The sequence below is a fragment of the Corvus moneduloides genome, chromosome 5 (assembly GCF_009650955.1).
Source record: "Corvus moneduloides isolate bCorMon1 chromosome 5, bCorMon1.pri, whole genome shotgun sequence".
Taxonomy (NCBI): Eukaryota; Metazoa; Chordata; class Aves; order Passeriformes; family Corvidae; genus Corvus; species Corvus moneduloides.
In genome coordinates this window covers 69,434,616-69,571,918 of record NC_045480.1, presented here as the reverse complement: position 1 = coordinate 69,571,918, position 137,303 = coordinate 69,434,616, and the positions used below count along the sequence as shown (strand labels likewise).

Sequence of the window (137,303 nt, the reverse complement as noted above, 5' to 3'; positions counted from 1 at the left end):
TGGCTATCAGTATAAATTTGCACAAGCCTGCGTTCCAAATCTGTATTCAGGTGCTGCTGAAATTAAAATTTATGTAAGCTTTCCAATTACTACAGAGAAAGTGGTCTTTCAAGCCACATATCACCACTAAGATGAAATTCTCATTTGTGAGCATCATCAAGTAGTCTCAGTGTAAAACACTTATTAGCTCACGCTGTTTTCAGTGTCGTCCATGGTTTTGCCGTTGTTGTTTTCCGTATGTACAAAGTTTGTCCTCGTGAAGCACAGGAAAAGCCAACCAAGAGTTTCACAGAGATAATTTACTCTGCTACAGCTTGGAAGGAAGAATTGGGCTTTGTTTTTGTCAGTTTAATTAACTTGCATCTTGAACTGTTTAGGGAAGTGGTTTTTTATGTCTTTCATCACATGCAAAAGCCCTTTGAGCTTCAGTGGCATTACGTGCACAATAGAGCAAATTTTGCTCTCTAAGAAACTGATATATTGTGTAGCTACTGTAACTCTGAAGTGCTTGGGGTTATTAATTTAAGACAGTCTAGGTGTCTAACCTAATTATACATCTGTATCAGTATTACAAATTTTAGAGCACAGCCATGCAGCAGCCTGTCTGCATCAACTTTGTTTTCTTGTAGGGGTCCTTTGACTCAAAAAATGGTAGTGCCCATATTGCATTCCTTTTATTTAAAAAGGTCCTCTGTTATTACAGGGGGATACAGGAATGGACTTTCAATTGCCTTGAGTATTTCCCTGGAGAACAAAACATAAAAGTACAGCTGAAAGTCAATGAGAAATGCTCTCGCCTCACAAATGTATGCTCAGAGCAAGGCTTTTGCACATCAAGGTTTGTTGGTTTGGGGTATTTTTTTTCAGAAATAGATAGGAAATGGTTTTAATATTAGTTCTTTGTTTTGGGGAAGTCCCATTCTTGCTTTCTCCATTGCACCTCCCATCACTAATTTGAATTATGTCTTCTGTGGGCTGTGTTTTTCATAATTTGAGTATTGTGTAGTAGAAATTGGTTTGCTGTTCCTATAATGAAAGGTAATGTCCACTATTTTGTTATCCAGGTCACTGATAATACCTTGGAATTCATTCTTGGAAGGATGATTTGGAAGTCATCCTTGCAGAAGCCTTCCTGATATGTCTCTCCCTTTCAAGGGGTAAGATGATAACTCCATGAGTAATCTTAATACTGAAGGACAAGGGTGATGTAAAAAAGAGTTTACCAAATCCTTTTCTCTGTCTCACCATACTGCTACAAAGCCACCAAGCTGTAATACATGGTTCCTAATATGTATTTAGGTTAAGTGTAATATTCCCCTTTGTTTCTTTCCATGAGATCCAACCTAAAACCGACCAGCATGGCAACAAAAGAATCCATTGCAAATCTCAAACGTACTTTGTATAGTTATAGTGTTAGAAAGAATCCATATTTCTAATTGGAATGTGTAGGGTAATAATCTTGGTCACAGTAAAACGGTTTATAGAAAATTTACAGTAGTTTGAAGTGTCAGGCTGCTACCATTGGAACAGGGATGTGAGAATCCTCGTATGATTAAACTTCAGCCATCACTGCCTTACCTGACAGAAAGAATTTAATAATCATTGCTGTGCTTTGGTGGTATGGTTGAGGCTCTGAAGTGCCAGATTCAGACAAATAAAATGCATGAAGCTGCACTTTTGAAACAGCAGAACAAGTGAGAAGTCTAAGAGTAGTGAAATTCTACCTACAAAATCCTGGTCAGGGCTGAATGTACCAGAAAACTGATTTCTGTTCGTGGCTCATGTTTTTGAAAACATTTATAATGTCATTAATGCCAATGTTCTAAATGCTTACTCTTAAAAATATTTCATGTTATCACAGTATCAGATAGATGTCAACATAGCCAAGTTGCAGAAAGTGAGGGAGAAAGAATGAGTAGATTGGAAATACCAGGCAGAGCAAGGCAGGCAAGCTTGGGCTGGCTGTTGGTTGAGCCAGGTAAAGACTTTAAAGCCAAAGGCTGCCAACCCAGTACGTTTTGTGAATGCTGACTTGAGTTTACAGGGTTTGGAAGTGATGTCATTTTAATCTAGAAAAATGCTTCCTGGAAGTTGCTTAGACAGGATTGAAATAATGAAAGGAATACTACTCTGAGGACAGAGCAGGAGCAGAAAAGCCCCAAAGACTTACAGCAAACAGGGAAATACAACAGGTATGGTATTATATTGCTAAAGGTGCTACATTATTCATAATTTTCTTTTAGAACATGGATTTAATGCCATAACTATTTCATGTTTGATTTGGAATAACAATCAAAATACAGTCCCTCATTCTTTTCACCAGACTGACTTGATCAAGACAGGGTGGAAATTGGAGTGGGACAGGGCTTTGTTTATATGGATCAATTACCCTCTGGCAGGGGTAAAAAACCTTCTTTTGTGTCCTCCTCAAAATTATGAGAAATACACAATTCAGATATCAAAATTCCCCTCGGCAGTGTTCTTCAACTGGAAGGGAGTGATCAAGAAATGTCTTTTCTAAATTGTAACGAAGTGTCTCTTAAGAGCCCACAGCAATACATTTCCTTGAAATATTGTCAGAAACACAAGTTTTGTATTTCTCTCTCCCATTCTTTTTCAGCTTCTTTAAGCTGAATGAATGAAGTAAAGGTCTGAAATCTGAAAACAGGTAGCACAGCTAGCATTTATTATAATAAAATATCAGGAAATATATTCAGGTTCTTAGACTAAACCACCACAGCAGTAAGACCTTGCAGATCTATGCAGCACCTAAATGAGTAGATATGCACCTAAGTAAGAATGGGAAAAGTGATGGGGGAAAAGATCATTTAGGGAATTATGCCCTGGGGTTATCCCTTACCAGAACTTCTCTGACAGGTGCATTAGCACTGTTAATCTGAAAATAAATCTAACCTGTTTGTTGAAAATTGGATTGTAGCCACTAAGACCTCCTTGTTGAAACCAAGCGGTTTAGATTGAAAAAACTTCTAGTAACAATTTCTCTTGTGGAACAACTTTGTATGTTACATGCCGAATTATTATTTTCTGGCTTTATTAAAAGAAAAAGGAAGAGTACCTTCCCTCAAGAGACAAAACTGGTTTTTATTTGCTTGAAGTGATGGGTGAAGAGAAGCAAAAAGACACTCATGGTGATGCTAGAAATAGAATCCAGGTCGTGCAGTACATTGAACCCTTCTCTAACGTGTGTGTACTACTTTCACAAAAATTGGGAAGTTGGTGGGAATAGCAACAGTGTAATGAAAGCAAAATTGGCCTTCTTTGCCTCATACTGGGAATTTGCCTACTTGCCAAGAACCCAGCGTTTTCAAGGACATTTAGCTCCTACATCAAGGACTTCTATGAAAGTCTAAACAGGTTAAATCAGCATGAAGAAAAAAGGAGTGATGTGATGTCACTGATCTGTAAGCAGATCTCAGCCTCAGAACTAATATTATGGTTTAAGGCTTTTTACATGAGATGAAAAGACACATTCCTGAGATTTGAGCCTGTAATTTCAGGCACCCTGTGCAGCCATTCAGGCCCATGTGAAGTGAGTGGGTATAAAATGCTGTCAAATCACCTACTGCAAACCAGTCCCTCAGAGCTGTGCGTTGCATATTGGTCTACTTTATAATAATAGAAGGCTACTGAAGTGCCAATGGTACCATTAGATAGACACTGGCTACATTTTCAAAGAGAAAATGGACAAACACTCTTTCTTTTTGGCATTAAGTGGCAACTATATGTACATTTACGTATTTGCACCTAATAGTTCCTTTTTTCCTAAGGCAAACCAGGTAAGTCTTAGACAAATCCAATCCACTTTTGAACAAATCCACAGGATCCTGAGGCCGTGCCAATTAAGTTTTATTCCTCTCTTTTCAGTCCTACTGGTAGAAATTAGAGATTAGCAGATATGCCCCTAGGAAAGGGAATACAGAATCAATTCCCTTATCTCTGCATTGCCCTGGGGACTGTATGTATCTTACAACCTCTAAAAAGTTTATGTTCCTAAGATTTGCCTATCATTTATATATAAGGGCTGGATTTTTTCCCTTAGATTGGTTTCCCTGTCCCTGTGTCAGCCAATACTCCTAGAAAATGTAAACATGAACCTTAGCCTACAGCTGAGTGCTGGGAACCATGTGATAAGTAAATTTATCATCACAAGCCAACATCTTTAACAAATAATTTTTCTTTTTGACAGTGATTCAAATATGGGTGTGTGAGTGCAATGTGCCTGTCTGTCCCCTTGCTGGTTGATAGCAAAAGCTATTGCATGGATGTTTCCAGTGTTTCAACTAATGAGGCTGCAGGTTGCAATGGATGTATGGAATACAGAGTAGCTCTTATTTTAGAAAGTTATCAATGATTTCCATCCTGTGCAAGTAATTAAGTCTGAGTATTTTTGGACACAGTTCGATCTTTCTCTAATTGGGGGATTTGAGTCACTGTGGGGATCAGAACAGGGGAAGCAGGACATAACAAAAATAATAGCAAGAGGCAAAAAGGTCAAGCAATGAATTAAAACAGTTCACGGTGAGTTTTAAATCTAGAAACAAGGGGCTTTTTCATGCTGTTTTGTGAATTGTAATATATTTTAATTTGTAGACACATTCTCACTTGTGACACCTTAGCAGAAAGAACTTTAAACAGCAGCTCACTGGTATGAAAGACAAATCTGAGTGACAGGCATGGCTCCCTGAGGAGGAAAAATCCTTCATCCTGGTTTGTACTATTCCAAGCTCCCTTGTCCAGGGTGCCTGGGAGTTTTGACTGAAAGATTGCCTGATTCTGTCATAGTTCAGAGCCTACTTTCCTTAAATCTCATCAGAACCCTTGGATAAATACCATCTGGTCCTAACCACCTGCCATACCTCAGAGCATTAAACTTGTCTGGTTGGAAGAGGAGTAAATACCCCAGTGCACAGTATTGATTGAAAATGTAATCTCTCCTTCCACGGGCTGCTGTGGAATAGGTGATAACACTCCACCAGAGGTGCTCACTGTTTGAGTGACAGCAACTCAGGGGGTCATCCCAAAACCCTGCTTTCCATCCTGCATCAGAGGGATGGACAGCTACGAAGGGGGAGGAGATCAAAGGAAGATCCTGCTGAGAACTGTAGCTATGCTACAGTGGGAGCACCTCCTGTGCAGCTCCAGAGTAATTTGGGGCCAAGTGAAAAAATGCCTCATTATCTGGTACAGCAAAAATCATGTTTCCAGCTCTACCAAATAATTCTTACCCTTGAGATGCTGTTCAGTGCAGACTGAAGGGCTGAGCACTTTGAATATCATCATTCCCAGGGGAGCGGGAGATGATACTGGCAACTGGTGGGTTAGTCTTAAGCCTCCTGGTAATAAACTTCTTATGAAGAGGCCACATCTCAACTCTGAACCAAGATGCAGAGACATTCATTAGGAATTAATCAGAATTGATATCAGAAGCACAGTGAAGCCTGAAGTCTGATTAAAACAGCCACAGGTGCCAACACCCCACTTTTCCATAGCATAGAACATGTTTAATTCATGCCAAGTTGAGGTGTTCTTTAAGGTTGGGGATCCCATATCCTGTGTCATGAAAAAACCCCCAAATTTATATATACTTCTGTTGCAGTTTTTCTGCCCTGTATATAAGAAAAACCACTTTTTAGAAAAAGGAGTGAGGAAATGCCAAAGTTTCTAGCAATTGAGAGGTGCTCAATAATAAAAAGAAAGCAGAAAACCCCAAACAAACAGGATACTTGGAAAGAGACTATTCCTGTTACACTTACTGGTAACAATCTTCAAAGCAACTGACAGAGAAGATGAGAAAGTGTGGGAAAAGGGAGATATGACATTATTATAAATTATTCCCTGCAGGCAATTTAGAATATACTGAAGATACAATATTTTTTGCCATGAAAATTAGAATAACTCTTCTGTTGTCAATAACAGGTAGATGTCCAATTGAATTAATATGTGTTTTGGGAAGGAAGAGTTTTGTAGAGGTGAAAATAAGGAAAAGGACCTCAGCACTCCTGTCTTTCACTGGTACCCCAGCATGCGACCTGGTGCTGACACAGAGGTATGGACATCACATTTCCCGCTTCACTTTCCAAATTAAGGAAAGCAAAAAAGCTTTAAGGATCTTGTTCCCATTTTTTTGGCTAATTCAGGTCAATTCCATCAATCACATTGCAATCACTTTTAGTGAAGTTTGAGATTCATATTTGGCTTTTAATAGAAACAGTAACCCATGAAAAGCTGGGAGAAATTTTCCTAGGGTTTCAGAACAGAGCCAAGTCCAGCTCTACTGGTACTTCAGACAAATTAAGGAGAAAAGGTAAAACTCAGGAGACCCTCACAGGTTGCTTTAATTTTTAAAACACCCATGTCCTGGTTTTTAGGAGTAAACTGTAACTGCAGCTGCCATTAAAACTCATAAGATGAGACCAGAGATGCTTATTCAGCAAAGAGCTTCAGTAGAAGGCAAAGTATTTTGTGATAACATGACAGACAGACACAAGGAAGTGTCTAAATGCAGAAAGCGTTTATATGCCTATAATAGAGGTATTTCCGTCTCCCTCTATATTTTTCATTACCTTACCAGAGCTGCTGTGTGGAAGCTGCCTGCAACAATGAAGGCTTTGTCTAGGAATCCCACCCCCTCGGCTTCCAGGTTCAGCTAGCAGGGATTTCTTACCAATAGAGAGCTCAAAGGAAATTCATCTGTATAACCAGAGGTAGAGTAAACCCTGACAAATTGAAATCCTAAGCATCAAAATCAGTCCACAAGGGAAGAGCGATACAAACGGTTTCCTTATCAGATGGAACAGGTGCTGACAGAAATATGTGCCTGGCAAGTCAGAGACTTTGGAAGACTGGGAATCTGCACATTGTGGACTTTGATGTGGGCATAGAATTCATTTGAAGAGATCCAAAGGTTATTCAAGGGCTTGTTAAAATCAGATGAGCAAATATACACTAAGTATACATTCTGTGTGTAAAACCAATATGTGAAAAGATTTACAGAAGTATTTTAAAAATTTGCATTTGGCCAAAATTGGGTCCTCAAATCAATAAAATCCCTTTTACACATGTAAAAAAATTAACTAATTAATTGGATTAAGAAAAGAAAACTTCAAGAGCCTCACACACTTAAACTTTCAAATATTTGCATTTGCATTGTAAAAAGGGAAGGGTGAAAATTATTGTGAACACAAGCAAAGTTCTAAAAAGGCCAGGAGTGATACACTGACTTGTCCCAAAACAAGTGAGATTGTGAGATACATAGGAAATGACTGAAAATATTTTGGGGAGGAGGCAAGAGTTTGTTTCAGCCGTCTTCAGAGATGACATTACCACAGAAAGGAGGCAAGGAAGGTAGTGTGAGTGTATCAGCATTTCTGCCCTTTTCTCCCTGTGGCATGCCCACAATTAACACGACACAGCTCATTAGATCCTGAAAGGACTGCTAGCCACTGTCCCAGGCAGTGTCTCCCTGTAGCCCTATTAGATTAGATATGCTGAGCCAATTAAATAACCAGCATCCAGTTTTGTGGAAACCACAAATAAAATCCAGATACAAGGCACAAGGATGCCCTTGACTTGCAGGAACTGAAAGATCCCTGTCACACACTGAGATGTTAAACTTGACTGTACATCCCATGAAGACAAATAAGTAGGAAATTTTATGTACATAAATCTTGCTTGTTCCCATATAAGTTCCCTACTTATACTCCTTTATTTTGCCCATCTTTCCTCTTTTCCCTCTGCTGCCATTGCCCCCGCAGTGCAGCAATAACTGTCAGTAGTTCTTACTGAGGCATCTGGACCCAGCTCAGCAGCAACAGAATATGATTCAAATGAAGGAAATTCAGTGGAGCACTCCTGCAAGGCTCTGATCAGTGCATCCTGTTTGTTACATTAAGTAGCTGTCTAATAGAAATATCTTCTAATGTCTATTTAAAATCAGAAGTGATTTTTTTAATACTGGGAAAAAATTGTGGAGATTTGTGAATACTATTGATTTATTCGGCTGCTGAATTGAAGTAGAAACGGGAGAGGTAATGAGAATGAATGTGGGCAGCATTGTGCACAAAAACAATTGGCAGTTCAAGAGAACCAGATCCAACCAGAGCATAAACACAGCCTTAAATGTTATTAAAATATTAAACCAGTACATTGGGTCATTTATGCCATTTGATTACTTTAACATTTGCAACCCCGTGGGAGAAGGACTTGACATGAAGGATGGAGTGGCTTTTGCACAATGGACTATTCAAATTGAAAAATTGGCCAAGTGCATGACGGACAATTTGCCTTCCTTTGAAGCATCTTGCATTTGCCAAGCAGAGGGGACAATATTGGACTTGATGGATCATGGACTTAATGGAGCATGGTAGATCCTATGTTTCTATTAAAACTGACTGGCAGAGGGCATTGTTCCAGACACAAATTTGGGATTGAAAGTAAATGTATATATTCTTCTGAGCCCTCCCTAGATAAAAAAAAATTACAAGTTGCATTATTTCTCTTAAAACTTATTAGTTTTACATAGCTCCATTTTTTAGTTCATCACTCTGATTTACAGATTTCTGAGACTCACGATTTAACATTATTATTATAATAATGTAAGGTGTTAAAATTTGTGTAGCTGAGAGTGTGGTGGCCTTGTGACAGAAGTACTTCTAGTTAAAATGAAGGGAATAGTCTTGGGAAACCAGAGATACAATTCAGTGATGGCTGTCTTTATAACCTTTCAGCCAGTGTAATGCAACAAACCTACCTAGCCCACAGCCATAAAACCTTTTATCAGAACTAAGCCAGAATTAAGAAATAAAAAAAACCCATTTAAACCTTTTTACAGGCAAAGGCAGGGCTGGAATAGATAAGTATCTCAGAATGACATAATCTTCTTTGTGGCAGGTCCACACCCTTAGAAAAAGGTCAAGGCAGGGTATCTGGTGTGGTTGCCTGGCCGCCCATTAGTGCTGCAAAATGCTCTCCCTAAATCTAAAGGGACTTTTCTTGAAAGTAATTAGGTGTTTTACCTGCTTGTCTCTTGTCCTTGGTAAGAAAGCTACTCTAGAACCTTTCGTCTTTGTCCAAGTAACTAATTTTCCATGGCTGAACACCACTGCTAGGGACTACATGCAGCAACACAGTGGATTTGTGCGTGTCATTTTTTCAAGCTAGAAAACTATTGCAGTATTAAAAGGCAAAGAGCCTTTAAAATCCATCTTCATGCAATGTACATCATAATTATGAAATTGCCTCGGAGCTCAGGTGAACATCCTGCAGTGAGCAGTGGTGGGAGCAGAGAAGACTATCATACTGTTTGCCTTCCTCCCTTCTTTATGTGTCAGTGGAGAAAAGGAGCAGCTCTTCCAGACCATCACTCTAAATGCCTGCATTAGTGAATGTAGCAAGGGAATCTAACTGGCTTTCCAGTTTAGCCACCTACATTTGGTCCCTGAGGTCAGGTGGTGCATTTTGGTCAGAGAAGGGAAGCTCTGAAAGGGATTGCTTTACCAGCTGTATCTAAGTTTTTCTGTATTATCACAGGCACATTAGAGGCATTTGCAGACATATGCAGCACTCAAGCACTCAAGTTAAGAGCTTTGAGACATCAGCTCTACCAGAATCCACTGCTGGAAGTGGGGCTTTAAGTGCCAAAAGGGTTACTGCAAGATTTCTTCTGATTCCTATCAGATTTGGACATTTCCTTGGGGAAGGATGCAAGGAAAACACAAGTAGAGGACATGAGGGAGAAGGTGAAAATGTCCCAAGCACAAAAGCTACCTTGGCTTTCTATTCAAAGCTTGCAGGATTCAGCTTCCTCCATCCTGGTAATCCCAACTCATCCAAAGAGTTTCACTTGTGAAGAGTGATGTGAACACGACAGGTGGGCGCTGCTTAGCAGGGCCCGTGGGCAAAGTGCAGAAAGGAGATCTGACTACCCCTGAATTTCATGCTTCTTTAAAAGTGTTTTCATTTTAGACCTTTCAGCATTGCGCAAGCACTCGCTTGGGAACGGTCATGTTGCCATATGAACAGATGCTTAATGCTTACAGAGTGCTTCATTTTTTCAAAGAGCTTAAAGAACATAAATAATTGCTGTGGTGTACCCACTACTCAAAATGTTAAGTTCATAACAAGTTTAGGGCCAGATCATCTGCCTGCACCTCAGAAAAGGTTTGAAAGTGCTTTCAAAAGCACTCATAGCTGGCAGCTATAAAGAGATGATGATAACTTCTTCGCTTTACAGCAGCCAGAGAAGACACTGAAAAGGCATAAGCTGTCACAAATAACAACTTCCCTGTCACAGGACAGGCAGGATTTTGTGAGAGCTGGAAAATGATGAGCCAAGTAGTAGTTTTTCATGCTGATGACAGCTTGGGCACAAACTGAAGTCATCTCTGAGAACCCTGAAAGTGGAGGTAACAAAGAAGATTGTGGGTAATAAGCCAAGACAGTTACATGAAGAGGTTTCTTCTCAAGTTTCCTGGGTTGGTGATTTCTGCTGCTTTCTGAACGTGTTTCTTTGGAGCATGGAGGTAAACAGGTACGTCCCTTGATGCTGCACATGCCTGCAAATGCCTCCTGGCTTCCAAAACACAGTAAAACCTAAGTTTTACTACATCTTTCAGCTTGAAGGGATTTATGAGAAGCTTGCCCTCATCTGTGCAGCTCTGTGCAGCCAGGGAATATGAGGTCTCAATGGCTTTCCTTTTTATTAGAACAAACCCATTAGTTTTATGAGCTTTTAAGTAAAGCATTGGCAAAAAGCAAAAAATAGTAGTTGATATAAAAGATGCATACATCTTTATCTGTGCATGAGAAATTAAATAATTTTCATTAATTTTCAGGGATGAAAAAGGACTTTGACATTCATCTAAAATCAGGCCAGGCTGGGGACAAGGCAAATAAAACATTCTGTGCGAGAGCTGCTCCCAACCAACCAAAATGTTCATTTCTCATTCACTAAGTCACAGCTCAGGCAAATATATTTGGGTCATTGCCCAGCTCCTTTGCCCTGAATTTGGATTGGCCATCTTGCTGCTGTATTAGCAGTCACTGTGCTCTATTCCAGAGAATGCTTCTGGGAATACATTTTTATGTTGTGATTGCTACAACAGTAAATACAACTGGTCTTTCAGATTATGAAATACTGAGTATGTACAGGTCACTCCACTTAGTCTGGCTGCTTTTAAAGTGCATTTCCTCTCCTGCCTTTTGAGACAGCAAGGTCAATAGGTTGGCCAAATGTGGTGAGAGTTTCTTACTCAGGTTGTGGAAAATGTGTATCCATATGCATCCATTACTAGTGTACTGAACGACTTACAAATTATGTATTGAGCTTTCTTACCTAGAAAACCATTAAGGTATTAATATAATATGGCAGGGGTTGATTAGAAGATACCACATTTAAATGAAAATCTACTTTGCTACAATAGAGGTCTATTGTATACATATCTATACATCTATCTATACATATGTAGGACTGGGTATAATCCCAGCCATAAATTCTGTTCTCTGGGATCAAGCATAGTAACTCCCACAGATATTTGTATAGCCTGTTCTTAGGCATGCCCAGCAATGCAGATGGCACAAATTCTGTAAATTATCTCCTTATTTCTAAAATGTAGTTAGAAAGTTAGTCAGAATTTTAAAAATTATTTTTCCCTTGCCATGAAAAAGTAGACTTAGTTGACAAAATGATCACTCTGTAATTTGTTCTCTTGGTGCACTCAGGGCCCTGACTATGGTTGGCTCTTGCTAACTTGTTTCCCTACTCTTCCCTTTATTATTTTAATTTTTAATTTCATAGTGCAATGTGTAGATAAAAAATGGATTTTTTGACCATTCTAACCCAATTTGACCTATTCTGAGTGCAGCTATGGCACCTTAATAACACAGTCTTAGGCTTCAAGGACAGTTTCCCTACAAAGAGCTCACACTGGGAGTGCTTTATCCACTTATTTCCATGGGCTGGTATATAAATAATTACATTCACACTTGATTGACTATTATATTTCTCTTTTCCAGATAGAGTGGTACAGCTTCTACATGTAAAAAAAGATATTTTTCAGAGAACCATGGAATAATATGGTTTGGAAGGGACTTTAAAGATCACCTTGTTCCAACCTCCTGCCACGGGCAGGAACAGCTTCCTCTAGACCAGATTGCCCCAAGCCCTGTCCAACCCGGCCTTGAACTCTTCCAGGGATGGGACATCCATTTATAAGTCTCCCTTTTTCTTCCCCAGTTACCCCTTGCCTTCAACTCATCTCATAAGTAAGGGAAGTATCAGGCTGCCTCAGTATCTTTAGACAGATAGAACAGAGAGGTTGTGCATGTTCTTAAGAATTATAAAACAATATTTGTAGCCATTAATAATAAGTAAATAATGTTGAATTGATAAAAATAGAAGATCTAGCCTATTTTCAAGCATTATTTTTAAGGGATTATAGTTCTAGCAGCATGGTACTGGACTGCTTTGTTTTTGTATATGGATTTATCAACATTTCTGGAGGTAACATCACTGCTTTAGCAAGAAAAATACTGCATGTTTTCACTGGCAGGTGCGCAACATTTTTTCACTAAAGTGAGGAGCACATAACCAGGCATGGGATTGAATGTACAAACTAAATTAACAGGATAACTTCATCATCTGATAAAGCCTGCAGGCCCTCATCTCCTAACCAGCCAGCTGAGGGAGATGCAAAATACTTGGCCAGACAGAATGTGTGCACACCCTTTACAGAAACACGTGAAATAAATTTTGATTAAAACAGCATTTCTGTAGAACCTGTTGTGGAAGAGGAGCCTGCCTGCTGTTCATGCTCTACCTGCCCATGAAGGGGTGGACTGGACCTATTTCCAGAACTATCAGTCAGCGTTTTCAGAACTAGGGTATCCTCTTCTTCCCTTTTCTGAGAAAAGGTGTTTGCTGAGGAATTGCAGCTTTGCCTCATTCTTTCTCCTTATTCTGCCACAAGTCTTGGTGATGGGCTGAAATAATGTCAGTTGTCATGATAATAAGAAATGCTGATTTCCTCGCCGCTGTGAAGTAAAACAATAAGTTGCTTGACGATAATATTTGCCTCAAACCACACTTAGACAATACTCTGAATTCCCCCTGAGAGGCTAAACTAATGCTTTAAACTCAGCTCCATGGGTTATTTATAGATCCTCTGCTGGCTGGTGATAATGATCCTCCTCAAGCTTAAGTCACAGGCAGAATAATCCCCTGAATTGGAGACCTTTTATTAATTGTTCCTGTAATTTTGCTTTGTAGGAGGAGAGCTACGTCTTACCTGCGTGTTTGGATGCTATTAACAAAACACCTCAAAGAGCATATTGTACTGTTCCAAAGGAGCCTTACCTCAGAGAGCAGGGACCTGCAGTACCCTGGCTCACAATCCCAAGAAACTGCCCAAACCTTATCCTGAGAAAGATAAAATTCTCAGTCTTTATCCTGAGAATTTGCTTACTCCAAACCACGATGACTGTGTCATCCTCCACATGCCCACAGCAGCAAGAGCCAAGAGTAGTTGTCCCAAACCACACAGCCAAGCAGCTGTGTTGTCCGAGGTATTCAACACTGTAGAATGCTAAAATAATTATTTTCCCCCTTTTTTTCTTTAATTTTTAATTAATTTGGAATGTAGCAAGCCCTAATCAGATAAAAGAAATGACCACTCATTACTCAGAAAGAAACAGACACAGAACAAATGCTCCCTCTTCTTTAATGTGCCTCTGGGAACAAAGAAGCAGGAAAATTGGAAAATTGAAATTGGAGCAGAGAGTCTTAGAGTCTCTGTAAGGGAGAAATGATGTAGCCTTTGTTATACAGTTCCTTTGACCTCCTTCACTCAAGTTTCTTCCATGATGTCCTCACTAATGGTGCAGGTCCTGCAGAGGTACTTGGGAGCAGGAGGGGTTAATAAAATAATTCTCTGCTTTTATTCATCCCCCTAAGCCATGTGTAAGTTTGGGGAGGAAAAGAGTATTCTTTATGCTGGCGTATGGAAAAAGAATGCATTCTTTGGGGTTTGTCATAATGTTTAGGAAGATTTTATTTTCATGTGAATGTCAATCCGGCAAACAGGTATTTTCTGAAGTGATAAAATTCTTTTCATCATGATTTTATTTCCTTCACCAGAATTTACCCAGTTTTCTGCATGTATATGTGTAGAAAAAGAAAATACATTCCATGAAAACCTTGAAAAAGATGGGAGCACTTGAAAAATCATTGGCATTACAGATTTTCTACCAGCAATTCCACTTAAGAGTGCAATGAGAAAGCACATGGCAGATTATTTCCTCTCACTTTTCATGCTTCCAAAAGAGTTAGAGGTGAGAAGTAATATCATAATGAAGTCAGTAAAGACAAGTTTTACACTGCCCAACAAATTAAGAAGGGTCAAAACTTTGTTAGAGGATCAGGTCCTACACTAAAGGAAAAATAATTGTCTAATCAGACAGTTCATTGGTGACACAATGGAGCATTACTTGCACCACCAATAGAATGCAGCTCCATTCAGGAAAATGTTTTAAATTAATTTCTAATAGACCATGCTTGCTACACAAGAACAGGCAACAAGTTCTCATGAGATTTCTTCAGAGAAACATCTTACTGAGGGACCTGAGGAGAAATCGCTGGGAAAACTCTTTAAAGTTGCTTTTAAAATTAGAATGTTGTACTACCAGATAAAAAGACAAAGTTAAAAGTGCTGCAGATTTGCTGATAGGAAGAGTACTTACTGAAATTTCTTTGTAGTCTCCCATAAAAGTTGAAAATACACTTATTTCAAATGTTGAGGAACCAGTCTCTGTCAATCTGCTTCAGTATTTCAAGCAATGTGAACCCAGAAAGAATAAATTGCTCAAATCAGGGTTATGTGAACAACGTGGGTTAATTCTCAGAAGAAGAAATGCAGACACTGCAAAGTCAGGAACTGCCCAAAGAATGGGAGGAATATTCAGAAAAATTAAACAAGGAATACTGATAATGTTTGACTAGGTAATCCTTCACAGGTATTTTGTATAAACTACACAGTATTACAGCACTGCACAGATATGTGCAACAGTTTGACCAGATGCTTATGTTTAGAAACAATTGTTATAAAAGGTAATTAAAAAATCATATTTTAACCACATTTGCTGTATCCATGTTAGCTTCCTGAGGCTCCACTGGTAAATATGAAAAGGAGCCCCATAACCAGCTGCCCCATTTGATTTCAAAGAACTAAGATAGTAGCAATAGAGTAAACACAAAATATATTACTTTGTCACAGTTTTGCAAAACATCTGCAAAATAAGTAAATAAACAAAACCCCAGAGATTTTTTCAAAAATTCTTCAAATGAGCCTACGAAACAACACTTACCATGGAACTTCATTAAAGAAAATTAATGACATAATCTCTCTGTGTGTTTACCTCTTCAGAAAAAATTACTTGAGGCAGGAAATCTTTAGATAAAAACCTTTAATGATGCTAAGTCTCCTATCTAACCTCCTTCCCGAAAACATTACAGTTAATGATGACAAATTCTTTCCTTTTGTATCATAATAAAATTCAGTCTTTGTATGTGGTTCAATAAGAACAAAAGACAATTTGCCCTCCTTCTTTCTGATTATAGATTGAAACTGGTAACTACGAGAAGTTTAAAAAGGTGGAAAAAATGGTTTTCTTCCTTTGTCACTGTAGTTTTTATTTGCTGTGAACTTGCAAACAGATCAATTTAATGAAGGACCATCAAATTCGGGAGTTCTGGGGTACAGTGAATGAAGGACTCTGCATTTGCTTTTCTCTGTCATAGGCTGCAGAGAGAATGAGATGAACCTACAGGATGCTGTCAGAGCAGATAAGAAGGATAAAAGTATAGTTGCACATGGAAGAAAGACTACCTGGTGATGTGTATGATCCTGTGAAAGTCAGGAGCTGTGAGAAGAATTTACAAACCAGAAAAACGGAAGGGAAAACAAATGCTGCCAGCCTGGAGTGTGGTATGAAGTACCGTGGCGGGAAAGCTCATTTCCAGGTAGTCCTATCTAAGGGCCACATGCTGCTTGGGAGCACAAAAGTGCAGCAGACCTACTTACCTACTTACACTGCTAAATATATTGGGAGTTTATCACAAGTTTTCAGTTATTATGCAAAAAATGAACTTGGGCCAGTTCTGTTTGTATCTAATGAGAAAAGAGTCAGTTTTGCAGAAGAAATTATGGAGCGAGGGATTATGCAAAGAGGACTTCAGGCTTGTTCTTCAGTTTAATTATGATTTTGCATCTGAGTCTACAATAAGTGCTGTCAGTGGTGCTAGAGGCAATGAGTCCTCTGTTACTCAGAGGATTTGCAGAAACCTTTTGCCCTTTAAAGTACCCACCATCAGGGACATGCATGTAGAAAAGGCTCTGGAAAATGCTGTTACTTTGATGACATCATGTACTCCTGAGAAGGTGATACCTAGGTTTAAATCCCAGCAATAACTTAAGCATTTCCTATACTAAGGCTGTGTTCTGACAATCACTGCTGGGAAGGTGGTGGCAGCTTTAGACACATCTGTCCAGAGCTGCTTGTTACTGCTCTGCCAGAGCTCACCCTGGCAGTTCAGCTGGGGGAATTGATCACTGGAGTGCTCCTCATCAACACTGCCACAGAAGTCAGCCCATCTACTTTGTGCTGCTGCTGTGGCTACCTTAAGTCACTCAGCTGATAAAACACTGGAGTGGCTGAGGAGAGTTCATGTAGTCTGTTGCCTGGCTGAACTCTGGGGATGAGACTGCCCTCAGGCAGCTGCTGCTGACAACCAGGAGAGACTGTGCACAGATCATCTGAAGGACACCTAATGCTGCTGCCAGTGCTACCTTTGGCAGGCTGGAATCAATACCAGTTGCTTTAGAGACTCCTTATCTGTCTGGGTAAAGCCAGAGACTCTACAGAAGCAGCATCTTAAAAGCTTGAAAAGCATAAAAGCATAAAGCTGATGTTTGAGGCAATGTAGGTCCACAGTAGTTTATTAAGAAAGCTCTTACTGAAACAGTAAATGAAATTGTCTAAGCAATTGTCCCTTAGCATTGCACATGCAAAAGAAAAAGAAATGTGTTTAATTCAACATTGCATGTCTTTGTCTTTTACAAGAGCTGGGTAACAGTAAGGCATTGATAAAGTTCAATCAGGAACTTTAGGAAGTTCTTAGCTGAACAGAAGGTTCTGGTAGGCACTTTGTTACTGGAGCTGGGCCAGGGGAGTTGAGGAAGGACTCCCACAGCTCAGAGAATTGCTGATACTTTCTTGTAGGTCCAACACAGAATGTAAAACAATACATGATAATCTTTTGAAGTACTTGCTGGAGTTTCCACTTTTTGAATTTAAAATACACAGCACTGCAGTTCAGGCAAGGAAACAAAACAGCACACAGAGGAGTGGACTCCCTTGCCTGAGTCTAAAATGTAAACAAAGCACACACCCTCAAACAAATACCCACCATAACCCCCAACCCCAAACGGCAGCCCTTCTGAGTATACTGAATTCTGCTCTTACCTACAGCTGTTACCAGCTTTTACTACCTCCTTCTCTCACTAAAAGTAAAATCATGCTCAATTTCAACTCTCAAATCACTGTATTTTCCAGGCAGAAAGAAAACACCTTTCCTAGAGGGGAACACCCAAAGAAGAGCTCTGTTTTAAAGTGATTTTCCATCTTTGTCTGTGCTGGAGCTGGGCTGAGGCAGAGGTGACCATCAGAAGTGACTGGGGAACTAGGAAAGAAGCTCAGTGCTCATTTTCTCATGGTGATTAGGTCTCAAACTGAGATCAAGGTCTGTGCTCTGTGTGCTCACACCTCATCCCAGTTGTGTACCAGACACAGCCTTTCTGGGAAGGAAGCTGGGGTATTTTGCTCAGAGATGAGCCCAGCACTCCTGGTGACAACTTCAGTTGGGACTGATAGATCAGACCAGCAAGTTTTCACTACATGCCCCTGCTAGGCAGAGCAGGCATCACTTCTAAGTCCCTGGCAGAGCCACACTGAGGCCAGTGTGTCCTGGGAGCTGGAAAACTGTTAATACCACTGAAAGGCTGTGTCAAGGTCCCAGTCTGGGGCTGTTTGTTCAGAAGACAGATCAACAACACAGCTGGAAAACGCCCAGGTAGAGCTTCCAAGCCCTTTCCAAGCTCCCTGCCCTCATCATAACTCTTCTCCTCTATTATCTTGGTGTATCCACCTTGGATAGGGGAGCCAGAGCTGCCAAGTCACCCTGTCAGAAGCTCACTGCTCTACCAGTGTGCAATTTCTCCTTGTCCCTGCTCTCCCTGTCTTTTTGCAGTTTGTCAGCATCAAGCTCTTCCATTCCCTTGCATATGATGACAAACACCCAGGGCTCTTGACCTGGGGAGGGGCAGGTGAGAGATGCAGCAGCAACTATCAAAGAGGGAAACGTAGAAAATTGAGAACAAATAGTAAAAAAATAAATCAGTATCCAGGAGGATTTTGTGTTTGCAGATAATTATACTAAATCCATCACTTCTGTCATCATTATCAGGGCCCTGTGATACAGCCTGTCCTCACTGGTTTTAGTGGGCTTCAGATTAGATCTGTAATCAATATAAAGTATTAAAAGACCTGATTAAGAAACAGCTCCAGGAGTTTGGCTGGTCAAAAGCCATTTTGGTGCTTGAATGATACCCCCTGCTCAGCAGGCAGCTGCATCGCTCCTGGGCCCTTTGCTTTCAGAGAATGTGTCTGTGGGTGACAGTGACAAAGAGAAATACATCTAGGAGACACCATTTGATCCAGGGCTGCTCCCTGCCAGGAAGGGCTGACTCTGGACTGACAAAGATGCTTGTTCTTAGATTGAAATACTAAGCTGGCATCTCCATTGCACTAGGCCAAAAGACAGTAGGCTTGTTTTTTTGTGTGAGTGCTGGTGCTAAAGCCAGCAGTTTTCCTTTTTGCTAGGTCTGCAAAAGCAATGACCAATATGGTCAAAGTCAAAGGAATACTGTCAGTTTAGCAGAAGCACTGTTTCTAGAGATTTTGAAGTCTCACTTGTAAAGTCTGGTAGGAGCAGAGTTTCTTACATTGCACAGTTAATACTGAAAACACTTTCCAGAGTAAATTTGATTTGCAGTTTCCTTTCCTGCCTCTTGCACATGTAAATTGCATAAAAATAAAAATGTAAACTCTGTAAACACATTCGAAAGCAAAAAATCTAAAATTCCCCAGAACTCCCCAGAACCTCATGGCACATCTTGTCCTCTGGTAGTGCTTCTAAGGGAAGCTTGCTTTAGGAAGTCATCAAAGACATTAGGAAATAAATCTGCAGACTTTTGAATAGTTTTCTACCATTTTTTGACTCATGGAAAATACAGTATATTGTTGCTACTTGTCTGAAAAGCTGAAGTTTTCTTGTCTTGGCTCAAAAATGAGTAAAAACTCTTCTTCCTTAGCTAACAATTGGGCACTTCGGGGAAGATGTGTATTAAAAACATTAATGTTTGTCACATTAACTGTCACATTTCCCACAATGCAGTGTTGGCTAAAGCTCAAAGAAAATATCTCTGGAAAGAATACAGTGATTTAGTGGCACACATGGCCAGGTAGATCTGCTCATGAGAACTCACATGTTTCTGAAGAAAGAGGTGTAGGAAAACTCACAGACAGACCCCCCTCCTTTTACAAAGCACATGGGTTGATGCTATGCTTGTTTCACAAAACATTCTGTATATTTCTTGGAAAAAAGCACAAACAGTTCCTGAAAAGGCACTTAGAGTAACACTTTCCAAAGTGATACTGACTCTGTCCTAGCTTAAAAGAAAGCTTTCTGGCCATCCCAGGGAGAAGGGAAGGGAGTAAGTCTATCCTATCAACAAACCCTTTCCTGTGCACGTGTCGAGCCAGGGAATTTGGATAACTGCAGCCATAGGAAACTATGCAGCTCCTTCTGCTAGAAGATAGTGCTTCCCTATCTCCCCCATTCTGGCCACTGCCACAGGAAGTGTCCAGGATTTCAGATAACAGCTTTTGAGGTGGCACAGAAATGGTGACCAGTGTTCTCTTTTCAACACCAACAGTTTCAGTAACTTCGACCCTTAGTTCAAGGGCACTTGCTGGTGGTGACTGTTTTCAAGGATGACTCAGGTAGACAGAGAGGACACACTGTGCAAACAGAAAATGTTGAGCTGTAATTTGCCAGCTATCCATGAGATGGGAAAAATGAAGAGCTGACTTTTTTTGAAGGCAAAAACCACCTCAGTCTTACAGGGTGGCAAATGGCAGAATAGTCAGAATATAATCAGGGAAGCTGCTTAGTTTAATGAATGCAAATGTGATAAAATGCTTGTTTATAAATTACTTACTGCTTGTAAATAATTTGTGAAGTATTTATTAGTTAAAATTAGCAAAATCATACGTCTCCAAGGTTGTGATCTGTATATTAGCAAAGCTAAGTGTTACCTCCAGCCAGTTTTCATCATCAAATTTTATTGCTAATAACAATATATTTATTTGCACTGCTTTGTGCACTACCCAGACTAGGTGGATCTGAAGTGATTACACTGTGAAAGTGTCAGTAACACTTCCTCTGGGTCTCTGGGGAATATTAATGGCATGCACCCTGCCTCCATGGATGTCATGGTCAAAAGTTCCAGTGATTTCACTGAGAACAGGACCAAGCCTTACATTTGCTGCTCAGTTCTCTCCTGGCATGATCCCATTCTCCAAGCTCAGGGCTTGGGAGCTCTCCATAGGCCAGAGCTCCATGGTCAGTCCTGACACCTCATTAATTAATTTTCTGGATGCAGTATGTCTTGAAGCCTTACCTCTTCTATTTCTGCTGCTGCTTGTTATTTTAGTAACGTTTTTGAAGTCACCTTGCTCACCCTTAAGTGTTGTGAGCCTGGAAGGTAAGATGCAGTATCTTTGCAACTTGACACTCTAGCCTTTGGAAGTGGAGGTATCCCCAGTGAATTAAGACGCTGCCCTTACAGCTCTGTCAATGCTGTAGTTCTCCCATTTATCCTGGAAAACACAGGAGACCTGGAAAATATGTGTAAAGAAGTCACTTCATCTGTTCATAGGAGCAGGCACTGCTCTAGCTGAGTGTGGTCACCTCTGTGGCCTTGAAGTAATTCAACCAAGCAGCTATCCACAAAAGATTGGAAAAAGATGACGTTAGAGATGTATAATGTGCCAGAGGATCTCCTAGGCAACTTCCAACACCCTTGGTCACTTAGGGCACAAGCATTTCAAGTGCTGAACACAGGGAAGTTGCATTGCACAGTAATTTACAATAATAAATCATCACTGTTTCCTGTGTTTAATAGCTCTCCACGAGCACAATTTTGACAGCCTTTGGTCTGGTTTTTATGCCACAATTATTACCTTTACATCTCTTCTTTCACCTCTAAATCATTTTCCTAAAATCTGCACTTAAGCACCATTATTCCCTCAGTGGCACAATTATATCACCCTTTAAAATTCATGTTATATTTGTGCATGAAGAATTCACTGTTGGATTCCTCCATCCTTTTTACTTTTAAACCAAAAAATGAACAAGTAATGAAAGGAATAAACTCCCACGAAGTCTCAGTATGATCCTGCCACACAGCAGTCATTGAGTCGCCAAGTGAAAAGTAGCCTCTTCAACAAAAACATTGGAGGAGGTTGAAAAGAAATGTAGGTGGATATTTGTTATTTAAAAAGGCTTATTGTACAGAGCTGGTATTAAACATGGGGTGATATCCCTGTGTCTGTCTTTATACACCCAAACTTCAAGTCTGTGGGAATTTCCAAAGTGCAAGGAACATGGAGTATAAGCCAGAATTATTTGTAAACATGGGATAGCTGAGATTTATATAACAGGCTACTGCAGATTTATGAATCCAGGAAAGGAAATAATTACAAAGGAAATTAAAGTTAAAAATAGTCATGAACCACCAAAAAGAATGTGCTTGCACCTCTTTCTCTGGCAACAGAGTGTAACACCCACTTGCTGTGTGGCAGTTCATTCTTCTAGATAATTAGTAGTGCCAGGAATGGGGTCTCCAGTTTAAAAAAGAAACTTTACTTGGTAAATACTTCTCATTATATGTTCAAAATGGGTTTTAGATTGCCTAGACAAAAGGCTTATACTATATGCCTGTGCATCTAGCACAAAAAGTCTAATAATAGTGTGTTTCAGTATAATGCACTTCTTTTGAGAGCTGGAATAACTAAAAATAAGAGAAGTTTTAAAGCCTAAAGCTAACCTACCATCTGACGACATTTATTACCAGCAGAACAGCATAAAACACACTGCGTGAAATGTAAGATATGAACACTGAAGGAATGGACACAGCTGCTTCTAGTTACCCTGCAGATAACTATTTATAGGGCTGGAGACACACAATAAAATCCAGTATAAATCAAAAATGCAACTGGCCAGAACCAAAATGGGGACAAAGAGCTCAATGACACTGGATATTGCTGTCACCTGTGGTACATACAGTGGCATTGGGGCCACGTCAGGGAGCTGGGAGGATGTCCAGGACCTGTAAGGGTTTCCAAATACTGCCCTGAAGCCAGGTACAGGTTTTTAGTGAGTTCAGTGAACAGATCATAGGAAAACACAACAGCAACCATTTTCTTAAGAGTACGGAAGTTATAATCCATACCAAAAAAATCCATACTGTAAAAAGCAAGCGGTAACACAATTAAGCTCCATATGTGCACATCCAGCAAGTGATGTGGGGGACAGGTGAGAAAGGTGGGTTTCTAAATAGTACATGAAGGATTTTGTGAAAAAACTTGTGCAGGTGCAACACAAGGCCACTCAAGTGTGTTTTAGTGATTGCCAAGACACAGCAATGGGATCTCATGGAATCCCTACCTGTTCACTTGTTTTCACCTGTCATTTTCTGAAATTAAAAGTACCAATTTTTCACAGAAATAGGATGTTTAGTGCTGTCTGAAAACAGTTTTGATAGATGAATTTTAGCAAGTTTGTGGTTTCTACAAGCTATACCCTAGGCTTGCTGAAATCACTGTTCATTTTGTATGGTTTGATGCCTGTTGCCTCACAAGATAATATGTATGCAATAGGTCTGAGTGAGAGGAACTATAAAAGCCTGAGAATATGGCTAAACAATACTCATATCTAAAATGCAGATTTTATTATCAGTGTTGGTTTACCATCACACTCATTAATCACATCAGAAGGAAAGAGTTTACAGAAGTGACAGTTTGAAGAAACTAATAAAAAACCAAACATGTTTTGTTAGTATTCTCATATTCTACTCTGCTCATCAAAGTGAAAATGATATTGCTTAGTTTGGACGAATATGACTGCATAACCTTTATGTAGGGTAAGTTATATTTTCCTTCACATTTTGTTTAGGGATTGAATGAAGAATCACTTGATCCTTCCACATTTTTCTTACATTCAAGTAAGATCTGGTTGCACAGATCCAGACACCAATAAACTACTCTCAGAGGAAGGATGATTTCTTTAGCTAACCTGTTTGGGAATCAGTTTTTGGGTGCACCATAAGATGGGGAACTCCTTTTAAAAATGAGCACCATTCATGTAAAACTCCTTGAATGAACATGCTTTGGAAGTTAAAAAGACACTGTGAGTATTGAAAGGTCAAGTATGGAATAAATTAATTCTGTAATTGATAACAAGCGACTTCCAGCTCTGGCAAATTATGTACTTAAAACAAGTTATTAATATTTGTTTGTTTTCTGAACTGAGTGTCTGTTTTTATCCTCAGATGAAAGAACCAAGGAATCTAATATTTTTCCCCGAAGTTAAAGGATGTGGGTGTTTTGACCCAGCAGCTTCTGGCTTGTTGAAGTAAGTTTTCACCATGTTGTGAATATTTTGCATAAGGAATATTTATATTTATTTATCTCTAAGCTCAGCGTTTGTTTGCTTTTAATGTAATCTAGAATGAACTCTTATAGTAAATACTGATGTTATTTGGAGGGAGCATAAATCAACCATTGATATCCTCACAGCTCCAGCAACTTCAAACCCCTCACCAAAGCAGAGCTGAAGAGAGAATTAAGTTTCATAACACACAGACTGGTAGTAATGTGCTTTTTTCTTTCTTATCTATTTGCAATTGTTGCCTCAGAGCTGTGAGAAAGAGGGAAATATTTCAAATTCTGAGTTGATTACCATGCTGCTCTTGGTCCACCCAAGGTGTGAGACGCCCATATCTGCACTCTGCAGCCTCCTTTGATACCAAATGCAGCATCAGGAAAACAATTGATTTTCTTTTCTGGTATTCTTAGAGAACTCTCTGCAAGAGGATTGCCTGACAAGGGCTTTTCAATCTGATAAGGCTATGGAAGGGCTCTTTACAGCCTCCTGATTAAATGAATTTTCTCCTAAAGTAACTGATGCCAGTGAATCAGCTTCCAGCTCCACGATGGTGAATGCCTGATTCTGCTTACTGGGCTGTTGCAGGATTTTTAGAGGGGTCATACCTATGAGTGTCATTTAATGCCAGTTGGGCAGTGACTGCTCCATTCCCCTGGAAAATGCCAGGGCTGCCCTAACAAGGTAAATGGTTTAAGTCCCAGAAATGAGTAGAAATATTCAGTCACATTTTGCTTTTGTTAATGGTGTCATGTACCCAGCAGCTTCTGGTTCTGTCTGAACAAATTCTGGAAGCCTCGACATCAGCTTGTCTGTGACCCTTGGATGGCATCACCCAAAGATAAAGCAATGAACAAATGACTTGGGAGCTTTTAGAACGATGTTCAGAGAAACATCTTCCACCGCAAAGTAGAAGAAGCATAAATAATTTAAAGACAGTGCTTTTACTCAACTACTCCTCTTTGCTTACAAAGAAAGTCTTGGAATTTCAGGCATGAAAGTAAACATACAGAGGTAAATGGGAATGCCACCCAATGTAAAACAAGTTAGAGCATAGAGGATGATGGGGTTGTAATTTTCCGTAACTTGAAAGTTATATGATGAGACAACACTTATAAAAATCTCTTTTCAGTTGCCATGCTGATAACTTGAGATGCAACATCATATGCTGGAAATAATTAAGGATGAAATATTTGTGAAATATCTGTTTTCTAGACCATGAGAAAAATTTGGGCAAGATTGAAAAGTTATGCCCTAGAGACAACATTCAAGTCTGGGCCATTTGTGCCGTGTGAATGTACATAACACCATCAGAAGCTGCCAGTTTTCCCCCAAAAAGGAAATGAGCCTCTGGTGTGTGTTACAGAGCAGACAGGAGTGGAAGAACCCCCTGACTTAGCCCCACCCTGCAAAACGTGAATCTAAATATTACAGTCATTTTGTTACTCTGCTTTAAAGATATTGAATTGTATTGCAGTGCATTATATTTCATCTGTTAATCTCCAGCTGCCTCAAGAATAGTTCTATGTATCAGGAGAGGCTTTCCTGGTGCTTCAGATCTGAATCATCAACTGGATTACAGAAGACAAAGGTAATTAATCAGTTACCTTTGAGCTTTTAGGTTTATGTGGGTAACGTATCTTGAAGTTTTGATTATTAGTTTACCCTTTTAAAAGTAATTTCTACAAATAAATTTCAAATGCCAAATATATTTTATTGTTGGAATCAGCGTACAGAAGGAAGGGCTGAGAAAAGCAATTCAGCGTCATTCCTTATTGGAAAGAAAATAAGGAAAAACTCCTTTAAGAAGACAGAGAATGAAAAGAAAGCAGGGGGAAAATATCAGGAGCTAATTTGTAGACACTCCCCCAAAAGGTCATAGGAGGCAATGGAAGGAATGAAACTGGTGATGGAAATCAGCATCAGAGGCAAACATCCCAAAAATGCAATCTTCAAAAAAGCAGCAGGCAATCGGGCAGGGGTGCTGTGAGAATCCACAAAGCTCACGTCAGCACTAACCTACAGCAGCCACCAGCTCCAGTCCTCGTCACACCAGGCAACACCGCTGCTTCCAGGGAGCTGCACTCAGGGGTCAGAAACTTGGACATAACACCAAGAGCCCACCTAAAAAGAGAAAATCCTGGCACCCACTTTCCATGGCCCTGGGCTGGGATGCAGTGACTCACTGCATTGTCCATGTGCAAGGCATGCTGAGAGCCTGAGAAGAACCAGTTTGCTTGGACTGAGTAAGATGATGCTGACAAAATAATTCTCAGGTGTAAGAATAGAGGGATCTGAAAACTGAACAAATCAAAATCGAAAAATTATAGAAATTGTTGGCAGTAATTGCTAAAATTACTCTTTGTTACTGGTTTTGGAAATTGTTCTTATTCTTGCTGCATTAACAAAGGTACAAAGACATAGGAAACTGCAGTGCTGCTGGCTGTCCTAAGGCAAAGTGAAGCTGTTAGACTGCAGGTTACAAATACACACAGGGACTCATTTTTTATATAAACATATTGGATTTAAGCTGATCTTTGCTTAAAAATATTGTGTGGAATTAACTTCTGTGCTTGAATTTATCTGTTGTACAACTAGACTTAAAGCCTCTCCATTTCCTGCCCACCAACGAAACTGGGATAAGTCCCAGAATTTTGGCTATCCCGTCTTTTCTATTTCAATCCTGGTAACTTTAAGTTGTGGTATTACACTAAGAATAGAAATCATTTCTCCCTCTGCCTTATTTTGGTTGTTCTGGGACACATTCTGCTCAGTATTGATAGGAGTTTAAAAATAAGTCTAGTCAAACATAAAAATATTTTTGTGAGAAGAAAGTGCACGTTTCTTTTACAGAGAATGTAAATATTAGTGTCCTTTATGAAACAAATAAGTTCAAAGGTGTAGAGGGGTAAATATTTTTCCTCATGTTAATCCCATATTTCAGTTTTCTAGCCAGGCCTGTATCAGCATTAAAGCTTTTACTTCCATCTCTTACAGCAGGCACAGGTCCACCTTCCCCAAGTTCTAGTGATAGCTTTGAGCTAAAATTTCTCCATGTGACTTATCTGTGTGGACCTCATTAAAGCCTTCAGGCACCATGTGGATAAAAACATTTGGAAGAGCCTCCCAAGACTCCATCCCTTCAGCACAGCAGGTCAGAGAAGAGTGCTGGAGTGCACAGCTCTAGCAACAGCAGGGAAGGAGGTGGAAAGGGGGGCTTCAATATGAAAACCAGGAATACTTAATATTTTTCTTACTATGTTTAGTATGATGGGAATGTAATAAAAACCAGCGAGGATAAACCTCGTTAGATAACACTTGCTTTGATGGTGGTTCATCTGCTGGGTGGAGGATGCCTGGAGCTGCTCTGAGCATGGCACTGTCCAGCAGGATGCTGGAGGGCAGCTGGGGTCAGGGTTCACCTGTGGTTTGTGGCACTGCTCAAGGGATAATCCTGCCAGTGCCTTTCTGTGCCAGGTTAAGAGCCCTTGCCAGGCCCCCAGGGGCATCCATGCCCTTGTGCAGAGAGCAGGATCATGCTCGCTGTTTGCTGATCCCGCTGAAAGTTGGCTCTGCTCGGGAAACCATGTGGAATACTTGAGCAGACACGAGGCGGGAGGCAAGAACATGCTCCTCCTCACAGAGAGAGCCACGAGCCCTCTGCTCAACCGGGCTCAGTTTCACTTTGGCCCAAGCAAATCCAGGCAGCCCATAGACAGGGCTCACTGTCAGGCCAGTGAAAGCAGCACCCTGGTTTAGGGAATCTGTGCTTCTCACCCACAGGATTTATTTTGCAGGTACGATCAGCCTTTTAATCCAGGTGCCCAAGGATGGGCACCCCTCGGGAGACTCTGCGTGGTGCAGCTTCTGGAAACCTTGGGGGCATTGAGGGAACATGGAGCTCAGCACCAGTGTTGACAGTGTGCAAGGATCACATGATAAAAGGTACCTATACACACACAGAACCACTGTTTTGGTTTTCTCTAGTGTGCTACTGAAGGCTGTAGGATGCCCGCCTGGGTGATTTTAAGAAATTCAGGTGTTCTATTATGCCTGGGTGATTCTAAAGAAATGTGTTTGTCTTACTTGGCTACACCTGGCAGTCAAGTCACGGCCATCCGTGTTCAAAAATGTCTAAAAATTCACTTTTTATCTGGCTTTTGGGGGCCGGATTTCTTCACCTGCTTTGGAGGGCACAAAAAACGGGCGGGAAAACGAACAGCCCGTTACCGGGCGACTCGGCCAGCAAACCCCTCCGGTGCCTCGCAGTTAAGCGCTGCGAGGACAAGGGCGAGCGGCAGGTACCGCGGGCGCGCAGGCGCTCGCTCTCCCAGCCGTCGGCGGGCTGGCAGCACCCCTTCTCCCGACGTAACGGGCAACTAACCGCGCCGGGGGCAGGATCCATTAGCGAGACTCCAATTTCGGGGCCGTGTGTCCGCCAGCTCCACAAGGTACCAGCGCCGGCCACGCCCGCGGCCGCCACCGCGCCGAGCACATCTGGCGGCTCCAGCTGTGCCCGCGCCTGCGCGCGCCGCGGAGGGGCGGGCGCGGCTCCCCGCACACACACACGGGGCAGACGCCGCCCCTGCCGATTGGCGGAGCGGCACCTTGGTCCCGCCCCCAGGGGGGCGGACGGCCTCGCCATTGGCCGCGCCGGCCGGCGGCGCCTTTCTATTGGCTGCGGCGGCGCCGTGGGCGGGGCCGCGCCTTACCGTGAGGTGCGGGAGGACCCCAGCCGCCGCCGCCGCCGCCGGTTCCGGGTCCGCGTCCGCGGGGGAGAAGCCGCGCAGGGCCATGGCGTAAGTGCGGGGGGGAGCCGGAACCGGGATGCGCTCCGCTTCCCACCGGGATGGGCCCAGCGCGCAAGGGTCGGCCCTGCCGCTCTCGCCCTGGGCCTGCCGGGAACACGCAGCCGCCTCCGCGCCGGGAGGAGTCGCGGTTCGGCGTGGGGCTCTGCCAGGCCGGGACGGGGAGGAGGTCTGGTGCCCATCCGTCCGCCCCAGAGGGCGGTGTGCTCACCTCCGGGTGCCGGTCCCGCCTTGCTTCCCGTGGTCCCGGCCGCTTCCTGGGGGAGCGATGCCGGGGGAAGCCCCTCCGGTGACGGGGGTTCCGTGTTTTCCCTTTGGAGCGGGTTAACGCCGTGCAGAAAGGGTGTGAGACCAGGGGGCGGGAGCTCAGGCGCCTCCGGTTGTGTTTGGCCTGAGAGGGAAGTTTCCCTGTGCTCGTCCCTGGGCGGTGAAAGGCGATCTCTGCCAATGCCTCTGGTCCTGAGAGGGTTTAACGCACACACAGGGATTTAACACGACGTGCACCTGCTTTTTGGTGTGTCTGAAGCTGTCATGGTAATAATACATAATTATGTTAACATAACGTGCTTGCACTTTGAATTATCAATAAAAAACCCGATGTAATTATCAATGTAACATGTGCACGACAGATATAATACACGACATAACTCTGATACGGTGGAGGTGTGTTTTGGAGGTGACTGTGTAGCAAATATCCTAATCACAATTTCCATCTGGATTGGTTTCCCATCTTAAGACACGTCTCCCCAGCAGCCTTTACTCAACTTTGTGAAAACTTCCGAAGTTGGTAGTTTGCTGCAACATGTAACTTTATCAGGCTTAATATTCAAAAGGCCACAATTGTTGCCATGTGAGTTTTTCTGTTGTGTCACTTAATCCATTAATTCTGCTTTTCTGGCTTGCTCTTTTTATTGCAGCCGTGCAGGGTTTCCCCTCCCCTCTGCTTTTTACCAGCTAAACAATGGGGCCAGATATTTTGGCAACTGAGAAGAAAAACTGGAGTGTAGGAGTATTCCTCTTGTTTGTAAAAGTATGTTAATAGGTTATTCAAGCAGTCATTGATAAAAACAGTATTGAGTGTCCAGTTAGGCAGTTGACTCTGAATGGGTGTTCAGGGATGTTTGTTTAGGATCATGGCCTGGACTTGCACGTTTTCACAGTGTTCATGAATAGGTTTTGCTTGTGGTGGATCATCTGGAGATGATTGTGCAAAGGTATGGACACATTTAGGGAGAGCTCTTACCCTTGTGCATGGCGTGCTGAAGTCACTCACCCTTTTGGGAATGCTGTTAGAGACCTTTGGCATGTGAAATGTGCATCAGCTGCTGTTTGGTGATTGTTCTTTTGCACCATTTTACCCTGTGGGAAATAGGCAAGAGGTTAATGCTTTTGGTTAGCAGTGTCCAGTTATCCTGTGTTTACTGTGAAGTGTAATACCTTCTCCTAGTAACTTCTTATCTTCTCATATCACTTATCCTAGCACTTGTTGCTGCACCAAAATCGTTGTGGTGACTCCAGGCTGGGATGAACCTATACATAGTTCCCTTAAGGATGATGGTATATGTAGCTACAAGACTGATTCTTAGTTTGATTTGTGGCAGGCTTCCCCTTTCCCCAAATTGTGGTGATGTGTCAGAGGAGAAGTTTAGAGGAAGATTACTTCTTGAAAAATTCATAGGTATGGAGTAGGTGACTTAGTTTCATAGAGAATTTCAAAGGTACAGTGCTGTAGCTCAAATTGGAAATGGGGAGGAAAAAAAAAGTTATTGCCTTGTTGTTAAGACCAACAGCAAAGGCTCCAAAGGCAATATTTTGATTTTTCTCTTTAAGTTGAGGAGTGTGCATGAGGGAAATTCTTATTTATTTCTACTGTTGTGAGCCTCTATGTTCTGTTGTTTGTGAGTTTTGGGCTTGGGGTGGTTTTTTTTGTTTGTTTTGTTTTGTCCCTTTTTTTCCTCTGCACCGTCAAAACCTGGCCATGTAAGCAGGAAAAGAACCAGCTCCCCTGAACAAGTCTGGGAGGCAAGGTTAAGAAGTATATTTTTACTTTTTAGAAGTTAAATGAAAAATCATCCCAATTCAATCAGGGATTCCTAGGCTAGCAGTGGAAGTAGTGTATGTTGGTTGCCATGGCAGGAGTTTGTCTTTGATTTCTTCTGTAGGGAAACTCATGTCCTATACCATTAAAAATAGATAAATAAAAGATACCACTTGTGCTGTGAACCTCTACCTCGTTGGGTAGGCTATTGTGAGAATGATTTTTATCTTACACTGACAGTTCCTTTGAGTATGCTTTAATCTCGATTTAATTAATTTTGAAGTAGACCTGTTATTTACTAAGCTACAGTAGTGCAAAATTTGTTTGACTAAGGGTGTCTACACACCAGCTCAACCAGGTGTGGCTGTGCTGGGCTCTGCTTTCAGTTCAGCTGTTTCTGCTGGAGGTTGTAGTAGGATTTCATTAGTATAATTAACGCTCTAGTTTATTTTGTTTACAGTTTACCGCTAGTGGGACTCCAAGCACTGGCAGACAGGGAGGAAAATAGACCTGAATCTTTTTTCTTAAAAAAGCCCAGAGGTGCTAATTTTAATTTGGTACCAGTTATGAAGGCGATGCAATGTGTCCTGTGGCAGAATTGCTCTATGGGTGCTGTCACTTCTCTCAGTTTTTTTGTGTGGGTTTTTTTTTGAGAACAACTTTCCTTCTCTTCCTTCCTCTTTCCTTTGCTTGTTGACTGAAGAGTAGCTGAGTGTGCTAAGCAGTGCTGGGATGGGTTTGAAGTGTTTGACCTAGCTGGAGCATTTTGGGAGAGATGCCAAGGTTGGCAGCTTTTTGTTTTGTGAGATGTGCCTAATGTGCCTCTGGGTGCTGACAGTGTAAGAATACCCTGAGAGGAAAATTCAGTCCAGTTGTGTCTACATTTGTGAGCCTCCTTTATAATATCATTTACTTATCTAAAGCTCTGGTTTCATAACAGAAGTGCTGGAGATCCTTTGAAAGGCAGTGATGGAGTGGGTAATGCAAAAATGCCTTTTCTTTCCATTAAGGAATTGCCTTGGGTATGGCTTCTTTTTTGGAGATGTGAGGCATCCAGACATATTATCTACATACATTTATTGAGACCAGGGGGATTTGCCTCCTGTGATTTAATGTGTCACTTTGGGTGTAATTGTAACTCCACTGATTTGTAATTGCTGTAGAAGTTGGGAGTTGAGTATCCTTGGAATGGTAGTTAACCTCTAATAACACCAATTAACATATATTTGATAAACACTTGATTTCTGTGAACATCTGAGGGATATGTCTGGCAAATTTAAACTCCTAGTTTATTCCCCCCGTGAATTCCAGCAGTAATAAGGGAGTTGGCAATGTCCATTATCTCCCTACCCACTTCATGACCATATAAAAGGTTTTTTTTCCTCATTATGAAATTCTTTTTTTTCCCCCCACCTTTGGACACCCCTTTTATTCAGCTGTTTCTACAAGGGTGTGCCAGGAAAACAGTGTTACAAAGGATGTGGTAGACAGACATTTCTTTTTCTTTCTCCTTTTCTTGCCCCGATCAAGACCCATGTTACCCTAATGCTCCCAGGCACTGACTAAAACATTTATTGCCTTTGTCTTCAGGTGTAGGTGCAGGACAAACCTTTTGCAGGTGCTTGCAGCTGCCAAGTGACTGCACTCTGGTGACCGAGAGCCCAGTCATTGAGCTTGTGGTTTCTATCCTGCCAGCTCTTGCATATATGCATGCCTCCTGTAAATTTTTAATGACTTAGCTCAAGCAGAGGTTTGTTCTTGGTGTTGAGTTAATTTGCCAGGCTGAGGTTAAAACGAGTTTACCTATCTGATGTGATTGAAATGAGTTTATAAAGATTGGGAGCAGCTGCTTTTGAGTATTTGGCTTTTTAGGGATTGAATATTTGTGATGAAAATTGGATTGGGCTTGTAACACTGGAAGCAGGCTGAAAATGAAATGCATCCCCCCAGGATTATAACTTCCCTTGCATCTTTTTTGTACCGTGAAGAATGGATTAATGTGTGACACAAGTAATTCAAAGTCACTTTTTAAAGTCTGTTAAGTATGTGTTTTTGCTATAAAGACAGCCTGGCTGACCACGAGGTCCAACTTTACAGTAATATCAAACCCTCACATCTTCAACCCAGTCCACTGTCTGCTCTGAGTGTGCTAAGTGCTCCAAACATGCACAACCTGAAAAGCAGGCCCTGAGTATTTCAGTTTGGGCATCATAAATAAGGGATTTGGCCTTTATCTCTCCTTGCTTCAGATACTCATTTGCAGAAAGACAGCTACACAACGCCCTAAAGGACTGCTGGAAAGATAAAATGAGTATCAGTGTTCTATCACCTCAGTGACACAGAATACCTTTTCTCCTGTCTTCTTCCCAGGAGAAAGCTAATACATTTTGTATTTATTAACGTGGTATGTGGTAAATGAGAGCCACAAGTGATACAATGAATAGTAAAAATAAGGCAGGAGGGAAGGCAAATAAATCCAAACACTTACCATGGTTTTGAACTATATTTCAGTATGCTGACTGAGCTGTTCATCACAGAACAGCAGAGACCTTGAGAAAAGATTATAATTAAACTCAGAGATACAAATTTGAAGTTCTGGGTTTCTGTTCCTCTTTGTTACATTTTCTTTTGTGTATTTGCATGGTTGGCAAGAGTCAGTTTCACACCCTTGGGTCTTATCCTTCCAAGAGTAGTTCCTTGATGTTAATACAGCAGGCAGCATGAAAGAACATTCCAGGCTCAGCAACCTATGGATCATTGTTCCTGGGGAGTGCAACAGTTTGGTCTGATTGCAAGTTAACATTGCACACAGGAGTAAATGTAGCAGAGTGTGGGCAGTGAGAAGCCTGCAGGCGTCAAACCTATGGTTACAGTGTATAGGATGCGGAAGGGGAAGGCTGGAAGGTGGTTACAGTGTATAGGGTGTGGAAGGTGCAGGACTATTGTCGGAAAGAAATGCTGGTTACTGAAAGTAGCAAATATCTGTCCTGGAAAGACTGCGTCTCTTCCTTTAAGCAATCCTGGTGATCCAGATCTTGTCCCTTTATCCTCTGGGCCTTATAAATGCACAGGGACCTTATGAACAGTGTGTACTCCTGAAGTCTCTGCTTGCATCCCCTTTCTATTACATTACACAGAATCACCAGGTTGGAAGAGACCTCTAAGATCATTGAGTCCAACCCGTGCTCTAACACCTCAACTAAACCATGGCCCCAAGTGCCACATCCAGTCTTTTTTTAAACACTTCCAGGATGGTGGTTCCACCTCCCCGAGCAGACAATTCCAGTACTTCATCACTCTTTCTGTGAAAAACTTTTTCCTGATATCCAACCTATATTTCCCTTGGTGCAGCTTAAGACTGTGTTCTCTCATTCTGTCAGCTGCTGCCTGGAGGAAGAGACCAACCCCCACCTGACTACAGCCACCTTTCAGGAAGTTGTAGAGAGCGATAAGGTCACCTCTGAGTCTCCTTTTCTCCAGGCTAAACAATCCCAGCTCCCTCAATTGTTCCTCATAGGGCTTGTGTTCCAAGCCCCTCACCAGCATTGTTGCCCTCCTCTGGACGTGTTCAAGCATCTCAACGTCCTTCCTGAACCGAGGGGCCCAGAACTGGACACAGTACTCAAGGTGTGGCCTCACCAGTGCCGAGTACAGGGGAAGAATGACTTCCCTGGTCCTGCTGGCCACACTCTTTGTGATACAGGTCAGGATGCCATTGGCCTTCTTGGCCACCAGGGCACACCGCTGGCTCACGTTCAATCGGCTGTCGACCAGTACCCCCAGGTCCCTTTCTGCCTGGGCATTGTTAAAGATTATGATTAATTCATAATCTAAGTGGATTATTAAGTACCTGATTCCTCTGAGAGGTGTGTTGAGAGCTCACATCCAGTGCAGGCGTTGCAACTGCCTGGTTTTGGGTGGTTACACTTTGATTGCCAGCATCCTCTTCCTCAGGGGACTTGATCAAGGGCAAAGACTACCCTAACAAAAGAGGAAAAAAAATAAATAAGTGGGGCAGGTTGTTAAAGGGTCATCTTTGAAGCTCCAAAATGATATATTGTCACATGATTACTGATGGGGGGTTCCTGAATTTATTTGCATGCAGGTAGCAAATGTATCCCCCCAAAAAATTCAAAGTATGTGCAGTTTATGTTTATGGTTAGTGATGACGAAAAAATGATGAACACTGTCTTTATTTAACTAGCTAAGTATCAAGATTCAATACTTTCAGCCTCCAAGTTGTCTTGCCACAGTCCTATTTCATGGTTTTTAATGTCCTGTCTAAGTGTCATGTAATGCTGGGTGACAATTTCTTAGGAAAAAGCCATGGTTTGCTTCCTTGAGGAGTTCAATATTAGTGGTTGAGGCAATAGATAGGCAGTCCTCACCTATTGACAGCATTTCCATGGTGGTTTTGATCACAGCAGAGTGATCCTGTTGTCCCTTGGTAAGAAAGGGAAAGAAGTTCTGTCCTTTTATGCTGGAAGTGTTGATTTGGGTTTCTCCCTTTACCCTGTGATTCAGGGGTTAAAGGCTCCTGGAGGCTGCCTGCAGAGGCATCATCTGCTTCATCATACAAACTGACATGTGGCTTCTTTATTAAGGTACTGTGGATGTCTTAAAGCAAATCACAGTGCCATTATGTGATTTAATTTGCTGTTCTAAAGTCCCTTCTGAACCAGTGGCTCCTTTTTTAAAGTCTGTGTATGTGTGTGTGATGCTTATTTCAGCCCCCCCCCCTTGCAGGGGAGTAAGTTGGTAGCTTTTTTATCATCCCTGCTGGAAACTGGTGTTGGTTCATTGTTTTTTTGTTGTTTCTCTTTTTGTCTTTGTTGCTCTCATATTCTTTCCTCCCCATTCTATTCCTTCTTACAGAAAGGGTAATGAACAAATTCTTAGCACTTATTCTTGGGACTGTACTCCTATTTTAGTTCTAAACACAGGCTGTTGGTTCAGAGTACAACAGGAGAAACAAGTGCATTAAAGGCAGTTTTTTCCCAACTTCTTTCAGTTAAAATTATGAGAGTAGTATGAGTATTAAAGGAAAAAACAGATCAATTGCTACATTTATTGCTAACATTTGCAAATACTGACTATTCCAAAGCTGTTATGCTGCTGAAAAACCAAGGACTCACCAGTGTTACTTAGTTTTATGTTCTAGAGTCTTGATGGGAGACCATCAGAGACTTCATAACAAAGGGGAATAAAGTCTACTCATTTTTTTTGAGGGCTGAATACTGTCAGGAAGACAGGCTGCCAGGAGCTGGAATGTGTTAGAGAGTAGAAAAAAGAAGCAGAATTAATGCCTCTCTTTTTGTAAGAAGATTTGACAGATAACATCCGAGGGAGAAGACTTCAAATGAAACCAATGCAACAAAAATACTGCTGTGTAATTACAGATGTTGCTGAGTTGAGCAATTCACTGCTAATCACATTTAATTAATATAACCCAGTTGCAAGGTAATTTATGGGTGGTTTGAATAAAGGTGTAAGATCGGAAGGACTCATTTTCTGTTCTCTGTAACAGATCAATCAGGTAGTCAGTTTTTATGGAATGATGCAAATCCAACCTAAAGCAGAATTAATAGACACAGTGGATCAGGAAGTTCTAGGAATTTTCCATAATTCCTGGAAGTGTCTGCTTTGGCCTTTTCTTCTGCAAGGGCAGGGGTTTAGTCTCATGTTGCATTTTTGCATGTCAGTAGGCTTAATACAGCCTCATTTTTATTTGCATGTTCAGTTGCCTTTTGACTGCTGTGGCACAACAGATTTAGACATTTATTTGCTTTTCTATGCTGTACAGGGCATCCAGGGTACTAAATTTGGAGAGCATATTCTGGTATTTTGTTGATATGTAATTTGTTTGGGGCAGTCATGTGCCTGGAAACTGTTCCAGCAGAGATGAGTGGAAGTGTTTCTGGAGCTCTGGAGTAGAAGAAGAGGTAGCTGAGAATCATGAAGTTGTTATTGAAGGAATAAAACAAGTACATTCGTATTTGTGTGAAACAGACTGCTGGAGATGATTTAACATGGTATATAGTCAGTTTTTTCCAAACTGTACTGTGCTTGTTACTCATTTTGGTTTTGATATGGTTTTCTTTTTCCTTCAGTTCTATAGGTGCTGATGCAAAAACAGTGTAGCAATGGATCAAAGAAAAAATGATAGTTTTGTCCCAAGTATCACACAGCTGGAAGACTTCCTGACTGAACATGACTCCAATGTGGTTTGGCTGTTAGTAGGTAAGGTTAACCTCTTTTGTTCTGGTTGAATTTCTTTTATGATACTTTACAAAGGATTAGCATGACAGTCAGCTACAATAACTTCCTTATGCCAGTATGTACCTACCTGCCATTTAATATGATGTAGTTTGGAAGGTGATCTAAAGACCATTGTGTTTAATGACACAGCTTCCAGACTAAATTGTGTGCCGCAATGAGCCTTTAAGCCCAGCTGTCATGTCATCAGTTATGAGCTGGATTTGTGAACATGCCTGATTTAGGTATGCTGGTTTTCTTTTTCCTAGCACTAGTGCTATTGCTTATATTTGTGTAGGTACTTTTATTTTCTCAGTCTATGAACAGGTGGATCAAGGACAGCAAAATAAATATGAAGTTGTACTCAGGTCCATGTAAGAATACTGAAAGTGTGCAATGAATTCAGACCTTTTCCAAAGGTAGAGAATGCCTGCTTTTCAGCCTTGACTTTTGGACTCGGAGCAACACGAGAAAAACAACTTTATTTTTTCACTTTCACTTCTGACAAGTTAAAGCAGTCTGTTGGCTATTGACATACTGGAATTATTTTTCAATAGGCCAAATTAAATAGAAAGGACATAGGTAAATTAGCTGAGGATGCTTCCTGGTTGTTACTTATTTCACTTTTAATGTGAGTGGAAAGTTTGTACTCAACGTAGAGTTCTCTGTGTAGTCAAGATGAAAATAGGAGAAGTCACTGGTAGTAGCTCACGGTAAAATGTGGAACAGATGCAAATAGATCTGAAAATTTTGTCTTCAAAAGCTTTGACTTGCTTCCTGTTATGAAGTTTGGATAGAAACACATTTAAGTGATGTTTATTAACTGACCCAGTTTCAAGCAGGCTTTCCTTCTTTGCTTTTATCTGCTGACCTATGGCATCCTGTTATAAGAGAACATAAAAAGATATCACTAATTTCCTCATCTGAATGCTGAAAGAGCTAACTATTGGTCTCAGTAGCAGGTGATGAATTCCAGAAATGAACATGGTCCTCAAAGAGCTGTTGCTCACTTTTGGAATAATTTCTAAAAATCACATGCAGTAAAACTTTGGAAATGTAATTTCCAAAACTTGGTTTCAGTGAAGAGGCTTTAAAATCAAGAATGTAATAATGAAATGAATGGAGTTTATGGGATTTGGTTAAGGAAAAGCCTACAATTTGTGGCAGAGGTGAGACTAGTGGTGAAGGCAGTGGATCAGGACTGGAAACTCCACTGGTTTCCCGATTTTTCTCAGTATGTGTCACCTTAAGAGGGCACCTTCTTGACTTCAGCTATCTAGCAGTGTCTAGTTGAACTTTAGGCTCAAATTAAGCTTTATGGCTGGAATGGACCCTCAGAGCTTGAGTCATCCCACCTTTCTCCCTCCCCACAGAGGACCAGCAGTGAGGAGCTTACTCATCTGAAAGTGGGGGAGGTGAACACTGTCCTTGGAGTGTGCCTTCCCTCAATACTCCCTCAGCTGGAGTTTCTTTCCTGGGATGTAGCTTCCACCCTCCCTGCTCTTTCCTGTATAATCACCCGCACAGATTTGGTTTGTTTAACATGTCAAGCAGCTTATTGCCCAAGGGTATGAGCTGCTTGAATTTTGGTCACACTGGTTCCATTTTCCAGCAAGGAAACGACAAAGTCATGGGAGTCTTTTTCACCTTCTCTTTCTCTTTCAAGAAAGTATTGTTATTAAGCAGTGGAGTATCCCACTAAAAAATAAAAAATGAACAGTAAAAGAACAGATTCTTTTTGTAAATTTTTTTTATTATTATTATTATTTATCATCTGAACTCTCTTCAAAGTGAAGGTGCGATGCCCCTATGCCTTTCTGCACTTCAGATTTTTCCATGAAAGTACAATAAACCTGTGATTTTTAGCATAAATGAGAAACTTCTGTTATAAAGTTCAGGCTTTTTGCCTACTCTGCTTTGGGTGAAACAGAATGGTAATTATCAGTAAAGTGAATTAGAACTAGTCCATTCCTTGGCCGTGCCATTCCTTTTGGGTTTGTCCTTCTGGAAGCTTTGAGAACCCTTGTAGTTAGAAATAGGTTACTAGCTCTTAATCAACTAAAGTAAAAATTACTTTGGGGATTAGCAGGCCTAATTTTTTTTTTTTTTAAAAACATGTTTCTCATTGGATTGCTATTTCCTTTTTTTTCTATCAAATTCCATGCTTGAACTGTTGAGAGATTGCTGCTAACCCAAGGGCTGGTACGTTTCTCTCAGGATGCAGCATCGTAGGAATTGGTTCCATATATGATAACGTTTCCTGTGGTAATCCTGAAAGACTAGAAATTTAAGTTACAGTTCATAATTTGGAGAAGAGTAGGGAAGGCATGTAGTATGACTTTGGTGGTGGGGGGGTTTTTTAGGGTATTCTGAAATAAATGTCCATGTGGGACAGCGCACATTACGATTCAATCTATAAAATTTCACTTCTTAGATGGTAAGTGATGTAATGAAATAACGTGGTGCCTTCTGCAGGTCTTCTGGGAGGACAGGTTTTTTTATATTGGGAAAAGGAAGAGCAGTGAAGAGTCTATATTTTTCTGGACTTCCCGTTTCCCCTTCCCCCCCAACTCTTCACACCCTTCTCACACCATTTCTCTGAAAACACTCCTTAAAGTGTCCCATAGTTTCAAATTTTTTGGAGAGCAGGAAGAACACTGTTATGCCTTGTAGTCCTAATAGGTAAGGTTTTTATCTGGGTCAGGGTACTTTAAAAAAATGCTTTAATTCATTGTAATCTTTCAACAGCAACAATATTGTCCTGTGGATGGATTATCTACCTAACTTACTATAATTCCCGGAACATTGGACTCATTTTAACATTGGTTCTTAACAGATTATATAAACATGGCTACATCCATATTGGTAAGTTATGATTAATGTAATGCCACCCTTTGTCTGCTGCTTTTTATTATACCTCAGTTTGCTAAAAACTTATGTAAACTCAGTGTTCCTTTGTTAGGGTGATTTGAAAATGTTCAGTATGGGGTGGACTCAAAGCAGAGACTCCAGCCTTGAGTCCCTGTTCCAGCACTGGCCTTGCTTTCTAAATAAGCTGTCAGAACAACTAATGACAAGTTGATCCATACTGGGACTGTGATATGTAGAATTGATACTGGCTAGAACATTTTGCATCAAAATCCATTAACTTTTTATTAAAATATTTTAAACATTTTTGAATTAAACAGGTCAGTACAAATCACTTGGGTACTCACCCACTTACAAAAATATCTGGTGCTGAGTCACAGAGGGCTGTAGCCCACAACCTCACTGATCACACTTTTAATTTTCTTTCACTTACTCCTCTGCCTTCCTCTGTCTGCTTCACAGAACAGCAATGACTTTAGTTCTGGACTTTTTTTGCAACTATTCATCATAACTGTAGTGAAAACTTAAAACCAAAAAATCCTACTCACACTTGGCCTGTCAGAGACACCCTTGCAATTCATTTGCTTATGTCCTCAAGAATCTAAGAACCATATTTCAAACCATCTTCAAATCCAGCTTTTTTGAAGAGCAAAATAGATGAAATATTTTCTGGCTGCTACACTTGATCTATAGACTTTTATTAAAACTTCTCTGTGAAATTGCCATTAAGTAAGGACAGCTGATATGGCTGGCCAAATACGTGGTATTCTTTATAAAACTCATCAGTAAGGACAACATAACAGTAATTAAATCCCATGATTTACAGCTTGGTTTCAGTTGTTTAATGCTGATTTTTATTATTTTTTTAAATTACGGTGCACTTAACTTTCTGTGGGTGAGGTGAAAAGCCTTAGGAAAAATCTGGGCTATTGCATTAGCTGCTGGTCTCTTCAAACTTATTAAACCTTCCTGCTGTAAACATAATTTGTCATAATAATTGGACTGAAATCCTTATAGCCATTTAAAATTTTTAAAAATAGTCCATCAGGAGTCTTTATTTCTCTGATTATGGTGTTGCACACAATGGCTTGAAACTCTAAATGTTCAAAACAGCTTTTCTAACTCTTTTCACAAGCTTTGCCAGGCACCTGGATGTTTCTGAGTGACTTGTGCCTCAGGGGCTTGGTTGTACTGTTGGATGGTGCCAACCCAGCATCCTTTAGTTGTGTGCTTTGTCTTCTGTATTCTGAATCTCTGACTTGCCTTCAAAAAGGGAAGCTCAAGATACCCAGTTAACCCCTTTCAGATAATTTAATGCTGTATTCTCTCTGTTCACAAAATCAACAAGTTTAGGCTAATAAGCACTTTTTTTTTAATAATTAGGTTCCTTTTCGTTCTCTGTGCTGTCTGGGAAAGTCATGGTGCGTGAAATCTATTTCATCACAGAGGATATGTCCATCAGGTACAGATTTCCAGGGGAGTCCCCCTTCTAAATAAGGGTTTTAAATACAAGTCTAAATAGCACAAATCAAAATGCAGCCTTCCAAATGAGCAGTGTATTTATAAGTGTTAGACTCTCTCTTTTGGTGCTGGTATTTAGCACTCCTACATACTTGTGAGCTTATTTGCTGCTTTAGTGTTATCGTTTGGAAGTGAGTGCTGGATAAGATTGTAGTTGTCCTTAATACCTGTCAAATAAACCACTTTGGAGTGTGAAGGAAAACTGTTTTTTCATTTATGTCTTTGACTCCCTCATCTTCCTGCTCTTAAGTCTGGAAGATTCCTGTTGGCCAAGTAGTTGGCATTTATTTCCTGGGATTCAGAATAATTTGTTTCGTAAACTGCATGCCAGCAAATAGTTTGTAGCTTTGATTCTTGCTGTCAAACTTGGAAAGCCCTGAGGAGGCAGTGAATATGGTTTTTTTTACAAGTTTCAGCTAAAGCAGGAATTGTGTCATACACTGTGTGCTGTAATGCTTTGTGCTTTCGTGTTGCTTGTACACTACTGCAGCTGCAGATCTCTGCACAAACTGCATGTAGGGTGTGGGATTGTCTCTCTCTCAACTTCTGTTTTATTCCAATTTATTTGATGTAGAATTCAAGATGGATTTATCATATTTCGCTGGTGGAAGATGTACAACCCTAAGCAGAAGCAGCACGGTAGGTTTCCCAAAAAGGTTTCAACGTTTAAATTTACAGGTAGCCTACAGAAAGGCTTCCTTTGCACAATCACAGGTGTGCAATTGCTTTGTTAATATGTACCTGAAGTACATTGGATCCTCAGAAGGTATGGATTTGTTCACTGGTTGCAGAGTAGATGAACAAATACAGGCTTCATTATCAGGGACATGAACCCTTCTTGATACAAACCATTCATCTTAATAGTAGCCCTCATTAACTGGAGTCCAGCCATAATTGTCTCTGTATTGAAGTTGATAACTATGATGAATAGAGATGTCTTATGTTCTGGAAGTGATTTTAGTTTCTGAGTTTCAGTGAGTGTTGTGCTTTCAGTATTTTAGCTAAAGTGTTGCGGTAAGGGATGTTCTTTAGTGTTTGACAAGCCTGTGTCTTGATGACACCTGTGATTACAGAAGTGGGGAAGTGTGAAAAATTCATTTATTTTTCTTCCTTATCTCTGGGTGAAGATGGATGATTAACACAGATGCAAGAGATTAATTGTGTCTGCAGAAAACAGTGAGAAAGCATAAGTAGCCTAGGGCTGTGTGCTTAATCACTTACAGGATTAGATTCTTGGTGGATGGGACTCGGGCCCTGCCCCTCTTGACTTTTGGAGCCATCACAGCTCCATTGCTTATTCAAGGAGGTCCAGAAATGTCAGCTATCTACAGTTGAGATACACTAGCTGAGAGGGTCATTGAACTCTGGAGGGCTTTTTTTCCCCACCTTGCCTTTGGAAGTGGCTTCTGCTGGTGTGAAGCCTCTCAGACTTGTCAGCAAGCTTGTAGAGCAGTTGCTGTGTCAGTACCAACTCAGCAGTGGCAGCAGTACTGCATGCAAAATCTGTCAGGTGAATGTGACACCAGTCTGAGCAGTGATAGGAGTTTGGAAGAGCTGCTCATTTCTATTTACTGAGGCTGTGCTCACACTCTGAGGTGGTAGGGCACAATTCAAATTCTTTACACCATAAAAAAATCATTCAAAAAGTAGAACCTAGTCTTAGAGTTAATTAGATTTTCCAGCCACAGGTTATTGTCCAACAGGTTTTCATAGGATTGTCTGCCAGTTAAAACATATTTCTCTAGTGGCTCAGAAAATGAAAAAATGAATTGAATTTAATGCAGTGAAGATGGTTGTCTGTCCTCTGTGGTGGCAGTTTTTTCTTGGCAGTATTGCAAGGCTTTAAGGTTTCCTCCTGGCATTTAAGGCCACATGATTAGTGGACAGATAATCCAAGTAACCACAGAAGTTGGAGGTGTACATGTCTGACAGCAAAGTAACATGATTAAAATGCTCTTTAAGTGTTAAATCATACTGGGGCTTTAGGTTTTGTACATACTTGAGAAATGATAGTGGTTTAGGAACAAAAGCTGGAGGATCATGTTGTGAGTAGGGCACACCCCAATGACTTGGCTTAGGTGCTGCAGCACATTATCAATTTTCACATTGTGAAACAATCTGGTAGTTACTTGTACATAAACTACATAAATGCTTCTTTAAATCATTCAGTATTATAACATTCAGATTTGCTTGTCTCTTTTCCTTGCCCTTTTTGTTTTCCTTTTCTAAAAGTGTTTTAGGCAACCAAATTGATGCGTGGAGGTTAAACCTTATTTTTGTTATTAGGAAAGAGATGTCTCTTTAAATCCCCTTTAAAGAAATGAATTAGTACGTATGATTTCATTTAGTTAATGAAGTCTAATGCTTGCCTCCAAGAATTGAAAAATTGCATTTATTTGTGTTCTTGATGATATTGAGATCTCCTGGGTGAGCAATTGTGTATCCCGATCTTTGTCTATGTCATTCTTTGCCTGTGTCTTATTGGTGCAAGTTAGCATTGGCAACAAATGGATTTGATGGTGCTTTTATGAAAACAGGAAGGAACTGAAGCTGGCTCATTAGCTTTTCTCTGTCTCCTGTTCAAGAAAACAGTGATGTCAATGTGCTCTGGAAACTTACTTTCTATATGTATATATTTTTATAATTATATGGAAATTTCTGGTACTGTAGGTGTGATGGAGGAAAAGTGGATTGCTGTTGTTGGGACAGTGTTGCAGAGACGTGTGATTTTGGGGGACGGATGAGTTTTCTATCAAATTGTGTGCATTTAATCAAGCAGGTATCTTAAGCCTTGGCTCTTGGGCATCTGCATTACTTCTTTTGACCCTGACCACAAGTGTTTGCTCTGAGTTTTTAATTTCTCATGTCTTTGGGAAATGCTGCCTTCAGTTTGTACCCCTGAGTTACAGACTGGGGACTGCTATAATAACCATTTATTCTTCAGCTGCCTGAAGTCTGTTTGATTTAGAAAGACCAGATGAGGTTTTTAGAGCAGCTCAGGTCTCTTGAGTCAATGTGTAATGGGCGCTCTTTCAACTGGGTAATTAGGGGGAAGTGGTGCGAGCTTTTCCCTCACATTAACTGCATAATTAGGTCACACTTTCTGAGGCAAAAGTATGTCAAAGTATGTCACAATCAGCTCTCTGTATGATCAGCAGATGTTAAAATAGGTTTTAAGGATCAGAGAGTCAAGCTGATATAACAGTTGAAATTTTAAATTAGTGTAAATGTCAGCTGATTGTGCAAAATGAGTATGATCCTGTTAGTTCTGCATATTAATGTTTTCTGTTTCTCTGTAAAAGAAGGCTTTTTCCTACTTCAGGCGTGCTGTAGCAGAGAGCTTGGCTAGAAAACAGTTCGGGTTTTGAGACTGAATTGATCTCAGTGATATCTGTGCTAAAACCCAGAAATTTTCACCAAGGCTTCTGTTCTATGCATCAAGAGGGATATTTGTTTGTTTGTTTTCATACAGGAGACTGAAAAACTTCATTTACCATTTTGTGCAGTTTCTGTCTGGCTTTATTTTTGGACTGTGACCTAGGGGTGAAATGCCTTTCAGATTTAATATTTTGTATGCAGCTGTCTTATTTGCCAAGTTTTACTGATTTGCTTAGAATGCTGTAATTATTTTGTGGAGTTTTTTACTGCTTTTTAATATGTACTTCAGCAGCTGTTCAGTGCCATGTGGATTGGTTTTGCAAAATGTGTGTATCTGAGAAACTAAATATTCCAAGGGAATGTTGAAACAGAATTAGAAGCTCTTTTCCTACTGTTTGGTTAGATCCAAAGGCAGAAACTCGACTGTATATTATGGTGAATGACTTTGAATTTCACGTGTACAACCGCTCTGAGCTTTATGGACAACTTCAAGAACTGTTTGGCTTGGATCCCACAATAATTCCAGCAAAGAAAGATGATGAGAGAGCACAAGTGAATGGGAGGCAGAGAACACACACCAATCTTGAAAGGTAAATAATTACTCATTTTGCTGCTTTGTCGATGCTTTGTTCTGCAAAGTGCTGAACTAATTGGGTAATGTTTTGTTAACGTGTGCTCTGGAGGCCAAAAGAGGGAAGCACAGCTGAGAGGAATTGCACTGACAAGCCTGACAGTCTGAATCCTTTCCCTTTCCTCAGACTTCCTACCAATAATAATTAAAAAACAACCAAACAAACCAAGCACTCTTATTTAATGATCAAAGGCGGGCTGAACAATCTATATGAAATAAAGTGTGGAGAGGAAGCATGTGTTGAAGAGGATTATGCTGGCAGAATAATAATGGTTTTGCTCAGTAGAACAGCTGCTCAAGACATTGAATAGGCAAAATGTGAGGATCTGTATGGTCTTGTGTACAGCTACGCAAAATGTCTTCTGTTAATTTCTCTTTCTAGGATACCCCAGAAAACATGGTGTGGGTATGTAAGGAGTTTTACATGGCTTATGTGCAGTGCAGTCAGATGTTCAATAATCAGCCTGTCTTTGGGCAGAACCACACCAGAGTGATTTACTGTCAGGAGCAGAGAAGATCTAATGAGTCTTGAGTCCTTCCACTGCTGCTGGCCAGTTACTAAATTACGGAGTGGGCAGCTGCAGGATGCTGTGGCAGTCCTGAGTTTGAGTAAGGGCTGTGCCTCCCAGCCAGTCTCTTTGGGTTTTTATCTCAAGCCTTTATTGACAGGCACAGGAAGGATTTCTGTCTTTGAGGAGGATGTGTCTTGGGAAATGAAAAATCCCATGCCTCAATAGGAGTATTTAGAACAGGCCAAGATTCCCTGAGGAAGATTTATTTAGCTATTGCTCTGAGTTAAACAAGGCATGCTTGTTTCCTACCTGTGTCAGCACCCAAGCTTGGGAAGCCTGGCAAGTAGTCTGCTGGCAGGTCCCTTGCAGGAGGCACCCCTCTGGGGAAGGAGTGTTCCCCAGGATCTGTGCCCTGAAGGCCCCTAGAAGAAAGGTTTGGTTGGTTCTTCTGCAGAAAAGACAAAATAATGACCACCTTTTTTTTTTTTTTTTTTTTTTTTTTTTAAGTGTTAAAGTGAAAACAGAATCTCAAGACCCCTCTTCTTCATGGAGATCACTTATTCCGGTCATTAAAGTCAATGTGAGCACGGTGAGTAAAAGAACCCTGATCAGGAAAATACTTATCAGTATTTGCTTAAAAATGACACTTGCCATTCATTTTTCTTACACTTTCTATTTGAGGTTTTTGTTTGCCTTCATGCTTTAAAAAAGTTAAAATTACACCATCAGCACACCCCTGACAGAGCCACAAATCCTACTGGTGCCATTGGAAATACAGTTATGTTCTAACTTTGGGGAAATACTTGTGTCTTAGACTTGTAATGATTTCCAGAATATCACCAAGTAATTAAATTGTGGGTGTTGTACAGTATGGGGTATGCTGGGTTTTTGGCAGGTGTTTGGGGTTGTTTTCTTAATTTTTTTTTTTTCTTTCCTGCATGTTTTAATAGGGATGTTTGGAGACATTCTTTGAAAGTTGATGTTAGATCCCAAAACCATACCACCCCTCAAAAAACCCAAATGGACAACAACAAAAAACCCCCAGGAAAACTGTTACTGAGGTGATAGGAGAAAAAAATGGAGAGTTTAGTATATAAGGCAGTACTTCTAGATCTGCACAGAATATGGCCAGGACTTTTGTCCACACTCTTTATTTGCACATGGCTGGTTCAACTGCATTTTTATAGGTAAATAGATACTTAAATATAAGAGACCAGTGTGTAGTGAGTAATTGGGTTTGCTTTTTGATTTAGGGTCGCTTGGCATTTGGGAATCATTATCAGCCACAAACACTTTGCATTAACTTTGATGATGCCTTTTTGACATACACCACAAAACCACCTTCAAGCCACCTTGATCAGTTCATGCACATTGTGAAGGGAAAATTGGAAAATGTCCGAGTCATGCTGGTTCCAAGTCCAAGATATGTTGGTCTTCAAAATGATGAGTAAGTTTGGGGTATTTTTATATCCATTTTATTTTATTATTTCTTTTAAGAACACAAAGAAGAGGATATTGGTTGTGCTTCCATGTCTTATTTTACTCAGTGGGTTTAGACAGTTGGCATTTCTACCACTCTGTAAATTTTAAATTTTGGATCTTTGAAACAATCTCATGTATGGAGAAAAGCCCTGATTTTCCATCTCATTCTAGATTTGTGGTTTTGTGTGTGTGTTTTGCTCTATGATTAAACATAGAGTAGTTTGGGTTGGAAAGGTTCTTTGAAGGCCATCTAGCTCAACCCCTCTGCAATGAGCAGGGACATCTGCAACCAGATCAGGTTGCTCAGAGCCCCATCCAGCCTGGCCTTGAATGTTTCTAGGGATGTGGCATCCGGTGTCCAAGGTCTGTTTTCCTTCTCTCAGGGACTAGAGCTGTACCTAGGCTTTGCCAGCACTAAATTTCTAGCTGAAATGTGAAGTTTAAGGTGTTGACATCTGTAAAGCTGATTCATGGTTTGGGAAATACTAAAAAAAACCCCAAACTGGGCAAAAGCTGTGTAGCACTTGGTAGAGGGGAAACCATGTTATCTTTTGGGGACAGATTGCTGGTCCTTTTACCTCTGTATATTTTGCATAAGCAGGATTAGGCAGCTTGAACAAACTGAAGTAAGTCAAACACAAGCCTGAGTTCTTCCATGAAGTAATAAAATAAACTGTACATCATTTGTACCTAAATTGGCTTTTTATCAGCCAAATACTCCTGTTTATAATATGCCTTTATGTTTTTCAAAGAATATTCTGTGGCTGTGTACAGAATCTTACTCCTCCAACATGACGACAAAGGAAATTTCTGCAACTAATATTGAAAACAAACAAGATTAAAACAAAATAGGATTAAGATACTCAAACTATTAGCTTTTCCTCCTGCTTCCTCTAAGTATTTTCTTTTTATGCTCTTACCATCCCTGCAGTTTCTGATGGCTCAAGGATGGCATCTGTGCACAAAATGTGCTCTGATTTACTGGGTAAATTCAAAAAATTGCCCAGTTCACTGGAAATGGAGAATGTTTGACTCTTCAGAGCCTGCCCTCTTCATACTGCCTTGGCTTAAAATTTAAGCTGGGTGTTTTAACTTCCAGAAATTCCTGCAGGTGGTGAATATATAAAAAAGAGCCAAGTGACTTGGTGAAATTTGTAACAGACTGACTAACCAATACAAAGATCAAAATTTCACCTGGAAAACTTTCATTTTGTATTACAAATATCCATCTCAACACTTCTATCATGCTTTGCAAATAAGTCCTCCAAAGTCCAAGGAAAGAAAAAAAAAATTGTGCTTGGAAAAGCAGGTCAAAGCAGAACAAGTTTGGAGGCAGCAGGCTCAAGGTGGTAGTTCAGGATAGATATTAGGGAGTACTTTAATGATAATGATCTCATTATCATTCATTGCTATTATCTAGTTTGTGTTAAAGTATTTGATCTTTCACTGCTGTCATTACTCTCAAAGTAAAGTTAGTTTCAGAGTTCCTGCTCTATTGCATTTGAAGAGTTTCTGGCAGTACGTGGTCTCTGCTCGGCTGTCTTCCATGTTTTCCAAGGTTTCCTGCCTTTGAAAATGAGCTGTGGTAAAATGGGCAATGTGCTTCTAACAGGTCACCCTCTTAGACTGTGTTTCAGTCACAGGAATTGTCTTTTTTGTTAAGAAATGACAGTTTATGAAAGTGGCTGAAAAGCTGCAATGGTGTCTTCTGCAGTAAACCCAGAGTTTTCATATTATAATATTACTACTTTAGAATCTATTAATATGTAAATTAACATGAAAAAGGGATTGTAATATACCAATACAATAGTGTTTGGAGAAACGTTTCATCTCTTAGTTTTATCACTTAGATCCTTTTATATTGAGGGAAGTGTTATTGAGGCAGAACAGGTTTTTTTTTTTTTTCTTTTTTTTATTAACTAATAGTCTAATTACTGAATGTCTTGTCCCTTTGGTGTAGAGGGCTATTTTAGTAAGAAAACAATTAGCAGGTGAAAGAACTATATAGGACAAGGAGAAAGGAACTCTTGACTGAAAGAAACACTGAAAGTAAAACTTCAGTAGTTACTTCTGGTTTAGAATATCTGAGAAATACCTTTGTGGAGAGGAACCTGGTATCTTCATGCTTGACTTAACTAAACGTTTAAGTTATTTGATGTAATGATTATAATAATAATAGCAACATTATGATCAAGGGTTTGGTTTTTTTCTCAAATCATTATGCAAATCCATTATGCTTAATATGTTGCATTTAAAATTACTTGAATTCATGAAGATCAACCTCAGCGCGTGGATTTTTACTCTTTATCTTTGCACTCTTTCTTTGCAGACCACCAAGGCTGATGGGTGAAGGCTTTGTTGTAATGCAGTCCAATGATGTTGATATCTACTACTATATGGATGAACCAGGTACATTCTGTTAAATACAAAGATAATTTATTTTTTTTTAATGGTGAAAAATCTTTATGCTAAGAGAGTTAGTGCAATATTTTGGAGCCAATAGAAGTATCACAAATATGCTTTTGCTCTTTTTGCCCTTGAAGTATTGCCTGAATCTTGAACAAAGATAACAGATTAGATAATGGTGTATACTGATGTAGGATAGGTGCCATTTTGGATCATTTTTGGTCATATTTCTTGCCCTTCCACTGGAAGTCTGCATTGAATTGTGTCTTTATATGATATTTATATACTGTAGTGCTCTCAAATAAAACTGACATCAGGACACTTTAATTGTCTTGTGCTTAAGCAAACATTTTTCATGCTAATTTGAAGCAGCTTCCTTTAATAATGTTTATTATTTTATGTAATACAGGTCTTGTACCAGAGGAGACAGAGGAGAGTAATGATGGAGAAGCCAGCAATGAAGACAGCAAATTACAGGATCTGCCACCATGCTGGGGTTTGGACATTGTGTGTGGAAAAGGGACAGACTTCAACTATGGGCCTTGGGCTGATAGGCAGAGGTATGACCATGATTTACAGCTTTCATCTTTAATGTCCAGTATTACTGTGAACTTTCTAAAGTTTCCATTGTGTGATTGCTCAGGCTTAATTTGTGTGGGTTAGGGTAGACTTAAGTCTGAAAGAAGAGTCCTGCCACAATGGTTTAAGATTAGTAAATTCATCGGTGTTTGTCTTGTTGGCCTTCCAAAATTAGGATCACTCTCATTATTAAATTAATAGATTATGTTCCCTTTTTGTAAGGAAAATATTTTTACCATTTTTCTACTGTTACATACCTAAAGGTTTAACTTGTTAAGTGGTGATCTTTAGATTTATCAAGGTCCTGTTAACTAATATGGGAATAAGCTGCATGTTGATGAGGAAATTTTAGGGAAGAACAAATCTGACTATGAAAATAATGAGGGAGGAATAATTTATCCCTGCTTAGCATAATCACCTGCTTGATATTATCTCCAAAGTATTTATTATCTAGTTATTTTAATACAAAATATTAGGCTAGAGTTCTACTGTTCTTCACTTGGCCCTGGATGTTTTGCACGTGGGTATTTCTGGTGAGGACAATAGGATTGTTTAGAGAGTAAAGGACTATTAAATAAAAGTGACATAATCAGTGCTTTCCCTCTTTCCCCCTATTAATTACAGGCTGGTACTTGGCCTTCGCTAATTCTCCTGTGAAACTGTTACGATTTACTCCTGTCTCTCAGGAGTGTGAGGATGGCAGCCCGAAGAGTAGTCATTAGATACAATAGTGCATTTAAGAGAAAATGTCACTTTTTAGAACCCTTTGCTAGAAACATGAGGTCAGTGAATCATTAATGATACTTTCAATACTCCAAAGAAAGCTTGCCCTGTAATGGAACGCTTTTTATAATCTTAACTGGCTCAGTAGAAAGCAGTTTAGTGCAGAGTGTGTAGAGTTCGTTGATACATACCAGGAACACTTTTACATCTTGCTATGGGTAGGTCGTGGGATTTTGGAAACTTCTACAGCAGTCAAGTACTGGGTGCAGGAAGGACTTCCACCCCCTTGAGACCTGTGTAAGCTCTGCTGTCTGTGCTTCATCACTCTACCTTCCCTGTAATGTATTTCATGGCATGTTCACCTATAAATCTGTAGAAATGTGGTTGCCATTTTGAGGTCCTAAAGTTTTGTATTTTCTTTATCTCTGGGCATTACATCAATTATTTATGCACAAACTGAAGAATGAATAGATGACTTCCTACTGTGCTTTTGTAGCAGGTTTTGTAAACCAAGGATTAGAAGTAAGAAGAAAAACATGGCTTGTTTGCCTTCTGAATTAAAATCTATGGCTTTTGTCCAAAAGTAACTTCTTGCCATTGACAATTTTGGAGATCTCCATAATGAGTTGGAAGGCTCCCATGATGAAGATTTTCAACAAACATTCTTCCTTATCACATCCACTGGTTGTCTAAAGAGTCAGTTAAGAGGAAAGTAGTTAAATGAACCAAGTAGATGCACACATATACATATATACTTATTCTGTGAACAAAAATACAATTCTTTTTTTTTCTTCTTTTTCTTTCCCACTAGGGATTGCTTGTGGAAGTTCTTCTTCCCACCAGACTACCAAGTTATGAAAGTCTCAGAAATTGCTCAGCCTGGGAAACCAAGACAGATCCTTGCCTTTGAACTGAGGATGAATATCATTGCAGATGCCACCATTGATTTGCTTTTTACCAAGAACAGGGTAAATAATGAAATCTTATCAAGAGATTAACTTTGTCTACTGTGATTGTGCTGTGCTTTTTGGTTGTGCATAGTTTTACTTGCCTCAGGTGTTTATTACAGAAATATGGTTTTAAAAGCTGGTAGATTTTTGACTTAGTCTTTTATAATTACGAGCAAACCTTTGAAAAAGAAATATATTCTGAGAGGAATTATTTTAATTGTTTTTTTTTTTTTTGCTTTAAAGGTATATTTTAAGCCATTCTAGCTCCTATAGTCCTGGGGCTTCATGATCTGGACATGTCCTTTGCAATCTTAAATTCTGATAAAGCTCACTGTGATGGAAAAACAATTTCTTCTGATACTGAATGAAGAGATTATATTGGGGGGAACAAAACTTGTATGTGTAGGAATTTGGATTTTTCTTCTCCTTGTTGCTACTCTTCTAAATGGGATACAGCATCACTTAGTAGTACACCTGTTTTGTTGTTTTTTGGGGACTGAAAGGGTTAGAAATGTAGTGTTAGAAATGTATATTAATCTACCCTCTCAGGCCTTGGATCAAAGTATCGTGTGCTGGTTCTCTAACTGGACTTCAGTCAGCATTTGTTAAGGCTAAAAATGGTGTTATTTGGTATCAATGTATATTGATAGCTCATTAGTGATTTTTCAGAATTCAAGAAAGACTTTAATCATCAGGTGCTTTAGTCCAGGTGTGGGTAATGACAGCCAGAGGCATAAATAAACCTAGAAATTGTGTTTGGACTGTTTTCTTTTCTTGCAATGCAGGAAACAAATGCTGTGCATGTAAACGTTGGAGCAGGATCCTATTTGGAAATAAATATTCCCATGACAGTGGGTGAAAATGGTGAGTTAAGGCTAAGCCTAATTTGTTTCCCTAATGTTTTTCCTGAGCAGTTATCTTAATTCCTTTGTGTGTGAATATCTTCTAGTGCTTTTTCTTTGTAATCTTGAGATGTGTATTCCTATGTAAAGGAACAAAAATACTTTTTTGTGCACCTCACTGCAAGATATTAAGGCAAATATCCATCAGGATACTTCCTGGGAGTGGACTGCTGAAATCACTTGTGTAAATTGTTTAAATATTGGTGTAACTCTTGTGTCTGAATGATCATTTGATAACTTCTGTTTTCCAGGCTATTCGCCCACAATTAAAGGGCAGCTCCTCCACGTGGATGCCACCAGCAGTATGCAGTACAGGACTCTCTTGGAAGCAGAAATGCTGGCTGTAAGTGTACATTAATAGGCACAAAGCTTCAGTCTCTAGAGGATTTTTAATAAAGAACATATTTATTTTTCTGTGGAGCAGTCTTTAGTTTCTTAATGCAGGAAAATGCTTTTGAATGTGTTTTGCAAGACCTTAATATATAAGGAATTTATATATACACACGTAATTGTGCATGTATGTAACCTTTAGTGACTTAAAAAGCACTGACTTGGTGTATAAATTATGTATTTACAAATGTTGCCTCATTTACTATGTAGCCATGTTTTCATACAGGCTTTGACTTAATAAATGATTACACTCACTAGCTCTGCTAAAGGATACGTGTGCACAAGTATTTAAAAGCACTCAAGTGTGCTTGAACTACTTGAGACAGATTTTATACTGCATTATTCTTTTGTTTGCCTAATATTTCACTTCTGCAGTAGTGTAGTTCTGTGGATTACCCTTCTTACAGGTTTTTAAACGACCTTATTAGAGTGGTGTTTTTAGTGTTTGAACTTGAGCAATATATCAATGGTTGAAAAATACTCTATTCTGGGAGATTTTCTTTTGGTGTACTGTGAAAAGTGATCCTTTTGATGAAAACTTTGCTTGGTACATTTACAGCAGCAGATGTATCAGAAACTCATCGAATACCTTTCTGAATAAATGAGTACACTAACACTTGACCTTCAAACACAGAAGGAGAGACAGAGATTAAATTATTAAGGAACTGGAAGGACCTTCTGTTCATCCCAGCAGGAAAACAGTTTTAATTATTCAGCAGGGTACATATGTGCAAACTGCTGAGAGACAGGGTCAGGCATTGTCATCTTTTCAGGTAATGCTGATGCTTTAATTTCTTGTCCACAGTTCCATATTAATGCCAGCTATCCCCGGATATGGAACATGCCACAGACATGGCAGTGCGAGCTGGAGGTTTATAAAGCAACCTATCATTTCATCTTTGCCCAAAAGAGCTTCTTTACAGGTAACCTCTTTACTAAATAAGTTACATGTCAAATTACATATTCTTTCCTTGGGATTTCTTTTCAAATTTTGCCAACTTGTGCAAGGTCATGTTCTCTGATTTCATGTATTTAGGGCAACAAATTGTTTCTGAGGACAAAGTTCCTGATGCCTACAAAATGTCCAAGCACATGATATTCTTACATTTGAGTAGAGATACAAATAATTTAATTTTTTAGTATCTAAATAAATTTGATTTGGAGTTAACTGGTCTTACGTTTATTTCTTATGAAAACTCACATCACAGCTACTGATTTGCTTAATATTTGTCACCCATGATGTTGATTTCTCTTGCTATCTCTCTTTGCTTGGCTCATTTTCAATTACTTGGGCTTTGGATTGTGTCCCTGTGGCTGACAGATGATGAGGAAAAGTAATTTGCTCCATAGAAGTCTGGCTGTGAGGAAGAAGGCAATACAAGGTGGTACAGCACCACCCAACTGTTGCTGGAAGTTCCAGCTGCAGTAATGGAAAGAATACAGCCCCATCACTGCGGTGCTGCCTGGGCTAATTAGCCCTGCTGGGAGGAAGCTTTAATTAGTGCAGGCATAGTGCCATGCTAATGAAGTTATCCACTCAGTGAGGCCAGAGCCATTGTCTGGGTAGTGCCACTGTACCCAGTGTAAGCTGCTGCTGTGCTCAGAGCAAACATGAACTTCTCCAACACAAAAATCCTAAGAAATCACTCACCTGATTGCTACTAACTTACCTTTTCTTACTTGGTGTGAGTCCAGATTTGATCCAAGACTGGTCCAGTGACAGCGCACCTGATATTTTTTCATTTGTTCCATATATGTGGAACTTCAAAGTCATGTTCCATCAGTTCGAAATGATTTGGGCAGCAAATCAACACAACTGGATTGACTGTTCCACCAAACAGCAGGAGAATGGTGAGACCAATTTTTTTATCTGGAAGAAGTAGCACATACAAAAAAATCATCCACAAAACAGAGTGTGTGTGTATGTGTATATATATATATATATATATATATATATATATATGTGTATATAGAGAGAAAGTACTAGAATTACACCCAAAACCTGATGTGTAAAGAAAAGCACTGAGATATTAGAGTTATTTTTATTGTTTGCCTGCAATTTCCTTGTACCAAGTACAGTGTCTTTCTAGAAAGAACAAGCTGTGGGTAGTAAATACTTTCAGAATAATTGATTACAGTAATTTATTACTCTAAGTACACTGTAGTTAAATGGCAATTTTCTGTGTCATGAGTTCTTTAATATCTTTTAATTATTTCTACCTGTATGTTTGATATTTCATCTAAGAATAAAATAGGGAGTAATTTGGACAAATTTGTTTGTTTGTGTTTCCTTTTGCCTCCCAGTTTATCTAGCAGCTTGTGGAGAAACCCTGAACATTGTTTTTTCTCTGCCTTTCACTGACTTTGTTCCAACCACATGCAATACAAGATTCTCCTTAAGGGTAAGTTCTTTTGTCATGTAAATGTGAGATAACTTCCCTACCTTCAGGAATCAGGAAATTTTGAATTAACTCTTTCCTGAAAGAAAAATACTTTTTCACTTCCAGTTCATAGAATTTTTCTTCAAGTAACCCAGAGGTGAATGGATTCAGTTTGCTTGTGTGAAGCATTTGATCATAGGCTGTTTAATTTATATATCCACAAAAATTGAAATATTTCTTAAAAATATATACATGCCTATGCTTCACACATACATACAGCTACACATGTAGAGTGTATATTTATTATATATACTTAAATTGTGTGTCTGTGTACGTGTTTTATCACTTGGAATTCTGTTCCCCTTTATTTAGGAAATGTGAAAATCTAATGTATGTTCAAAGATAGAATCAAATACTGTACTGGCTACCCCCAAACCATTTTGGAAAGCCATTTTCCAGATTTTAAAGAGGTTCTGCAGAATAAATAATCATCACAAAGTGTTTTTAACAGATGCAGATAATTCTTTGAATTACTGTACTTGTCTTCATTAAAATAGAAGCTGTCTACTGCTGCTAAAAATAAAAAAGTAGTTGATGCTGATGTTGCTAATTTGGTATAATTTGATAGCAAAGAAAATCATGTTTTATATGTTTTGTTCTTTTTAATGTGTGATTTAGTTGAGATGTGGAGTAAATTTGGTTTAGTTATTTAATTTCTGCGGTATGGTTTGAACAACAGAATAACAGGGATCACTAAAAGCTGTCCAGTGTTTTATAGATTGCTCTGGTTATGTGCAAGTTATTGGACTTGTAAGCATTCAGAACTATATATTCAGAACTATATATATATATTTAGCTCTTGGGGTTGTACTAAAACTTGGTGGGAAACAGATTTCTTGTCTAACTTCGCCTGTAAAATGAAGATGGTGGCACATACGAACATGGAAATAGTATGAACATTATGCATAAAGGGAATGTAAATTAACTTGTGTTGCTGATGTTTGATTTTAGGGAGAAGATGTTGATCTTCATTTGTATCTACCAGATTGCCATCCTAGTAAATATTCCCTTTTTATGCTGGTAAAAGATTGTCAGCCCAATAAAATAAGTCCTGAGTCTTGTATTTCTGCGGAATGTCCAAGTGGTCAGAAAACAAGCAAACCCAAGTGGAGGAACATTACTCAAGAAGAGTGAGTTTTATTGAGATAAATATATATATTTATATCTTTATGTTGACTCTTTTTTTTTTTTTTTTTTTTTTTTTGTGTGGTTCATGAACTTCTGAGGTTGCTTAAAAGGTATTTAATGGCAGTATTGTACTTGAGATAAAAGTGTGCTGTTTCCTTTTGAAAGGGCTGGATGGGTTGAATGCTGGACAGTCCCGAGTGTTGTGTTTACAATTGACTACTCCTGGCACCCAATTTATCCTCAGAAGGCTGATGAGCAATTAAAACAATCCTGTAAGTGTCACTAACTTTTCCTTGTTAGCATGCTTCATTTGGGAAGCTGCTGGGACTTTGGATCATGCTGCTTCCATCTGCAGAGATGAACTTGGAACTGAACTGCTGTTTTATGTCTCAAGGGAATGTGTTGATCATTAGAATGCGCTGGGATTGATTTAAAACCTGACAGCATTCCATGCTGCTGCGTTTCAGAATGTGTCCCAGTTCCTTGTATAATAAAGAGGATACAGTCTGCAGTTCACTTCTCCTTGTCCTTAACAAAGTGGATCTCTTAAACGGGTTGTTGCACAAGATAAAATATCACTTGGTATATTAAACATCAGTATATTAAATAGGAAGTACAATATTTTTGGCCATATCCCGTTCCTTAGCTTTTTTAAGCTTTTTTTCCTTTTGGATGTTGTGATCTCATCTTATGATTTAAATGTTTGAATACATTACATATGAGCTATATTAATATTGTCTTCCCTTTATGGATATCAAACTCAGATTTCATAGTAGCTAGCACTGTTAAAGTGAACCATGACCATCAGGAATGAGTGTTAGATGGGTCAGTCTAACACTGATATCTAAGAATTTATTTTAACTTAACGGTCTAAAAATTTCTAAGTAACAAGTATGCTACAAGTATGTGCTTGCAAAAAAAAGTTATAAACACAGAGATTAAAGTAAGTTAATTTAAATGCAGAGGGAGGTATGCAGGAAGTTAGGGGGTTATGTAAAACTCTTTCAGAAGAAAGAGAAGCAGAACTGATGGAGGAGAGATGTTAGAAGAATAATGAGGGCTAATTTGAAAGGGCCACAATCAGCAGGTGTTAGAAGACATGCTGGATAGCATTTTTAGGGTTTGAGTTCCAACAATTCACATCTAAAAGAAGTGAAATTTTAGAGGATGAAGCAGAAAAGGTGAGATTGATTTTGCTCATTAAGGGCTCTTGTGTGACTGTCAGCTTGTGTCAAATGTGCATTCTTCACATTCTGAGAACGTTTACTTGTAATTGTAGCTATTGAAACCTGCATTTGGAAATTTGTACGTACACAGGTGATTCATCTGCAGCTTCCTTCAGTGAATAATTCAGCACAGTCCACCTCACTCCAACTCCATGGTGCTGATGGAATGTATTGTAAAATACAACATCTGTATTTTATTTTGAGTCAGTCCATAAAACCGTGAGAAATAATGTTGCATTACAAAAGATGTAGTTTCCATTAGAATTGGTCATCTCACTGCAGCATTTGGCTGATTTATAACTCATAACATGGTGCAAGCACTGAGCAAGAGCTGTAGACAATAACAGTGAGTTCAAGCCTTGGAGGTTTCTGGCTGCAGGTGTCTGCAGTTCTGTATGTGCCAGTTCTTCCTGTTAAATTGGCACCTGAAATCTTCCTCCAGCTGGAGCATCAATTTTTGATGGTTTTGCCATAGAGTTCTCCCCAGCAATCACTTCACATCCCCAAAACACTTCTAGTCACTCACTTCATTCTCATTGCCTTTCCTCACTTAAAAAAGGCAGTGGAGCTTTCTTGTTCCTAACTCCAACTAGAAAGAAGGGGTAGGAAGTAAGATTTGAATATCCAAATTGTTTTTGTGACTAGAGTAATTCAGTTGTTGGAGACAACAACTGAATTTTGGCCTACAGAGCTACTAGTTCAGAATAGATTTTCAGTACAACTTTGCATGTTTGTTCTCTCTTGTTTATCCTGCAGTAGCTGTGTGGTTGTGGGAAATCTGCTCTGCTGAAATGAAAGCATGTCTTTGTGTAACTTCAAAAGCAAGATAAATATACGGAATCCTTTTTTCAGAGCTTGAGGGATTGTTTTTCTCTTGCATAATTAACATCGACTGAAAGATTCTATATTTTCTTGTCTTCCCATAGTTACTGGAGATGAGAAACCGGTTCTGTAGCATAGGCATGCTAATATAATTATACAATGCAAGTTAGCTTATAAATATACAAAAGTTGTATATTCAATACACATTCCTGTTTGCTGGATTTTGTCCAACAGAAGCCTAACATGTAATCAAAACGTGTTTTCTACTCTTATTTTGCTCCCAAGTGTCAGAAATGGAAGAAACAATGTTGTCTGTGCTAAGGCCATCGCAGAAAACAACCGACAGTGTGATTTCATCTCCCACAGCTTCCACCCGCCTTCCCCTCGACCCCTCGGAGCTGCCCCCGGATAAGCTCCACGTGGAGTTGGAACTCTCCCCAGATTCCCAGATAACCCTGTATGGACCCTTGCTCAAAGCCTTTCTCTCCATAAAGGTAGGCAGAGGAGCATGACTCGTGGAATTTATGGGTGTAGGAAAGGGAAATAATTAGTTTCGAAATGGAAATTTCAAATTCTGCAGAATATGTGAATTTGGATGAAAACTTTTTGTAGGCACTAGTTCTAGTTTAGAATTACTTTGGTGCTATGGCATAGCTGGGTTGAATTCAATTGTCACAGGCTTGTGAGAAGACTTCTTGCATACCTATATATATATAAAAATACCCCCCTATCAGCATAATTTTTCTTTCAAGAAATAGTGCATGTTCTGGACATGTGCAGAAAATTGCTTCTTTCAGTTTTTGAATAGTAAAATAAAAAATATTCCATTATTATGACTAGAGCTTATCTAAACTCCAATTTTTATGCAAAGTGGTATCAGAACTCATGCTTTTGGTTCATTTTAAGTTCTGCAGTGTGTTATTTTTCTTAATTAGATTCCATGACATTTCTGGAGTTAGGATCATGGAGGGGAATGGGGAAGGACATGAGAATAAGCTTAATTTAAAAAGCTTCTTCAGTAAATATCAGAGAAGAATTATGCATCCTTTACTTGGTGTTAATCTCTTATGCTTCAAAGTGTGTGTTCATGTTGTTTTTGCCATGTCCTCTTCCATGACTGATTTTTTAGGGTGTCTAAGTTTAATTTCTTCCCATCTCCCTCGCCCTCCCTTGTGGTAACAAAGCCAAGGCACTTAAACATTTGACTTCTGTTTGACTAACAGCGAAATGCTTGGGATTTGGTTGATTTTTGTGGTTGGGTTTTTTTTTTTTTGTGTGTGTGCGTGTTTGTTTGTTTGTTTGTTTTTTTTTTTTTTTGGGTGGGTTTTTGCTTGTTTGTTTTTCTCTGAACACGTCTTTCAACCTGTGCAGATCTAGGCTAAGGTAATGCTTCTGGAGGCTGGCATTTTGGAGCAGAGGTTGAAGAATTTTCTGAGACAGGTGATCAATATCAGGACTCAGTGAAACAGTCATTTTCATGAATTTATATAATGTATAGCATGTAAGCAAGGAATGGCAGAAAATACTGTTTTGTAGAGTACAGGACTTGAAAATATGCTCATTATTTTTTCATGTTGTCAATAAAATAAATAGGATTAAAATTAGGCCAGTACTGCATCTTGAAGACTTGATTTCTCCTGGTACAGAGGAAATGAACCCATATTTGAATTGTTTATTGAGCCTTGTTTTTGAAGCCCATAAATTCATGAGGGATTTCTAGCTTTTCAAGCAAAGCAGCACTTTTTCAGTGCTCTTTGCCTCTGGAAGTAAACACAAACAGTGCTGCATTACATCCTTGATTCTGTAATGATTTCATTTTTAGGTGCAGATTTCTCACATGAAATTTAGCTTTTCCAGTCTAATTCTCAAGAGGAATTTTAGATTAGTAGCTTGTTTATGAAAATGTGCATATATTGCTCTTTTTAGCATTTTTGTGACTCTATTTAGAACTTTTTGTCCAGCTGTGCTGGGAGCATCTCCTGAAAGACTTCTAGTTTTCTGGGTTTTTTTATGTTTGTTTTCCTGACTTGTGGTTGAAATGTTGTTTTCAGTTTGTTTTCATTGATCTTTTTTTAATACATGGGGTAGAGATTCCTGGACACACATGGTCCATGCAGCTTTGTTAAGCCTTCTAATCTTGGGAGGTCGATTTTTGGTATAGCACACCCCGCTAAGGGTTTACTGTCTGGAAATGAGTCATTTATAGGTCCTGGCATTCACAGCAGAAGTTGCCAGGAGTGAGTTACTGGAGCTCCTACCACCCTCTGCTGGGTCTGCCTCATAAAAAATTATTGCAAGAAAATTTTTCTTGAGAGTCCAGCTTTTTTTTTTTTTTTTTTTTTTTTAAGGGAGATATGAAATATTGCCAGAAATCTGATGGGTTTTCTGTTTCCTGGTAGAATTTGGCAGTGTTACTTTGGCCTTAGCTAATTGAAGAGGATTTGCTTAGACACAAGGTGACTTTTAGACCTGAGCAAGAAATGTTTATGACCTAATACTTTAGAGGCATGTTTAAGACTTTTAAACTTGCTGAAAAAAAGGTTCAGAAAGCTGGATGAGGGTGACTTCATGCAGGAGATGTGTTTTGTGTTCTTACTCTGTTATCTGTCTTTAAAATCACAAAATCTGTTTAAAAATGTCAGTAATTATATTTCATAACAGTAATATTTCAGTTATTTGTGTTGCATGCATCTCAAATACCAGTACTGTGAGAACTGCTGAGCTGCCTTCATTATCTGCAAGCACACGGCCTAAATTTGCACATTTAAGCTATCCAGTTTTCATAACATAAAGTTATGTCTGTTCCTTTAGCTGTACGTTGTAGCTATGCCACTTATTTTAGGGAACACTAACATAAAGAAGATTGGATTTGTATTTCAGTTCATTGCCTACATGTTTTTCATTTGTTTTCCATATGATCATAACAATTCCTTTTCCTAGGAAAATTATTTTGGGGAAGATGACATGTACACTGATTTTGAAGAGGTTATTTCAAGCCCTGTTCTGTCGCTGTCAACATCCTCAAGCTCTGGGTGGACAGCTGTTGGAGTGGAAAATGACAAAAAAGAAAATGAAAGTTCAGTCAAGCCTGTTCACCCTCTTACTTTACGCCCATGGGATATCACTGTGCTTGTTAATTTGTACAAAGTGCATGGGAGATTGCCAGTGGTAAGTACTTTATTATCATAAAAGAATTTGCTTCATGTAATTAATTTTTTTGAGTTTCATAATCTGGATCCACATTTAAATGCCTGGAACGTTTAGTTGGTGTGGTGCTCACCAAAGTGTGTATATACTCTCTGCTGGAACTGTGGCTATCTAAACGGCTTTGAGATGGGATTTGTTTTGTTGATCTGGGAGGCAGAACTGGATAATTTTTTAATGTTTGTTATTCACAGAACTTGATTTCTGTAATATTTTTGATTGCCCATTACGATTTCTCTGCTCATTAGCAAATCTGTCTCATAATGGTGCAGTCTGCTCCTGAGTTCTTAGGGAACCCCAGGAATAAAAAATCCAGATAAAACATTGGGTTCACCCAAGTAGGTTTGAATTGCTGTTTATGGAATTGTTAAAAGGTTTTTGAAGTTGCACAGGCTTCTTTTTGGGTATCCACTTAGAGGAAAATTGGCGTACTTCCTGCTCACAGATTTGCAACTAATAGTAAAGTTTCAACCGTGTTGTGTATTTTCAGGTTCTGAAACAGATGTGTTTATTTTTTATTTCAGCATTGCAGTCCAGATGGTCCAGAGTGCCCTACAGCTTTCTTGGAGAGGCTGTGTTTTGAGATGAAGAAAGGATTTAGAGAAACAATGCTTCAGCTTGTACTGTCTCCAGTGAATTTGTTTCTGAATGACAATTACCAGGTAATCAGTCAGTGCTTGCGTGTCTGTATTGTGGAAGCTGTGTTGATCTTAAAACTGAGTTCTTTTTTGGTAGGAATTTCGTGTTGTGCAAAGTTTTTATTAAGGCTTGTGAATTGTAAGAAAAATCTGATGCGTATTTTGCAAAATCTTTATTTTTGTCCAGATTTTTTTTTTCATTTTGTCAAGAAAATAAATAGGATTAAATTAGGCCAGTGTTGCCTCTTTTCCAACAATTGCCTTCCGCTTCCTTGTCCTTCGCAGCGCCCTGCAGTGGACGAAGTGCTCCGGGAGGGTCACGTCAGCCTGTCGGGCCTGCAGCTCCGCGCTCATGCCATGTTTTCCGCGGAAGGGCTGCCCCTGGGAAGTGACACTTTGGAATATGCCTGGCTGATAGATGTGCAGGCTGGAAGCCTCACAGCCAAAGTGACAGCACCACAGGTACCATCTAGAAACCATTCTGAAGTGTTGAAGTATTAACCTTCTTCCTTGTAAAACTGGTGCAGCGTGGATTTCTGGAGAGCGCGTGATCTGTGCCTTAAGTAACCTTTACTTTATAGCTTTAAACCTAATAATTTCTGTAAAGGGACAGGAGATGCCAAACGAGCCATTGTCACAGTCATGTTTTAAAGTAGGAGGCAAACGAGGTCATTTGTGGGAGTGTAGTATGGACAGGCCTCAGGAGTAGCTCCTCACTGCATAAATTCTGCTGCTTGGTCCCACTGGAACATAGTTTGCTTTCCCAGTATTGCGTTTTGTTAGGTCAGTCTTAGCACTAACCCCTTTTAATTTTGCCATTTATGTTACATTTGTCTTTCCAGCTAGGTGAATGGCTCCAGGTATACAACAAGCAGATCATTTTGATTCATTTCTGGTGTGGTCTGCCAGATCTTTAAAGAAGGGTTGCTTTGCCAGTGTATTGAGGCATAAGAAAAGTACATACATTCTATTTGGTAGTTACTATTTGCTTTATTTATTTTTAAATTTTTAAGACACTTCTACATCTTCTTGTTCCTCTAAAAATTGGCATTATTTTTTAGGATTAAACACATATTTCATTAGGAGACTTCTGCAGCAAATAAAATCAAAATAAGGCATACAAGCAAGTTTAGTAAGTCTAAAGAATAGACATTTTCTTGCTACATATACAGATGTCTGTGGTGGTACTTCCCGAAATGCTGCCACTGATTTAGATGATTTGTAGTATTTGCTCCACTGCTCTATGGTTCAAAATTAAACTCAGTTGATTCAAAGTACTCGAAGGTTAAAGAACATTTCTAAATGTTTAATGCAACCTAAAGATTTTCTTCCCTTACAAAGCCATTCTCAATTGTATGCATCATACAGGATTTTTATTTTAAGTTGTCAGCACTGTTGTGGAGCAGAACTTGCATTTGCTGTTTCAGGTTCATAGGCTTTTTTCCTTCCATAGTTTGATGTATTGCAAGAATTTGGGAAGGGACTACACTGAATGGAGGAGAAGAGATTTTGTCTAGGACAGTCATAGCTGTATTAAATTCCATTCAAATTACTGCCGATTTTAAGTGCCCTTTCCTTTGGCAAGCCAAAGAAAACCCATTTCCCTCTCATAATAGAGACAGACAGTCATGAATCATTTCCTTTATGAGCATGCTAACTATATAAAAGACTTAAATCAACAATAGGCTAATTACTAGATCTAGCAAGAATCAGCAGTGTTTTGTTGAGCCAGTTTCCTCCTGTGCTTTCTAAATGTAACTTTTTTGCTTTTATACAAGTAAATCTGACATTTAAATTATGAATAGTAATGAAGTACCTTGAGGTATTCTTTGTGATAAAGTGTGGGGAGCTCTGTCTTTACAATGAAGTTCTCAGCTGACTGTAAGAGCAAGAGCTGCTGCCTTTTATTAAGAAATAATTTAGGAAATTGTTTAATGTCACCGTGCTTTTCCGTGAAAAAGTACACACTTGCATGTTGTGGTGCACACGAGATTAAAAATCAGCCTTGAGTAGCAGGAAGGTGCTGCAGCCAGGAGGGTGTGGTGAGGCCTCCTGCTCACGTCCCAACCCCTGGGGTTGTTGTCTGTTCTCCATCAAACACCACAAGTCCATTTTTGCGTGGGTGATGATGGACAATGTGCTGTTGTTTGCTTACAGCTCGCCTGTCTTCTGGAATGGGGCCAGACCTTTGTGTTCCACGTGGTGTGCAGGGAGTTTGAGCTGGAGCGGCCCAAATCCGTAATCCTGTGCCAGCACGGCATCGATCGCCGCTTTTGTGACCCAAAGGTACCTTTTCATCCGTCCTTACTGCTCTCTGTACATGCACAGGTTCTCTGGAGCAGTTCAGAAACCAGCCTTAATGTTACTAAGACACGTGGAGTACAGTCAAGTTGAATGTTAAACACCACATAAATAAAAGGATTGGCACAAATTAAGCTCCTAATGGGCATTGATATGTCTTTCCTTTATTCATTCTTTTCCCTTTTCCTTTAGATGAACTCTGTGCCTGGGCCGTGCCCAACGTCTGATGACTTGAAGTACACGATGACACGTTTAGCCATGGATGGAGCAGATCTGTATGTGGTAGAACATGGCTGTGCCACCAATATCAAGGTAAAAATATTTCTCTTAACAGCAATTAAAATACTTTGTCGATAGAGATATTTATATTTTTGATAGAATATCTTCCTTGCATGCAGTGTGGACTAAGCAGAATTCCTAAAACTTTAAGGGATAAAACGTCATCATGGACTGGACCAGGAGTTGGTCAGTTTGGCTTCTACTTATTAATCCCATTAATTATGTTGGAAAATGGTAAGGAGGAGTATATGTCTCCCAAAATAAAAGTGGAAGCTGCAGAATTGGTGTAAAATAATTTAGAACACACCGGGCAATATAAATCATATAAATCTCAGTGTTTGTACCTGAGAGCTGCTAAGAACTTGTGCTGTGAATTAATAATTCAGCAAATGGAAATGATTGATATGGATCATGTACAAGTCAGTGCTGAACAACTCATGATCCTCTTGTGTGAATTTAGATCTATCTTTGGTAGAGAAGGGAGAAGTGTTTGTGCCACTGCCCGACTGAATCCACTGTTCAAAAAGGGCTGTGCAGAGAAAAGCTGATATTCTCTCCATTATCCTACTGCACAGGATAAAAAAGGAATAATTTATTCAGTGTAGCAAAATATAAGATTAGATACAGTTGAGTTACAGTAACAACAGAAAAGAAGAAAACTGCCTTGCTGACATAACTGAGTAGTAATTGTGCTGTTAGTTAAAAAACACAGTTTTAAATGGTAGACTTAAAATTAAAAGTTTTGGGCGCAGCTTCACATTATGAGCAAGAATCTAACTAAAGGGCGGTGGTAATTATTTTAGATATTTTTTTAATGACGTGGTATCTCATGGTTTGAATGGCTTTTTGCCCTGTGGCAGTAAAAAAATACATTTGAGCCTCCAAATTCTTTTGAATCCAATGTTAAAAAGCACCATCATAAATATTAACGGTGTCTGCAGGCATAAATAAGAATGGCAGTATTTTCAAAGGCAGCTTAATAACCTGAACCACTCTAGAAAATTACATCCTGAATGTGTTTCATTCAAATTAAAAAAAAAAGGTTTTCGTGGTCCTTTGTAATCTGTGACAGAGATGAGAAGCAATAATTTAATATTAACCCTGGGGGTAGCTCTGCCATGGCTGTATTATCTTTCAGCTTTCCTTGTTTTAGAGTTGTAAGACTTGATCTGAAATTTCAGGTGCTTTGTGTTGACATTTTGGAGAGAACTCAAGCTGTGCAGGAAACTAGCTCCAATGTCTTCAGATTATTTGAAGACTAAGCAAGTTGGAAAGTTTCAGGTTTCTTGGGTTTTAGATGACAGTGAAGAAGTTAATGATTTAAGTTTTTTAAAGTTTCATTACAACATCTGTTGACAGTTGTTTTCTGTTTTGATCTGTTTACAAAAGGATGCTTTCTAAGTAAATGCTTTATTTTTTGTTAAGTACAAAGTGTCTGAGATTAATTTCTAAGTTGCCTTCTTTTATGTGTGTGCTGACCTGTATATAAAACTGCTTCCCTGGAGAGAAGTTTACTGAGATCTTTTTGGGATGTAGTATGTGATGTGTTAACTGGTTTAAGGCCATTCTTCCTTTGTTTCACTCACAAATAGTCAGGATTCACGTCTAAATCCCATTTTCAGATGGGTGCCATACGCATTGCAAACTGCAACCTGCACAACCAGTCTGTTGGGGAAGGCGTCAGCGCGGCCATCCAGGACCTTCAGCTCAGACAATATGTTGAGCAGGTGAACAACTGCAGAACTGGCCTCCAGCCAATATTGAGGAGGGCATATTGGCTGGAAGCTGGCTCTGTCAACCTGGGCCTCATCACTGCTGACATCGCTTTAGCTGCAGATCATCCTTCTAAACACGAAGTGCAGAGGCATTTCTTGGAAACGCACGATAACCGAACCAAGAGGTGAGAGATGCGGTTGAGGGAGGTGCATTTAAAGGGATATCGTTGAATCTTGCTTTCGCTGAGCTTCAGCATGGTCATGTTTTTGTTTTATTTTCTGCTCTTCTGCCTTTTGTAGGTTGTGGTTTTTGTGGCCTGATGATAATTTGAGAAATAAGAGAAGCAAGAACAAGTGTGGCTGTCTCGGTGGTTGTCGATTCTTTGGTGGCACCTTAACGGGACTGGATTTTTTCAAACTTGAGGAATTGACACCTTCAAGCAGCTCTGCTTTCTCAAGCACAAGTGCAGAATCTGATATGTTTTATGGACAGTCTTTACTTCAGCCAGGAGAATGGATAATTACTAAGGAGATTCCTAAAATTTTAGATGGTGAGAATGCACTGTACTGTATTTTTACTCTATTTTGCCCAAAAGTATAGTTTCTTAATGTTTTGCTATTTATAGTGTTTATGAGTCTGGTACAACTGCTTGTGCTCTTGTGTCCTGACCCCTTCTAAGAGCAGACAGAGCTTGAGCAAGCTTTCATGTGCTGGATTTTTATATTAACATACAACTCCTTTCTGAGTAAAAGAGTTTTTTGGCTTGTATCTGTTCTATGTATATAAAAGGGAGCCGACCAAGACAATCTGATATTTTGCTGCCATGATTTTATCAATTTTTGTCAGTACAACGTGCTAATATGTGCATGCATTTCAAACCTACGGCTTTTATTTAATAATGATTTTTATTTCAGTAGGCAGGGAAGAGTCCACTGCAGTTGTGTTATCAGATATTCAGTTTTTCTTTTCTGTCCCTGATCCTAGGTAAAGCAAATGGTGTCAAAAGAAAAGACTGGGACTGCAGATCTGTGGGGATAGAAATGGAAAGGAAAGCACAACACCTGAGCCTCCAGGTGCCGCTGCGCTCCCACAGCTCCTCATCCTCTTCAGAGGAAACGAGCAGCTCCAGTGCTGCCCTGCCCTTGCTTGCAGGGGAAAAGGACAGCCCCTCATCCACTGCTGAGGATCACCTGGGACAGAAGGAGTTCCTGCCCAGTGCAAAAAGGGAAGATGCTCATGGAAGGTTAGTACTCCTGTCCAGGTCGGTGCATAATTCAACTTTTGAATGCTCCAAGATGTAAGAAATTGATTTATCAATTTTTAAAGCTGAAAAATGGTGCTGCTGAAATTCATTTCCTGGCTTGAATGCCACTTTGGATCCCTGATAGGGGATGGTTACCTGATTAAGGTAGAAAATCCAGCATGTAAAGACACCAGCACTTGCTGTTAAATGTTTGGCTTTACATCCTCTGTGTGTAGACAAGTGGCAGAATTCGGTATGCAGCCAGCATTATGAAGATAATGGTTACACTAATAGAAAGTCACAGAATCACTGATGCATTTGACAGGTTGTACAGTGTGGGAAGAGAAGCATTAGTAATGCAATAAGGAAGTGAAGTGTTTATTTTCGTTCCCAGTGTCGCAGTGGAGGGTGCAGAGGGCCGGCCTGTGTCCCCTGGCCCCCAGGAGAGGCCTGTGGGCCAGTCCCCCATGAGGTCCCCACTGAAAAGACAAGCGTCCGTGTGCTCCACCCGGCTCGGCAGCACCAAGAGCCTCACGGCAGCGTTCTATGGAGACAAGCAGCCCGTCCCCGTGGGAGTGCAGTTCAGCAGCGACGTGTCCCGCAGCGACGAGAACGTCCTGGACTCCCCAAAGCAGAGGAGGAGCTTTGGCTCTTTCCCCTACACTCCCTCGGCAGATTCAAACTCGTTCCACCAGTACCGCTCGATGGATTCCAGCATGTCCATGGCGGATAGCGAGGCTTATTTTTCAGCTGCAGAAGAGTTTGAGCCCATAAGCAGTGATGAAGGTCCAGGAACCTATCCAGGGAGGAAGAAGAGAAAAAAGCAAGCTCAGAAAACTGAATACAGTAGGGGGTCTATTTATCACAGTGTGGAAGGGCCCTTAACAAGCACAATCCACGGAGAAATTAGTCAGGATATGAAAACGTTGCCAATTAAGACTCATCCTTCCCAGGCTTCATTTGTTTCAGCTCTGGGAGGAGATGATGAGCACGTTGACAACATGTATGTCCTGGACTCTGAGAAGACTGTGGAACGTGAGCAAATAACTTCCCAGCAGCCTGTAATGGCATGTTACCAAAATTACCTTACACAGTTCCAGGTGATCAACTGGTCAGTAAAGCATCCAACTAACAAAAGAACTTCCAAATCCTCATTACATCGCCCTTTAGACCTTGACACACCAACGAGTGAAGAAAGTTCCTCATCTTTTGAGCAACTCTCTGTCCCAACTTTTAAGGTATGGAAGATGGAGGAGTAGAGAAAGGAGTAAGAAATCAAAATAAAATGGCTTAGTACCAGTTGTATGAATAAGCTAGAAGAAACTTGAATTTTCTTGGCTTTTAGTTAAGGAATACCTTGAACTTCTGACTTCAGATAGTGGGGCTGAGTGGCTGGGAGGTTGTGGACAAGGAAAGATGGAGTTCGAATTCTGTGGATGTGTGTTCTGAATTATCACTGTTGCACTAAAAAATGCTGGCTGTTGAGTGCTATACAGCTGAAGGATATTTATGTGAATTTTGTTTACAATATGTTATACAAAGTTGCAGTAACATTACATTTAATGCTGATAAAGTACAATTTAGGCTCTCAGTGCTTTATTTCAAAATAAAATTGCTACTCAGATTTAGGAAATGATTATTTTTTTTTTAAATGACCTGAGCATACATGCTTAAGGAAGGAGCTGAAATGAAGTACATGAAAATTAATGGTAATGACTTGATAGAAAATAGGTGTTTGAGCTCTGGAATGGAATTTGTTATCATTTGGCAGAAAAGGTTTGTGTTCATGCAAACCTTTTGTAGATTAGTATTTGAAGGGTTTTTTTTAAAACCAGTGAGTCAATGTTTATGTAAATGCTGTATAATCTGATTTTTCAAGGAATTAAAAAAGTAAACCTAGGAGTTCCTGTATCCTATATTGGAGAATCTGCTTCTAAGGGATTCTTTTAAGAAAAACGGCTTTAAGGCGAATTTTTAAAGATTCCTTGGTTGGGGAATTTTTCATATATGGAAAGAATGTAATAAATTTCTTCGCGCTTTTATCTTAGATTGTTAAACAGGGTCTCACAGCTAACTCATTACTGGACAGAGGCATGCAGCTTACAGGATCAACATCCAAGTAAGTTGAACACAGCCTGACATTATTAGCATATTTTTTAAGAGTAGGATTTTTCTGATACTCGTCTTAAATATTTTGGCTCCCATTAGCCCTTTCAAAATTTGATTTACAGCAGTAGTTTTCAGTACCTGATCTATTTCAGAACAGATCATTCTATTATGAAATGTTTGGGTGTGGTCAAAAAGAAAGTACACAGTGCAAGCATTAAATTATTTCACTTGTACGTTTTCAGGATTACAAATGGTGATTCAATTTAGATGAATTTGGAGGTGCTAATGGCAAGTGTCCATTTCTTTGCCAGAAGCTGAACTTGCAACTAGGGAGGGCCTTGCCCTGGGATTATATTTGTGTACTTTCTAAGCTATATGGTAGAAGAAACCTGCCATTATGTGGATTTTATTAAGAATTAAAATGAAACCAGAACACTTCTGTATTTGTTTTTCCAAAGCCTGATCATGAATGTGTATTTGACTTGTTTAGCACACCTTACACTCCTTTGGATAAGAAGTCTGCAGAGAATACAGATGATGAAACAATAACAGAGGAATGGACGTTGGATCACCCGGTCTTCCAGACACGGACAACGGCAATAGTGGAAGTAAAAGGAACTGTCGATGTAGTTCTGACTCCTCTTGTAGCAGAGGCACTGGATAGGTAACTTTTATTTTGATGATACTAAAATTTTCTGAAATCACAGCTGTTCTGTTCAGCAAAAGCTTATGTAAAAGGATTGAATAATGTGGCTGCTGGAACAGCAGGGCCTGGTGCCGAGTGGATGTAATTCTGCATTTCCTATGAGGTGACTGGAAGAATGGGAAGTGCCCTTTGTGTCTGCCAGTGCTTATTTTTTCCTCTGTAGTGTTAATTACATGTGGTTGATGGTGTGCCATGTGAAACTGGGAGTTTAAATGGTCTCTTGTGGCTGGTTTCCCCTCCCAGGTACATCGAGGCCATGGTGCACTGTGCCAGCTCCCGGCACCCGGCAGCGATCGTGGATGACCTGCACTGCAAAGTCCTGCGGGATGCTGTGCAGAACAGCAAGACCAGCTTCTCAGAAAATGTGAGGAAGGAACAAGGGAAATCCACATGGATTTGAGAGAATGGTCTATTCTGTATCTTACACAGAAAGTTTGAATTGAATTTAGTGTTTTGAGATATAGTAGCTAAATGTTATATTAATTTTGAATGCATACTTGCATACATTTTTATATTCAACTCCTACATACTGTCTTTCAGTGACCAGAAATCTCTTCCAGGATTGAAGTTTTTCTGTTTTGGATGGTCTAGTTCATAGCTACAGTAATTTACCTGAGATCAAATCACACATTCTGTTCTTTGAAATTACTATAACTGATATTCTTAAGTATTACATTCATCTCAGTGAGACGTTATTTATTATTCTACAGTAGTTAGGGAGAGCTGTGAAAGTGCCTGTGGGTTTTTTTGCAGTTCATCTGAGACTTTAAAAAATTAATTTAACTTAAAAAGAATTGTATGGTAGTTCTACAGAATTAGGAGTTCTTTCTGTCCAAGGTAATGACCATATTTATATTTTATGATTCTTTAGACTCCACAGTGTAGTGGACACTAATAATTTGCTTTATAGTAAGTTGTTTTATATAATTTACATGTGTAGACTTCAAACTTTCAGCTGAAGTCTGGTTGTTAAAGTTTACTGCAGAATGTCACTGCTGCCCTTATGGTTTTAGACCTACTGTACCTCTAAGTGCTGGAGCCTTTGTTCTGGAAAATCGTGGTAAATTGCCTAAAATAAAGTCAAAATCTCTTGCTGCTTCAGTGCTGATAAAATATCCTGTTACTCCTGAGCTCAGCAGCTCTTGAGTTTGTGCTAATAAATTATTTTCCTCCCCTCTTCAAGTTATCTTCGAAGCAGGACATCAGAGGAACAAAAATAGACACCACCACGACAGGAACAACAAACCAGGGACCAGCACAGACCAATCTCTCACTTAAGCAAGATAACGTGACAATTAAAGGTCTTCAGGCCAATGTTACAGTTCCAAAGGTAACAGCTTTTTTTTATCTTATTAGTAGAAAAGTGCCTCACAAAATGACCCTTATTTTGCATCCCTGTTTGTTCCCCAAAAGCTGAAGTGAAGCTGTGCATTTGTGCTAGAGAACTAATGTTTGGAGTAGGATAGGCTGTTTTGGAGCTGCTTAATTTTATGATGGTAGAATGTGCAATAGTTATATAACAACCACTGTAGGGGTAACTGGCTGCCATGTCTTTAAATTATGTTCTAGGTGTGATGGTTTTATTTTTCTTTTTACTGAAAGTATAAGACAAGATTGTATCAGAAATTAGTGATTAATGTAACGCTTTTCTAAGTGTCTTTACTCTGATGCAATTCTGTGTACAGGTGAACCTGTGTTTGCTACAAGCATCTGTGGATGAATCCCCAGGAGTTTCTTCCAGCAAAACCGTGACTCACGTTTCCTTAGTAGCGTTGTGTTTTGATAGAATTGCTACTCAAGTTCGTATGAACAGGTAAGAATAGTTCATGTCACTATTTGTCACAACCTTTAGACATATTTCATTTGATTATTTTTGTTTATCTCGAGATTTGCTTAATTGTTTTTTCTCCCTGACACTGAAAAGGGGTATAGTTGAGGAGACTTTGAACAATGCAGAAACTGGGAGGAATTCTGTCACATTCGATCGTTACATCCAAACCAGCAAAATGCAGCCCCAGTCTTCTGGCTCACTGAGATCCAATTCTGGAGCAGAAAAAGGAAAAGAAATTGCTGCTAAATTGAACATCCATCGTGTTCATGGACAGCTTAGAGGTCTTGATACAACAGGTATTAAACAATATTAAAATGTGGAAATGTCAACTTTCGTAGAATCAACTGGTTATAGTTGGTCTTTATCTTGTAGTTTGGTTGTGGCTTTTTTATCAACAGATAAAAAGCCACTTGCACCTGAAGGTTTTGCAGACATGTGAAAAAGAAGTTTGGGATGAATTATTTTCTGTGAGTCCACTAAGTGCTAGATTTAAACTTGGGCAAACTACAAACTGTCTAGACAAACTTGTAAGCAGTTTGTGTGGCAGATGTGTTGCACTGTAAATACTGATCTGCACTGCTGGAATTTGAGGCCTGAGCTCCCTTCCTCCCAGCTGATCTCTTTTCAGCTACCATTCTTTGTCACCTTATGCAGGGAATGAATTATACTTACTTGCTTTCTTACTGCTTTCTAACACTTTCAATGATGTGCCTGTTGTACCAGCAATTTCACCATGACAAGTTTTAAGTAGGTTTTTAACTAGAGTGGTTTTAAAACTGAAAATGAGATCTACCCAATTGACTTCCTCCTTGTTTGTGTTAAGGATATGTCTTAAAGAAGCTATGAATTAAATTTTACTGTAACTCCTGATCCTGGGAAAACCAAACAGGAAAAAATGACCAAAAGTAGAGGCAGTTTTTGTGAAACTGCTTCAGTTTTGATGGAATCTATACCAGTTTTTAGTCAATCCCATGATGAACAGGAGTCTTTAGACATGAGGAAGTACTCTGTAAAGCCAGTATGATTAAAAAATACGCAATAAATAAATAAACAACAAAACTCCCACTGCTCTGCAAAGATGAGTGAGGCAATGAAATTTTGTGAGGAAAACAAAAACAGTAAGAGAAGACTAAAATGGTTACATCCGTTTCTACTTAGATATGGGTAGAATCTTAGCAAAAGTGCCCTGTATCAGGTATGCTGCAGACAATCAAGAGGGCCAGTTTTGGCATTCTAACCAAGAAAAGTCACCATCTTCTATTCAAAAGGTTGGGAAGAGCCTTTCTGCAGATTTTAGCATTTCGTGTATACTTCAGAAGTGGATGCAGTTAGAAATTGGAGGCAGCGAGTAAGGATTAGAAGGGATATAAAGTGACTCAGTGTAGTTGTCTTCCTCATGTATTTGACATTTAGGTATAAAATTGTTTAAAATGTTGCTCAGTCCTTGTTTTTTTCCAAATTTAAAAATTTTCCTGCCTGTATTAACATACCAGGAGAAAGACTTTTTTTTCCCTCTTTCTGTGCTTCTTTTTCTTGCTTGTGCTTCAACTTTAAACTTTTTCTTTCTTCCCCCCCCCCCCCCCCCCCCCCGCCGCTTCCTATTTGAGGAATACTAAATGGATAACTCCCCCAAAACACTCTAAACTTCAGAGAGCTGTCTGCAGATGTAAAGTTTTTTCCATTTTGTAACAAAGTAGTAAATACGTTTATTTTCACAGATATTGGAACTTGTGCAATAACAGCCATTCCTTTTGGGAAATCAAAAGTTCTTTTTACTTTGGAAGAGTTGGATGAGTTTGCTTTTGTGGATGAAACAGATCAACAAGCTGTTCCAGATGTAGCTCGAATTGGTCCTAGTCAAGAGAAGTGGGGTTGGATAATGTTTGAGTGTGGAATTGAAAATTTAACGATAAAAGGTAAAACTTTAAAAGCTTTATATTATATATTATAAAGCTTTGTATTATTTTGTTTTATGAGATTACTGCCAATTCTGTTGTTAGGTCCTCTTGTTTAGCAATTACTTGATTAGAAATCGTTGAATCTAGGTGATACTGAATAGCACATGTCTGTGGTAAATAAATTTCATAGGTTATACAATAAAGACATTTTTAGTTGTACCACTTATATAGTGTATGAAATAATTTCATATGAACTGGTTTCATCAGTTTCTGAGCTTGAAGTGAAGGTTGAAATTGATGTTTTCACTAATCACTTAAATCCTGACCTCACCCACAAAAAGTGCATTATAGAGCCAGAGTTTTCTCTGGGAGGGGAAAGAAGCTAGCTTCAGAAAGAAAAAAAAACCCCACAGTACATATGTATTTTCTATCATCCGAATTATTTTTTTCAGAGAATAGTATTTAAAAACAGTCTCTATGTGAATACTCTTCATCTGCTTGTGATAAACCATCGGAAGCTCGAAAGTGTAGTGATAAGTTGTTGAATGAAATGTTAATGCATCTTGCTTAACCAAAACCATGTGTATTTCTCTGCTTAAGTGCAGATCTTTTCTATGCGACATAACTTACAGCTGTTTATGTGCTGCCAGCCTTTACAGTCTGGGTACTTTTACAGGGGGAAGACAGTCTGGGGCAGTGTTGTATAACACATTTGGAGTCATGGGTAAATCAAGAGACACAGAGAGAGGTGGATTGCTTGCATCAAACAACTCTTCAGATTCCCCAACTGGTAGTGGTTACAACACTGATGTGTCTGAAGATAACCTCCCTTGTGACAGAATAAGTCCCTCTTCAGATATTAATGGCAATTCAGTTTCAGATGAGCAGGTATGTTCATACTGGGTAGAAATGATTGGTCACTCATACTGTCTGCTTAGACACTAAACTTCCAGCTTTCTGCAGGATCCCTTGGGAGGGTTAATGAAAAAAAAAAGTTATGAGCATGGTATAGTATGTTAGTGCTTTTAAGTGTAATAATTTTGGAAAACAATTTCCCTTCTGACTTCACAATTCCTTTTTTTAAGGATGAAGGTGTTGAATCTGATGATCTGAAAAAAGATATCCCCTTGATGCCTCCTCCCCCTGACTCCTGCAGCATGAAGTTGACAATCAAAGAAATTTGGTTTAGTTTTGCAGCCCCCACCAATGTGCGCTCCCCAGCCCATATATATTCAAGGTATAATTTTACCTGATTTTAAAGAAAGAAAATGGCAGTTCTGCTTTAAGTTGCATTTGTATTTGGTAGGTTCTGAATGGAATTTCAATAATTTTTGAAGCTTCTCTGGAAATGGTAATTTTGAGTTTGTGTATATCACAGTAAGACGTGCTTCAGTTTTTTACTGTTGTCATTTCTATGGAAGTGCTGCTAAAAAATTCTTAGCTAGGCACGATTAAAAGAAGAAAAAAGGAAGAGTAGAAAACCCAAATGAAACAAAAAGCCCTCACTAACAACTCTGGTGAGATGGAAATGTGTGAGGGATAAAGGCAGGGGAGGGTATTTGTTTTGGGTAGGTGAGATGCTAGTGAACAGCTCAGTGCTTTTGGTATTCAACCTGATATCCTCCATGATCTTACTGCCTTTGCACTATAAAGGTCAAAATACATCTTTCTAAGGTTAGTTTTTCAGAGCCATATGATAGAAAATACTCTTCTGGTACTCTTGCCTCAGTCCTTTAGCTAAAGTCGTTCATGACATGTAACAACAGTTCATGTGGGATTCAGTCAGTGATGAGAATTTCAAACTGTATGATTTCAGTAGGGAATCAAATGGGAAAAGGAGAAGGAATAGCAGTAGCAAAAGTGGGAAGAACTGTGAGTGTGTGAGTGAGTAAAACAAAAATTGCCTTAGGTACTTTTTGCCAGCTTTTGTTTTCTGGGCAGTAAGTCTGTGTGTATTACTTTGCATCAGTGTCCCACCTCACTTGACTACTGTTCATAATAGCATCAGAAAATCCTGCTGATGGCTGCTGCTGCCTGTGAACACCCCTTTCTCTTTATTTTTCTCCACAGGCAGCTGAACCTCCTGAGCACTGCAACGCCTGCAGTTGGCGCTTGGCTTGTTCCCATTGATCAAGTGAAGTCATCATTAAATAAACTGGAAACTGAAGGAACCCTGCGAATCTGTGCTGTTATGGGGTGCATTATGACAGAAGCTCTAGAGGTAAATGACCTTTATAAAATCAATGAGCATATCAGAACAGGACAGTGTGATAGGTAATATATAGTTTTTGGAATTCCGGATATTTTCACTGGCAAACTTACAGCATCTCTTGTGAGCCTTTGGAATTGGTCACAAGAGTTCAGTAGCTGTGCTTTCTGTACACAGTCTAAATTTCAGAGCTGTTACTGCTGAGCGAATGTCCAGGTAAAAGAAGACTAAGAAATATGGCTGTAGTGCCTGGTATATTTTATGAAAGAGATTTGTTTGCTGTTGGTTTGATTGGCACCATCTAGTGGGAAGATTTTGATGTGATACCTACGCCGAGATCCTTTCTTGCGTTGTGAGATGGATGACCTGAGTGTGACGCTGGTTTGCTGCTCTACTCAAAAATTATCCTTTGCAGCAGTCTCTTATTCTTACCTCCCTTCCTATTTATTTTTCCTCCCTTCTTTCTAGCATTAAACCAAATTAGAAGAAGTGCCTGTTTTGTCTATAACTAGGAATGAAAAGTTTCTTTGGAAATTGCAGCTGGCTTTGCATATGTCTGTTAGTCCAGAAGTAACTTTATAAGGTCTGCAATTTGAATCCAGGCTTTTCTTTTATTGCTTCATATAAATAAATATGCATCAAGAATGATTTTTCACATACATTATTTCAAATAAGGTAGGTACCCATGAGGCAAATCTTTGTTGCAGAAGTTCAAAATGGGGTTAGAAGTTTGTTGTATCATAGATGAAATCTTGTCATTGATGCTCTGTTTGCAAGTATGTTTATATGTTGAAAATGTTTTTATTTTAATCTAGAATAAAAGTGTGCACTTTCCTCTGAGAAGCAAGTACAACAGGCTTACCAAAGTGGCTCGTTTCTTGCAAGAAAATCCTTCTTGTTTACTCTGTAATATATTGCACCATTACCTTCATCAAGCAAATTACTCCATTATTGAGGATGCCACTATGGTGAGTTACCTGGGAAAACCGGAAATATCTCAGTCCTTTAGTTTCAGATGCACCAATTCTAATGTCTTAATTTTGGCAACAGTTTAAGGAAGGTTATCAAACAAGAAAACATAATTCAAATTCATATGCACCTTTAAATTGCTAAGTAGATATTGTTTCTCTTGTTTCATTTTCTTTGGCATCTGCCATTTTTGTTATGGCCTATATATATGCATAATGTTTATTAAACTATTTTATTAGTAAATACATGAGAGATCATAAACCAAAAAGGCATGCCTTTAAAACTGTATATGGCTTTTAAAATCAGATTTCTTTCCCTCTCTATTATATTTCAATAGCCTTTTTATAAGATTTCATTTTTCATGGTTTTAAAATTGAATAAATCTCAGTTCTTGAGGCAAGTGCATGAACTGGTTAGCTTATTCCAAACTCTCTCCTTGGAACTAGTTTTCATGTCTTCTAGAAACAATGGGATAATGCAGACAGTTTAAGGAAGGAACTAGAATTGTACAAACTTCAGGGCTTAAGAATCAAATCTTTCGTGATGGCTTTAGAATGTAAATGTCTAGATTGTAGTGGGAAATAGTTATTTGAACAAACATCAGGCATAAGGAGGAGTGTTTATTCCTGATTTTGTGTCGTTTTCATAATCCAATTCCACAGCTGTCAGATTTAAACACTTTGGTTTACAGCATATTCAGCTGAGAGCCAGTGATCAGGAACAGCACAGTTTGTGGCACAAATAGCACAGTTTGATTTGTGGTCAAAATAACAAGCTTTTGTTTTCTTTTGGACAATTCAGTGGTGTAATCAAAACAATCCCTATATTTGGCCTGAAATTTATGTTCTTAAAATACTGCTTATGAACAATGGATAAAATATAATCTTTTTAATTTCAGTTCTGTTTGTACAGAGTTGTTATGAATCTTAGCCCGTAGTTCAGAGCCTTAAAATTACTCAAGTACTTTTAGCTTCATATTTAATAAACCTGCTTCCTGTCTATTTTTGGCCCCTTGGGCTAGATCCTCAGGTCATGTAGATAAATGTATTTACTGTGTTCAATAAAGCTGTGATTTTTATCTCTCAGCTTTTTGGCTTCTTGCTTGATGTGTTGTGGTGCCAGCATGTTTGTCATAAGCCTCTTAAGCACAGAGATTTAAGAGAGCTTTGACTTCTTCTCCCCTCCAATTTACTTCAAAATGCTGTGATATGAATTTTTAATTTTTAAAATTTTCTTATTTAAAGAGTGATGGCCTTCCTGCCTTAGTGACCCTTAAGAAAGGTCTGGTTGCCTTAGCAAGGCAGTGGATGAAATTCATTGTGGTAACCCCAGCCTTTAAAGGAGTCAGCTTGCACAGACCAACCCAGCCAATGAAACTGCAGCCAAATGCCTGCCATGAGCATGAGGATGGCCTTGGACTGGACAATGGAGGGGGTCTTCAGAGTGACACGAGTGCTGATGGAGCAGAGTTTGAATTTGATGCAGGTATTTTTGTGTTATTGTCTCCATAAAAAGTCATAGGGACAAGTAGCTCCTCTCAGAGCATTTGTATCATCTTTAGTTTTAATGCTTGAACACATTATAGTCTCCTTTTTTAGAATTATCAGGCTTCTTTTTTTATATCACCTTCCTTCCAAAGCTGCTGCTAACAATGGTAATTATAGTATTACAATAATTAGTGCTTGTTCAGGGAAAAACAAAATAGGAGACCTGTCTTTTTTCACATCTTTTGTCTTGTTATTTCCTGCACAAAATTAATCAACTTAATGATTTTCTACCTTGCAGTTAAAAGGCAGGCAGCAGTTACCAGCTATAAGAGAGTGAACCCAAAGATGTTTGTGTGTGAAACTTGTTTGTAATCATACAGTATAACAGAAATTTTTGCCCCCTTCTCTAAAATATCTGTTTTGGTTGAGCAGAAGCACTTTGGGTTATTAAACAAAACCCAGCAGACCCATGTCTGAGGTGTTCTTATTTGTAAATCAGATGGCTCTGTGTAGGTGTGTGTCAGCACTTGGAAGTTCATGACCACCTGTAGATAAATACACCTGATAATAGATAATCTTGGTTCTCCAAATGTATCTAAATGAGGAAAACTGTTTCCTTGGGTGCAGCTACTGTGAGCGAGCACACGATGCTCCTGGAAGGAACAGCCAATCGCCCTCCCCCTGCCAGCGCTTCCTCTGGGCCTGTCACTGGTGCTGAGATCATGAGGAAGTTGTCCAAGACTCACACTCACAGTGATTCTGTGCTGAAAATAAAGGTAAGTGTGCAGGGCTGGGCACCTGGGCCAAGTGGGCTGTAGCTGGCCTCTTCAGAAGGGATTCCATAGCTGCTGATAATAAATGGATGCAAAAAGTAACTGTAACACATGGAGGGTCTGCTCCTGACCCTACAAAAGGGATGCTCCATCAGTTGGCCTATATTCTACATCTGTTCTTTATTGTTTCTCTTGCCAATTAACTTCATGTGCATCCTTCATTTAAGGATGTGCCTTTACCTTTATAGGCTTTGATCTTTTATTTATGGCAGCAGAAACGAGGATTTAACTATCATGATACAAAATCTAAGACTGGCAAAGCTCTCCAGTAACTTGTAGTAAAATTATTGTGTTCCAACCTCATATCCAGACCAGATGTTGCTTCCTTTTTGCAGTTTGCACAGCACTTCATTCATTTCTTCTGCACACAGGGCATTCATCCATATCATTCCTTGAGTTACACCAGTGGAGATACAGCTACAGATTCACCAGTGCACGTTGGCCGCTCCGGAATGGGAGTTAGGGAAAGTCCAAGGAAAGAAAGTCTGCTCAGCTATCTGACTGGGAGTTTTCCTAGCCTGCACAATCTTTTGGAAGGGACTCCTCAAAGAAGTACAGCTGCAGTTAAAAGTAGCTCTTTAACAAGAACAGGTATGATGTAGCATAAGTAAGCCAGAGGGAGAATTGCAAGTGCATCAGGTTGGGAAAAGAAATTGCAACTAACAGAATAAATAAAATATTTTTGCTTTTCTTAGTCTTGATTTTACTTAGCTTCAATTCATGAGTCTTTTTGAATAAATAAGGTCATTTTTTCTTGACCTTGTAAGTAGCTCAAAAAGGCTAATATTTCAATAACTTAGTTTACTATTGCGTATGATAATTTACAGATATTTAATAATGGTCTTAGGAGCAAAAATTTGAGAAGTTTGAAACATTGAAATGTTCATGCTCTGTATTATTTTTCAGAGTGTATTGTTATTGGGTTTTCTTTATATGTAAATTAAATACTGTATATGATACTGTATTTTCTCTAAAACCTCTCTCCTTTGCTGTCAGGGACTAAGATATTGTTCAGAAAAAGAGGTATTCTGGTTTCTTAATGACTCCTTTCCTCTAACTAATAGTAGAGATGAGCAAATGCAAAGCCATGTGTAGTGCAACATCCATTAGTGCCACGTGTAACTTCTGTGGTAGCACTTGTAGTGCTGTTTGACACATAATTTAGTGGAATAAACCTTGAGAATTAGGCTTATTTTTATAGTAAATTGGTGTTGCCAGTGAAATCGTGCCATGTTCCTTGTTTTTTGCTGACTTTGATGGAACAAATGCTGCAGCTTCTGCTTTATGTGCACAGGAAATACTGTGGCCACAGACATGTTGTCTGAACACCCTTTGCTGTCTGAGCCCTCCTCTGTGAGTTTCTATAACTGGATGTCCAATGCTGTGGGCAACAGGGGGAGTGTCGTACAGGAAAGTCCAGCCACCAAGTCTGGACACAACAGCCTTCCAACAGGTATTGCTAATTTGCAGCTGAGTTTGAGATGGTTCTGGGTTGGCTGTGCCTGTGTTTGCCATATTCTGACTGAAAGTAATTGAGACTGTGACTTAAATTCAACAGAACTTAATTGATTGAAAATAGTATTTGTGGGACTTCCCAGCAAACTGGAAAATGAAAAGATAGGATTTAAGCAAAACTGTTGTTTTAATTTCTCTCACCCCGCCTCCAAAAATTCAGCTTTTTTTTTTTACATTTGGAACTGTCAGTGTAGCTGCCAAAACCATGTGTAGCTGCCAAAAGTTGAGCCATAAAGTCATTTTCTGTTGCTGAGTTCCTTCGATTCTGTTGGCTATTTTTGATCCAATTTGCATATCCTTATTTTGTAATGTGTGCATTGGAATCCTTGCTCTTTCTCAGTTCAATTTTGAGACTAAACATAAACATCTATTTTGAGAGTGACTTAGGAATGGGACGTGGTTAACTGGTGTAAGGGAATGGAGAAAAATCTATATTTCTGGAAGTCTTAGATGTATTAAAGAAACAGATGTGTAACAATTTATTGCAGCCTTATTATTTTTCTTGCCAGCCTGTCATCATTCAGACTTTTCAAATGTGGGTCTTAATTTTCTTTTTCACTAACACTATACTTGAATCTTTTTGTATTAACACTCCTTCAGCTGTGCTATATTAATCTTAGGCACAAGAAGTTGTTTTAGTTTGTTTTTAATATTGAACCAGTAGTCTGATCCTACAAACATCATGGTGCTGTACATATTGCTGAACTATTGTGGCTCCTTTATAAACTGGAATGTGTTTCTCTGCTGCAAGACTCTTTCCAAATTTGAGTTGGACAACCTCTACCAGTTCCAGCAGTATCAGGCTGTTTCTTTATCCTAAATGCCACCTTTGTGAGGTTACAGACCTCACTGTGGCTTGTGTATCTATATAATTAATGTTGCTGAATTAATAGAGTCGGTGGTGGTAAGATTTGCTGTGGTGTTAGTGTTCCATGGGTATTTATTTTTCAGGTGTGGCACCCAATCTTCCTACTATCCCCTCTGCTTCAGACTTCAACACAGTTCTGTCCAGTGACCAGAACACCCTGGATGGCACCCACTCTCAGCACAGCACCAGCCAGGATGATATTGCAGGTGTGGAAGAGGGCAATCAGGGCTTTCCTGCTGTCCAGCTGGCAGATGCACAGGTAAGTGGGGTTGCACATCACCAAATGATGAGTAAGAATATGGAAAATATCAAGGTCTTCATAACTGAATAACTGGGTTTTGTTTTGTAGGTTGTTTTCAAACCTCTGCTAAGTTACACGGGAATTCAGTCGCAGGATGCGATGCCCCTGTGCTACAGGATGTACTTTGGAGAGTACCTCTCTTTCTCAGGAACTCTGGACTGCCTCAGAGCAGATATTGTTGATTCAGACACGGCAAAGGAAAGGAAAAGCAAGCGAGCCCGAAGGTGTGCCCTGAGAGATTTTAAAATATGTGTATTGGTTAAAGAACAGAAATTGGGCTTTACATGACAACAGATTTCCAAAGCACTTTAAAGGGCTGCTCCTTATCCTATTATTCTTTTAATCTTTCATTTTGTCTTCCTGTTAAAATATTTTTTAAAATCTTCCTATGGAATGGTTTGGGAATTCTATTTGACTCTCAGCTGCCTTTGAAAATTGGAGATTGGGGAAGGGAGAGAGCTGGTGGGAATAATAGTGGGGGGGAATTTGAGTGGCTCTGCAATGGTGTTTAATAATTAATCCTGTAAATAATGATGTGGCTTTTTGTGAAAATGCTGAATCTTCCCCCAGACCAATTTTGGGCAAAGCTTTAGGATATAATGCAATGATTGCATGCCAAAGTAGGTTTCATAGAAGTGGATGATTGCTATGTTAGTAGCACACAGTATGAAATTGTAAAAGTTCATTTTATTGTATTTAGGACTGTGGTAAAAAGGTGATATCCTAAGGGAAGTAAAAGGCTGGATTCAGTAAATTAGATGTAGGCTGTATAAAAAAATGTATTTGACTCTCACTCTCATAAAAAGAAACAAAGTCGTAACTTGTACCTTTCCTTTCCTTAGGCAAGGAGCTGTCAATCTTCCTCCTCTGGAATTCAAACCAGCTTTGATGTTAGAGACTTTCAGCATTAGTGCTGTGGTGATGGAGAAATCCATGTGCACCCCTCACAACTCCGCCAACGCCCTCTCCTTCCATGACTTGAACAAGCGCTACTACAACACCTTCCACTGTAATTTCACCATTTCCTGCCAGTCCATCAGCCAGCACGTGGACATGGCCCTGGTACGGCTCATCCATCAGTTTAGCACCATGATTGACGATATCAAGGCCACGCAGACAGACATCAAACTGAGCAGGTACACGGCTGGCTCGGCCTCCCCGACCCCCACCTTCAAAACCCGCAAGCACAGGGACTTCCGCTCCTCGGATTTCAGCCGCAGCTCCCGAGGGAGCCTCAACGGAGGCACCAGGGTGAACAACACCAAGAACAAGCGAACAAACAACGACAACAACAAGAAAGAGTCTCGGAACAAGAATTCCCTGGGGAGGTCAGAGCGAAGGACTTCCAAAGTGTCCAGGAAAGGCTCCAAAGATGTGGTTGACCACGTGGCGATCCATATGGATGACTCTGACTCCATTACCGTGTCGGAACAGAGCGAACCCTCTGCAGAGTGCTGGCAGAATATGTATAAACTACTGAACTTCTATTCACTCATTTCTGATCCAACTGGCATCTTAGAAAAGTCTTCTGAAACTTTTGGGCCAACAGGTAAACTGGTTCATGAATCCAAATAATTGTGTGTGTGTGCTTTTGCTCAAATGTGGCATTCTAGAGCTTGGTCACAAGATGGTTTTTGAAAGTTGCCCACCACATCTAACTTGGATCAGAGGGGCAAGTGGTGAGGATGGAGGTGAGCTTTTGATTAGTTCACCAAGATGACATACGAAAGAAAAGCTTAATTTTTCTCACTAACTGTGTAGTGTGGATTGAGTTTGTTCCTTCTGAGGTGCTGTTTTGTGTTCAGGGGGCTACCAGAAATGCTGTTTATTATCATTCTGTGAAAATGTGCCAGCATGTACATAAGCCACTTAGAGGGAGACAATTTCTGCCTTGAGAATGACTGACAGTAAGAAGATAAAAGGGAGCCTTGAGAGCAGGAAAGGTGAAATACTGATTTTGGTGAAGTCCCACAGAGATTACAGGTGGTTTTGCTATAATTTCACCTAAAACTTTGAGATCTGGTGTAATTGTTGCTATTTCCAATGTATTTCAACACAGCAGAGTAAATTTGAGAGCTGACTAGCGTGATTCTTTTTGTTGCTGAGCTTAGGTTGCTGTAAATATGCAGGGGATGGTATAGTTGCTGTATTAGCCATATTTTCCTTGGACTTCTTTTAATTAAAGAATAAAAAACTGAGGAAGCGTTAGATGAGAACTTGTATTAAATAGATACCAGTGTCTTTCATGCATGGAATATCATATCCACAGTTATGATATCTGCACAAAATGTAAATTTTCTTACATTGCTTTTAGGCTCTTGAGTGTTGAAAAGGAAAACTTGCTCATCCAAAACAGAATTATTAGAACCTTTGCCTGTGGAATGATCAAAAAATAAACAGGACAATTGGAAACTGTCAGGGCATTTTTCTGGTATAACAATAAAATTAGATAATTACAAATATTTATATAAGGAACATAAGAGCATATCTTTGAATAATAGTGAAACCACATCACTCATTATTGTCTTCATTGTGTCTTGGATTTGGTTCAGTTGCAATGGTATTAGGGTGGAGTGAGCGAGGCACAGATAATTTTCCTGAGGAGTTTTGTTGACATGCAAGATACATGAGCCTTGGTTTCAAATACAAATATATATGGGATATGCCAACGATTTATTACAAATAAACCCTTAAATAACTGCTGGTGTCTCTGTAGGTGTTCGAAGCCCCACTGAGCCTGCCTGCAGGGTGGTGTTTGAGAACGAGCAGGACAACGGGCGGAAGCGCAGCCTGGTGACCTCGGAGCCACAGCACGTGACCCTCATCGTCTTTGGGATAGGGATGGTGAACAGAACCCACCTGGAGGCTGACATTGGTGGCCTCACCATGGAATCCGAGCTGAAAAGAATCCATGGCAGCTTCACCCTGAAAGAAAAAATGAAAGGTGGGATGAGTTAAAAGTGTTCTCGATAGTGAAATTCACTGGCAGTTTCACATGTTCGTGTGCGTGTGTGATGTGTGTGTGTAATATAATAATATTCAACAAGTTCTTTTAAAAACTATTACGAGGATGCTGAAGGATTTTAAAAGGATGCAAGATTTTCTGGAAGTGCCATGGAGGAAATTCTCTTAGAAGATAGTAATTCATTTCTAAAAGCTTTCTTCTTGTTACAATTTACAGTTGACATCATTTAATGTGACTGCTAAAGCTGTAATTTTTCAGTTATTTTTCTGCTGCAATATTTTTAAAAGCAGTAGGCATACCTGACGTATTTTATTGACTGAAATGCTGTCATATATCTTTTTTTCCTAAAGATGTGCTACATCAAAAGATGACTGAGACATGTGCCACTGCTCACATAGGAGGTGTCAATATCGTCCTGCTGGAGGGAATTACCCCAAATATCCAGTAAGTAGGAAGTCTCACAATTTAAAATTGTTCAAGTGCATAGAAGTGGTATAAGTTGTGTATTTTCCCTCTTGTGCTTCTAATTGCTTTTTGGAACTTACAGGTTCAAACCATACAAGATTTTTAGGGAGTAGTTAATCTACTGATGCTGATTATTCCTGTTTAAGATCTATAGTGTTTCTTTAATAGATACATTTTTCAATTCTCATAATGCATCATTCTTTGTTCTCTCATGTTATTTTTACAGTTCTAATATCCCTTCTCCAGCCTTTATATAATTGACACAACCTGGCAGGGGAGGGGGAGAGAATCACTTCCTGTGCATGAACATCATGAATCACTTGCTCAGCATCCGCATTGTTTTGGGTTTTTTATTTTTGCCAGGTTCACAGACTCAAAAAGGCCACGCATTATTTTTCTTTGTAAAGAGCCGCATCTCTTTCTGTTTGAGTTGCAGAACAACAGCTGAACCACGACTCTTTGTAGCACAGATCACCCTCACACAATTTAGGTGTTAGCTGGGTAACCCTCAGTATGTGGACTGGTCTTGGAACCTGACTCTTGTAAGAAAGGGGCTAAATAATGTGACTTGAGTTTCTCTCTCTCCTTTTAACTCTTGGTTAGTGTGGAAGATGCTACATAGAACTTAAAACATATAGAATTTTATAATTTCCTCAGCAAAATTGATTCCAGTAAGTTTTTCAGAGGGATAAATGAAAGTTCCAATCTAAGAGTCACAAAGGGTTTCTGAAGGTGACTGAAGCCCTTCATGTCTGTACATATAGGGAGGGTACAAAAGGAAAGAGGGAAAATAATGATAAATCTTTAAAACAAGAGCAAAGAACAAACATGAGTAAACCCAAAACCTTCAACTTGGTAAATTTGAAAATAAATGTCATATTGTGGGTTACAAGTAATTAACTGACTAATTTTGCATGACTGTTTATTCTTTATTTGCTTTGTTTTTGTTTTTCTTGCTTTCTCTTCAATCTTCATCTGTAGACTGGAGGATTTTCCTACATCTCCTACAAGCACAGCCAAACAAGAGTTTCTGTATGTCATATTATTATGTTTAATAGTCTTGGAATTAACTCTGTGTTGTGTACCTAATGGCTGCATTCCTACTATGTGTGATTGTGTAGGCAGATGCTGCTTGAATACATTTTGGTTTAACATCTTGTGTTACCTAGATAAGCTGTTTTTAATGAAGCCTGCTAAATACCTGCCAAAAAAAGCCCTTGTAAATGTTAGCAATTTTTAGGGGCTGCTATTACACTGCACTTACTACTGTAATGTTAAAATGGTTTGACTGGTCCTTAAGTTCTTCAGATCTGGTCCTGTGCTTATTTTAATGAGCTGAAATACTGTTGATAAATGTAAGGGAGCATGCAGGTGAGATTTGCTTTGGAACTGCTATGCTTGGAGTGATAGTCCCTGTTGTGGTGTCATCATGAACAGGGCCATTCCTTTCTCTCTTTATTTACCTGTGTGCTGGGTTAAGTCCCAGGCATGCTGCAGATCTGTGTGTGTGGGTGTAGGTTTCCTCTCTGTGTCTGTGTATTCAGTGTTGTGGTAATACAGGATTAACTTTTAAATGTCCTTATACCTCTGGAAGGACTGTAAAGCTGCAAGTGATGTAGGGAGAATAGTGGGATTTGTGTTCCTTTTTGTCTGGTAGCAGCATTAAACCAGTGCATCACTGAGTTGTTGAGTTCGCTGCCATGTGATGTGGTCAACAAAAGTATACATTATTAAAGGGATTGGATAAATCCATGTAGGATAGGTCTGGTGGTGAGTCATGAACACAATACAGCCTCTGGCCTAGAAAGTAAATTCCTGATGGCTGAAATTAAAGGAAGGATCATTTATTTACACCTCAGGTATCTGCTGCTGCCTGAGTTTTCAGCTGACTCAGTGTAGTAGTTCCTGTGTGTTACAGGCCTCCTGCTGACTTCCCCCCCCCCCCCCCTTTTTACAACATTCCCAAAATTTCCCAAAAAAATCTGTAGAGTACTGGCCTTGTAGTCAGTTCTATAGCAGGACAAAGACTTTTTGTCACAAATTTGTCTGGAGAGTGATTTTTTTATGGTATTGATGCAAGAATATAGAATTCTTTCTGGAAGCATTACTGGTATAAAACCTAAATAATGATTAATGATTTTAATTAGATACAACCAGATCTGTTGTAGGCATATCACTGTAGGTAAGCAAACTGCAGATCTTTAATAATAAATGGATAGCCAGACAGTTGTTCCACATTTCATTCTGTCATGGAAGTAGGTTTTTTGTAGGCAAGCAGCAGAGAAATTAATTAGTTGCACGAAATATGAAAATACCTTAGGAGAAAAGCAGAGTTAATTTTGCTGAGGTTTTTTCTCCTGCAACAGCTGAATTGGTGGAATACTTTTTTATTTAAGGAAGCATTTAAAATGGTTTGAATGTAATAGTATTTTGTGTTACAGATGGGGGTGGAAATGTGTTCTTGATTGGCTTCACAACAGCTGAGTCAGAATGGTAGCAGGAAGATAATAGGAAATAAGCAAACATCAAGAGAAATAATTGTGGTTTTCTTTTAAAGAGGTGGATTAAAACAAGTCTGGCCTTTTCTTAAGTAATGTTTATTTATATAATGTTTTTCTGAAAATTGTTGTGAATTAAGATTTGTTTCCTACATCACATATTTTGAAATAATTTCTACCTGATGGTCTGCCCCAAAGTATTAATTCTGAACTGCTTTAGGTCACTTGCATCTCTTGCATAGCTGTGAAAATCTGAGAATGTTCCTTGAGCTTCAGTCAATTAATTTGCTGTTGATAGGCCAGTGTTTGCATTTCAGTGCTGTATATTTCTTGATTATAAGCAGAAGGGTGATGTCTGTTTTTTTTGGTTTGTATTTCCACATCTGGGTTGCCTTGGGCTTGCTGGTATTTTGACATAAGAATAAGAAGAAACATTACTTAGAGAGTGGAGTTCACAGACTATTATATCTTTCACCACGAGACAGTTTATAGACCAAAATGTTTTTAAACAACTTAAGTAGGATACAAAAAGTGGTTTAGTTATACCCCTTGAAATATAGTGCTTGAGAAACTTGCATTGGATGTTGCAATTTTATAGTCTATTTTTAAGCCATTTTAGCTGATGTATTGCATCTTGACAACTACATGTCTTTCTCTTTGAGGCTGCAATTCTGTGTTGGCTGCATAAAATACTTCCATTGGGTAACCCTCCAGGAATTGACCATAGGGACATTAATGTGTTATCCCAATATCTTTTTAATAGGGGTTTAATGAACTCTGCTATGCCAAAATTCTGTTATGACATCAAAAATTGTCAGCTTTGTGCAGTTGCAGTTTTATCTTGGGTAACCATTGTGAACCATATCCTTCTCAACATTAAAATAAAGTTTAGATGATGTATTTTGGAATAATATGTTTGAAGTAAACATCAGTATTGATTCACAAATTCATTTATCAGTTGCTATGTATTTAATATTGAGTATTTCCTCCATTGACTTTATTTGGATGCTAAAATCAGATTTTACTAAGTCATTTTACTAAAAGGATGATTCAAGATTATTCCTGAACAGGAGTTGAAATGGAAGGCTCTTTTTTTGTTTCTGTGTGTGTAAATTTGTCTGTCTATGTGTAGCCTGGTGTGTATGCACTGAAATGACCTTACTTTAGGCAAGAATAGCAGTTTTTAGCAGGTATTTTTGGTATTTTTGCCATGCATGATGTGTAGTTCCTTTAAGTGTAGCGTAGTTGTTTGTGGCATGTAGTGCATCTGTGTGTAAAGTGAAAGAAAAAGGAATGTGGGTGTAGTTGACAAACAAAATTACTTCGAAGTTCAGCTAACACCTCAAAACTCAGTTTAACCTACAACTGGGAGGATGTGCAAATGACTGCTGTTCCCTTTTGCTGTCAGAACTGTGGTGAAGTGCAGCATTGCCAAATCGCAGGCCCTGTACAGCGCCCAGAGGGGGCTGAAAACCAACAATGCAGCTGTGGTGAAGGTGGGCGCCATCAGCATCAACATCCCGCAGCACCCGGCCACGCTGCACAGCATGATGGTGCGCAGCTCCCACCAGCTCTCCAAGCAGATCTCCGACCTCATCCGGCAGCCCTCCACCACGTGAGTGTTCCCAAACCCCTCCCGCTTCCAGGATTTTGCCACCTCAGGTGTCTGTGGGAGAGCCAGGCAGAATAACAGGAAGGGTTTTCCGCTCTTTGTCTTGGTCCACAGGCCCCAACCAGCCAAAGAAGATGTGGCGACTCCTCTGCCCTCAGAGAAGACTCCAACAAGTATCAATCAAACTCCGGTAGAAACAAATGAATTCCCACAGCTGCCAGAAGGCTTGGAAAAGAAGCCCATAGTGCTGAAGTTCAGTGCCATGATAGATGGGATAGCTATTGGAGCAGCGCTCTTGCCCTCCCTGAAGGCGGAATACAAGATGGGAAGAATGAGGAGTCATGGAATGACAGGTAACAGTTCTCTGGAACTTTAAAAACATTATTGCTTTTAGTTTGGCCTTCCTATAAGCATCCAAAAGCACTCAGTGTTTCTGTTGAATTATAGCTAGAATCCGTTTGAATCTGTTGCCATCAGCTTGAGTTTTTTTTAATGTGGACTTCAATCAGGTGGCCCTGTAGAGAATTTTCACTGTGGTTGTTACACACAATTTGCAGAGGCAGAATGCAAGAGCAGGTGAAGACTTACATACATTCATATATAGCCTCCTCTCAGGATGCTTCACTCTGACTGCTGCCATCAGTTTATGATCCTTGATTAGTTAATTATAATCTGTACTGCTACTTGAGAATAGTCTTATAAGGTCTCAGTACACCTGAGATGGTTTGTATGACTCCCTTCTCCATTTATTACTGTGGAGCCTTAGTTTACTTTAGAAATTAAGACAACCCAGAATCATGTGGGTAGATATATATAGCTCTTTAGGTCTGTATACCTCAATAACATTTTAAACATTTTAATTTTTTTTTTATTGTTCAAAAATGTTCTTAAATTTAAGGATAAATAAGAGATTCTTTTGCCAGTTCATGCCTTTTCTTTTCCCGCCTTCCTTTTACAGGTGCCCAAACCAGATTTAATTTTGAGCTTCCAAATCACAGACTGCGCTTCACTTCAAAAGTTTCTGCCACTGACATGTCGACCATTCCTCCTTCGGCCAGTCTCAACCTGCCTCCTGTCACCATGTCAGGGAAATATGTCATGGAAGAGCATGACACTTACTCTGACCAGATCTGGAGCATAGATGAACTCCCTGCCAAGCAAGGCTACTACCTGCAGGGGAACTACCTGCGCTGTGTGGCTGAGGTAGGTGTTCAAGATCCATCTTGATAACTTGCTATTTCCCTTTGTAATTCTGTCTGTGCATCTTCATGTTTTTTTAACAACCTGCCTCCTCCAGAACTCTCAGGTTTACAGGTTGAATCCAAATACTGAAAAATTGGAAGACAATTTTATTGTTGTATAGCTGGTTTATTTTTTTTTTTGGGATTAGACAGCTCCATAAATAGAATAATGACATGACATAGAATCTTAATGATAGAAAACTTTCTGCTTGACACAGAGTGTTCTTTTCACAAGTTCTAGTTGTGTGCCAATTTCCACAGTTAATTTTCCCAGAGAGAAAAGTGCTTAAAACAAGCCTGCCTGCTGGGGAAAAGCAGGGCATTTCTTCTAACTGTAATTCTTTAGTCAGAAAATAGTCTGGCATGTTTGTAATTGAGACTTCTGATGTTTGCAGCTAAAAAAAACCCCTAAAAATCCACTGTTTTTAAAACTAAGTTTTGTTCTAAAATGTTCTATTTCTGCAGGTTGGTTCCTTTGAACATAATCTCACAACTGACCTTTTAAACCATTTAGTGTTTGTGCAAAAAGTGTTCATGAAAGAAGTAAATGAGGTCATACAGAAGGTTTCAGGTAAGCAGAACACGTAAAAGCAGCTTTAAGTAAGATCCTCAAACCTTGTTTGATGGTAACATTAACAGCTCTCAGGATCAGCTCTTTATTTTACAGATACCATCATTTCATGTCTATGATTGCAAGCAGCAGCAGGAAGCAGAGCAGGACTTTGAAATAATAACAGAGGCTCTGGAAATTATTCTAGGTCGATCATAAGCAGGATTTTTTTTGGGAAGCAGGGTTGTGTGGCATTCTGGACATCAGTCTCTGTGTCTATCTATGGCATGACCTTGGCTGGGTTACCTTCTGTATTCACTTTGATTTAAACACTTTTTGACTTATCCTAAGAGGCTGTTACAGAAATGCAGCTATTTTTTAGTGTAAAGATTCATCAATAGTTGGAAACAACATGGAGAAAGAAAGAATAACAAGTGGTAACTAAGTGAAAGGAATGTCTGTGTGTACATCTACATCTTTTCACGTACCTCTGTGTGTGTGTATATATATTCAGGTATACAAATGCAACAAAAGGACTGTGCAGGTCCACGTGACATGCCCTTGAGGCAGTTAAAAAATGTAGTGGAGAAAATGGAAAATGCTAAATTCCCTGAGGGATAACAAGAAACACCCTGATATTTGTTCCAGCCAAAATACATTAGTATTGGGTAGTAAGAAAATGCTTAGGGGAACAATAATTCTTCTGACAGCTGTCATTATTCTATTAGAACATTTTTTGTAGAGGAGCATACAGTGCTGAACCAGGAAACCCATATTAGCTTTTACAGTGTTCCTTAGACCCTGCATTTCAATCTCCCCTGCATTTTTATGTGAGGAACTTAGGGCCAGTGCTGGTTCTCTGCTTTTCCAGACTATAAATTTGTATTGCAAGTAGCAGCCTGATGGTTTTTGAAATGTGACTGTTGCCTTCCATATTGGGGTAATTCAGCAGGGATATGGTCAGGTCAGCAATCCGTGGGTCTGGGTGCTCAGTGCAGAACAATGGGGGCAGAAATTGGCTTGGTCCTCCTGGCTTGGAGCAAAGTAATTTTTTAAATGGCTTGAAAGTACCAATTAGTGTAATGTGCTGCAGTGTTTTTTCTAATTATGGCTTGTGTTGCACTAAAATATCATTTGCATATTATCCTTATATAAAAACTGTGTAAGTGCCAATTACTTGAGGTGAAGTTGTACAGATTTGGGAGCTAGTTAATGAACAGACACTCCATAATAATTGCTTCTAGAAGTTGAAGGCAGTGTTGATTAAAAGAAAATTATCCAGATACAAAATGGAATGATAAAAATTTACTGTTGTTGTTTGGGGTGTTTTTAATCCGTGATTTAACTGCCTGTTCTTACCACCAAATAACTGTAATTAGAAGAATTGGCATATTTGGAGAGAATTAATGGCTTAACCTTTTCCAGCAGCAAGCTCTTCCTATACAATACAAGTTGCAATGTAGATAAATCTCAAGGAGAATTAAAGCCAGGATTGCTTCAAGGGCACATAACTTGGGATGAAATGTGCCAGGATGAGGAAGCAAACCCAAAACCAAAATAATTGTAGAATACTCTTTCCTCCTCTCATTGAAAAATACTGATATCATTTCGATTCCTCATTTCATGGAATTTGCATAGTATTTGGTCAAATGTTGAATTTGTATTGTCAGATAAGTAGGAGATACATTGGTGCAGGGGACAAATAACATGTTTTTTGAAAAGCAGGTGTTACTCCTTACAGGCTTTGAGACTTCCTGTGGAAAGTTTCCCAGGAGGGAGGAACATACCACTCTTCTTTCATTCGCAGTAGAGGGCTATTAATAATATGTAAGAAAATGAATCTGCACTGATGTCTTCAATCCTCATTTGTTTTTATAAATCTTCAGCTAGTCACTTTAAAATGAGGCTTCATTCACTGTCACCTCTTTATATCTATTGGTTTTAAAATGCTTTCTTTGTTAAAACTCTGACTGTGTATATTTAACGTGTACAGGAGGGGAGCAGCCAATACCTCTTTGGAATGAACACGATGGCACAACAGATGGAGATAAACCAAAAATTCTTCTTTACTCATTGAGCCTGCAGTTTAAGGTAATCTTCTGATGACAAAACAGTGGTGGGGTTTTTTTTCCCTTTCTCATCATGTCTCTGAAGCAGATGCTCGTAACTTTGTACCTCCCTTATCCATTAGGGAATTCAAGTGACGGCTACAACTCCCTCAATGCGTGCTGTGAGGTTTGAAACGGGATTGATAGAACTTGAGCTCTCCAACAGACTGCAAACCAAAGCAATGCCTGGAAGTAGCAGCTACCTCAAACTGTTTGGAAAATGCCAGGTGGATTTGAACCTGGCACTGGGACAGATTGTTAAACATCAGGTCAGTGCTCAAAACCTTTGCATGTAATGTTCTTAATAGTGATTTAAAAATTATATAACCAAGCCAAGAGGTTGTTGTACCATACTGGTTTTTTGTTTTGGGGTTTTTTTTCCCCATACTATTAATATCTTAGAACTTCTTAGCCCTTTGGAACAGTGATAGCCTTTCTACTGAGTCAAACTCAGAACTTTTGTTGATATTGATATGTTTTTTTAGAATATTTGAATGAAATAATAAGATCAGAGAAGATCCAAACTTTGCTGGACCTACATTTTGACCTAGTTTGTCTGTCTTGGTTTGACTGTTGTACCTCTTGTATTCTTAAAGCTGCTGTTACCTGGAATTGCTTATTCTAGGATATGAAAGTATTTTGTGATGCCTAGAAACATACAAGCAAATAGAAATCTTAGGACCTATAAATCAACTGTCACAATAGAGGATCTCGATATATAAATAGTTATGTTAGTTAACAATTCATGATAAATAAGGAAAATAATACTGTGATCACAACTTAATGCAAAAATATTGGAGATCCTCAAATGGACTTTGGGTAGAGAAGAAAAAGAGGAAAGGACACAACTTGCTGTTTTAATTTTATATTTTGTCAAATGCAGTAATTTGGGGTTTTTTCCTTCCCACTCCCCCTCCCTGAACTCTTCCCTGCTGCAAACCTCTCCCTCTTCCCATTTTTTGAAATGTTTTAAGGTTTATGAAGAAGCTGGCTCAGACTTCCATCAAGTTGCCTATTTCAAGACAAGAATTGGATTAAGAAATGCTCTCCGAGAAGAAATCAGTGGCTCATCAGACAGGGAAGCTGTGCTCATTACTCTGAACAGACCCATTGTTTTTGCCCAGCCCGTGGCCTTTGACAGAGGTATTGTAGAGACAATTGCTACAAGTTAGTGTTCATACTGAGGAAGAGATATATTTTTTTTTCCCAAGAGGCTTGATTATTTAAGATTCAATATGTTTCATGTTAAGTAGATGAGAAATTTGGGAGATCTCCTCCATGCTCAACAGATTGATAATTCTGTCATCAAACATCAAAAATTCCATTTGTTGAGGGGATTAGTTTTCAGACGGTTTGGAGGAAGCTGCTGTTGTAAATTTTCACAGACAAATAATGCTGAGAACAGCAGGACATTTTAATATATTAACTCTGATGGTAAATGATCAGGTTTGTTCATCTTATCCTTTGAAGCACGAGCCCAATCACTGCAACCTGAATGTGTGTGTGCCCCTTGTTATACATCCTCTGACTTAAAGTAACAGAGAACTGTAAAAGGGAGAAAAAAAAAAGAATTTATTTAGTGAATGTACATTAGTTTTTTTAATGTGAGGATTTCAGTTAAACATTTTTGGTTTCCTCATCAAGCTGTGCTATTCTGGCTGAACTACAAGGCCGCATATGACAACTGGAATGAACAGAGAATGGCTTTACATAAAGATATTCATATGGCCACAAAAGAAGTGGTAGATATGCTGCCTGGAATCCAGCAAACCTCTGCGCAGGCTTTTGGGACCCTGTTCCTTCAGCTGACTGTCAATGACTTAGGAATTTGCCTGCCCATCACAAACACACCCCAGGTAAGCAAAAGCGTGACTGTGAGAAGTCTGTTAAAATACCAGTTTGTGTGTGGTACATATACAAAACCAGTTGATGCATGTTTCAAAAGAGGTCTAGTCTTATAAAAGGAAATATGTGGGCTTTTTTATAGGGAAACATAATTATAGATGTTCGTAGAGCTAGAAATTAATCAATCTGTACACCTAAGTGTATGCAATTGTACATATCAAAATAAGCACCAAAAAACCACATGAGGATTGAAGCTACTTTTTGTCATTGTTCAATCAAGTCCTGTGTGACCCTTCTATGAGAAAAGAATCGATCCCGGATTTGTGTTCTCTGGTCATGGGGCCTATGGATTATAGCCCTCGATCAAACATGGACTTTTGTTCTTTTCCCAGATGAGCTTGACTCCCACTGCCCTAATAAATTTATAATGTAGGTGTTGCATTTAGGAAACAGCAATGCAAGGCATTGTGTGGGCAGAGGTGATGCTTTTGAAGCTCTGCAGAGAAGGAAAAACACGAGGAGATATGATGAGGGGATCAGTTTTCTACTAGGGAAAGATAAATGGCATTTAGTAAATGTACAATATCACTTTGACATCGCACTGACCAGTAGATTCTCCCTGTGATTTTATTTTCCAGTCTAACCACTCTGCAGATCTTGACACTGGCTCTGCTTTAGTCCTGACTATTGAAAGCACACTCATTACTGCCTGCTCCTCAGAGTCTTTAGTTAGCAAAGGTCATTTTAAAAACTTCTGTATCCGCTTTGCTGATGGCTTTGAGACAAGTTGGGATGACTGGAAACCAGAAATAAGAGGAGATCTAGTCATGAATGCATGTAAGTGAGGATGATTTCATACTGGATAAGAGTATTTCAGATAGAAATCCACTTTTGCCCTTCCCCTTGACCTGAAAAACGGCTGAGCTTTCCCAAAAAACCTAAAGAAAAGGCTTCGGCCTTTTGAAAGCAAAATAATATGGATCTAAAAGGTTATATTCCTTTGTTGTTGTTTTCCTTTATTAGTAAACTTTGCTGCTTTATGTATCATTGTAATAATTTAAGTTCTGAGAGATGCTGGAAGAGTTGGATGCATTGCTTTTATGCAATGTCATAAGATCCCAGTAAGTTTTTAATAGAGTAATATAGAAAATTTTTTTATATGTATATAAATATATATAATGGTGAAAATGCTATAATTTTATGGAATTTTAAGTTGATTCAGTACATATATGTATTTATACATAATATACATTTAGAATTTTGTATCTTCCCAAATAAATTAACTTTACTAAATAAGAGAAGTCCTCCAATGGGAATTAAAACTAGAACTTCTATCATTCTTTGATTATGGCAGGCAGGAGACTGAGGATGAGATTGGGAAGGGCTGGTCTAAAGCAACTTTTACTGGCTGTGTAATCAGTGTATTTGCTTTGTACGCTTCACGTAGGTGTTGTGCCAGATGGTACCTATGAAGTGTGTTCTAGGACAACGGGACAAGCTGCAGCAGGTAATGTGTTTGTTTTAATAAATTAAGTCCTACATAAATAAAACACTCATAAAATATGAAATTTAAGTCTTTTAACTGTGTTTTCATTTAATTGGTTGGAGAAAAGTCAGCAATAGTTGCCATAACAGTAGTGTTGTCCTGTTGCTTCCTGCCCTAGAGATTGCTAAATCTTGCAGTATTTCTCATGCTGCTTCCATCCCTCTCTTATCTCTCCCAGAAAAGGCTTCTATTTTTCCCAAACTCCCTCTCTGCCCAGTCTAAGTAGTCTGGACATTCTCCAGAGCACTCAGAAATAGATGTCAGTCTCTGTATTGGTCATACTTCATTTAGAAAGAAAACCAGTATCTTGTGTAGTTGTGCTTAGAGCAAGGTCTGTATTTTGATGGTGAAAAATCCTGGGAAGACAGGATATTCACTAGGCACACTATACACATAATAAACATCTTCCAGCGTTGTTGTTCAAGACCTGAATAAATAGGTCAGCATTTGTACATGCAGAAAGACATGTTTTATGTTTCTTGCTGTTAGAAATTCCATTTTGGAATAATGTACTTGCCTGCATTTGTAAGAGCTGAAGCTTGAGATGCTCTCTCCTTGTCATCAGCTTGGCTGAACGGAATGTGTTTTCATTAGGTCTGCCTATGTTATATTACTTGTTAAAGAAATACTGGGAAGTATTTTCATCTGGCATTTCAGTTGTGGAAATATATTTTTCTCAGAATGAGCAGAAAAGACAGTTCTTTGTAACTGACAAACACTGTCTTAATTAATTAGTACATAATTCAGTATGGGGGATTTTTTAGAAGAGGAAAAACTGGTTAAACTGATTTTTTGTTAACACAGAAAGCAGTAGTGCTGGAACCTGGACACTGAATGTATTGTGGAAGATGTGTGGCATTGACGTCCACATGGATCCAAACATTGGGAAAAGATTGAATGCTTTGGGCAACACCCTCACAACATTGACAGGAGAGGAAGATATTGATGACATTGCTGACCTCAACTCTGTAAACATAGCTGACCTTTCAGATGAGGATGAAGTTGACACCATGTCTCCCACTATACATGCAGTAAGTGAATCCACCAAAATAAGTCCTACTGCTTGGAAAAAGTCTTCTGTCAAATGGAAAGGTCTTAGTCTTGAGTCCAGCGTGCAAGTCTTTATAGCTCATACAAGTCTTGTTGCAAGTTAAAAATGTTTGTGTGTGTGTGTGTTTTCTAACTCCATATTTCAAAGGCAACACATTGCAGATCATATTTCTACTGGTATAATGTGGAAATATTGATCTGCATTTGAAAACATGGAGGAGACACGGTACCTAACCTCAGGTACCTGAATTGTAAAAGCTGTGGATTTCTTCTAGGCTTTCTTGACAGGAGAGTAAGTAACTAACATGAACAAATTTAAAAAAACCCTACTTCTATGCAATATGCTGCTGACTTTGCTTTTTGGTTTTCTACAAAACCATTTTAACAGCTGTTCCTTAATGTCTCTTGCCTGACAACATCATCCCAGCACACTAATGCTCCTGTTTGTTGTTCAGAAATCAGGTGGAGGCTCCTTGGGTGGAGATGCACGCAAGCTCACATTTGGGCAGCGGATTGTAAATCACCTGCTGGGTTTGAGTCCCCCAACCCACCGATACTCTGTTCCTGTAGAATATCTCTGGGGCTCAGCGAAGCGGGATTTGCTCCAGTCTAGCAGAGCACATATGAAAGCAGGCAGATCCTGCTCATGGGGACATGTATGTAGTAGTTATAGTGTGTCTAACTGAATGATGGGCTTTGGATCACTGGAAAAAATCCAATCAGCTGCCTGTTCACATGAATTGATTATTTTGCATGCACTAGTCCAAATTTGAAGGTGTGAAATTCACATTGCCTCTTGCCTAAATCGTACTGATGTCGAATTTTTGATGAGGGCATTAATGAAATGTTTACTTTAAACAGGAGATCGTTGATCACCGGCGGCAGGGAGCTTCCAGTATCCAAACTGGAGAACAGCGAGGAAGGAAATTTATGAAGCGTTTAGTTGATATCAGAGAGCTCAATGAGCAAGCGAAAGTCATTGATGACTTAAAGTAAGTGGGGTTTGCTTTATGTTCTTACCACACATCTTGTGGCACTGTTATGGTTAAGTGCAAATTGTTGCCTTTATTTAAAAATAAAAAAATTGTCCTTTTGGATTCCAAAAGCAAAAGCTATATATGCAAGTACTCTCCCAAATCTCTCTGGTTGTTCCATAAGTGTCAGATTAGTCTGTATTTTTCTGACTCTGCATTTTAATGACTGATTTATAATCCTTTTCTTCTTGATCCAAAATCATAGTTCCATCTTGATTTACTATCATGCTGATTACTTTAGCAAAATATATTGCTTTGAAACTGTAATAAGCTTAGGAAGAGGAAGAAAAATACTTAAATTGGGGTTTTTTTTGCATCTTGTACATGATGTTTTCAAGATAAATCTTATACTGTACTTGAGAAAACCCTTTAGAAAAAATTACTTCAAATTTCATCTGAACTTCTGTGAATTTTATTAATGGTATTTGCAAACATGGTTTTTTGGGTTGTTTGGGGGTTTTTTCCCCCCCTTTTCCCCAAGACAGACTTACTATGAATGGATCTGGCTGGGATGGGAATACAGAGGTTGGTAATTACGTGTTAAATAATGAAGAGGAGACACGTTTTACTGTTTATACTTATAATGAAATTACTGTCACCATTCAGAGGGAAATTTCATTTGAAATTTGGATTTTAGGTTAAGTGTTTGTTCTAATATTTCTGCAGCTGTATTTGGCCCTGGTCGTAAGTATTGGGACAAAAGAGAAAAATGGGGTAATTCCCAGGGAAAGCATTTTTACAACACAGGTTTTTGAAATGGTGGAAATAGTATCTATAAGATAACTCAACCATGCTTTATCTCCAGAAAATTAGGTGCAAGTGAAGGGACCATAAACCAAGAAATTCAGCGCTACCAGCAGCTGGAGTCAGTGGCTGTGAATGACATCCGCAGGGACGTCCGCAAAAAGCTCCGTAGATCCAGCATGAGGGTGAGCAGGATTAAGCTACTTTGAGAATATTGTAGCACTTGTGTCCTAAAAAGCCTTTTACTTTGCTGGCACTCCCATGTGCAATAGCATTTTAGCTTGCCAGAGTTTTTCTCTGTGTTCTCAGTTGTTCCATTTCAATGTTGTTTCTGGTTTAGGCTGCCTCCTTGAAAGACAAGTGGGGTCTGAGCTACAAACCCAGCTACAGCCGATCTAAGAGCATTTCGGCATCAGGGAGGCCACCTCTGAAGAGAATGGACAGAACAAGGTGAGCTTCCGGGAATCTGGGATCTGTGATAGCAATAACAGCACATGGAATGGGGGAAATGCTGGACTTGGGCTTGAAGAGTCCTTTTACTACAGGCAGCAGCTGTTTGTAGTGGAACTGGATAGGAGGAGATCATTTCGCGAGACAGGCATGTTCTAAAAAGCACTTTTCTCATTTTTTTGAAACCTCTGAGAAAATTCCACTTTTACAACAACTTGAGGTTTTCTATGGAATCCTGTTTTCAAAGCATACTGAAGAAATGTATATAAGGAAAAACGGCATAGTGTAATACTCTTGTTTTCTACACTTGATGTACAAACATCTACCTTTTGAAGGGGCTGTGTAATGAGACAAAGAAAGGGAGATGCTTTTTTGTGTGTGAGTAATTGCCCTGTGTGGTAGATTACAAATACCTTGTTTTTCTGTAATTTCTGCATGTTGGCTCAGGATTGAAAAGCTTCCATACAGAAATTAGCAGAGATATGTACATTAAAAGGAAGGAGGTGGAGAAGAAAAGAGAAAGAAGGTACACATGATTTGGCCAGTATTCTAAGTGCTTCAATTATGATTTAATATATTTCTCCATTACAAAGTGATAAGGATGACCTTATATTTGTGTAGTTAAATGTTCGCATGACCCTAAAATCTTGCAGTACAACTCAAGAATCTGTTTGGGTTTTGTTTTGCTTGCAGCTCTCGACTGGGAGACAGTGAAGACCTCCCAGATATCCGTGTAGATGCTGCATCTCCTGGGCCAAGAGTAACCTTCAACATACAGGATTCTGTAAGAATTACTTTATATGCCATACAATTGCATTCCCTGTGCCATTTGGTCACAAGTTCATGAGATTATTATATCCAGGCAAACCTTAATTATGTGTCTGCTTTTGTTAGTGTTTGCCTCAATTACAGATGTGTTTTTGGAAGATAGACTTGTTTTGTTAGAAGACAGATGTATTTTGGTTTCTTAGCACAGAAATTAATTGAATCATGAGCAAAAAATATTTTTAAATGGTTTGATTTGGTTTTTAGGCTCACACAGTAGAGATTTTCTTGGGATTCTTGTCAGAAGTGTGGAAAAAAAATCACCTAGGTTTTTTTTGGTGTTTGAATCTATTTAGAGTTTTGGAAATGGGTATTAGTCAGTTTGGTATAGCTCTACAGGTTTATCCTTCTCAGTGTTGGAAATGGATTGTTGAATTGGTTTTGGGGTGGTTTTTTGTCTTTTTTTTTTGCTGCTATGTTTTCTCTTTTTCAAAATGTTGATTTTGCACGGCTGAGATTATTGTAATTGTTTTAATTTCTATATTTTTTTCATTTCTATTAAGTTGAATCAAACAGCTTTGGGGATTGCACAACAATCCAGCTGTCCAGGGGAAGGGTATTTTCAGGTATTTCTGAGCAGAAACAAGTATTCTTTTCCAGAGAACTAATTTATCTCATAGGGAGCTGCTTTTCAATATTTCCTCTCTTTTGCACTCAGCTAAACAGAATGTATAATGAGTTTGAAAATATTTAAATTAAGCAGAACAGTTGTTGATGACAACAATCAAAATACTTCTATACCCTTATGTAGACCTAAAACCTCTTGTAAAATGAATTATTGGGGTTTTGCTTAAATATCGAGCAAGGCTGATGTAAAGTGACCCAAGTCTAGCCTTGAAATGTGCTTTAGGGGATGATTTTAGTGTGTGTGCCTTCACCTGTTACATTGTGTTCCAATGCAACAGCAATCAACACCAGAACAAAATAATTACTGGGTGGGAGGACATCTTCTCACACTCTTATTTCTGTTAAAATTCTTACATTTAATGCGGAGTAAGACATTGTCAAATAATAGCAAGTAGGGAATGTTCCAAAATTTAATATCCTGAGAACTAACAGAGTTTTTTAATTGCTCTCAAAAACATATTTAGGGAACATAGTAGAGTATTTTTCTTAAAAAGAAATTAACAGAGCAAACCCAAAACTCAAAACAAACCAGGAAAGCTACAACTAACAAAAAAAAAAAAAAAAAACAAACTGAAGAGACAGTAATTTACTTTTTCTCCCTTCTAATTATTCTCATGCTCCCAGGAAATAAATTCCTGTTTCTGAGAGAATGGTGGAAATGACACCTGGGAATGTGCTTTGCACATTTCAATATGTTTGCATTTAAAAGCTATTCTCCCTATTGTTGTTGTTATGTAGAAGCCCAGTTAGCTTAGGTTCCGTTGGCATAGCAAAATGCTATCAAACCCTTAAAGGTATCAAATTTTGAATATTTTTTTAAAAATGTATTTTCCTGGTGTCATAATGTCAGTTGCTCAGCAGAGCTCTAATTTGAATTTGCAGACAACAACTGTGTAGCTTTACAGTAACACTGCATAGGAAGTGCTGGTGTTTAACACTTGTAGATAGTTTTTGCAGGCATTTTAATAATTTAATGTTGGAAAATTGCCTGTGCCATGATTTCTGTGAGAAACAGGAGGCTCCTTTAGGACATTTGGTTCCGTGCTCGGGCCAGGGTGCCTGGGGGCGGTGCCGTACATTCTGTGTAGTGCCCTGCATGCCCTCACTAACGCTCCCTGCAAGTCATGGGCACTTGGGCTGCCTTCTGTCCTTTTCTTTCAAAATAGTTGTTAAATTTAAATGAAATCTTTCCATTCCTTCTAAATTGGTAAGAGCATGATGAGTCTTTATCTAGCAGGCTGAGCTCAATCACTAGGCAATGGCAAACATCTCCCCACCAAGCTTTCATTCCCTTCTTTTTCATAATCCCTCTTGCAATTCCTTTACCTGCTCTCTCCTTGTTATGAGGAACTCGGAAGTAAGAGTTTCTCATAGCACTCTTGCTTCTTTATTTCCAGATCTATCTACTGCATTCTCGGTGGAAATCATACCTGTGGAAATTTACTATCTTTTTGTCTTTTCACAATCAGTTTCCAGAGGAGACAGAAATGGACCTTTTGTCCGTAACTATTGATGGTCCCTCCCATTACTCATCTACTAGTGAAGGCTCATGCTCGGTATTTGGTTCACCCAAAACTCCAGTAGGCTTCTCACCCGGCATTCCCTTCCAGCCTGAAGAAGGACGCCGGGATGACAGCTTATCCTCCAGCAGTGAGGACTCGGAGAAGGACGATGACCATGAAAGGGAGAGGACGTATTTTTATAGGAAACCACCGTAAGTAGCGGTCCTGAGGAACAACACAGAAATGAAGAAGATACCTCAATATATTTTCAGTACTTTCAAACTTGAAATACTGAATTTAAAGCCACAGAATCTGTTGCTGGTGAAGTACTGAATACAGTCAAGTGTGTGTGTGAAAGGCAGGGGAGGTTGTGTCCAGCAGAGGTGACTGTGTGGGAAGGAGGGATCCTGATCGGAAAAGGAGGCAACTATTAGAAATTTCAGGGCTTGGCAGAGAATGAAAGAACTTGGAAAGTGAGGTTTTTGAGGCACAGAACAGGAAGTAATAATGTGGGTATTTACAAATAAGAAATTTATTGTATAAATATTTGTGTTACTTTTCTGATTGCGAATTTGAGAAAGGCTTAGTTTTTGTAATACTCTAGATTAAGAAATGTAATGTGTTAAGGCAAGATGGGTCGCTGTACTGCTGCATATCAGATAAGGCTTTTCCCCAACATGTTTTTATAAGTTTATACACTGAATGTGGACATAGTTTGGGAATGCCTTGTAGCCCCTGCTGAGGTAAATGTCCTGCTGATACCTGCCCCCCACCTGTGCCTGTGCAGGAGCACCTCTCGCAAGAAAGCCACGGGCTTTGCTGCTGTGCACCAGCTGTTCACCGAGCGCTGGCCAACAACACCCACCAACAGGAGTGTCACTGGCACCACCACGGAGAGAAACATTGACTTTGAGCTTGATATCAGGGTTGAAATTGATTGTGGGAAGTGTGTGTTGCACCCCACTATGCTCCAGCAAGAGCACGACGACATTAGTTTGCGAAGGTAAGAAACGTGTGCATTAGTTCATTACCAGCACTTTATTTGTAGCAATTAGCACTGCTTAATAACAGAACCATAAGTTGCAATTGCTCTGGCCCAGTGTGACACAGGAAATTATTTTAATAACATGAGTAAATTCATTTTAGGAGCTATGATCGGAGTTCCAGAAGTTTGGATCAAGAGTCTCCTTCAAAAAAGAAGAAATTTCAAACTAATTATGCATCTACTACTCACTTACTTGCTGGCAAGAAAGTGCCATCATCTCTGCAGACAAAACCCAGTGATGTGGAAACAACAGTGTTCTATATTCCTGGAGTGGATGTAAAGGTAAAATGAAGGGATAATTCACAGGGAGACAATGAATATGTTTTCTCCTGAGCACCATCAAGCTGTACACTCCCTTGGTTTTTTAATCATTGTTTCTATATCCTAGCATGAAAGGGTCTCAACAGAAACGTCCTTGTATGTTATGATTTAAAAATCCTATGGAGTGAGAACAGGGAAAAATCTGTCACTGCTGAAGGAAAACTTCGTGCAATTCAGTTGAGGCAATGCCATAAATCACATGCTCCTCACCTGAAACAGCTTGGCTTCTCTAGTCTTTCGATGTGCAAGGACTATGTGTGTCCCTTTTCCAGTTTTCCAGGCTGTCTTCAGGGATAACAGTTATACCTCAGGTGCTGCCCGCTGCTTTTAGTCAAATTTAGGAATAACTAAACATTCTCTACAGCTTTTGTTATGTTCTGTGTTTTCAGTAATAGTGTATTGTGCATATAGAGGAGGTGTGAACTCTTGGAATATCTTATTTTGATTTTTTAATGCTAATTTCTGTATGCCTGTGCTTAGTAGTGGAACAGTTCCACCCGACATTAAGACAAGAAAGAAGGCTGTGTGCACAGGTGGCACAGGATGCGTGTGATGTAACAGAGAGAGAAACAAGCTTTAGACATTGTTCCTAAATAATAAATTTCCTCCATTTCTCTGTGTTTCATTGACTTTTTTTTTTTTAATATTTATTAATTTATCTGGTTTTTTTGTACTAAGTTTTCAGTTCTTAATATGTGTAGGACATGAATTGGAATGTAATGTATCTTACTGTGATGGTTTAGCCACACTTACAATGATATTTCTGTAAATAATGAGAAGAAATAAATTTTGGAGGGAAGGAGTGACACCAAATGGCTGTATAGAAATTGAGTTCTTTGTGTGAAGTAACTTGATCTTGCTTTGCTTTCCAGTTGCACTACAATTCCAAGACTCTAAAGACTGAATCGCCAAACACTTCTCGAGGATCCTCTCTGCCACGCACCCTTTCCAAAGAGTCCAAGCTGTATGGTATGAAAGATACTGCCACATCTCCTCCTCTATCTAGCACTATCCACAGCAAGACTAACACCTTACTTCCTCCCCAACCCCCACCCATCCCATCAGGTACTTATAGACAAACTTTCTGAACCTTTCATGGATATATTTTTCCTTGGTGTAATCTACTGCCTTTAGATCTGGCTGCACATTACCTGGAGCACTGTGTTTATCCAGTCTTGACTTTGCCTGCAGAAACCTGATCCCAGAAGCAAGGATGCAGTTCATAAAGCTGCATTTTTAGACATTGTTTGCCAAACCAATCTCAGTAATATTTCTGTTATAGTCACCATATCCCAGTGATGGGCTGTCACTGCCTTCTCCCAGTTTTCATTTAACAAAAGAATGTTGGAAAGCAAAATATAAATATCTCACCTGTTGCAGACCCTAGAATAGCCATGATTTAGAGTAACGAGTTCTGATACAAATTTTGATTTGTCTCCAGTGATTCCTGTTTTCAAGCAGGAGGCTGTTGTTACCTCATGTCAGATCCAGACGCGTGTAGATTGCACCTCCAGTTTCTGAGACATTCACTCTTCTCTCCTTTGGCATTTGAATATTGCTTTAAACACAAAGCCAAAATTTTGTCAGAATTTGATCACCAGGCAAAATGAATCACTGAAAGTTCTGCTTGTGGGTTTTGTCTTACAAAATCACCGGAGATGCTGGGAGAGAACAGTGAAATGGGGACACCTTCCTCAATTCTCCATGCTGTTGAACCATTAGCTCTTACTCCTTTAGGTGGCCATCCTCTTTATGCTTACCGAATGTCGTGTAGTGGTTTATGCTACTTCTCTTCACTTTTGTTCTCTACTTTGCTATCTTCTTTCTAATCTTTGCCTTTGAATTCTTACCACATCATGTGCAGGTACTGAGGCTTGCTGGTTTTATGTCTGTAAGCTCTGCATTTGGTGTGGAAGTTGCACTTGTATGATAACATAAATGCCTCCCAGACTAGATATAGGCTTGTAATTGCTTTATTTCTTTATGAATTGTATTTCTATAAGTATTTATTAGTCCTGAATGGTTTTGAAACACATTTATTGTCATTTATGCTACGTTTTTTAATAGTACTTTTCCTCTGGAAATCATTCCTCTGGAATGGAGACCAACTTGTTGTATCACCTTTGGTTTCCAGTAAAAGTAAGATAGGACAATGTAGTCAGAGACACGAGGCAGAATAGTTTGCACAGAATGAAAATTCAGTGCTTGCTTTTTTTTTTTTTTTTAGCAAATAAAGGATTTTTAATCTCATAGTAGTTAATTTTTTATATTTTTCTTGGAGCATTTTAAATCCATATCACCGTTTATGTATATTCATTCAAATGGCTATATTTCATAGAGACAGTAATTGAGCTGGTACTAATATCTTCTCTGCATATTTATGTTTTGGTGAGCATGGATTCAAGATTCCTCTTCGACAGATTTAGAAAACAGTAATCCTTTTATTTGTTTATACTCTGGCTAGTTCCAAGCTTTCAAAAATGCTAGTTTAGAATGTTCAGTTATTCCTTGCATAAATACGAAAGGACTTGCCATTTAAAGTTTTAATTTTTTTAATGTATTTTCTGCATTTAAACTGACATTTTTTCCAGACTCGTGCATTTATTTTTCCTAATTCCACTTTCATTTCCAGTCAGCTGCGGTTACTTTGCACTGGGTATTTGGAGAAGAACTCTGTGTGTTTGCTTTCAGTGCTATTTTCTAAAAAGTGAGGTGGTGACAATGACAACAGAGTGCTTGGTCAAGACCATGAGGAATGGAATTACTGCAGTTAAACATTACAAACTAATGGTTGTTTTTGGAGTTTATAAGTGTAAACTTAACGATTTAATTTTCTCTAGCAGACCTGATCTATGTCTCTTCAGATGATGGAGAAAATTAGAGGGCACAGCTTGATAAGTTTTGAAGTGTCTTCTTACGTTCAGCAGTTACTGCTCAGTGGTATTACCTTAGACAAATGTATCTTTTCAATGTTGCAGCCAAAGGGAAAGGGAGTGGTGGAGTCAAAACCGCTAAACTCTACGCGTGGGTTGCACTCCAGTCACTGCCAGAGGAGATGGTGATCAGCCCCTGCCTCCTGGACTTCCTGGAGAAAGCCCTTGAAACCATTCCCATCACACCCATTGAAAGGAATTACACAGGTCAGTTGCATAATTCTATTCTGGCACTCTGTGCTTTTTATGGTATTGAGCTGCTTTTCCCTTCAAATTCCACTTTCTAATGAGTTCTTGTACTTGTTAAAAGCTGTTAGTTCCCAGGATGAAGACATGGGACAGTTTGATATACAAGATCCCTTGGAAGAGTCCACAACATCCTTAGTGTCATCTTCAACGTCAGCATATTCCTCCTTCCCTGTGGATGTGGTGGTTTATGTACGAGTCCAGGTGAGGTTTTAACTCAACATTCAGAGTAGTAACTTACTTTAGTCACTGTCTTTTAAACAATCAATGCTTCTAAGTGGTTTTTGAAAAATAAAACTCTTTTCAAGTGTTCCTTCTGAATGCTTTATTTTTGTCCTGCCTGTCAGCCCTCTCAAATCAAGTTCAGCTGCTTGCCGGTATCCAGAGTCGAATGTATGCTGAAGTTGCCTTCCCTGGACCTTGTTTTCTCTTCTAACCGAGGAGAACTGGAAACTTTAGGCACCACATACCCATCAGAAAGTGTGTCCATTGGTGGCAGTACTTCACAGAGTGGCTCAAAGAATTCAGCTAGTAAATCTGGAGCACCAGGTAATATGTGTGTGCATGTTGATTCTATACACAGAATATTAAACTATATTGCTGCTAGAGGGCATAATTTGAAGTGCATTTGGTCTGTTTAATACTGCTGTTAGCATCAAGTATTATTTCATGTTTGAAAATGCTTTCAAAATCTGATTTTTGCCCAAAACAATGACTCCAGGTTCATCACCTGGCCTTGGCAGTCCCCTCGGCAGGACGAGGCACAGCAGCAGTCAGTCAGATCTGACAACTTCCAGCAGCAGCTCTTCAGGCCTGAGCTTTACTGCCTGCATGTCCGACTTCTCCCTTTACGTCTTCCATCCCTACGGAGCTGGAAAACAAAAATCAGCTGTTACTGTGCTAACCCCTGGATCCGGAGCCTTGGGTACGGAACAAGTTTTTGTTTGCTTCTATGAACATTATTCAAGTGTGGCACAGTTTTCTGAACTGTAGATTTGAAAGGATTTTGAAGATGAAAATGTTTCCTTCCTGCTTCTAGGGAATGTGGACGAGGAGCCAACTTCGGTCACTGGCCGGAAGGATTCCTTGAGCATCAACCTGGAGTTTGTGAAAGTCAGCCTGTCACGGATCAGGCGTTCAGGAGGCTCCTCCTTTTTTGAGAGTCAGTCTGCGAGCAAAGCTACCAGCAAGATAGATACCACATTGATCAACATATCTGGTAAATGCTGCTTTCATTTTAATCCCAGCTAATTAGAGAACTGCTGTTCCAGAGATGGACTTTACTCTTGGCAGCTTTTTAGTTTTTTAAAAGATCTATGTACTTTTTTTTTGCCCCTGCACATGGGATCCTGACTTACTGGGCAAACAGCAGGAATGGTGGTGATTAATCTGCCATTAAAATCCTCCCATGAGGAGTCTGAGGGGCATCCAACACAAGCAGGACTCAACATAATCTGTATTCTTGGGTTCCATCTTGCCTTTATTTGTATCTAATGTTTGGACTTGGAGAAATGGCAACATCTCAGGAAAACTTATTTTTTCATGACAGCAGAGACGATACTACTAGGTGAAGGAGAATTTGACTTGGTTACCAAAACCTGTTATTCCTGGGAATTTACAACTGTGTGGATGTGCTTTTTCTTTTTCAGCTGTCTGTGACATAGGATCTGCTTCTTTCAAATACGACATGCGCCGCCTCAGTGAGATCCTGGCCTTTCCCAGGGCTTGGTATAGGAGAAGCATTGCTAGAAGGCTTTTCCTGGGTGATCAGACAATAAATCTTCCAGGTAGGAGACTGCTTCTTATCACAAAACAACTTGTTACACAAAGGGTTACAGTAGGAATTTTATAAGCATTTATTACCCGAAACTTATTACATGTATTATGATTTGCTCCACATGCAGTCACTCAAAGAAGTTTAATAGAAAATCCTAGAAGGAAGAAGTGACAAATTGCTGAAGTAGGTCACTGAATAATTTAAACAGCATCTTCCAAGACCAGGTTGGATGTGGCCCTGAGCAACCCAATCTAATAAATGGCATCCCTGTCCATGACAGGGTTGGAACCACATGATACTTAAAGTCCCTTCCCAAACCATTCTATAGTTCTATGATATATTAGTGAGAACAGTAGAAAACTTTTAGTTATGTTAAATGAAATACATTTGGACACTCTCCCAATACTTCTTGGTATACGGGAGGATATGGTTAGACACGAATGAAACAGTTTTTCTGTGTTTCCTGTGCCACTTTTTCTCCAGTAGCATCGGGCCCTGGAACACCAGATTCAATTGAAGGGGTGAGCCAGCATCTTTCTCCTGAATCCTCCAGGAAAGCATACTGTAGGACGTGGGAGCAGCCCTGCCAATCTGCTTCCTTTACTCACATGGCACAGTCACCCAATGTTTTCAGTGAGCACAGTGCCAGCAGCAGTATGTCACCTGGGACAGCATCTCACAGCCTCAAGTCTCCAGCTGTCACAAGATCCAGGAGCGTGTCTGATTCCTCAGTGCCTCAGAGAGGTGAGTAGATAATGACTTTTAAATTTTTTTTCTAAAGTATTTCCATCAGTTGTATGAAAGAAATATGTCATTACTGCTTTGAAAATACTCTTTTCCACAGTGCCTGGCACTGGAGAGTCAATGGCTTAGAGAAGGGAAAATGTCTGAAATGGATGAATGAAAGTTGTCAGCATATTTTCCATAAAATTGCACTATCTGTGTGTGTATAGCGAGTCAATTTCTATGACAGCTAAAGCAATGCATATTGTAAATCCTCTAGTTCTCACTTGTCTTCTCTCGTGGTTTGTGCTCTTTAAATATTGTGCTTGTCAGTCCTTTTGTAATATTCACAATAGATATATTCTGCCAGTTTTTCCTAGCATGTGGAATAATTTAAATTTCTGTGGGTTTTTTTTGTTTGTCTGTTTAGATACTCTTTCAAAAACATCAACTCCATTTAATAAGTCAAATAAAGCTGGAAGCCAGCAAGGAACACCATGGGAAACACTGGTTGTGTTTGCTATGAACCTAAAACAATTAAATGTTCAAATGAATATGAGCAATGTAATGGGCAATACCACGTAAGTATAAAACAAGATCAATCATGTTTTAACAAGTGGTGGTGGTTTGGGGGCAAAACCCCATTTTTTTTCCACACAGACTGTTAATAGCCTGTTGTCTTTTAGCTTTAAAATTCTACCTTTTTCAGTTTTGAACTGAGAATCCCCTCATGAATACTGTAGTTGCTTAATCCTGAAGTCACATATGCCTAAACCACATTATTTGCTTCTTTCCGCTTCAGTTTCTCTTTCGACAGCCTGGAAAGTTGTTGTCTGTTTTCACCTCTGTTCTAGGTGGACCACCAGCGGTTTGAAAAGTCAGGGCCGTCTGTCTGTGGGAAGTAGCAGAGATCGGGAAATCAGCATGTCTGTGGGCTTGGGAAGATCCCAGCTGGACTCCAGAGGGGGAGTTGTTGGAGGTACCATAGATGTTAACACCCTGGAGATGGTGGGTAAGTTGGAAAGCCTCCTGCTGTTAGCATGTGCTCCAGTCAATAAAGGCGATATCACTGGAAAAACTTGATTTTCATCTCTTTAATTCTGTAATTCTATATTGATTTTGATTCTATTTCAGCTCATATTTCTGAACACCCAAACCAACAGCCCAATCATAAAATTGAAATTACTATGGGTTCTACTGAAGCACGTGTTGACTATATGGGATCCAGTATCCTAATGGGAATCTTCAGTAATGCTGATCTCAAACTGCAGGACGAATGGAAAATTAATCTGTATAATAATCTGGATTCGAGCATGACGGATAAAAGGTAATATTTCCTGTGTTTAAAATGTATGATGTTGGATAATGTCAAATGTCATCTGTCCAAAATTGCTAACCAGAAATGTAAGTGTCTGCTGGAATGCAAGGGGCTCATTGTTGGGTTGTAGGTTTTTTTAAAATTGTCGGTAGGAAGTATATTAACTGCTAATTTTCTTGCTATTTTTAATATCTAGTGAGATATTTGTCCATGGGGACTTGAAATGGGATATCTTCCAAGTGATGATTTCAAGGTCGACTACGCCAGACCTGATAAAAATAGGAATGAAACTCCAGGAGTTCTTCACTCAGCAGTTTGATACAAGCAAGCGAGCTCTGTCCACCTGGGGGCCTGTTCCTTATCTCCCTCCCAAGACAATGGCAAACAACTTAGAGAGAAGCTCACACGAGCAATGTAAGTGCTACCAAAAAATAATATAATTCCAAATTAGGATGTTTTAATTGCAAAAATTACCTGTGAGAGAGTGTCAATGAAATAGATAAGAAAATATCACTCATAATTTCATCTTTTACTAAAAATATAAATAGGGCAGCAATCTTGTCCTGTATCTTGCCTGAAGTTGTTTTTCCTGTTTGCTCTGCAGTGTTGGATGCAGCCCATCATCGCCACTGGCCAGGAGTTCTGAAGGTGGTATCTGGGTGCCACATATCCCTGTTCCAGATGCCACTGCCAGAAGATGGGATGCAATTCGGAGGATCCATGAGCCTGCACGGGAACCATATGACCCTGGCTTGTTTTCATGGACCTAATTTCCGCTCAAAATCATGGGCCTTATTTCACCTTGAAGAACCCAATATTGCATTTTGGACAGAAGCTCAGAAAGTTTTGGAAGACGGTAATTTAAACTAGTTCTGTAAATTTCTTTAAATTCGTTTTTAAGAATGTATTATCACGTAAGAAGAAATCAAAGTTATTTTCTTTGTCTGAATCAAGATTATTTCCCAAAAATATACCACTTACCTAACAAAAATCTGTTCCCTCCATATCTTTACCACAATTTGCTTTATCTGTGGAATAATGCAAAATACATTTTCAAATATACTGGATCTGTCTTATGATAATAAGCCTACCAAGTGGATTGTCTGGCTTTTTAATTGTGTGTGTGTGTGTTTGTGTAGTCCTTTCTAGCTGTAGGATGAATTTCGATGATCTCATTGCTTATATTTGTCTTAATATTGAGAAGTTTTATTGTCTGTAGCTACTGAGGATTTAATTTCTCTGTTGTTTGTAAGCTTTATACCAGGTTTTATTCCACTGGCACACTAACTATTCATGTTAAATACCTGTAGGAGAATGAGAGAAAATTCCACTACCCTCACTAAGCTGCTTTTACTTTTTTTTTTTTCCTCTCCCACCCCACGCCGCCCACACCTTCAATGCAGGTACCAGCGAACACTCCACGTACATTGTCCAAACCCTGGACTTTCATTTGGGCCACAACACCATGGTCACCAAGCCCTGTGGAGCCCTGGAAAGCCCCATGGCCACAATCACAAAGATAACCCGGCGCCGCCACGAAAATCCTCCCCATGGAGTTGCCAGCGTGAAGGAGTGGTTCAATTATGTGACAGCCACGAGGAATGAAGGTTAGTCAGGTTCATTCAGTTTGGGGATTGGTCTGCTTGCACATGGAGCTGTTGAAAAGCTGCTAAATCTCAAGGGTATAAACAACCAATTTGATTGACCTTTTTGAGCCATGCTTTTGGGAGCAGAGTAAAAGATACAATCTTCTCAATAGTCACGCACCAGCAGTTTTACAAGTGACTCTTCTTAACTTTTTTTGCCTTGTCACAATTTAACATCTCCCAATGTTCCTGTAGAGCTGAACCTGCTTCGGAATGTTGATGCCAACAACCCAGAGAGCAGCACAACAGTGAAAAGCTCAAGTTTGTTAAGTGGCTTCAGGGGTGGCTCCAGTTACAACCATGAAACTGAAACCATCTTTGCATTGCCGAGGATGCAGCTGGATTTTAAATCTATTCATGTTCAAGAGCCCCAAGAGCCATCATTACAAGGTGCAGTAAAACATAATTTGGTTTTTTTTCTTGGTCAAAAACTATTTCTCACAAATTAGGAGTTAAAGGGAAAGGTACTGTGCTGATAAAAGGATTTAATCTGAGAGTTGCTCAGATCTGCAAGAAGAGATAAGAGATTTTTTAATAAAGTGTAGAGTGAAGATCTAGTGTAGAAACTGGTCACTATAGAAACCACTAAGAGAAATTAGTATGAGCATTTCAGCTAGGTTGGCTGTTTTCAGGGGTTGGTTTTCTTCTATTTGTTAAAATGTTAAAGAGGAGGGCCATTCTGAAAAAGGGAGTATGAGATAGGAGCCTAAATTTTATGCTTTCATTTTCAAAATGGTGTCTTCAGACTGCAGTTAGAACTGGTGGGAAATAAAACTTCTCAAGGTTTAAGTAATTGATTTAGATATTTATCTTGGCTGAGCTGGGGTTTTATTCCATACCTGCTCTTGGAAAAAAACTGATAGTTAATTCAACCTGTTGGGTTTTCCTTGTTATTTTAAGAGCCAAGCAAGCAAAATATGCTATCAGCGTCTCTTACTGTCTAAAATCCTACACTGATAGCATAGCACAAGCTGGTGATACTGCTCTAAGTTGATTTTCCACATAGAAGATGGTCAAGGTTTGTTACCTGGTCATATGTCTTTATTTTCAATATCCTTTCTAAAATACCAGAGGTGACTCTGATGGGAAAACTGTTCAAAAAGTGCTAAACACAAATGTTAACTGTGGTACTTCCTCTCAAGAGTTGCTGGTTCAATGAAAGAAATACTATTTTCAAATGACTTGCATTCAAATTCTATGTACTTTTTACATGCACTGTATGTACCTGTAAGTGTATTGATACTATTTTTATCTGACTGTAGATACAAGTGTTAAACCAAAGGTGGAATGCAGTGTAGTAACTGAATTTACAGACCACATCTGTGTGACTATGGATGCTGAACTGATCATGTTTCTGCATGACTTGGTGTCTGCTTATCTAAAAGAAAAAGAAAAAGGTGAGTTGTTGTTCATGAAGTAACATTTGTCTGACAATCTGCAGTTGTCAGATTATTTGACAATAAATATACTCCAAGTCATAATCATGCTCCTATTTTGGTGCCTGGTGTTTAACTTTCTCTTCGTAAGATGGTATAGGCAGATGAAAACTGGTTTAGGAAGCTTTATTATTGTTACTTTCATCAGTGGAGTCCTTTCAAGACATGCATTTTTCTGATTTCAGAATGATTTACTTTTCTACCTCAGTATATCAGTTGAAGTATTCAAATTTGGCATGTTCATTCTTAAGCAATATGTGGTCTTTTGCAGAAAATCTGTAAAACTGAGGTGGTTCTCTTCTTGTTGAGACTTGGGCTTTTGTTTTATTTAAATTATGTACAAAAAGAATCCAAGTGAGCTGCTCATGACTGACTGGTGTTTTTCCTCTCTCCCCTTTGCAGCAATTTTTCCTCCTCGCATTTTGGCTGCTCGTCCAGGGCAGAAGAGCTCTGTTGGTGTCCTTGAGGACAGCTCCACTGACAAAGAGGCAGAGGAAAGCATTACCTACACTACAGTCGACTGGAGGGAATTTATGTGCAATACTTGGCATTTGGAACCCACGCTCAGGTAAGAAGCACCTTTGGCTGCAGTCTCTTTGGCTGTGCATTAACTTCTAGATTAGAATTTATGCAGATTAAAGGCATCGTTGGAGGCTCTTCAAAATTAGGATACAGTAAACTTAAACTCATTAATTTCACTCTGTCCTACAACAGCTCGTTCACTTTCAGCCATACAATTTTCATCTTCCAGTTTTCCATTCTTAGCATTTCAGTTTTAGTTTTTAAACACTCACCTTAAAATTAAAAATGCAGGATCTACTCAACGCCATATGGCTGTTTAAACTTAGCACAAAATAAAGTGTGTATGGCAGCAATTCACTATTTTCTGTGTGTAATCATTGAAACTGAGAAAAGTCAGTGTGAGTTTGGTTTTTTTTTTTTAACCTCTGCTTACACTGCTGGAGGACCTGAGTGTTCATTCATATATCAAAACAACACATCCATCCAGGCATAACAGATCTTGACACTTGGCATTTTGTGCCAGCAATAAATCAATTTAAACATGATCTGCAGGCAGCCCAGTAAGGTTTTTCACCTCCTTAAATATCCTCTTCCTTTGAGAGGATGTTCCATTGAACATCTTGAGCTTCTCTGTCTAAATTAGGTTCAAAACAATGCCTGTTAGATTTAAGCAACACTGGGGAAAATGGATTTTTGTATATACAAATGTCTGTTTGCTATATTTATGTTTGAGACTGAGTCTTCTGTTTATTGTTTTTTTAGATTAATATCCTGGACTGGGAGAAAAATTGATCCCGTTGGTGTTGACTACATCCTTCAAAAGCTGGGCTTTCACCATGCACGGACTACTATCCCTAAGTGGCTGCAGCGTGGTGTCATGGATCCTTTGGACAAAGTTTTGTCAGTCCTTATAAAGAAACTTGGTACTGCACTACAGGATGAAAAAGAAAAGAAAGGAAAAGACAAAGAAGAATATTAAAAGTACAGTGTGACAACCCTAACTCCATTTGATTTTATCAAAGTATTTTATTATATTTTAAGAACTTAAATATGGTTTAAAGAGAAACCTAACAGCTTTGCTACTCTATTTAAAACTTACATTGTGAGTAACTGTTTACTGTGGTACTTGATACCATTCTGTATTTGAAGTTATTGCATGATGATGATAATGACCAATGTATTCTGTGAAGGAATATCTGGAACACTGTAAATCTGCTCCTCAGTGTCCATTTTATGATGTGCAATATGATCCTGCATCTTTACAATACTTGCAGATTAACTGTGAATTTTCTTAAAATTTTATTTGCCATAACACAAACCCCTTGTTGATGTGACCAGTAATTGATTTGTCAATGTAGACCGGTGTAAATTATATATATATATATAACTTATGAAACTGTGATTGCCTTAGTGCTAAAAATCATGAACTTTATTACACTTGTAATAAAATTTAACTACTGTACAGGGCCTTTATTTTTTTGTATTAATCAAAGTAGTTGAACAACAAGAAGAGAGTGTTTTAAGTGTAACTTTGCAAGGTGTCATTTAAGTGAGGTAAAGCCCAGAGGCCGGGCGCCAGGAGCTCGGGAAGCGCGCCCCAACCACAAGCGGGGACGCGGCGCTTTCGCTGGCATCAGGAGAGCGGCTGCTCCCGGTCCGTGACGGCTGTGGCGGCTTCGGGTGCCGCCCGTGCCCGGCAGGAGCGGCCTGGGAAGGCTAACAGGGGGCCAGGAAGGCGAGCAGCTGCCTGGGAAGCGCTCTTGGAGCCGAGCAGGCAGCACAGGGGCAAAGCCGGGTCGCGCCCCGCTGCTCCTCCCTCAGCCACAGCTGCGGCTTCGCGCCTCGGCCGCGCCCCGTTGGCGGGGCGTGCCTCTCCCTCATGAAATGGCGGGAAGGGCTGTGAGGGGCCGCCCCTGGCTGTGAAGGCCCAGCGGGCAGAGCGGGCGCTCGGAGTCCATCGCCTCAGGGCGGCTGGCACCTCCCCGGCACCTCCACCCTTGCGTGGCCTCAGGCGGGCAGTCAGTGCTGAGAGACCGTCTACAGCAGGACGAGGCTAGCAGATGCAGGTACCAAACCCTTCAACTCCATCGCCAGCTTGTCCTGGAAACTTGGGAAGGAGCAGCTTTGTTGCTTTAGTTCGCCTCACTCCCTCAAGAGAGGCTGGAGGAGTTGGTGTGTCCTTCGAGAGGGTGGCAAGGCGAGCGGCAGAGCCGCGTTACGCGTGAGGGAAGGTGGTTTAACAGAAGGGAGAAGGGGCCACCCTGCTGGGAAGGACATCGGGTCTGGGTTCTACCCCAGCCTGGGCGAGTTGTTCCTGGTGTTGTTGTGAAACAGCTTGACCAGGAGAACTGCGGGGTGTTTGGCAGGGTGTCTTTACTACTCGCAGCGTTAGTGTTAAGCTTCCTGAGGTCGGTCGAAAATGGCGAGCAGCAATGGCTGGTTTGAGGGTGCAACGATGCTCACCTCCCACGCCGCGCCTGAGAAGATTTTACCACCCGAGGTTCTCAGACATCGAATTTCAAAGGATCTCTCCGAGCCTGTGACTGCAAAGCTGAATCCTCCACCTGGTATGAGGTGCACTGAACCGGGGGTGATGAAAAATCCAGGTATAGTTTCCAGTTTATACAGTGGGGATTAGCTGTTAAAGCTATTGAAAAGTAACTTTGCAAGCCTCTGCTACTCTTTCTTATCACTGTATTTTCTTAAGTGCTTTCTTTAGCATCTCTTGATGCATGAACTTGTTCCTCTTTTAAAGTCTTTTTGTGCTGGAAGTTTGTTAGCCGTTTGTTGTGGGGTGGCATATGTAGTCTGCAGCATTACGTAATTATAAGTTAAACTTTAAAAGTACTGTAGATTGACAAAATACAGAATATATTCTGCTGCATGAATTTTCATAAATAACATTGTGAAGGGTTCTAACTGCAGTTCCAGATGTCCCAGGTTGTATTTTGAATTCTGTCACTTTGAGTAATTGTACTGGGATAAAGGTACCTGTTACGATACTTACAAACAAGGATTTTAGTTCTTGGCTGGGAAGTGCTTGTGCCTGTGTATATCATACCCCTGAAGCTGATGATTTTATCCGTTTAGTGGTTGCTGAAACTTTATTATAGTGTCTTACAACAGGGAGTCCCACTGCTGCATAGTTTTGTGGGGAAAAATCACAGGTTCCACTGCTTGGTATCTGCCATCAGCGTCTTTGATTTGATTGTTGATTTGCAAGAGAGGGGAGGGGAATGTATGTTGTATTTTTTGTAATACTAGTCTATATTTACTACAAGTAAAAGCTTTGATATTTTTAAGTAGGACGCATGCACAATTTTGGAATTGCTGTTGTTGTTAACATAGGGTTGAGCACAAAGCAGTCACGCGTTACAGCGAATTTTGTTTTGGTGTCTTTAGAGGCATCTAAAAAGCATTTATTGTAAGCAGATTTTCAGAGAGTGTGTTCAGTTCTCTCCTTAATTCTGTTTAAGGACCTTTCCTTTTCAAAGGAGTAGACACCACCACATTTTCAGCCCTTCCCTCACAGGAAGACCTGGATTTGATTGAAAGATACAAACAGGGAGTAATAAACTCACTATCTGCCTTGCATCTGTTTGCCAAAATACACCACCTGCAGCTTGAATTGAAAGAAACGAGTGTGGCAGGTAAATACTTCTGTTCCTAGATAAAGTAGTATTTGCTTGGCCTTAAGATGATCTGAGTTGCTGCAGTTAGTATTTGATGGCACTGGTACAGCTGAACTTTTTTTACTGCTGATTGCAGTACCCCCCGCACACATTGGGTTTTGGCTGTCCTTTTATTGCTTCCACAGCTGTTTCTCATCATGAAGTGCCACAGAAATAGATCAGGTGAATTGTGTGTAATTATGGCTGTTACCAGAACTTAGTGAAAACTGCATGAAGCAACAGCCACCAAAATTCTTGAGGAGGTGGAGGATGAGAGTTGTACTTTGCCAAAATTGTCTTTTTGTTTTGTATTTGTTCTAGGACTTAGTATAAGGACATAAAGCTATGGATAGAGTACCTTAAAATAATTTCACTGATTGTGTCTGCTTTTTTCTTCTCCTTTAAAGGTGGTGTCATAAGGCCTTATTTTGCCTTTTGTGCTGTGATAAATGGTGTGTGCTACAGCACTGGGCTGGGAAAGAACAAGAAGGAATCTAAATTAAATGCAGCTAAACTGGCTCTTGCTGAGCTACTTAACTTGGAGAATACAGGGGCAAAGTCTTCTGAAGATTCAGGTAAATATTGTAGCAACACCTAATTAGAACTTGAAATGCTTGGTTTAACAGTGTCCTATGCAAAATATCAGTGGTTTTATTAAATGCTGCAGTATCAGGGCCTCTGCCAGGTTTTTTAGATCCTTTGGGCAAATCTGTACTTTGGTTCTGAAACCGTTTTTTATTTTTGTCATTTTTGTATTGAGTTGCATCAGCTGATGCCAGGAATATTGAAGGAATTAATTTGTTCTTGTTGCACTTGGTTTGCTGCTCACTAGGTACAGCAACATGAAGTACGTCTCAAGTGGGTTTGAATTTTTACAATTAAAAGGGTTCCCCGCTGAGTTACTGCTTTCAACAGAATTCAGTTGCTGTAGTATTTTATTTTCTTTTGAGTTTTGCTGTCTGAATAGTTCTAAGCTTACAAGGACCTTCAGAATCAGAAAAGAAAATTGTTAGAGAATTAGAAAGTTTGACTTGTTGGAAACAGTGTGAGACTTATGTTTAGGAATTAGTAATGTCCGTCTCACTTTAAAGTGTTGTTAAATTCTTAGATTTTCCCTGTGTGCCTGCTGAGCTCCGACCTCCAGCAAACTCTGCTTGTGTTTCAAGGACTGGTAAGGAATAGTCTTGTTTTTCCTCTGTTGATTCAAATTGCCCAGAAAATAGGGGTTTTTTTAATTCTTCTTTTAATACATTTAGTAATCTCTCTGTTGTTACTATTATTTTAAACATCTTTGCAGAAGGCTGGAAGAACTAGAATCACAAGGTCGGTTCTGGACACAACTTCAGTAAATTGCTTGAATTTCTATGCCCAGTTCAGGTGATAGAAACAATGTTCTGTGTCCTTACTTGAACTAGTGTTCAGTAGGTGATCAAGCGTGGTCCATATCCTGTTGTTACTATAGTGAATGATAAAAGCATCAAGTGTTTAGGCATTCTTGAGCTTCTTTCAAACCTTCAAATCTTCAGAATCCCAAAAGTATGGGTGGTTGTGCTTTTAACGTGTGTTCAGGTTTATAATTTGGCAAGTTGCTCATGTCTTTTTTTTCCCCCTACCTGCAAATGTGTGTCTTGCTGGCTGCTGTTGTTTCATTTAGGAGGAGAGCATATCTATCAAAAACTCTCACAAACACTTGAAGAAGTGTTTAACCGCCTGACTACCGAACACCCCGAGTACCAAAGCTGTGGCAGTTCCCTGGCTGCCTTCATCATTGAAAAGGGCAAGTCTGGTTTGATTGTGAGTTTTGGGGAGTGAGAGCCTGTTCCCACAGAGCACTGAGAGTGTGGGGGCAGCTTGGTGGGCAGCAACCAGAACCTACCACCCTCTGTGTTTTTAGGTGGGCATCATGAAGTGGTAGCTCTGGGGACAGGAGAATGCAACTACAGCCGGCGCTTTGAGTCCTGTGGAAGGCTCTTGCATGACAGCCATGCCATTGTCACTGCCAGGCGTTCCCTGCTCAGGTTGGAATGTCTCTGCAGATAGTTCCCTTGCAGCCAGTTTGTCTTAGTTTTACTTCTGCACTTGCATTTTACAGTTACATGAACTAATAAATAATATATAATAATACAAATATATACCTGGATGAGGTATATATTACATAAAATATACAATGTTATTGTAATTAATTTTTCTTTCAGGTATTTATATAGGCATCTTTTGCTGTTCTATAGCAAAAATGCAGGCAAGGCAGAGAGATCCATATTTTGCACAGCACCAGGCTCAAAGCTGCTTACCCTAAAGCAGAATATAACCCTCTCTCTCTACATGAACCAGCTTCCAAAAGGAACTGCTCAGTTAAAGTCAGAGCTGTAAGTACCACGGTATTTCCAGAGATAGAGAGGAAGACTAACTTTTGTCTTGTTTTGGGAATGTTAATGTACAGGGTAGTAGTGATAAATATGAGATACAGCTCAATATGATGATACAAAAAACTTCGGTATGGATTATAGGATGAGCTTTTGTTTATTCCAGACAATAACCTGTTAACCCCCCTTCCCAAGACACTATTAAAATTCTAATAAACCATGAATTTAACTGCTGAACAAGTGGATGCGATGACTTAATGTCATCCTTTGCGCTGCAAGATTGAAGTGTAAAGAGCCTTGAATTGAAACAAAACTCTGCTTTGACTTCTTAGCCCTGTGTAGCTAAGGGGAAAAACTGTTTTCCTTCAGACAAACCACTGGTTTGTCTCTCTTATGCATTACATCCTCTTGTTTAAATATTTTGGAGAATCACAGTGTAAGTTACGTTTTAAAGGAGACTTTAAGAACCTTTCCGCTCTTTTTTCACAAGTAACTTCTGTTAGAGGGTGAGTAGACACAAAGTGGCAGCTCGTTTGCAGCTGGTCTTTTTAATGTGTGCAGGAGTGGTAGCTAAGATTAGATTGAGTAGCTATTTCCTATTTAAATACTGTTTTCAGTGTTCTAGGCACTTGAGCAGCTCACTCTGGTGTTTCTAAGAATTACAAACACTGAAGATAATACAAGGCCCACATCTACTGATGATTTTTTTCTGAGAAGCAGCATTAGATAGCACTTAACTGTCATCTCTGATCAGAGTGCTTTCTCATTGAAATCCGTTCTCTTGTCCTGCCCGCAGGCATCTCGGTCCCCAGTCTCTATCTGGTTATGAAGCCAGTGAAGAACTGTGTCTGCATGTTGCCCTAGAAGGCAGGATTTACCTGGCTGTTTGCTGTCCCCGCAAGACTGTCAGAGTGAGCAGCATGTCAGCTGCTGACAAACTGGCAAAGTGGGAGGTGGTTGGTCTTCAGGGAGCCTTGCTGAGCCACTTCATCAAACCCATGTACATCAGCAACATTCTTGTGGGTATGTTTAGTGCAAATTGCGGTGGGGGGGTTGTGTGTTTTCATGTTCCAGTTTGATTGCCTTTTATAAAACATGAACTAAACCACAAGTTCTTTAAAGAAATACAGCATTGTTCCTTGAGCTCCAGTGGACCAAAGTATATTTATTTAGTAGCCAGTCAGAAATGCTGCTGGATGTGGAGTAATGTGGGCCAACTCTTTAGCATATTTTGTAATCTGGAATACCAAAGTTCTGTTTTAGTGGTGTCTTCTGCAGGGAACATAAAGGGTTGGTGAAAAACAATGGTTCAAAAAAAGAAGGCATCCAATGAAAAGAATGATGTCTCTGGAGAAGAAAGTGGGAAATCATTTCTGTTCTGCAAAGTGAATGTTGCACTGGTCTACTGATCTTTCCAAACATTAATTTTATGTGAAGGAATTACTATAATACAATTTCTAAGAATGCAGAAACATCTGCATGCTTAACTTTGGGTTTTTTTTAATTTGATGTACTTCTGTGTGACTGATCTTGTCCTGTTTACTAGGAAATGGAAGTTGTAAGGATACAAAAGGACTGGATGTAACCATAAAGCAGCGTCTTAATGATGAACTTGTATCAAAGCTTCCCATGCCTTACCTGGTCAACAGATCTCATATTTACTTGGTGAAAGCTGCACTGCCAGTCCAAAAGGATTTAAACCAGTGGTCGCTTAGTTTGAATTGGACATTGTCAGATGCATCCCTGGAGGTTGTGGATGGATTAAGTGGGAAAACCACTGAAAGGTCAGCATTTATCTTCATTTTGTTGGAAATGATGAGTTTGTGCTGGTTCATTGGAGTATTCAGTTTTTAAGCTATAAGAGAGATTCTGTCCTGTGCTCGCTGAATGCATCCTGTGATTAGGTGTGGTTTTAGAGACCTTGTAACTTCACAGTGAGATACCAGGATACCAAACAAAACAGTTCTCTGAGTGGAGGTGTCTCTAGTCCCGTTGTCTGTAGTAGCGAAAACGTTTTAGCTTTCACAATGCATAAAGCTAATTAGGATTCTAATTGAGATGGACTGTAATTGAGGTGAATTCCAGCTTGATCAAATCCACAAAGTCTTAGGAGGGAGGGCAAAACCCCTGTAACGATGAAAGCAATCTCCCTGTGGTATGCTTGTTCCTGAGTTCCGTCCCCGTTTCCCTGCTCCCGCTGCAGCTCCCCATTCCGCAGCGGCACCTGCCTGGCCAGTCGCCTGTGCAAGGCCGCCATGTTCAGCCGCTTCAGTATGCTCGCCAGGGAAGCTGGACGGGATGATTTGCTGCAGTTTGCAACATACCATGAGGCAAAGGTAAGCTGACTCAGGGAGGGGGAGCGGGAATAAGGAGTCTCTTAGTGGCTACTCTCAAACCTGGTTTGATACCCAGGGGTGATTTTCTGTTTTGATGACGAGTTCACCTGAACAGCTTGTATAAAGTAAGCATCTTTCTTTTTTTCCTTCTGTCAAAACATGGAAGAGAGAATTTTTTAAATGATTCAGAAACTACTTTAGGGAAATTTAAAGCTTGCTAATTGACTATTCATGTGTTCAGATTTGCACTGAATGATAATTACTGTTCGTTTTCTTTATAAAGGTATTACTAGAATTGAAAACACTGAAAAACACAGAACACTCTGAGCAATTTTCTTTTCCCAATAAATGCCCAAAAGGAATATGTTTTTAGAGTCTAAAACTTCCTCTCATTGTCAGCAGCTGAGGGAACTGTAAGATTTATGGTATCATTTTTACAGTGTTTGTGCTTATGCTTATTACATGTTAGTGGTAAAGAACACGCATCTCTGTAACCATCATTCTTGAGATATTTCAAGGTCTGCCTTTTTTCTTTTTTTAGATTAAATCTCAGTTGTACCAAGAAGCTAAAAGCTTGCTGCAGAGCTACTTAGAGGAGCACAGATATGGATCATGGATTGTGAAGTCTCCACATATTGAACAATTCAGTGACTGATGGAGGTGGATTGGATGTGAAGTCTGTTTGAATGATGTTTCAGTAAATATAGTTCTGATTAGTAAAATATTCAACTTTAAGTTCATAGTCATAGGAAGAAAACAATTCCAGAACTGCTTCTTGCTAGTTTAAATGCAGTTAGTAAACCATGTGTAACAGTTCAGTCTTTTCCCAAAACTGGTGTTTATTCTTAGGGTAGGTGTGTCCAACATGTTTGTAAATCTTTGTTCTGCTCTGCCACCCCAGTGCCACCTCATTTCAGCTCCCTTACCCCCACTCCTACAAATCCCCACCCCATGGAATGAACATGTTTTTTTTCCTGATAGTTTCAGGATTTCTGCATGTTGATTTCTGCTTTTTCCTGCCTTTTTCATAACTTTAGAAAAGAAAAAATATCAGTAAAAGCTGGCTTTCTTACCCAAAAAAAGCATACACCCAAGAGTCTTTCAGAAACAAAAATTGGCAATCTGTGCTGTATCCGTAGGCATCCATCCTTTGCTAAGAGTGTTGTTTCGTGTGGATTTGCCAAGTGGCTTGTAGTTTATGTTGTTCTAGAAGAGTTAAATAGTAATTAGTGTACTTACGAATGTGCAACCTGGAATGAACCTGGCTGTCACAAAACTCACCTGTTTTGTGACAATTGCTGTGTTTGATAGTGGGTTTAAAGCATTATACGGGTGTCAAAGCTGTAAATAAGAAAATAATGCAATGTACTACAGCAGTCACCGTAAACAAGGTTTTTTCAGCTTTTGTGGGCTGCATCAAACCCCATCAATGTTAATGCTTGTGGATGAGTTGGACTCCTGCACCCACAGATGACTTCATCACTGCACTGACAAGGCCTTGCGAAGTTGTCCGCGTACACAGTAACCGGGAAAATAGTGCCTGTCACAAGGGAATTTGCTTCCTTGTAATTCTGGTAAGAACATGGTAGCATTGGGAGGGTGTTGTTAAGGTGCCAGGGTTGGAGTTGGTGTGATGCTGTGAAACACTGGTGTGTTCAAGCTAGACAATACACCTGGATTATGTTCCTTGATTTCTGTAAATCATGCAAGGGTGGGAAGTTATGCAGTGTTCTTATACATCAGGAATAGCGAGTGTAGTGCTGTAGTCATGTTTTGCCTTATTAGTGTTCCTCCTCCTGCTATTTTTTTTCCTTAATCTGTTTTTCTAACTAGTATGTGGAGTCTTCTGTGGAGATGATCTTAATGCTGATTTACAAGTTGTTGAAACTCGCTGACTTGTTGCTACTTGTTCTTCGACCTTTTTTTGGCTTACCTGCTCTCTTGTTTTCTGTTACTTCAACTTGGGAGGTTGTGTGGTGGTTGTTGGTTTTTTGTAGCATGTGCTACACAAACTGCTTGTTCCATGTAATGTTTTCTTACTAAGAAAGCTTGGGAATGGCCATCGTATTCCAGGCTAGAGCACGGTGTTGCCTTTTTGTAGGAGTGTTAAAAGTTCAATAAATGTCCTTGACAATGTCTTAGCTGTACCTGCATTCATACACATGCTGGAAAGTGATACACATGTCAAGTCTGACATACCCATAGCATACCACTCATGTGTTTGCATTCTGTACAATTCTGGACTGTTTTTCTTTATGGACTTAGACCTTTGCTGAGGTGTCAGCACCAAGGTGTTTCTTGTAGTTAACCCAGAAGCCTTAAACATGTACAAGTATTGAGATTCTTTTGTGTACTTCAGCCATTTTATTAATTGAACAGTGAACTGAAATTTCCATGAAACTTAGGCGCTGCCTTAGGAAGAGAGAGGTTTGTTAGTGAAAAGGATGTGTTGTCCTGGACACGATCACTGTGTCCTTGAGAAATGACTTGGATGACACCAGTGTAGATCCAGTTCTTGTATCCAGGTTGTTCTTCAATTATGTAACAGCATATGCAGCATGCACTTAGCTAGTAAATGGAAGCATGGAGGGGTTGCATCCAGGTTTTTCCTTGGCTACTTCAGTAATTTCAAAGCATACAATCCTACAGGCCTGAGTGAGGCAAGAGTGCTGCAGCTCCAGAGCTGAGGCTGAAGCTGTATTCCCAACAGGTACGATTAACAAACTGTGTGGGCACAGAGCAGGCGTGGATCATACAGATGGGGCACAGAGCAGACAGAGGCATGGGAGCAGCAGCAGCAGCCTGTGGCTGAGCTCAGCCTCTCCCCTCCCTGCTTGAGAAGAACTGAGCTCCAGGGGGAAGAATGAATGTACACATGGATATGGAGAAGGGTGGGGTGTTGTGTAGGGGTGTTCTTTCCACTTCCAGCAGCTCTACCTGACTCACACATGCAGAGTGACACACAGTGACATTTAGGAATGGTACTTCCCAATTCTGTGCCTGCACTGAGACTTTGCACATGCTGCTCTCTCTCACTTGGCTGTTTCCCCCTTCTCACCTCCCTTCTGCAGTGGGATGGAGAGAAGTGGGAGGCAGAAAGGCAAAGGTCATGGGGTTGAGATAAAAACAAATCACTGGAAGCAGCAATGGTTCGTATGGGGAAAAAAAACTGCCAATAATAGACAATAGTGGACAGCTCCCTCCACCATTTTCTCAACCAGAAGGAACTCCCCCCTGGGAGAGTGTCCCTTTCCTCTATCCCTGGTAATGGTGTGAGATGATACAGAATGACCTCTGTGGCTTGGCCATGCCCTCTCCTGGATACTGCAAAAACTTAACCCTGTCCTGACTGGGACCAGAACATTATTCATCCTTCCTACATACGAGCACAGGTATCATTCCACAGTCAATGGCTCTTCTTCCACAATGTTGGTTGAGTTCCTTTGGTCCATCACTGTGGGTCTATCCATCCTAGATGTACACACAATACATATGATACTACACAATCCAGTATTACAGACTGTTCTCACCCAAAAATCAAATCCCCTTGAGCTACACATCGTGTTTCCCCATCTCTCTGCATTACCCACCAACTGCCCCTGGGTTTTTGGGCAAAAAGAATCCCACAGATGGTTTTGCCACTGCTTGAGGCTGGACTAATAATAATGTCACACATTGTATCATGTCACGCCCCATCTCAGACTTCATACTCTCAGATGTCAGATGCATGTCACATAAATGTCACATGCCAAATATGTATACGCCCATGTCATGTCACATGTGTGTCATGTCATACATCTTAATTTCATACTAGAGCTGCACAATCAAGCAGGAGAAGGCAGCTCAGGAAATCAATTTTTATAACTATTTTAAGGGATTCTGCTGAGGTTTTTTTATAACTTACAGGGGCAAGGTATGTCTAATACAGTTCACCTTGTTAACCATTTTCATGCTTCTAACACCATCCTTTTTCTCTAAGGACATCTTTTAAAGCTTGGGCAAATACAGGAGCTGATCCTGCAGACATTTTAATTATGTGAACCTGCCTCTAACCAGATGTAAATTTGACAGACATAAGTGACTACAACCATGTGTAGCACAAGCACCTTCCTCATGTCTCAGCTAGCTCTATGAATTAGCAGTCTATATGGAAGTATTTCTTTGAAAAAGTGTCTTGATGTGCTTGCTGGAGGTGCTACATGGGGAGCAAGCCAGCCTGAAAATGTTTTGAAAATCCACAGCAGAGTGTGGAAAAGTGCAAAAGTGGTGTGGTAATCCTCAAAACTAGAGCTAGGATAGGCAAAGCCTCCTCCTTCTGTGACTGTAAATCTACAGCTGTCTCAGAATAGCCCAACTCCAGAGCAGTTTGTGCAGACCAAATGCCAAAGAAAGTACATGTTTTTACAGTGCTTGTGTTTGTGAAATAGTGAGCTCCAGCCTCTGCCTTTCCTTATGAGTCCATGGGTGAATATCTCTTTACCATCCTTTCCTGCTTTCTGAACTATTTGACTGTTCCTACCTTACCTAATGCTTACTGTTTAGGAACTTAGAAAATGTCTTTGTTATTCCATGTGGGATGTCCAACTCCACAGACTGACTCCAGGGTAGGTTTTACCCGATTGCCAAAGTTGAGGGCTCTTGTGCTTAAGGAAATGATAAAGGAAGCCTCATTTATAAAGGGAATTGTGTTTCATGAGAATGGCTCCTTCACCCTCTCTCTCTGGTTGCTGAGACCTGGGACAGCACTGCAGACAAATGTCTGAGCTGAGACTGGAAGAGGTTTGTTTGCAAAGCCATGTATTGTGTGTGATGCTGTTTCTTTCTGCATGCTACTTCTAAGAATTTATGGAGTAAGAAGGAATCTGTGTAAAGAGGATTTTTCTACAAAGATTGACAATTCCTTCCAAGAAGGAATTCTTACGCAGAAGTTTCTTGCCTGTTTTCTCATCTTCTATGTCCTACTGTATTCAAGTATTTTTGTTATTACTGTCATCTGATTTGAAGAGAGGGTGGAGCTTATCTGTTTGTGGCTGAAGTGACTGACAGTATTTACTTTCCTGAGTCCTTGTGGGTGGGGACAGAGCACTCCGTGGGAAGAGAAGATGAGTAGAGAAACAGACGGCAGTGCTGTGAGTATTTTCCCAGTTTTGGCAGAAAGCTGTCATTAACGCCTGTCTTCTCTTTGCAGCGTGTAAGGAAACTGCTGTTTTTTCCATTGTTAGTCTGGTTTTAAGTGTAAGGTGAAGTACTCCATACCACACCCACCAGGAAAACGCATCAAAGTCTAAACGATAGCTGATAGCTGTTGTAGTAGGCTCACTCTCATCAGTTATAGCCTGCCTTGTTAGCGTTGATTTGGGGCTTTTGTATTGTAAAAGATGCTCTTGCATTATCTTTTCCTGCATAAAATTACAGTGTCACATAACGGGGTCCCTCTGCACTGGGAGTAGGGACATTTCTGAGGTTCCACAGAATGCTTTCTGACAATCCAGTGTGTTCACATGGATTTATACATTGATCATTAATTTTGTGTCGGTTGTTGTTCTGGGACCTCAGTTACCTTCACAGTTATGTCAGGTGTGTTACTGTTTTCATAATGTTTCCCTGTCTCTGAAGAATTTTGAGAACTATATGTTTTGCTTACACTAATGAGAAAAGTGTGTCCTGCAGAAAGCTGGTGTAGCTGAGTAGTACAGCTCAGAAAAAAAAGAGATGGTTTTGGGGTTCTTTTTTGTGGGAGGCAATTTGGTACTATTACTGTATACCTTGTGCTGCATGCCAGCATAAACTGGCATTTTGTATTGCTTAAATAAGGTTATCTGCAGGTGTCTTGCTTTGAGTCTGGTACCTGCACACTTGCATGCTGCTAAATGCTTCACTGGGGGGTTTTGTGTGTTTTTAAAAGAATAGAGTATTTAGCCACCTGTAAAAAAAGACACTATCATGTAACAAAGAAGACTCTAGACATGATTTTTATACGTCCATGACATTTATTAAATATAATCTACAAGTAACTTTTAATAGGTTTTTCAATAAATAGTCGTCTCATGTTGCTGACAAAGTGACAATGAATGAGTTTTCCAAAGAACGTTGAGCCCCTAGGGCTTACAGAAAGGATCAAGTGTGATCTTAGAACAGACTGTCTTACCACCCACATTAAGTACATTCAGTGGTCCCAAAATGGACAAGCTAGTAGTATGCCACATGGCAAAATATATAAATTATTCGTAATTAAATACTTCAATAAATAATGTAGCAGTAAAAATAAAAATAGTTATACAATTTCTCTCAGCATAGATTGCAGGAAGCTCTCCAGTTCTTGGCGAAATTCGGGGAACTTTTTCTTCTCATTGGATTCACACTTCTTGCATGTCGGGTTTGAGGAATTACCGACCTGCAATACAGAGAATTTTATTGATTGGGGATAACACTCTTGCTAGCTGGTTTTAACAATGATACATCAACTTTTCTAAAGATTTTACTTTAAAAAAAAATAACCCTTAATATTTGTAGCCTGAAGAGTACTCCTAAAATGCTACAAGGATCTCTAGGCCATGGATTTTATTTTAGTAGTATGTCAGGGTGTACTACATTCATCCCTGGGCCCTCCAGTCATAAACTCATGGCACAGTTTTCAAAGCCATTGCTGTGTAAATAGTTGTTATGCTCCTAAAAGCAAGCTTTTGTCAGCATAAGAGGCTTTGCATGATTCAGCAAAGAAAACAAATGTCATATTTTGTTAAATGTTGGCTTGTATAACCAGTAGGGCTCAAATCTATTTTACTGTATTACATTACCATGCAAATAGCTGTTTTCATGTAGTTAATTTTAGCATATTCTTGTATAAAACCCTGTATTTTCATGAGTTGATAACACAGATCTTGATGCATAAACACAGTGAAACACTTACTTCTTTTTTCATATCCTTTTTTTGGGTAGCACTTGTAAAAGATTGCCTACCTTCAATTTGTTAAGATTCTTTTCGATATTTGTAATATGTGTCTGGTTCTCCCCTTCCACATCTTCTTTCAAGACTTTCAGTTCTGCCAGGTAACATTCTAGAGTTGTCTGACTGCACTCCTACGAACAAAAGCAAAATTGTTATACACGTCACTTGTTTTCCTTGTTCCAGTTTTCAAAATCTCAGTTCCCTGTTGTTTTTACTCTCATCTCAGGAACTGAGCTGCTTGTTATCTGCAGTGTATTACAGTTCATTTGTTGCCCTCAAAGTTGTATTGGGGGATGTTACGTGTGGCTTTAATTCTGTAGCTTTTGAAAAGTGAGTAATCTTTACAAGACACTTGAAGTGTTGCAATATCTCTTGGGGACAGAAAGCTGCAATAGTTACTCCTAGACTGAGTTTTACTCCTGGTTGCCATTGGAAAATCATGTGTTAGCAAACAGGTGGCCTCTCCTAGAGGCATCTTCAGTTGATTCACTTTAGTTGCTCTATCTAATGTCTGCATCAGAGCTGGCTTTTGAACAGGGTAAATAACTTTATGCATCACTTTTGCAAGCTATTTCAGGCACTCACTGACAATACGTTACTGATCAGCCCCAAACATTTGCATTTAAGCCCTGGAGCTCTGAGGTAGTCAGGTCTTAAAGCTGCCAGCACATGAGAAAAGGGACACAGATAAGGAAGTGGTTGCAGAATCTGACTTTAAATCTGCACTGGAACAAAATTGTTGTTAAGTGAGAAGTCTTCTGAATTAGAAACTTACCAGAGGTTCAAAGCAGATGACAGATAACTTGTGTAAAGCTTTAACTACTTCCCAGTACTGAATAATTCATGCTCTTGTTTATTAGGCTGTTTGCATGCTGAATGAAAGGTAGTACAAATCAGCAGCCTGTCTGCAGTAGAGTTGTACTTGGAACGCTCTTTGCACGCTGATGTGCAGTGTTTTAGAGAGAGGTGACCACAATGATGGTATTCTTGTGGAAATATAAGTCTCAGGTATTAACTCAGTGCCATAAAACATGATTTATAGCTTATGTATCCAGAAGGGCTTGGTCAAGTTTTGTTCCTGAAGAGAATTAAGTAGAGCATAACTGAGTTTCATCAGTGGTGGGATATAAAAGACTTAGAACATCTTAAACAGAACCAACCAGTGGCTCTGCCTCTAGTTTAGATAAAATGTGGGTGATTTCATGTGGATACTGCTTTAATCTACTTCTAAGTCTGGTGTCATTCTCAGAATTGTTCCTGTCTTATTGCCTCCTGCAAATCTTATACCATCTTTAAATTGTTCATAAACCACTTTTTCCCTGTGAATTCAGGAATGTTTTAAGCAGGATCAATATGAAGTATTCATTTTGTGTTACTTATTGCACAGAGGCAATGAGATAATATGGCATGTCAGCCTTTTAATGTTTGAGAATAAAAAGCAAAAGCAGAAGTTTCTTTAAGAAATTGCACTGCCTAAATTGAATTAAAACTAAACAGAAAATTCAAACTCACCTGTTTGTCGTTCGGTGTGTAAAAGTCAAGAAAATCCTGTAGAGAAGGGGGGAAGAAAGTTAATTTTTCTGAAAAAATTACATAGAAAAAAAGAAATACAAGTGAATCTTCAGATAGAAGAAAATCACCACTTACATTGTCAATGTTTTTCAGCTGCTCTAAATCCATTATTGCATGGCTAAGAAGTTGAGCAGGCGGTATTGGAGTCGTCGTAGTAGGTGCTCCATAAGCTGCAGTCATGAGAATTACTGCTGCAATACAGCCAAAGATGAGGACTTTGCACATCATGTCAGTGTTATCTGGATGCCAGTATTAGAGTTGGGATGGATGGTGAGAGCTGATAAGTTGTCATTAAGCTGTTTAGTGTATTTATACTCTTCTTTCTGGGGGGGAAAAAGATGGGGGCGTCATGAAGAAGAGGTTTTATTACACATTTTTTCATATGTTCTACCTGTATGGCAAGAATCATTACTTTTGTTTTTCCTCCCCTGATGACACTTTGGAATTTTTATCAAGCAGGAGGGATTTTACCTACATTCACTGGTTTAAGAGAAGCCCACACTTACTTTTGGCAGCCTCTCTTTGTGCTTTCTGCATGAAACACTTTTTCCCTCATGCGCTCTGCTACTCCCCCATAGAATAGGCCATAGAATATACTCCTGCCATACAAAATGTTGTCCTAAAGATGTATCACTTAATCATTCAGTTTATCTGTATACATCTACCCTTTCACAAATCCTGGGCCGTTACTTTAGTGAAGAAGAAAGAAGCCTTCTAATCTTAGTAATTGTTAATTAAACAACAGGAAGAAAGTTGACTTCCTGTCTGAAGGTGGTTTTTTTACCTGTCATCTTTCGCAAAGGCACTGTAAGCTTAGGTGCCTAACTCAGTCTTTATAGCATCACATTTGAAACATTTATGAAAAAAATCCAGTTTGGGGATGATAAACTATTTATTCTATTTCTGTTTATCTTAATGCTGTACTTTTTTCATTGTGTGCAACTTTCACTTTTCTGCAGCTTAGAATGAAAATGCACCACTCTAAAATGTTTACAGATTTTATTGCTGATACCTAACCCACTGCATCTTTTGGTGTGTATCACAGCACTGAAGTTGAGAATAGGCAGTCATTTGACACTGAGCTCTGGCATAGATAGTATTGCTAAATTGTTTATCTTTTCTGCTTCAGGTGTCCTGGCTGATTTCTTCGGGTTATGAGGTGTTTAAAATTCATGGTTTCCTTCATTTTGAGTGTAGTTCAGAGCCAAATACTCCCCCTGCTGCCCAGCAGGCTCTGACTTTATATGAAACATGGTTCTTCTGCTCAGTGTGTTCAGCTGCTGAAGCTGTGTGGAATAAATTCTGGTTTGCACACTGCTGTGTGGTTTGAAGCTTTGTAGCATTTAGGATGTGCAGGACTAGGTGGGTGACTATGTTATCCACCGTTGCATTATGGAAACCCACATTACCTGTTCTGATCATGTAATCAGAGTGGGTGTGAATCTGCTGGAAGTTGGTTAGAATACACTTTGGCTTGGATTAAATACAGCCATTACTATGATTCTTTTTATTAGTGTGTGTCTGTCCCTTAATCATTAACTTGGTGATAATTAGCAGTGCAATCCCAGCTCTAGAGAACATCTTAATTTCCTGAAACAAATACAAACATTTCATATGTATGGTCATACAGAAGTCCGAATAGCTATTGTAGCTTGCAGTGTGTAGTATTTGTGCAGTCTGAAAACTTTTTCTGGCACCTTATATTTGTATATTGTATTTATTCTTGATAGTAAACCAATTTGTAATGAACAGAGCTGCTGAGCACTGGGTTGTCAATTTTTCTCCAGCTTTCAACTGTTTTCTTTTGCAGGTCTTGGAGAACTTAGAGAAAAAAGAAAGCCTGAGTATTCTGTCCGAATTTTTCAACAAGTTTGCAGCCAGGTCTGTAAAAAATTGTGTACAAAACTGCACAAAATTGTGACTCTAGTTGTAGTCTAGGTGTAATTGGAATCAGCTTTTTATCTGTTCATTCTTTTCAAAGACCAGGCAGGAGGGTGGAATCTGAATATGCAGCATTTAATAAATTGTGCACAGGAGTTTGATTAATTTCTGCTTAATATGGTGCTGCAAGATTTGTGGCCCAACAGGAGAAAACAGCAGATCTTGTTTTGACCTTTTTTATTGGATGTACCAGGTGAGGAGGAGATGGCTTGGAATGTATTGATGAACTGAGAAACAGGAAACCCTCACTCAATGTTAACACACAACTCTGCTGTGCTGGTTGGATTTCAGTTATCATGCTCAGTCTGTGCTCATATTTATTACTGGGCAAGGAATTACTTGGGCTTTTATTCAGTGATTCAATCCTCTCAGCTTCACCACAGAGTTGATTGCACTTTAACAGGAAATGAAGTTACTCTTTTAAATTGCCTTGCAATCACAGAGGATAAAGTAGTGCTACAAATGCTGACCTGGCAAAATCCTGCCTTTAAAAAGTATCGGGGCCAGGTACCAGAGACCATGTCTTACTGTGGGTGTTTTTATTTGGTTTTAATGCACTATTATGAAAAGTTAGTTGCTTTATATCTAATTTTATCTCTAAATTTAATATTATTACACTAGAACAATGATATAAGAAAATGCACCCTACCTGAAAAGCTTTATCAAACACTTCAAAAGCTTTGCCTAAATTTTCAAGGAAGATTAATTAGCAATAAACACATATTTTAAAGGGAAACAGTATTTGTGGATCAGGAATTTGGAAAGGGAGAAGGTTGTGTCCAGCTGTTGTTTTAGTGGATTGTTTATACTTTTGGTAGTACTTTTGCTTAATTTAAATGATAAGGGCTCATTTTCTCTTTTACAAAATGACTAAAAGTAAATGACACACACTGACTAAACCCCTAATCTGTACAACTTCAAAGTCTGGAAAAGTTTTTACATAGGATCTGTCTCCTCTCAGTTTAGACTTATTTTTTGTCTTTCTAATCTGAAAACTTGCATCTTTCTTTTTTGTCTCTTTTTTTTTTTCTTTTTTTCATTTTCTGCCCTTGCAAACCTGATGACTGGTGAATTTTGGGGACAGGTTGTGGTTTCATTGAGGTATTTGGCATCTTGTTGATCAAGGTGCTTGCCTCTGTTCTCCATCACAGAACAAAGCAGTGTTCAGCTAAAGTGAATGTTTTGTTGCGTACTTTAGTTCATGTGCAGGTTTTTTTCAGACTCCTACTATAGTAGCATGCTGTACAAAATTACTGTCAGTAGAGTCACAGGAACCACAGCAGAATTCAAATGTCTGATGAAAGTGATAACTCATTTTTTATTATGGCCTTTTGATTTAACTCTAACTGTGTGTAGAGAATTTTGGGGTAACAGAGGTTGACTTCTGCTTGCAGATCTCGTCATTCTAAGCAATTACCCGTAGAAAGTAAGCCTTTAGTATTCTTATTCTGCTCAGTAGGGAGACTCATGGAAACATGTTGAAGATTTGAATAAAGGATTGAGTGACAGTTGTTCTTCATTTGATTTTAAGCCATCAAAAGGAGACATTTACTGCTTTTTTTTTTCAGCCTTTTCTCAGTGTTTATCATCTTTTTGATAGATGCTACAAGTAGAATAGCTTTCAGATAAATGCAGTGGATTCCATCATGTATTAGAATTTAAATGTAGGAATCAATAATGGATTTAGCTAGTTGACTTTCGTCCCTGATTAGGGCAAGTACCTGTTGTTTCAGGAGAAAATGCCAAAAAAACCCAACCCCAAAGTGAGTAATTCTTAGTGAATTTTTCCTGCAAGGATGTCAGTGGGGATTTTTTTTAAGAAAGACTTTTGGTTTTGGAGGCTTAACTAAAATGACCTGGAAATAGTTGACAATTGGGAATCTCTTCACAAACCCAGTGTCTGATGGAATCTTCCATTGAAAGGACCAACATTAACAGGGAACACTTTAAAAATAAAAAATGTTCTAGTTATAAATGAGCCCATCCTTGAGAAAAGTAACTTTAATCTCTCCTTAGGAGTGTGACACATGAGTTTCATCTTTCTAAAAATCTTGTTTGTAGTTGTTGAATAGATGTGGATTTAGTTAAGATATGGGGAGCCCTGGTGTTTCCTGTCACTGTAACCTACTTTTCAGAAAGTAAGTTTACAAAGGTTATGAACTTCAGAGTTGGTGTTTTTGTTTTCTGGTAAAATTTGGGATGATGAGAAAATGAATTAGTGTGAGAGGTATGGCTGAATGCAAAGTTGGGAAGGTTGATCAACAAAGGGTAAGGATTAGGGCTGGATTAAGATGGTGTGTTGTGTTTACACAGGAAATAGTTTATTTGTTGCATGATTTCTGGGTGAACTTGAATGGCCTTTTTTGTCTAGGAATAATCTATCTCCAGGAGGTCCATCATATATTTACAAGGACGATT

The 137,303-nt window shown here is 39.5% G+C and overlaps 2 protein-coding genes across 12 annotated transcripts; both read left to right on the top strand.

Moving 5' to 3' along the window:
* The first annotated feature begins 28,556 nt into the window (after positions 1 to 28,556).
* KIAA1109 (KIAA1109 ortholog) lies at positions 28,557 to 117,515 on the top strand. 10 transcript variants are annotated; one of them, XM_032110563.1, is made up of 86 exons: positions 28,557 to 28,656; positions 36,814 to 36,943; positions 39,707 to 39,823; positions 41,210 to 41,288; positions 41,922 to 41,986; positions 45,129 to 45,315; positions 46,376 to 46,457; positions 47,122 to 47,315; positions 49,680 to 49,759; positions 50,166 to 50,316; positions 51,870 to 52,026; positions 52,794 to 52,872; positions 53,162 to 53,253; positions 54,106 to 54,223; positions 54,996 to 55,151; positions 55,605 to 55,702; positions 56,693 to 56,871; positions 57,035 to 57,141; positions 59,284 to 59,411; positions 61,858 to 62,085; positions 62,646 to 62,783; positions 63,045 to 63,221; positions 64,917 to 65,045; positions 65,253 to 65,372; positions 66,962 to 67,239; positions 67,355 to 67,605; positions 68,040 to 68,298; positions 68,693 to 69,536; positions 70,347 to 70,417; positions 70,898 to 71,071; positions 71,357 to 71,477; positions 72,297 to 72,443; positions 72,799 to 72,926; positions 73,038 to 73,240; positions 74,663 to 74,860; positions 75,519 to 75,730; positions 75,928 to 76,079; positions 76,913 to 77,063; positions 77,867 to 78,019; positions 79,265 to 79,505; positions 80,135 to 80,283; positions 80,712 to 80,931; positions 81,635 to 81,793; positions 82,807 to 82,982; positions 83,073 to 83,248; positions 83,867 to 84,573; positions 85,741 to 85,968; positions 86,340 to 86,433; positions 87,436 to 87,486; positions 90,361 to 90,567; positions 90,679 to 90,917; positions 91,523 to 91,767; positions 92,271 to 92,376; positions 94,349 to 94,446; positions 94,547 to 94,732; positions 95,438 to 95,606; positions 96,108 to 96,319; positions 96,947 to 97,145; positions 97,756 to 97,815; positions 98,659 to 98,885; positions 99,766 to 99,896; positions 100,744 to 100,867; positions 101,023 to 101,132; positions 101,826 to 101,916; positions 102,461 to 102,523; positions 104,054 to 104,298; positions 104,874 to 105,089; positions 105,233 to 105,413; positions 106,325 to 106,517; positions 108,431 to 108,592; positions 108,696 to 108,835; positions 108,979 to 109,180; positions 109,353 to 109,556; positions 109,671 to 109,850; positions 110,281 to 110,418; positions 110,892 to 111,152; positions 111,562 to 111,712; positions 111,986 to 112,143; positions 112,266 to 112,458; positions 112,646 to 112,863; positions 113,054 to 113,305; positions 113,853 to 114,056; positions 114,291 to 114,485; positions 115,358 to 115,492; positions 115,934 to 116,099; positions 116,816 to 117,515. In XM_032110563.1, the coding sequence occupies exons 2-86, from the start codon at positions 36,847 to 36,849 to the stop codon at positions 117,030 to 117,032; spliced, it is 14,979 nt and encodes a 4,992-aa protein (XP_031966454.1). In that variant the 5' UTR covers positions 28,557 to 28,656; positions 36,814 to 36,846; the 3' UTR covers positions 117,033 to 117,515. The 10 variants fall into 10 exon arrangements, with proteins under 10 accessions (XP_031966454.1, XP_031966450.1, XP_031966456.1 ...); XM_032110559.1 differs by having other exon boundaries at positions 59,203 to 59,411; positions 82,846 to 82,982; XM_032110565.1 differs by having other exon boundaries at positions 59,203 to 59,411; positions 104,195 to 104,298.
* A 147-nt stretch (positions 117,516 to 117,662) lies between these two features.
* Positions 117,663 to 126,766, top strand: ADAD1 (adenosine deaminase domain containing 1). 2 transcript variants are annotated; one of them, XM_032110553.1, is made up of 12 exons: positions 117,663 to 118,119; positions 118,440 to 118,659; positions 119,530 to 119,703; positions 120,132 to 120,299; positions 120,833 to 120,895; positions 121,379 to 121,501; positions 121,619 to 121,742; positions 121,953 to 122,090; positions 122,884 to 123,110; positions 123,634 to 123,871; positions 124,291 to 124,423; positions 124,965 to 126,766. In XM_032110553.1, exons 2-12 carry the CDS (start codon positions 118,473 to 118,475, stop codon positions 125,076 to 125,078), a joined length of 1,689 nt encoding a protein of 562 aa, XP_031966444.1. In that variant the 5' UTR covers positions 117,663 to 118,119; positions 118,440 to 118,472; the 3' UTR covers positions 125,079 to 126,766. The 2 variants fall into 2 exon arrangements, with proteins under 2 accessions (XP_031966444.1, XP_031966443.1); XM_032110552.1 differs by having other exon boundaries at positions 117,665 to 118,119; positions 121,920 to 122,090.
* Positions 126,767 to 137,303: the final 10,537 nt, after the last annotated feature.

What these genes read in the sequence shown, in the direction of transcription:
- KIAA1109 (XM_032110557.1), top strand. Translation starts at nt 36,847, where the DNA reads ATGGATCAAAGAAAAAATGATAGTTTTGTCCCAAGTATCACACAGCTG. An exon ending in TGCTTTTTACCAAGAACAGG is followed by an intron (nt 52,027 to 52,793) that starts GTAAATAATGAA and finishes CTTGCAATGCAG; the next exon opens with GAAACAAATGCTGTGCATGT. An exon ending in TATTTTTATAGGAAACCACC is followed by an intron (nt 104,299 to 104,873) that starts GTAAGTAGCGGT and finishes GTGCCTGTGCAG; the next exon opens with GAGCACCTCTCGCAAGAAAG.
- ADAD1 (XM_032110552.1), top strand. Translation starts at nt 118,473, where the DNA reads ATGGCGAGCAGCAATGGCTGGTTTGAGGGTGCAACGATGCTCACCTCC. An exon ending in GAAAGAAACGAGTGTGGCAG is followed by an intron (nt 119,704 to 120,131) that starts GTAAATACTTCT and finishes TCTCCTTTAAAG; the next exon opens with GTGGTGTCATAAGGCCTTAT. An exon ending in AAAGTCTTCTGAAGATTCAG is followed by an intron (nt 120,300 to 120,832) that starts GTAAATATTGTA and finishes TTAAATTCTTAG; the next exon opens with ATTTTCCCTGTGTGCCTGCT.